At 37.4% G+C, this 144,179-nt stretch overlaps 2 protein-coding genes across 5 annotated transcripts; both read left to right on the top strand.

The window, feature by feature from the left end:
* The first annotated feature begins 34,410 nt into the window (after positions 1-34,410).
* Positions 34,411-37,943, top strand: LOC114239826 (uncharacterized). 3 transcript variants are annotated; one of them, XM_089729970.1, is made up of 5 exons: positions 34,441-34,568; positions 35,063-35,115; positions 36,381-36,561; positions 37,308-37,449; positions 37,562-37,943. In XM_089729970.1, exons 3-5 carry the CDS (start codon positions 36,387-36,389, stop codon positions 37,920-37,922), a joined length of 678 nt encoding a protein of 225 aa, XP_089586096.1. In that variant the 5' UTR covers positions 34,441-34,568; positions 35,063-35,115; positions 36,381-36,386; the 3' UTR covers positions 37,923-37,943. The 3 variants fall into 3 exon arrangements, with proteins under 3 accessions (XP_028026032.2, XP_089586096.1, XP_028026035.2); XM_028170231.2 differs by lacking the exon at positions 35,063-35,115 and having other exon boundaries at positions 34,411-34,568; positions 36,383-36,561; XM_028170234.2 differs by lacking the exon at positions 35,063-35,115 and having other exon boundaries at positions 36,386-36,561.
* An 18,399-nt stretch (positions 37,944-56,342) lies between these two features.
* Positions 56,343-142,035, top strand: LOC114239716 (trypsin delta). Of its 2 annotated transcripts, none has more exons than XM_089729968.1 (4): positions 56,343-56,457; positions 140,085-140,292; positions 140,844-141,102; positions 141,612-142,035. In XM_089729968.1, the coding sequence occupies exons 1-4, from the start codon at positions 56,358-56,360 to the stop codon at positions 141,909-141,911; spliced, it is 867 nt and encodes a 288-aa protein (XP_089586094.1). In that variant the 5' UTR covers positions 56,343-56,357; the 3' UTR covers positions 141,912-142,035. The 2 variants fall into 2 exon arrangements, with proteins under 2 accessions (XP_089586094.1, XP_028025871.2); XM_028170070.2 differs by lacking the exon at positions 56,343-56,457 and adding an exon at positions 139,697-139,799.
* Positions 142,036-144,179: the final 2,144 nt, after the last annotated feature.

The raw sequence follows: 144,179 nt of genomic DNA, 5'->3' as shown, positions 1-144,179 counted from the left end.
ATCATTTTGTTTGTTGTAGCTCTCTTCTACGGTAAAAATTTTTTCATCCGAAAAAAGAATTTCCCGATATTTTTTTACCGCGTACCGCTTCAACAAAGCGCGGCATCTCTTCAGTCTCAGGTCCATTAGACGAGCATTCAAACGATGTCCTGTTTTTCTTCGATATGCCCGAAGCCCTAAGTCTTCATTTAACACCCTTTTCACCGTGGTTCTGCTTAACCCCATCTGAAGGGCCAACAGTTTCTGCTTACGTTTGGGATTTCTTTGAATTCGCGCCTTCACAGCTTTTATCACTGCTGGAGTCCTAACAGACCGAGGGCGACCACTTCTTGACCTGTCATCTACACTAGAGTCTTCATTGTATCGTTTGATGGTACGATAAACGAATCTTTTGGTTATATTCAAAATTTTCAGTATGTTAAAAATTTGAATTGGCGCGTAACCGCAACGATGCAACGCAATAACTGCAACACGGTCTTCTTTAAACGTCCACTCCATATTTAAAAATGAGTAAAATTCTAAAAGTATACATTTTTATTTTCATGAACAATTCGAAATTCGAATTCAATAAACTTTTTTGTGGCCAGCATTCTAAAAGAAAAGTTTTTATTGTGTGACAATACTTATGACCTGACTAGTTAGATTTAAAACAACAGTTATATTTGTGAAAAATTAGACTTACTTTCTTATAGGTTCCAGGTAACTGTACGAAGGTGAGTCACTCGAAAAAATACTGTATTTTTAAACACAGAAGAATAAGGTAATTGCTGCAAAATCCAAAACAAGTATGAGATAATAAATGTTTGTTTGAAATAAAGATAAAATACATTACCTAAATTTGGTGTAATAGGTTATAGGTTCAATTGCATGTCTATTTTTTTCTTAATAGCCATAAATATCGTATTATTATTGGTCGCCAAAGTTTTTTTAATAACTCAAGCAGGCAGCAATGTAATGCATCCGAAGATATGGATGACTTGCCTTCTTTGTTTGCACGGTGGCCAGCAGAATACGTCTGATAGTCTTATCACTAGATTGTAGCTGACTCGTGATCATTATAAGTTCTTAGAAGATTCAAAACATGAATAGCAAGTTTAGATATTTTCTAGTAACTAAGGAACTGAAAGTGGCATTTTAACTGTAGAATTCGATCTTTGTGGCGACAATACAATAGGTTAAGCTCGGAAACTATGCAGCGCTTTAACCAAAAGCCTTCTTGCGAGTGCACAGTTAAATACTTTGTTTGGAAACGACTTTTCGTATTTACATTTAGTTCCCTTAAATGTTATCGAAATGATTTAAGTACACGCGTACATAAGCCGGTGATATAATGTAATCGAATTACCTTTATCTTATCTTATCTTATCATCTATATATATAATAATGAATTGCTGTTCGTTAGTCTCGCTAAAACTCGAGAACGGCTGGACCGATTTGGCTAATTTTGGTCTTGAATTATTTGTCGAAGTCCAAATAAGGTTTAAAAGGTAGATAAATATGAAAATTCTAGGAATCAAATAAAGTTTAGATCTTTTATTTATCGATTGAGGCACTACGAAGTCTGCCGGGTCGGCCAGTATCTAATATATATTGTCTATCGTACTTACTAAGAACTGTATGCGTCAAATTTTATGCACTTATATTAGAAAGCGTGATGTAGGTCTTCTATGGTAAAAGTAGCGTCTAATTTGGGGGTCACTGAGAAATTGTACTTAGGTCACAGATTTGTTGAGATTATGTTTGTTTTCGATAAAGAACATGACATTGTTTTCTTTACCAAAAACTGTTTCGTTCATTGTACAAACCTACTTATTCTTAACATTAGATGTCACAATTTTTGGTGTCCTTTTCATTGCTGTATATTATCAATCTTACAATTTTCAATATATATCACCTTAGGGATTAACACTTATCACTAGAGACGGAAATTCAGAAACGGATTTCTTACAAACTACTGGTTAAACTGCTGATGGAAGTAGTATTTTCATCGTCTTTTGAATATCGGATCACTGGTCAGCAAAGTATTCATCAGATTTCAAAAGGCTTACAAAGTGCGTTTTGAATTATCCTTCTACGTACCTCAAAACTCTGCTATGAATTTTTAGCCCACTGAGCTTCTCACCGGATCTTCTCAGTGGGTCGCGTTTCCGATCCGGTGGTAGATTCTGCGAAGCACTGCTCTTGTTAGGGCCAGTGTTAGCAACGCTTCTGGTTTGAGCCCTGTGAGCTCACTTCCATGTTAGGGTAAAGCTGAAATAGCCTCTCAAGGCTATCAGCATAGGTAGGAAAAAAAAAGAATTCTTCTCTATGGTACGCTCGGATTTCAACGACATTTCTTCATTGAAACTAGGTGATTGGACTGTGTTTTACTTATTAATGTTACGGCCTACGAATAGATTCACGGCTGACTTAGTAATGCCGTTAGTGGAGCCTACAGACTTCACAATGTGAATCCCACTCTCATTGAGTCGTGAGATCTAAATCTTAATTGTATTGAATAATGATAGTTCCATCGAAGTGTGCGTATTAATGCAATACGGCAGAAATAGGTAGTATGGTGATTTAAGTATGGTGGTCTATCAATTCCAGTATAATGCACCCCTACAATCTACCGGTTATTACGAAGATGCTTATTTCTCCTGCTTGAAATCCTGTTAAGCGATGTCACATCAACGTACGTACCCTTTGGGCGTTCCAGAATACAATAAGGGTTACAGGAAAAGTTCGAGGGGGTGTTGAAGTTTTGTTGGATGACGTGTGACCGCGAACTTTTATTGAAACTTTTTTATTTGCATACTTAAGAGAACGAGAACTCAGCGCGATATGAAGCGAGGACCGTCGTATCAACAATATTATATTGTTATCTGTAATATATACCAGAGTGACTTAATAATAAAAAATAATCGATCCGGCTATTGTTCAAACTATTGTGGGTGTGTGTGCCTATTCATTATTGTTTAAAGAAGGACATGTCATTTCTGTAGCGATGGAATTAAGGTTTCCAGATTGAATGAAAGGAGAGTCGTTGAATCGATATAACTGAAGTTTGAAGACACTCAGGACTCAGGATGGGCAGGGCAATTCAGTCTTACAGCCTTCTAGTCTAACACACGTTGGTTGAAGCGTGATTTTCCGTGCACTGCTCCAGCAGTAAATGAAACTGTTTTGTAAAACTTACTTTTAAATATATAATATATCACATAATTATTAATGTCAGAATAATACATTTCTTTATTTTTAAAACGCATTTAGTCGCCTGTATCTACATATTAGGAACTATTTTATTTTTACCATAATAACTATTAGCTCGCGTCCCGAGATTCTTTCATCTTTCACCCCTTTTGGCTACATACAATCTACATAACTGGTTCGCGAGAGTCGTACAAAAATATTATGGCGGGACATAGCGATAATAAACCGGATAATATAGTATAGTAGTAGTAGTATTTTTTTTGTTTGTTTATTACCTGGTGTTAAATGGTCACTGGAGCCCATAGACATCTACGACGTAAATGCGCCATCCACCTTGAGATATAAGTTCTAAGGTCTCAGTATAGTTACAACGGCTATCCACCCTTCAAACCGAAACGCATTACTGTTTCACGGCAGAAATAGGCGGGGTGGTGGTACCTACCCGTGCGGACTCACAAGAGGTCCTACCACCAGCACATTATTCGTTTTATGTTCGTTCCCAATTATTTACACGCCAATTATTAATTTTTAAACTAGTTTGGTAAATATAATGTTTTATGAAGGATTTATGTTTTTTTTTAACTGGAATATCTGTGCATTACATACGCACACGACTAAGGATAACATTATGAACGTAGCCTACATTAAAATACTAGCCCTAAACCTAGTTTGAACGGAAATTAATTTACAGCATAGGGTGAACATCAAAGATAGTTTTGTTCATTCTTTTTTTTAGTTATCAGTAGTTGTTGCATCGAAAATCAAAAAGTACCGAACACATCCATCATAATTTACTGAGGATTGCATTTTTTTATTATGGAGATTAATATCATAATAACTAAAATGCAACGAGATGAAAGAGATGGCTACATATTTCTACTTTGTCTACAATCTTTACTAGACCCGTATTGAAAAAAAAAATAGGCATGTCATCTTTTAATTGATTTTGATACTGTTCTGTTTATTTTGCGGCTCCGTAAAAAAATAACCTATGGAAAACAGAAAATATAATTATCACAAATCTCATATCTGCATTGTGGTTTCTGGAATGTTAAAATATTACTATATACACAAAATTGTCTGTTTATATTTATTCCTCCACATCACAATAAAAGAAGCAACAGGAGAGACAGAAAAAAAATAAACAAATCTACACACCAAGAAAATTCCACGAAGAATCCTTAACAGAAAATCTAATCTTATTATCCTATAACAATATAACACATAATAAACATGAATGTAACAACTACAATCAGAAAGTGCGTATCACGAGAATGATGTAAATCCAAAAGACGAAAGGAGGGTGACGTTTTTTCAGCAAATTACACGCGCGCCAAATCATTACACACCCAAACAGAGCCAAAGAGGCAAACCGAAACACTCCTGAAACTTCCGAAGGCTTTCCGCCCGACAGACAAGGACGGAGGAATGTCCGTACTCTTGAAACTCGAACTTATCTATATATATAAAAATGAATTGCTGTTCGTTAGTCTCGCTAAAACTCGAGAACGGCTGGACCAATTTGGCTAATATTGGTCTTGAATTATTTGTGGAAGTCCAGGGAAGGTTTAAAAGGTAGATAAATATGAAAATGTTCGGAATTAAATAAAAATAACAATTTTGTTTTTCTTTTGATGCGTCCCCCGTCGGACGGATTCCTTTTGTTTGTTTCAAGTTAATTTTATACAAAAGTTTAGGTCTTTTATTTATCGATTGAGGCACTACGAAGTTTCCCGGATCAGCCAGTATTCAATTTAAATTACATTAAAATGTACCGAGTATAGGTTTTGTTTGAGTTGAGTTTTATAGGTGAGATTTTTATGGTAAACACTTTACGTTTGATCTTTTGTTATTTCAAGTCATAGTTTTATTTAAAAGTATTATTTTCCTACTAGGTGGAATAATATGTTTTAATAGCTCGCACAGCACATATAATAAAAAATCTTAATAATTCCGACGTTTATTATACCGATAAAATGAAGTCAAATTCAAAATTTTGAACTTGTAAAAATCTATGATAAAAATTACATTATTTACAGTTTGTGAATACCGTGTTGGTGCGTTAATCGTGTTAGATAAAACGTTTGAATCGAGAAAATAACCATAAGTAGCTCACGTAGTGGAATGGGAGTGGGGAGGGGGTTGAGTGGAATGGGGCGCGGGACTGAGAAAGTTATTAATTCTGGAAGCGAAAGGCGCCACAGCCTACGTCCCGACTGCAACGCTGGAAGCTTACCTTGGACTTGCTTAATGTTCCACCGATGTTATTAGCTTCTATGAAATATTCAGTCTCGTATTAATCATACTTCTCGGAAATATCTATTAATATTTTCCAAAAATATACGTTTAATCTACTTGTTAAATGTTATCACATCATTCAGGTAGAAGTCGTCGTGGCCTAAAGGATAAGACGTCCGGTGCATTCGTGTGTACCGATGCACCGGTGTTCGAATCCCGCAGGCGGGTACCAATTTTTCTAATGAAATACTTACTCAACAAACGTTTACGATTGACTTCCACGGTGAAGGAATAACATCGTGTAATAAAAATCAAACCCGAAAAATTATAATTTGCGTAATTACTGGTGGTAGGACCTATTGTGAGTCCGCGCGGGTAGGTACTACCACCCTACCTATTTCTGCCGTGAAGCAGTAATGCGTTTCGGTTTTAAGGGTGAGACAGCTGTCGTAACTACTTATATTTGAGACCTTAGAACTTATATCTCAAGGTGGGTGGCGCATTTACGTCGTAGATGTCTATAGGCTCCAGTAACCACTTAACACCAGGTGGGCTGTGAGCTTGTCCACCCATCAAAGAAATAAAAAAAATAAAAAGGTGTAAATGAGGTTGCAACCTTCTTGATAAATGTTTACCGAATCTATGGTAATTGTAACTGGTCTGCCTATTTATTTATTACCTATATCTTATATGTTAAGGGGTTCATTAAACTCAAAATGTTATTATTTCAGTGATGCTCATGTATTGTTTTTTTATTATGACGCTATTAATTTAAGCTCAAGGGCTCACTGGAATAACTTTGGTATCCATGCGATTTCGCTGCTGACAGTACCTATGAAAGCGTACGATGAGGAAATGATGGGAGTGACGTCATATGAGATGAGATAATGCGGGCTACCAACGCATTCACGATAAAATTGCAGGCGGAGTTAGGTCTGCAAACTACGCGAGTATTGCAACTACTGTGGATAAATAACGAGAAAGCCTTGCCATACATAGTAAGTAGCTGAAGGGAATCAAGGTCGGATATTCGTTTCTGTCCAATTGTTGCAATACTATCATATAGAATCCTCCAATTTTGTTTTCCTGATAGCATGTCGCATTATATAAAGGAATATTTTAAAGTTCACATAATTGAGATACGAATATTTTAAGATGGTTAAATAAATCAGTGTCAATCGTAAAAATAGGCTTAATTAAATTAAAAAAAAAAAAATCAATTAAGCTTAAAGATTAACTACACTTCTATAAAAAGCATTACGAGTATGTTTGAGAATTTTTATTACATGTCATTCATGTATTTTTGGAAATTTATATTATCTAAATATAATGAAGGCAATATTGAAAGAATCAAGCCTTTTACTGGTGGTAGGACCTCTTGTGAGTCCGCGCGGGTAGGTACCACCGCCCTGCCTATTTCTGCCGTGAAGCAGTAATGCGTTTCGGTTTGAAGGGAAGGGCAGCCGTTGTAACTATACTGAGATCTTAGAACTTATATCTGAAGGTGGGTGGCGCATTTACCTTGTAAGTGTCTATGGGCTCCAGTAACCACTTAACACCAGGTGGGCTGTGAGCTCGTCCACCCACCTAAGCAATATAAAAAAAATATTTACCAATAACATAATTAATCCTCTGAATACAAAGTCAAGGACACATTCTATTACATAAAGATCATTTGGTCATCATTAGTTGGTGTTCCGTCGAATAATGTGATTAGTTTGATTGCTAAATAACCAATCGGTGTGCGGAGTTCAGCCAGACGTCAATACATGCCACGATATGAGTGTAACCTTTAACATTAGCCATGTTAGATCGGCCGGCGTACAATATCAAGTTGGAATTACGTTTGTAATACTATACAGCTCGACCTCGGGAGCCAAGCAGGCGCATGCTGCTAGTCATATCGATCTTGGTATGAATATTTGAAGCCGCCCCGTCCTTGCACGTTCGTAGTGAACTGCGAAACTGTAGACAGAACAAAAACACGAACAGTTTTAGAACAACAATTGTAGACAAATTCTTAACAATGTGCTAGTTTTTTTTTTATTGCCCTATATCCAGATGGTGAGTGGTTACCGTCGCTCATGGTCGTCAGCAATGCCAGGGGTACAGCCAAGCCGCTGCCTACCGTATAATACTCTCCACAAGCCTCGTTTGAAGAAAGACATGTCATAGCGCTCGAGAAACACCGTGGAGGGGAGCTTTTTCCAAAGCCGGATGGTACGTGGCAAAACAGATTTATTTTTTTATTTTTTATTGCATAGATGGGTGGACGAGCTCACAGCCCACCTGGTGTCAAGTGGTTACTGGAGCCCATAGACTTCTACAACGTAAATGCGCCACCCACCTTGAGATATAAGTTCTAAGGTCTCAGTATAGTTGCAACGGCTGCCCCACCCTTTAAACTGAAACGCATTACTGCTTCACGGCAGATCAGAATATATATCTGGAAACGCACTGTGGATGAACGCAGTGGCTCCCGGTAGTATGGATGAACTATATTCCGGTGGTGGGAGGTGCCATGGTAAAAACAAGATGATGGAATCATCTCAAACAATTCCTCAGAGCACTCCTGCGATATATGTATGTATTTGTTTCTGGGTGGTCATGGATTTTCAATTTTACTATCAGTTTAAAATATGCATTTTTAAAAGTATCCTTATGTTGTCATATCTTTTTATCTCGTTTAATAGTATTATTATATTTTATAGCCAATAGTAAAAACTCAAGACGCGGAGCTTTTAAAATGCGGTTTGCATAAATTAAGATTGCGATATTTTTATCGTTTTTTAATTAATTCATTTAGAAGTCTGTTGTTAGCCTGCTAACAAATTAATACCATGCTTATATTTTGCCAGCTCTGTATTTTATGTGGTCTACGTGTCTCGGGTCTATAGATGCAGTACAACAGAGACGTGAAGCAAGCGACTTAGCCACATTTTCTTGGTCGTAAACTAAACTGTTGTTAAGAGTCATTTACGTGCTTCGATTAAGGAGTCGATTGAATATTGTATTTGTGACCAATCACGGATTTCAAAGTTTTATTTAAAAGATAGATCAAAATCGCATGTCTCAGTCAATCAATCAATCGCATGTCTTTGAATACTGATTCAAAGGTACATTATTGTTCTAATGATAAGACTCAGTAAATCTGCCAATATACAACATTCATGTCGAGTTTCAATGATTCTCGAGGGTAATTATCAATAAAGTTGAGATTACGAGCCAACGACTTAGAATGGGGTAGCATTTTTCATGCTTTACTATTTATGGGTTTCTGCAACTGTTTTATGGAAAATCTAGCTCTTCTTAGTTTGATAACTCAAAATTTAAGCAGAACAGAAGAACGACTTCTATAAAATAAAATGAGGAGAATATCTTCAATCTAGTCAAAGTAGTATACGTCGTGCACCCACCGGGACATATGAGGTCGATGTCTCAATCGTATTATATATCAGTTGTCTCATTATGCAAACCGAAATTCGTGACTTCTTCGCAGAGCGGAATGATTTTCTTATACTAGAGTAATAGTCATATTATAAATGTGAAAGTGTTTGTTTGTTCGTGTCACAACGAAGCGATGGATTGCTGTGATTTTTTTAATTAATATATTTAGGACAGGAGAGTGACTACCTTTTACCCTGAAGATATATCTCATTCGCACAGGAAACTATTGTATTATTTTTAAAAAACATACATAGCCTCAAAAAAAATTTATTAATAAAATTGCTTGAGCACGCTTGTGAAGCCGCGTGTAGCAGCTATGTAAAATAAACTCCTTGCCGCCAGTTATTTTTTTTACAGTAATTACCAGGTAAGGTCCGTCATAAATTTCATATTTTTAAATTCTACTCAACAAAATATTCACCCAATCCCATTTCGCGAAAAGGGCAAATGGAAAACTCCGAGCTATAAAAAAAAAAAAAACGAAAAACAAAAACGTAGCAACGGAGATTAAAATGAAAAATCATTCAAACAACCGCTTCCCTGTACAAAGTGTGTGTATATAATGTACACGAACACACTCTGCATTCGTGATAATTGGATTACCCTCCGAGTATTTAGGTCGGCGTCAGTCGGCCTTTTTGTGGATGTTTCACCTCGAGAACTGCTTATTGAACTCCGTTGAAGTTACGTTGAGTTGACCATTTACTGAGCTATTATACATAGTATATCCTAATGTCTTCGACATAGAAAAATTGTATATTTAATGCCGCGATTCAAAATCATTGCAGTGTCGGTTTGAAACTTGTAAAATATTAAGTTGATTCTCAATAGATTTTCATTCGACGCAATTTAAAATTTAAGAAGGAACAAATAAAAATTTACATGTTGACTATATTGATTGTATTGTATTATTTTCTTCTTAAAATATAATGCAACCATATAATATATTACTTTTGGATCGTTTATCTTATCGCATTGTTGATCTGATTATATTATTGTAATTTTTTTTGGAAGGTTTTTACTTATTAGAGTAAGTACTATGTACTAGATCTTATAAAATATAGATCACCGAGTATCTTAGTATAATAGGATCTAGATGAACAGTACCAGGCCGCCTCCTTGTATGCAAGTAATTGGATTGATTTGAATTGGTACAATGGCCGCAGTTTATTTGGGTCACAGCGACGGTTGCCTTGTTGCCGACATTTGACCTTTGCGCATAGTGTTTTATGACTCTCTACCTACGTCGTTAAAAATGGAATTCCTATAGCAATTCCAAAGATTTTCACGGATAATGCGTAGTAAAACATTTTGTCGTTAATTTTGAAAATGGATTCGAATTGTAGCTGCGTTTTGACTTTGGTTATTATGTCGGATATATGATTAAAAGATAAACGATTATTTTTTATATTAATTTGAAATTTATTTATGCGTCAATATGCGGCAGTAACGTCTATATAAATTTATAAATAGGTAAATTCAACACAGTTAAATACCGTTTATTATCATTGTTTTTTTTTCAGAATGTCGATAGCGATAGAAGAGAGAAAATTAATTTAAATTTTCCGGAGTCGGTGATTGTGGTCGAATTTCGAACATTGGACAAGCCTTAGGCAATAGAAGCAGTTCACATTATTTTCACTAACAAAACTACTTTTAACTATTTAATCTCTCGTTTATATTGTCACTACACTGGAGACTGATCAAGGGAAAATCCTTTCCAAAATCCCGCTTAATGAGTGTGTTCGCGAACTATGGATAACAGCTGTCAAGGCTTTAATAAACAAGAATTCCGCATGACCACGGCTGCTCTGCCAAGATTTTTTTTTATTGCTTAGAGGGGTAGACACGCTCACAGCCCGCCTGGTGTTAAGTGGTTACTGAAGCCCATAGACATTTACAACGTAAATGCGCCACCCACCTTGAGATATCAGTTCTAAGGTGTCAGTATAGTTACAACGGCTCCCCGCCCTTCAAACCGAAACGCCACTGTGATGATGATGATGATGATGATTATGATGATGATGATGATGATACTGATCAGAGGTATCAGAGGTATCGGGATCATGAAGGCGACACACGCAAATAATCTTGTAAAGTGGTTGAATATTAAAATAAATCATATTAAAATAAAAGTGATCGTTCATACTTCCATGTGTCCACACAGTCTAAATACGAACAGCACCACGTAAACAAGTCACGTTTTCGTTTCGTACTATTCCCCCGTTACTGTGGACACGTTTCGTACTTAACTTCTAATTAGTGCCGCAATTAGTTAATGTTTTTCCTGTAACCCTTTCAAAATTACTGATAAGCTGCCAACAAATGGCACATGACGCGTAGTTAATATTGTATTTTTATTTTCAAGTGACAGTTTTTGATTCGGTGTTTAATTGCGAGGTATTACGATTTGTTTTCGTTGAGATTCTGGGTGTGGGCATTAGATGCCCCCCAAATGTCGTAAGAGCGTTCACTCGTTTTTTTTTTAATTGTCTTCTATAGACAGACTAGTATACAGTTCACTTGAGACTTAAACTTTCACTTTTTACTGGTGGTAGGACCTCTTGAGTCCGCGCGGGTAGGTACCACCACCTTGCTTATTTCTACCGTGAAGCAGTAATGCGTTTCGGTTTGAAGGATGGGGCAGCCGTTGTAACTATATTTGAGAACTTTGAACTTATATCTCAAGGTGGGTGGCGCAATTACGTTGTAGATGTCTATAGGCTCGAGTAACCACTTAACACTAGGTGGACTGTGAACTCGTCCACCCATCTAAGCCATAAAAAAAAAAAGTTATCTACCTCGTGGCGATCAGTAATACCAAGAGGTTACTTTAAAAGTCAGCTACGCCATTACAATATTTAAGATTATCGTGGCGTGCTCACATCCAGCAATGCGACTATGCTGGAGCTTCAATCCTGTAAATAAGAGTCGTGTATTCCAAAAACTAACAATAATTGTCAATCGTTACTGGTGATAGGGCGAATAGCAAGCCCACTACAGCACGTACTAACATCTTGCCTGTTTATTTAAATAGATGGTTGAGCATGAGAATTTCGGTTTGAACCGTGGGGCAGTCGTTGTTTAATGCTTTTGAAACTCAACCTCATGTCTTGGCCTTATTTCAGGCTGAATATACCTTGAGCTAATTTGCTCGTGTAGAGCATAATCGTTAAGTGCGTTTTGCGTTTCATGCTATTAAGGGCGGTTGAACAAAAAAATTATTCATTTGTCAGCTTCAACCATAATTCCGAGTTGTCCTCGCAAGTTGTTCTCACCACTTGATCCTGTCTTGCGCTTGCTCCAGAATGTCACTCCAGGTTTTATTTTATTGCTAAGATGGATGGACGAGTTTACAGTCCGCCTGGTGTTAAGTGGTTACTGGAGCCCATAGACATCTACAACGTAAATGCGCCACCCACCTTGAGATATAAGTTCTAAGATCTCAGTATAGTTACAACGGCTGTCCTACCCTTCAGACCAAAAAGCATTACTGCTTCACGGCAGAAATAGGCAGGGCGGTGGTACCTACCCGCACGGACAAGAGGTCCTGCCACCAGTAATTACGCAAATTATAATTTTTGTGGGTTTGATTTTTATTACACGATGCTATTCCTTCACCGTGGAAGTCAATCGTGAACATTTGTTGAGTACGTATTTCATTAGAAAAATTGGTACCCGCCCGGGAGTTCGAACACCGGTGCATCGCTCAATACGAACGCACCGGACGTCTTATCCTTTAGGCCACGACGACTCAAGGTCGAGCCAAGGTCATAATATAAGCAACTGATAACGATTTGAGGTTTAATAGTTTCTTCAGCATGAGATTTTTCATCTTAAGATAAAATAGGTTTTTTTTTCTAAGATAAAATAGGTTAAGAGACGTAATTAGCTATCAAAAATTATGTTAATAAATTATAATAATTTAAAATACGTTTTCGTGAGTTGCTAACTTTTTATGTGAACCAATTCACAAGATTCAAAATGTTTTCATGTTTGGATCGTTAGCATAGTTTTATCAGGGGATCAACACGAGTTTGGAAGTCTCCATGTACCCGGGTCTAACAATAGAACCGCTTATATTCAATTCATTTAAAACGCTTCGTGTACGTAATTGTCCGGGAATGTGTTATCGATGTCTTATCATTTCTGTTAACCAATAACATCAGTTCATTCAAATAAATTCCTTTTTTCAAGTTGCCATATACATACTAATTTATAGAATAGTACTTCATTTTGTTTATTAAGAGCTGCAATTAGTATGTATGAAAACAAAAATATTTTTGTCAGCTTTCTATAGAGAACCACTTAATGTAATTGTGGTTAAACAACATCATGGGTGATTATCAAGGTTGTAGGTTTGTAACATGTTTCAAATGTTTATCAGTTCTATTTTTTTTACCTAAAAGGGTGTACTGTAAGACAGTACTGCTGACGTTGTCATTTTGCTGGCATTTTTTGTTTAATTATATCGTCAAATTGATGCTACGACAGTTGCAATCAACCCACTGTGTTTGCAGGTGTGAGTGAATTAAAAGGCATAAAGGTTTATTGAAGTGATAATGTTTTAAGGCAGAAGTTATTATATCTATTTGTAATTACATACTATTAAACATGCTCATTAAAAAATGGGCAAAATTTGAAACTAAACGAAATTTGAACGTAATATGATTGTTTTGTGGCTGAAATAGGCAGTGTTGTGGAGCCTTCCCGTGATGGCGCATAAGACACTACCACCAGTATACATTAATATTATTTGTTATGCGCTTGATTTTTTTTGGTTTATATTAAAAAGAAAAATACTTGCCTGCGGGATTTAAACACCGGCACAGTCATATCGCACGATACGAGTGCACCAGGCATCTCTGACATTAAATTTCTGTGTCAACTCTATGTATTGTGTACTCTATGACAATATTGAAGTAACTACTTCGTTCATATCGTCAAAGGCACGCCTGAAACGGTCATTTAATTTATTTAAAAGCTTTTAATACTTCCAAGTACAAAATTAGGCTAATCTGCGTAGGCCTAGCCCTATTCTATACTGACATAAAAATCAATAAAATAATGATTATGTACGTAGGTCACGTTTTGGTTTGAGTATAGAGACTATTGACGATTGGTTTTGTGTGTTTTAGTTAGAATTCCTAAACGGCTATTGTGACCTCAAATGACGTCACATATAATCTAATTTTGTAATAATATAAACGACTATTTAATATAGCTTGAATTGTTGTTTGCATTAGAAACGTAAAATGTCATTAAAAAATGTAGTAAAAAATGTTTTTTAATAAAGCACATGTAGTATTGAATCTATATATGAATACAAGAAGCTTTGTACCCCTTTTTACGAAAATTGCGCGGACGGAGGAGTATGAAATTTCCCACACTTATAGAGAATACAGAGGAGGAGTGCACAATGCTAATATATTTTTTTTTAATTATGCATAAAACTTACAGTAAATCAATAAAAAAAACATTACACACACTACCATGTATTTGACACACACACACACACACACACACACACACATACATATAATTATACTCTTTGATTATTGTCAATTGGCAAACTTTTGTTAATGTTTAAAGTCTGTGGTCAAATTCCGAATAGATTAATATTGTTTATCTTTAATGTTATTTATCTATAGTTTAAGTTTTGGCGAAATCTGTTATTATATATAGTAGAAATATAATAGTATTTGACAATAGAACCATAATAATGTTTAAACATACAATATCAATAAACATTATAGTCGAATTTCGACTACTGCGGGACTACTAGTATTTGTAAATGCATAATTAAAAAATAAAATTTCTCAATTAATGATTGAACATTCTCCACACGCAGTACAGGTCGTGAGTCGATAATCTGTATGACATTTTGTTCTTGAAACGTCTGCAGGTCGTCAAAGGGCATACGAATTTATTGAATGCAATATAAAAATCTGTTACTCTCTCTCTATTTTCAAAATAAGAAAGGCAATCAGGTCCCGTAAGTTTGATTATAATTTATCGCGCCACAGTTGTTGATTAGAATTATTTTGTATTTTATTTGTTGTTTTTCGTGTATTAACTGATACATTTTTTTTATAGCTAATCACTACATAGTATAAAACAAAGTCGCTTTCTCTGTCCCTATATCTGTCTGTCCCTATGTATGCTTAAATCTTTAAAACTACGCAACGGATTTTGATGCGGTTTTTTTTAAAAGATAGAGTAGTTGAAGAGAAAGGTTTATATGTATAATAACATCCATTAAATAGTGGAAAAATCAATAATAAATTACAGTTTCCGAAGCGAAGTGAGGGCAGGTCGCTAGTTAATTTATAAGTTAAAGATTGCACTATAGAATAAAGAATATATTGATGCATTACAAGTGGTTCTCATACAACTAACAGATAAAATACTTTTTTATTATGTACACACATATATCGCTTGCTAAAATATAATTTCAGCATTACTCTCTATGTTAGATGAATTAGGCGCTCCTATTCTTTCTTAGCCGAAAGATATCATCGCTACATTTGTAATAAAAAAAACAATTTGCTGTAATTTACGTTCCAGACAATCCTATTCTTTACCAGAACGTCTTGGCCGGTAAATAGCCGGGACAAATAACTGTATACATCATTCATCACTTAATAGGTACGCCTACTGTGGACGGTGACGTAAAGTCGCCAAACTGTCGTCATTCCATCCCTTACTTAGTAAATACGGAATTAAATTGAGTTTTTGTTTTAGGTTTCATGCTATGTATTTCTATTTTTATTAATATAATAAATATTATCTAACAATCACGCCGCGTTAACTGGTCCCGTGATAAGTTCGTAAAGAACTTGTTATAGGTACCAAATAACGGAAATAAATGTATGATTTTTATAATACACGTAATATATATATTTAATATACATCCATAACCCTGGAAAAAAACATTTATGATTATCATACAAATATCTTCCCTTGGCGGGATTCGAACCCGCGACCCCCTTGTGTAGTGACCATATCACTTACCACTACACCAGACGGCCGTTAAATACTACGGTTTGTTAATTAGCGCCACGCCTTGAGCTGCTTTTCCGACTGACAATATGACAGCTAATATTTTGTTGTTAAACTTTGACTATAACGATTATGACAGAGCAGTTGACAACACGAAGACATGTAGACATACGTTTTATTTTAAACTAACACGAAACATTATTCAATTGGTTTCAATTTAGTAAACCGAATTATAAGTGAATAGAGTCTTAGTTCTGACATTGAATAATCTAGAGTTAGAATGAACTTGGGAGGTGAAGGAGCTATTTTCGAGTAGGGTTCGTCTAAATAAACATTGAACCTGTAGTAGGGTTGCGATCGCTCAACGTGAATTGTCGAACGGTGGGAGGGGGTTCCCCTCGTCTTACGTGATTCTATGAGAAATTATTTAAAGAATCTGATTTTTAAATAATCGTCTTTAAACAATTTGCATATATACATATTTGATGACATTTTGTCTACACAATAATAACTTTAGATATGATACTTTTAGGGCAACGTTTTTTAAAATTTATTTATTAAAATTTTTGTGTTGACAATTTAATTTTTATTACGCTTGTAGGCAGATGAGCATACGGTCCAACTGATGGTGAGTGGTTGTTATTGCCGATGGACTTCAGGAACGCGAAGGGGTAGAGTCATACCGCTGTCTACTGTTATTCATATATAAAAATCAAAGGAAATAGGAAACCGTACGAATAATTTGAAATACATGATTTTAATACTCGTAATAACCATGTTTTGGTTCGAAAGACGCTAATGGGTAATACTTTTGTTTAATTAAAAATAATGTTCGAGGCTGTATTTCCCCGACAATAACTGAGCCCGGACGAGATAGCTTGTTATATAAATTTCTGCAGACTCCTGGGGGACGCGCTGGGAGAATAAGACGAGGATGCGGCGGTAGTGTGAGTATATTATACCCATTTTCTGGGTCGTCCTTCCTACAAATACGTTTTATGCGGAAGCTAGTCAGTTGCCTTCCCCGCATTGTAAATTAAGCCTTAAAACAATACGGCATGCTCCACTTTAGGCCACAAGATAACCGGGCCCGGTAAAAGGTACTTATTTGATTAGGGTGTCAGGCATATCACCGCGAGAGTGTGAGCGGCAAACTCGAGGTTTGGGATCAAATTTGCGTATTTCGATTTTTTTCGTTAATATCGTGCCCAATAAGTTCGAAATTGTTGATGTTACATGCCTTTAAGATAAAAATCTTGTTTTTTATGTACGTACACTGGCTTCCCATGAGGAAAAATCTTGTTCCTGAACAATAGTTGTTATCGCAAAGCCGTATTAGAATTCATATCGAGTCCCCTGGAAGCCCCTTCATCTCTTTCACGGGAAAGGACCTCTATAAATCATCAGGAAAGACGTTAATATTTGGAATCTGTACAAAAAGTGTGTGAGCTTGTATTGGAGCGGGTATGGATGCCGATGAAAAGCGGTTCATATCATTTTCTGATGTTGCTACAGACAAACGTCGTATGCAAACTAGCTGGACGTCTGGTCAATATGAAATAAATAAAAAAATGTCATTGAAACGAACGGTCGACGGATTTCCGGCGACGCGCACCCGGATTTTCCATTGGGAAATGAATTAGCCGAGAGCCGAAGCGTGGAATTTACATTTTTATTGACAAGCAATCTATTTTCGAAGCAGATGGCAATGGGATCAAGCAGTCTTTTATATTGCAGAAAACGAATCAAGATTATTTTGGGCCGCTGAAGAAACTTTCATAAGGAGAAAACATTCGATGACTATTCGGTGGGTATTCTTCGCGTTGTGAAACTGAAATAATAGTTTCTTTATATAGCCTATGTATAATAAGTACTATTTGTATGATATTTTATTATAAGTAAGCTTAAGTACAATTCTTTTTTTCTTTTTTTTATTGCTTTTGTAGGCAGACGAGCATATGGCCCATCTGATGGGAAGTGGTCACCGTCGTTCATGGACGTCAGCAATGCCAGGGGCAGAGCCAAGCCGCTGCCTACCATTAATACTCTCCGCAAGCCTCGTTTGAAGAAGGACATGTCATAGCGCTCGGAAAACTTACTTTTAATTTTAATCATCAAGATGTCATTTAATACATCGGCGGCCATTTATATTCACAGTGATCGCAATGATATAAAGTGATATAAAGTAAATAAGATATAAGTAAGATATAAAGTGATATAAACCGCAGAAAAACATATTTTTAATTGAATACAAAACGCAAATAATAGGAAAATCATAGTGCGTATCTCTGTTTACTTAAAGGTCACAGTCACATTATTTTCTAGCACTATATAAACGGCCTACGGCCCATCTGACGTTAAGTCGATACTAGAGTCTATGGACATCATCACGTGAGCCTCTCGGTAATGTCTCAAGAGGAGTGACAACGACGGCAATGTCCATAGACTCTGAAAATCGTTTAAGTGATGATGTGCCGCCAAATAATCCGCCTAGCGTTTTTGCAATGTGTTTTTCTCAATCCAAATATATTAGTATTTTTAATATTACTAGTGGTCCCCCGGTATTCGAAATTCAATTAGAATTATTTGAAATTTATAAGTTTGTACACTATTATAACTGTATTGTCATAGACTATTATTTTATTTCTATAATCACAGATTTCGCCATGACTACACTATAGACAAATAATATTAAAGACAAACAGTATGTACATATTAATCTATTCTCAATTTGATCCCAGACTTTCAAAAATAACAAAAGTTTGTCAATAAATAGAGAGTATATGTGTGTGTAAATGCGTTGTGTCAAATACATAGTAGTATGTGTAACATTTTCTTTATTGATTTAATGTTTTTTTTTATGCATAATTAAAAAAAAATATTATCTTTGTGCACTCCCTTCACTATATTCTCTATAAGTGTGAGAAATTTCATACTCCTCCGCCCGCGCAATTTTCGTAAAAAGGGGTACAAAGTTTCTGCTTCACGTATTAATATATAGATGTCAATATTATGATCGCGTGTTCTTAATTCAAATGAGGATTTAATAAAACGTCACTTGACTGCAGCAGACGCCTTTCTGCGAAAGTACCAGCGAATAAATGTCAACGGTACGAAAAGGGCGGGCTCATCTACAAATTGAGCCGAAAACGCGTAGTAATTATTTAAACCGTCATATAAATTACTGCTCAAACTTTTCACGCCGGAAATCGCGCCTGTGTGCGTTAAACGAGGTGAACGGTTTGTATGTGTGCGGGCATTTCTCGCCGTAGACTGAAAATGGTTCCATCATTTCATTCCTCCATCCTTTTTCAGCATTGTATAACTTTTATACTGAATACAGTATACTTAGTACGCAGATTAATTACATATTTTTTTTACGATTGGTAGTAAACGATTTCAATAACAATGAAAAAAAACTAATATGAGTTTAGTCAATTATATCACATAAAAATGAAAAAAAAAACTTTTTGATTTTTATCAATGTATACTTTATTTATAATGTAATGTTCATATATAAGAGCTTAATTCGATCAAGGTACACTTACTTATTAATATAATCACTATTACACCAGCTTATTAATTTTCTTTGCCATTTTAAAGCACCGGCCATCTGATTTGCATTTCTTTTCTATCAGTAATTAGCATCTGCAAATTTTGCAGTTACTACAATCGGGTAAGTATCAGCTTGAAACATATTTAGCTTTGTTCCCTTCACTACGGTTAATCTGTCCCGTTTCCTCCCGTGTCAAGTGCAGATAGACTTTTTGGGTCGGGCGACGGGGTGGGCGCGAAGGCAGGAGAGTTCTCGAGTAAGGGTGCGACTCCACCACCCTTCCTGATGATGAAATATTGTACACGTGGTCTGATTTTGAATGACAACGTTTCTTCGGCCGCACGGGAACACATACTCTTTATAGCGAATTGAGGATTTTCTCTGCGTAACGATCAAGATTCTTTAATGTGTTTTTACTGTCTCGTTTTTTTGTGTAATACAGTAAGGTGTAGGTGTTTATAATTGGTTATAGCTTGTAAGGGTGCATTGATATGTTCGTGAACTATACGTTTTACGTTAATTATATAGTTAACAATCAGAAGGACGATGTGTATAATGTACACAATATATGTCGCTTCGTCCGCGCCCAGGCCAGTTTTGTTTATTAATTTGTGCCCGCTGCCCTCCCGAAAAGCAACCCGCCACCCCTAACCCTAATGGGCGGGAAACAACGTAGCTTTTAAATTTCGGGTTTCCCTATTTAATCAAGTGTTTTTTCGCTTTACGGCTTGCGTAAATTAGCTTTATAATTTACTTCTACGCGTAGGTACCGAGATAAGTGTTGTTTCAGTATTCGAACCAATTCGCTTCTCATTTACATTACATTGGTGATCCCGAACTGGCGAACACTTTAATCTCCTCGGAGTGTATCCGAGCCGGTCCTAATATTTATTTGCACCTTGCGTTCGGTAAATAAAAACGAAGCCTCAATCTAATGTGGACCTCTTTCTTTTGCACGCTTGAGTTCACATTTGCTTAAGCCGTGGATCTGTCGATTGACGAGTCTTCGAAGTAGTCATGTGATTAATTCGCCCCTTATACCTCGAGAAGAGATTTATTGGTTCCGGTCGTACGCAAAACTGCGGGTAGGTAAAAAAATCTCTATCGAAAATTGAATAGAAAAGCCATTCCGGGTGCCGCCATGAGCGAAATCTGTTGATACTGTACTCATTCGTTTTCACGGCTATCTTCATTTTATTTACCTGAACGATGGTAAAACACCAGGTTTAATACGAGAATCTTTACGAGAATTGCACAGTTGCGTGATTTTATGTAGTCGCACGGCATGATTATGTATGCCTTACGGATTTGCTTGTAAATCATGATTGATAACTTTTAGTAATTTGGAAATAATTTCGAAAATCTTAGTGTTTTACTAAAACGTAGCAGTCAAATTAAAAGTATCGTTAAACTTCTTTCACGATGACGAGTGTATAATCTCCATTATGTATTTGTGATGTACAGAAAACTTTCGCATGACTTTTGTTTAATATTTGTGAACGACAACGAATTAAAATAAAATAAAACAATTTGAGGACCGATATCGGCAGCGGACTATCGCAAAAAAAAAATCGTAAGGTCCGGAACCTCGACCTACCGACATTCCCGTAATATGTTTGGGGATGAAGCACCCCCTCCGAGGGAGTTTTTATTTTCGATCTCCTTCGTGCTCCACCCCGCGTGGACATACGTGCCGCAGCTTAGGTGCGTTGCGACAAAGATTATTTGAAATAGACGTGCCTATGAAAATAATGAAATTTGAAATACAAGTAGTTTAATCGTGGAAGCATGGATTTCAATGTAAAATTCTAATTGGTGTCGGTTTTATGTTTATTTTTATTATTTATATATGTTATGTAAGTTATGTGGTTACCGAAGTCGATAGACATCCACAACGTAAATGCCGCCACCCACCTTGAGATATGAGTTCCAAGGTATAGTTACAACGGTTGCCCCACCTTTCGAACCGAAACGCATTGCTGCTTCACGGCAGAAATAGGCAAGACGGTAGTACCTATCCGTACGGACTCACAAGAGGTGTCCTACCAGCAAAAATTATATACCACTTTAATATTAATAGTAATTGTAAGTATTATTGTAAGTATTGTATAGTACGATAAGTTTATTATTGTAAGGCATTTTCATTTTACGATCTAACCGCAAATTCAACCAATCTGTTCCTTTTTTATTCTTTGGGCATGTGAATGAGGAAGTAGGCATATCTCTTTGTTCCGGCGAGGCTGGAATAGCGCACTCCCACAACACGACCGTGTTTAGCTACGAACGTCCATATCCGGTTTGATTTTGTTCAAATATCGGATTCGAAGTTTCCGATTCACCTTTCTGTTGTTATTAGACAAGATAGGGTTTAATGAGATTAGACGAGAAAAAGAGATATTTGTGATTGTTGATTGTTAAGGTTTTTAGACTGGTACGTACTTTAAGGTTACGTTTGAAGTAAGGTTTTGGCAAACTGGTGGTAGGACCTCTTGTGAGTCCGCGCGGGTGGGTACCACCGCCCTGCCTATTTCTGCCGTGAAGCAGTAATGCGTTTCGGTTTGAAGGGTAGGGCAGCCGTTGTAACTATACTGAGATCTTAGAACTTATATCTCAAGGTGGGTGGCCCATTTACATAGTAGATGTCCATGGGCTCCAGTAACCACTTTACATCAGGTGGGCTGTGAGCTCGTCCACCCATCTAGGCAATAAAAAAAACTGAAATGTTTCTATATAATCTTGTTAAATTTTCTTACCTTCATAGCTAGGTATTATTCGGACCGATCTTGTAGTTAATGGTGGTTGGATATGAATACGCATTTCAATCGAAATCGTAATTTTTGTTAAGTATTTGTATCGGTCCTGATGACCTTATTTCCCCCACCCATAATCTAGGATGAATGCTAAATCCCAAGCTTAATGTCGTTGAAAGTGGAATTGTTTTAGATTTAAGTGTACTTGTCGTTCCATTTTTTAAACAAATTCCTGTAGTCTAACAGGCACTGACAGTAACATTTACTACCTAATATAACTTTTATTAACGCTTATGTATAGTTTAGACCACAGACCATCTTTCTTTAATTTTTTTTATTGCTTAGATGGGTGGACGAGCTCACAGTCCACCTGGTGTTAAGTGGTTACTGGAACCCATCTACAACGCAAATGCGCCACCCACCTTGAGATATAAGTTCTAAAGTCTCAGTATAGTTACAACGGCTGCCCCACCCTTCAAACCGAAACGCATTACTGCTTCATGGCAGAAATACGCAGGGTGGTGGTACCTACCCGTCACAAGAGGTCCTACCACCAGTAAAAAGTACCATCTAATATTAAGTGGCTAAAGAAGTGGATATGACAAAAAAATTACTACCAATTTTGTGTCTCTAGTATTCAAAGCAGAACGCATCATTGTTTTTCTCACAGCTGTCTACCACTGAGCATCTTGTTATACAAATAAATTCCCACAATGACCAATTATATTTACTGACTATATAGTAATATTAATAAGAAAAGATAGCCATCAATATTCATTTCAAAGTTATACGTAAAGAAAAACCCAACTCTTTCCATTGCTTGTTTGCAGGGGGACATGTCATAGCGCTTGGGAAACGTCGAGTCGGGGGGTTTATTTCAAGGCCGGGGGGCACGTGGCAAAAATGAGCTCTTGAAACGCACTGCGGATGAATGTAGTAGTCACAGAAAGGTTGTGAATAATTTATACGATGATCAAATTGATATTTTTAAGTCTACTTTAAAACGCTTTCAATATCTTCCTATGTACGTATGTTTTTTGCATGTAATGAAATATTTGAACGCCATTTTCATCGACTTCAAAACGTTCGATTAACTTGAAAATTTGCACACGCATTTAGAATGGATGACAACACAATAATTTTACAACTTCTTTCATAGTTAATAGACATAAATTAGTTATAGATAAGCAATTCAAGCACTCAACAAAAATGCTTACGGGCGTCGGCCACTAGATGGCTTATTTGCTTAGATTAGTTTCTCATTGCTCCTGTAGATGGGAGTAATATATTATTACCTATCCTATATTATATTTTTAATGAAGGACTTTGTAAATTTTCAGAAACCACAAATTGATACAATGTAATCAATTTGTCTATAACAAATAAAGACTTGTATCATTTTTATTTCTTTATTTTCTGTGGTTAGTCATATAATAATTAAATGCCTTATAACATATAAGTTTAGGGGCATCCGCTACAAAATGTCGCGAGTTTCCATACAAAAAAATATTTGTCTTAAAATATCGCAGTTTCAGGGCCCTGACTTCGTTCTAATATCCTTAGTGTCGCCAGGATAAAAAAAAATGGTGAGTTGCTGTGTTAGTTAGAGTTAGTTAGTTAGAGTTAGCCTACGTATATTTTATACATAAATGAAAATCAATGTTTTTCTTATGCGTTTCTATGACTACTCAAGGGAAGTTTTTTTGTTAAAATATACCATTAATACGCAATAGATGGCGCGCTAAGATTTTTTGGTACAATTAATAATTACCATAGCAGATCATGGCCGAGTTTCAATAGTTGAATAATATCAACATAATAATATGTATATCATGTTTTATTTATTAACATACAACAATGGTACCTAAGGATCAACTATAATTCATATGTTTCCGGTAAACTTTAACTTGTAAAAAATTGATTGGATTTTAATGGAATTTATTCTGGTTACACGTGTAAGGTTTTGTTGTTAAAAGCCGTGACAAATTAAGTGACAATAAAATTGAATGACATTACCGGCCAACCTTCAGAGTGACTCGTGAACTATTACGTAAACAGTAATTACGATTGTTGAATGTAGGTACTTAGACATCACGTTGTGGGTAAATTATTGTTCGTTAAATAAAAAAGGGGATTTTTTTTGGCATCCACTTTTTTGTTTTTTATACGAATAAGAAAAAAGGGTTGGTTTTATTAATATTGTTTGTAGTATTATATTGTAGTATAGTATAGTATATAGCATAGTATAGGTAGTATTATATTATTATTCCTTCGCCATGAAAATATATTAGCTTGTGGACACGTGTAAAGTGTGTATTAATTGAGATAAATTAATGTAATGAACGAACAGTTTGCTTGACCCCGCCCTAGAGTTATGTCTCCTTTATTCTCGTTTTAAAAAAACATTCACATGTAATAGCTGTTACTGTCAGTGCCTATACAGTAAGCGTCGGCTTGGCTGTGTTCTTGACGGCATTCACGTTAGGATGTCTATGCACCATGGTCAGCACTTACCAACAAGTAGGTCGTATACTCGCCTACATATTATGACAATTAAAAAAAAAAAAACATGCGGCAGATGAGATGACACCCCGGCTTGTTCGAGGCTTGTCTTTGTGTTCCAAGTGACTCTAATGAGAAGCTTGGTGTAACGCCGCACAGATCAATTCTCCGTCAAGCCCATTTTCAATCATGCTGAATTCCAAGTTCCGGTTTGATTGACAGAGTATTCTGTCCCACTCCAGCTTAGACAGCTTTGCTGGTGGTAGGACCTCTTGTTAGTCAGCGCGGGTAGGTACCACCTATTTCTGCCGTGAAGCAGTAATGCGTTTCGATTTGAAGGGTGGAGCAGCCGTTGTAACTATACTGAGACCTTAGAACTTATATCTCAAGGTGGTGGCGCATTTATGTTGTAGTTTTCTATGGGCTGTAACTACTTAACACCAGGTGGGCTGTGAGCTCGTCCACCCACGTAAGCAATAAAAAAAAACCTTCGGCTGTTTAGGCTTCCAAATATGACTGGTGAACCAACACGAAAATGACCGCGAGTTCCCACTCAAACACTCTATTAATAAAAAAATATATCAAGTAGAGATAGATGTCTCTAGTGGAATGAAAAGGTCAAGTTAGGTCGGGTCACAGGCAAATGTTAAATATAGTATCGCATGTCAACTGCCAATGACGTCGCAATGCAAACTACGTTTCCTTTTAAACGTCAGTAGATGGATTCGTTTGATGTGGCTTAACCGACCCGAGCAATATTTTGGTACCCTTATAGTTCGTGATTCATATTAGGCGCACACCTTCATATTAATAAAAGGGGTTACTGACTTAGTGTGTATCGTAGATGTTCTAATTTAGCATTGAAATCTACACGAAGGACGATAAGTTTATAAGAATACTAGCTGTACTTGTCCGCTTCGCTGGGCAATTAAAATAAACATTATTATTTCTCACCCCCACAAAGATTCTCATCATTAACGCCCCCGCAACTGGTGTAGGGAGTCCAACACACTTAAAAATATTAGCTTATCCATTAAGTGCATGTATTTTCTACATGGATACCAAGTTTCAAGTCAATCGAAAGCGTGGTTCAGTAGTTATAACGGAGCATCCGTAAAAACCACTATAGATTTATATATTAGTATAAATGACTTTAAAGTCATGTATTAAGAAGATCTTCTTTACGTTTCAAGTATTTAGTTAAGGCACGTCAGCTGTGTACATAATATTATAATAGTTACTAAGACTAATTAAAAAAAAACTTCGTTCTTTTTTCTCATATGTGCACAAAATTAAGACGAACACAGCCGTAATATTTATGATACAGGTAATATTGGAATCCTCCTTCGTCGTGTTCCATGCCTGGGGATGTCAGGGACGTGATGACGTAACTGATGATTTGTGACCTTTCATACTCGGTTTGTTGTCTTCTCAAACTGTATCTGCCTTCTCGAACCGCAACATAAACGATGGATTCAATTGTGTTGTGGATCTGGAAATGTGTGACATACGGAATACAGGAATAGGCTGATGTACTTTTACTGCCTTTTTAGGCAGAAGATCGTACGGCCCAACTGATGGTAAATGACTACGGTCGCGCATGGACGTCAGCAATACCAGGGGTACAACCAAGCCGATGCCTACCATGAAGTACATGTAAAATAGTGGAGAAAGAAAAGCTAGCCCTGTCCCAGTACAACTGAAGATTTTTGAAGATTTTACAATTGTTTTCGTGTAATAATAGTAAAGAATTCCAGAAAATGAAAACCATGTCAGATGCAAATTTTTTATTGCTTAGAGATGTGGACGAACTCAAGACTCACCTGTTGTTAAGTGGTTATCAAGTCCGTTGTTATCACGATACGAATGACGTCACCTACTTTAAGATATCAGATCTAAATCTCAATAGTATTATGTATAGGCGTTTACTATAAAACCATTTCGATGAGTAGGTTAGGTGATTACATAAAACCAATTTTAATAAAAAAAAATTTCTTCTACATTTATTACCAATCAAATATGTTAGACCTTTATTTGTCCTCAAAAAGCGACATCATTGGCTTTATTCAACACAAACTTTATCTTATATTATTATATACTCTGTGTAATGTCAGTTTTGTTTTGATTTATTTTATGACCTCAAAATACTTTTCTAATTTCAACTCAAAAGGTGAAGGTGGCCATTACTTTAACACTTAAAACTTCTCTATCAATGCGATGTAAAATAATCCGAGCATGTTTTAAAATATATTGTACTTAATAATAATAAAGAAATAATTTATTTATTGAAATGGTGATGTTTATTGAAATTTTTTTTGTGGCAACGGCTCCGCTTTCGTTATGCTAGGTACTGATGATGCCAGGAACCTTGGAAAACGAAGCTATTTTCATTTTTTTTTAAATTAAGTAATTCTAGTGATTATTGAAAAATTGTTTCAATAAATGTCTTATGTTGCTCTCCGTCATTTCAATAAAAAATTTAAATCACAATTAATTATTATAACTAAATTATTATATTTGAATTTTTATACAATACCAATTAAGTCAATGAGAATGGCGGGCGATCGATTATTATGTAATGAAAAAGGTTAGGTCCGTGCCCAGCATTGGGTATCAAAGGGCTGAAGAACATGATGGCCCATTGAGTGCGTCAATTGTATAAGATGTCAAAGCTTTTAAACCAGATTACGGCTTCTTGGTAGAAATAGACAGGGTAGTAGTAATGTACCCTACCACCTTTACAATTAAATACAGTGGTACAGCTACCACTTTTACAATTAAATTGGTTTAGTACACTTTTTTGGATAGGTTTGTTTAATAGTTAGGTTAGATAGGTTAATTTGTTTCCCTGTGTTGAGTAATCTTATGCTAAATTCCTCAAATACAGACCCCTTAATGACTTCGCTCAGCTCGCGCCCGGATATCGAAATTTAAAGAGCACGGAAACGATAGCTGTCTCAACCTTTAAACTGAAACGTATTATTGCTTTGTTGAAGAAATAGATCCGACAGTGTTCCTACAATAGGTGTTTAATTGAGTATTTAAGACAGCTCAGGGATTTGCCGGAGAGAGATGTCATTTTCTGAGTATTATTACACCGGGAGGCTGCTTGAACTATGAACGTGTTATCAGAACAAATATAAATGAATGTGAAATATAATAATTGAACATATGAATTTATTATAATAAAAAACTGAAATTCAAATTCAAAATAATTTTAATACAGATTTTTTATATTAGTTTAGTGCGGTTGTCCCCCTTAATTATCAAATTGCCTCCTTGTGGAGCGCGAGCCCCTCGTTGGGAAACACCGTTGTAATGACCGGCTCATTTTTTTTACGCATTTCTGCTTGACGGTAGAAATAGGCAAGGTGGTGGTGCCTACCCGTGCGGAGATGTTCTACGATCAAGTTAATAATTATGCAAATTATAATTTTCCGGGTTTGATTTTTTTATACGATGTTACTCCTTCACTATCAATGTCAACCGTATGTGTAGGTACCACAGTTCAGCCGCAAAGTAGTCTTGCATTCCGGTACGAAGGGTGAAACATTGTCTACGGACTTCAGTGGACAATTAACGCCAGGTGGGCCATGAACTCTTCTACCTGTCTACAGTAATAAAATGCGAGATGCTAAGGCAGGAAAGCATGTTTTTTTATTGCCTACATGGGTAACGAACTTACTGCTCGTCTGATGTTAAGTTGTTACCGGACCCTTAGAGATCACAAAGTGAATCGTGCCATTGAGATAGACCATTCATTTGCATAGTAATTGGGTAAATTATAATATTTGCGAGTTTGATCTTGATCATACGATGTTGTTCCTTCATCGTGGAAATAATTGGTGAACATGACCTCAAGTTATATCTCATGTCTTATATCTCAAGTTAGGTGGCGCATTTTCGTTGTAGATGTAACCACTTAACACCAGGCGACCTGTGAGTTCGTCCACCCATCTAAGCAATAAATAAAAAGGGAAGTAAGTACGTATTTCATTAGAAACATTTGTAACTTTATGCGGGATTTGTAAACCGACATTATATATATTGTCATTATTGACGAATTCATGAATGCACCATTATGTATAGCTGAAATTAAATATTGTGTATAAAATTTTCAATAATGATAACCTCGTTTCGCTTCATTAAGCTAAGAACGTTTTATTACGAAACTGAAAAAGAGAGCGTGGCGTTTTAAATAAAATCACAACATATTGCCATAAGAGTGGGAATGAAATATTTACTGAGATCTATCACTGGCCCACATGACGGCAAAATATGGCATTGTTCGAATAGGCGTTGCTTTTCTCACGTATTCGGCCTTTCACTTAACTATTACCAAACGCCGTACTGATGGATGCTAACTAAATTTGTATTTAGTTTCGCATTGTTTTCGACTCTATTCCCCCTGCATAAGGTAGTTTCGATTGCAGGTGACGTACCGCATTTGTAAAACATTAGAATTATTGTTGTTGTCCATGCGTGGAAGTCATTTGTATGTATGTAGATTAGAGGTCATCATACCGTTCTATGGAGAGTTCTTACATTATTTTTAGTACCCAGTTGACAGATGACGTTGTACCACTTTCAAATTTCGAAGCTGTTCTTTAAAGCTTCCGCTTTTGAGCGAACGTTGAAAAATATACTGCATAATCCATTTATATATTAGCTAGTTTATTACTTAGTACTAGAGCTCCCGTAGTAGTCGAAATTCGACTATAATTAATTGGAATTGTAAGTTTGTACACCGTTATGATTGTATTTTATACTTCTATAATCACAAATTTCGCCAAGACTACACTATAAAAAATATTTACAAAGACAAACAATATTTTATCTATGCTGAATTTGACAACTGACGTCAAGAACAAAAGTTTGACAATAAATAGTATGCATGCGTGTGTGCGTCAAATACATGGTATGTAGTGTGTGTAATGTTTTCTTTATTGATTTAATGTATCTTTTATGCATTCTTTTTAAAAAATATTAGCATTGTGCACTTCTTCTCTATATTCTCTATAAGTGTGGAAAATTTCATACTCCTCCGTCCGCGCAATTTTCGTAAAAAGGGATACAAAGTTTTTGCTTCACGTATTAATATATTATTATAGATATTATTCTAGGTATACTAGTTTACACTACATGTCCAAATCAACCTCATTCGATCGATTGAATTCCATTACCGACACGTCAAGATTTATAATTATTTTGAGTAAAAATTAGTAAAACAAAGATAGTAAGCAGTGCTTGCTGGTGGTTTCTGATATGATAGCATTTTGCCCGCAATATATTAAATCAGATGATGTTCAGGGTCAACGACCTCGTGTATTCCACCTACCTTCACTTTCCATATGCGTAATATGAACATATCATTTGTGCATATTAGTTTTCGTTTATTTTAAGGTAGTAGTAGATTATTGTTTTTCAACTAAAGGGTGAATACCTTACACTCTATATAAACTACGATAATGTAATATAAGAAAAACTGATTCTACTCCATTAAGAGTTTTTAAGTTAGCCTAAATAGGTGTTAAGTTTATATAATATAAACTTAAACTGTAAATATTAATACCGTTTCCTTGTATAAGAATAGTATCATTCGTCTTCAAACTTCAATTTTAGTGACCTACAAATTTTGACATTGCGGTTCTGGGTCACTAAGCCGATCGGAATAAACACGTCCTGATATTATTTCCGTAGCGATATCGTTTTGTTATATTCTCGCGTATTCTACTTATAGTTACCTGTGTGCTTAGTGCGAGTTTTTTAACGTTCTCGATATCGTAAAAGTTAGCTCACATTTGTATGGAATGGGATCTTTTGCGTACGTTTGTCGCTAGGGGCGCTGTTCCAACTGCATACAAAATTGGGTTAACTTTTACGCTATCGAGAACGTTATGAAACTCGCACTAATATTCTCGCGTATTCTACTTACGGTTACCTGGTGGCCCGGTGGGCCGACATTAACAAATGATCGTTTTTATTCCGCGCCCGCGGACCGGATACGCAGTGGTTCCTGTGAGAATGTCGAACTCAAAGTTTTTTTTTTTATTTCGACCAAAAAGCGGATGTCCTTCATACGACCGGTTTATGAAAGGTGTTGAACATATGTCTGCATTGTTTTCGAAACCAGTATAATGTCGATTAGAGTTTTTATCCGTAAATTGGATTAAATACGTTTAAGATCGCTTAGAAGACACCGATGATGTATTTTATTGATACCTTAGTACCGCTACCGTAGTATTGCTATTATTATTATTATTATTATTTATTGCCTAGATGTGTGGACGAGCTCACAGCCCACCTGGTGTTAAGTGGTTACTGGAACCCATAGACATCTACAACGTAAATGCGCCACACACCTTGAGATATAATATGTTCTAAGGTCTTAGTATAGTTACAACGGCTGCTCCACCCTTCAAACCGAAACGCATTACTGCTTCACGGCAGAAATAGGCGGGGCGGTGGTACCTACCCGTGCGGACTCACAAGAGGTCCTACCACCAGTAAAGTAGTAATTAGTAGTTTATCTAAAGAGCTTCATTTAATTTTATTTTATTTTAATTCAGTTCTTTATTATCGTCAGATATAGCATCAGCGTCTTTCGCCTTAATTTATAAAATAGCCAACGCGCGTCTAAATACAGGCGTAATTAAAGATGCTTAAGTGCCACATTTTCGAGCAAAACATTCGTTTCTTAAGCAATGGTATGACTGGTGCTATGACTATGCTGATTACTGGTGGTAGGACCTCTTGTGATTCCGCACGGGTAGGTACCACCGCCCCTCCTTTATCTGCCGTGAAGCAGTAATGCGTTTCGGTTTGAAGGGTGGGGCAGCCGTTGTAACTATACTGAGACCTTAGAACTTATATCTCAAGGTGTGTGGCGCATTTACGTTGTAGAGGTCTATGGGCTCCAGTAACCACTTAACACAGGTGGGCTGTGAGCTCGTCCACACATCTAAGCAATAAATAAAAAAACATGTCCTTCTTCAAACGAGGCTTGTGGAGAGTATTAAGCGGTAGGCAGCGGCTTGGCTCTGCCCCTGGCATTGCTGAAGTCCATGGGCGACGGTAACCACTTACCATCAGGTGGGCCGTATGCTCGTCTGCCTACAAGGGCAAAAAAAGTCGGGTTGTATATTGCGTTGCATATTGCAGTTTTAAGGTTATAATTTTGTTTAGAACACCTGTCTGCCTCATGATCACCTGTCGAGCAATCGCTAACACGACGGCACGAATGCACTCGTTTGTTTGACATTCTTTTTTAGTTTCACTGCAATTGTTTAAACTTATAAAACAGACATATGTATTTTTTTTTTATTGCTTAGATGTTTGGACGAGCTCACAGCCCACCTGGTGTTAAGTGGTTACTGGAGCCCATAGACATCTAGACCGTAAATGCGCCACCCACCTTGAGATATAAGTTCTAAGGTCTCAAGTATAGTTACCAAGTATAGTATGTAGTTTGTCCTACATCGTTTATTATGTTGTTTTGTGCATCGAAACTAATTTTAATTTAGATTTGTTGCGCTCAACTTTGTAAATATTTTATGCTGCAATATAATTTGTAATCTTTTGTGATATTTGCAAGCAAATGTTTTTTTTTTTTTTGTGTTACGACAATAAGTTGTGCTTGTCATGAATGCTATTATTATTTATTATTAAAAAAATATGATATATTTAATGTTAGGATTGAGTGAATAAGCAAGAGGATGAGGAGAGGAAAATGGGAAATCATAAGTCTATTAAGCACAATAGAATAATTGATTAGAAACTTGTGAAAAAAGTTACGCTATGCGTGAAGTTGTCGTGGCTTTAAGGATAAGACGTCCGGTGCATTCGTATCTACCGATGCAACGGTGTTCGAATCTCGCAGGCGGATGCCAATTTTTCTAATGAAATACGTACTCAACAAATGTTCACGATTGACTTCTACGGTGAAGGAATAACATCGTGTAATAAAAATCAAACCCGCAAAAGTATAATTTGCGTAATTACTGGTGGTAGGACCTCTTGTAAGTCCACACGGGTAGGTACCACTACCCTGCCTATTTCTGCCGTGAAGCAGTAATGCGTTTCGGTTTGAAGGGTAGGGCAGCCGTTGTAGCCATACTGACACCTTAGAACGTATATTTTTTGTTTTTTTGAAGTCGTCGTGGCCTAACGGATAAGACGTCCGGTGCATTCGTATTGAGCGATGCACCGATGTTCGAATCTCAGGCGGGTACCAATTTTTCTAATGAAATACGTACTCAACAAATGTTCACGATTGATTTCCACGGTGAAGGAATAACATCGTGTAATAAAAATGAAACCCGCAAAATTATAATTTGCGTAATTACTGGTGGTAGGACCTCTTGTAAGTCCGCGCGGGTGGGTACCACCACCCTGTCTATTTCTGCCGTGCAGCAGTAATGCGTTTCGGTTTGAAGGGTGGGGCAGCCGTTGTAACTATACGTGAGACCTTAGAACTTATATATCTCAAGGTGGGTGGCGCATTTACGTTGTGGATGTCTATGGGGTCCAGTAACCACTTCACACCAGGTGGGCTGTGAGCTCGTCCACCCATCTAAGTAATAAAAAAATAAAAAAAACAATGATTGTAAATAAACATGAAATCGTCCGAGAAATTTGTTTCGAGTTTAGTTACATATTTGTAAAAAGCGGGAAAAAACTTTTGTTCCCGCGATCACAACAAACGCATCTCAAATTTTAGAAAATTATACCCAAAATTCATAGTTACCTACCTCGAGAAATGGTAAAATAGTCTTATAGAACTTAAAGTATTTTGATGAAACCGTCATCTGTTTGAACAGCTGTGCTATCTTACACTGAATCATTTACATGTGCATAATATGCAAGATATTGATGGACATTTGGAGGTCACATTTACATTTTGAAAAACTTGTATACTTATATAACAAGCAGATCACGTGATAGTAATGCGTTAAATTGTTGTTAGGTACAATGATGATATTGTAGAGAATTCATATTATGAAGGTATATCTGAGTTAAAGCTTATGGGAGAATGATGTATTAAGTGCCTAGGCACCAGTATATTCGCTCAATATCAATTAGCGGTTGAGGCTGTAAAATGAGAACCAAGTTCTATATATAATAATAATATACTAGAAGTATCAAGTAATTTACAGTCCATTACTGTGTACTTTACCTTTTTGTTAACCGATTATCATTTAGGTCACCATATAAGGGCATAAAGTCAGCCCGTAGCAAAGTAGGATTAAATATAGGACTATGTCAGTCTATAAATACTTTTATTAATAACAATAAAAACTGTTTGAGCAGGCCGGTAGACAAAAGGTGTTCGAGCCACGTGCTTCGGCAGATGTCGTGTTATTAACGCGGCGCGCCGGTGTGACTTGGGTTTGGGAAACGGACTTCAACCCTGTCCGTGTCTGTTGGAGCGACTAATTGAATTGCGTAAATTTCTAATTTTCATTAGCCGCACTGCCATACATCACTAAGTGTAATGTAACATTTATTCTTAAAAAGCGTAATAGTTGACATGTCAAAATAATGCTCGCAATCCGTGGTATTAGATATTTACATTAGAAATACAATCTTAACTTATCGAAATAGATTTCAAAATAATCAGAGCGGAGTGTTGTAATACACGTGACACGCCGCGCCACAGTTTGTGTTGTGGGGAACGGCTTGGCAACATCGCGTTGTTGCCGCACTCGCTCTAACTCACACATTTATCTCGTTCTAACAGACACGCCGTTGTGTGAAGGCGAAAGAACTATGTAGCGTTCGGTGTTCGGGATTCATATTCAGTTGTGTTGTGTTGCGTAGAAGCGTGGAGCTTCATATTGTTTGTCGACCGTTTAACCTCTCGCTTGCAGATGTATTTTGGTGTGAGTTTAAAACTTTTATCTTATATTTAATTTGCGAGACTTAATTATTGAGAATGAAATTCGAAGAAGCAAATAATATGTGACGTCACCATGCTGAAGAGCGCGTTGCGTGGTACAATTGCTGTCGATGTCACGAGCGAAGTGCGTTCGCGTTTCGCTGCGGCTTAGCTGTGCCCTTGGCATTGCTGACGTCCACGGGCGACGATAACAACTCACAATCATGTGAGTCGTATGGCCATTTGTCAATAAGGGCAATAAAAAAGCGGCAAGCGATTTTTTTTATGGTATTGAATTGTTGAAGTGTTATCTGGAAAGATCAAGTGCTTTTTTTTCTATGAATAATATTTTAGAATTAATATTGTAATGACTATTTTTAGGACGCGTCTGCAGATGATAAGACAGACAATTGTTTATGTATTGTATAATACATGCATAAATAAGTAAAAACATTCTTCGAAGCTATATACTATGTAATAGAATTTTTATTGGTTTAGATCCAGCGGCTCTCAACCTTCTACTCACCGTAGGTAGGTCACTGAATGAAAAAGGTATAGGATACTCTTTACAAATTTACGACATATTTACGTATTTACTTAAAATTATAATATATAACTATTATACACCCTATTATATATGTACATACTTACTTGTACTAAAATTTTTCATAGCTGAAGTGAAGGTAGGTATAGATAAATTTATTGAAGCTTACATCACCAATGTATTAGACGTATTTGTACAGTTAACATTTAGTAAGCTCTGGTACGTTAACCTCGTGTAATCCAGACATACAATTCCGCCGGATCACCTTAGATTAAAAATGTCGTATTTGCGCATCTCGCGTCACACTTGACAGGAGTTTGCTAGGTTCAAATGTGTCGAGATACAGTGGTTGAGAGCCGCCGGTCTAGATGGACGGATGTGCTCACGGAACACTTATTCTATTCAGTGTGCTTTGTGCGCCTTTTTTAATGTTCTCCGGTCATCGTTCTCGTCGAACCCGTCGCTTGCGACGAAGGGCTCGGCGAGTAAATTAACCCACAGACACAGCCCACTGAGTTTCTCGCCGGATCTTCTCAGTGGGTCGCGTTTCCGATCCGGTGGTAGTTTCTGCGGAGCACGGCTCTTGCTAGGGTTCGTGTAAACAACGTCGTTAGGTTTGAGCCCCGTGAGCTCACCTACTAGCTCGTCGAATCTAGAATAACTCCTAGAGGTCACTAGAATAGGAACACAAAAAAAGAATAAGGTTCTCGATAGCGTAAAAGTTAACTCAAGCTTGTATGCAATTGGAACAGCGCCCCTAGCGGCAAACATTCAAACTCCATACAAATATGAGTTAACTTTTACGCTATCGAGAACGTAAAAAAACTCACACTAAGCACAGTGCAGTCAATGAAAGATCGCAGCGTGAATGTCGTCACCTGACCCGACACACGAGATCGAAAACTAAATCAATTCGTCACGGCTGTCCAAAACTTTTAAAACGATTAGATGCAGAAATACACACCAACCAGTGGCTAATGAAATATTCTACCACCACTAATTGTCAATATAATTAATAAATTTACGGGTTTTATTTTTATTATACGATTTTAACTTTACCGGAATAGAAGTCGTTCGTTGTTGTTGAATTCTCGTAGGATTAGAACCCAGGTACAGTTGCATCACTAGATAATAGAGCAATTAGCGTCGAACCCATTGACCTAAGGACGTTTCTATACTTTGAAAACGATTTATAACAACAAACAAACATTTGAAAAATTTTTTTGGCTTTCGTTTAAAATATTTACTTATTAATTGGAACCACTTATTTTTAGAAGCATGTTTATGAACCTAAAGGACGATAAAAAATTAATGAAGAAGTTTGTGAAGCTGGTTGAAAAGTATCCAGATATATACGACCGCTCTAAGGACGGATACAGAACTCACAGTGTTGAAAAATCATGGCAAGAAATTCGTGAACACGTGAGAACAGAACTGAATGAGGAATGTACTGGTAATAAACAAGTTAATATTTAAGTACCAAATAATAATAATAAGAAAGATGGACCGATTAAGTACCAAATACATAGTGTATTCTGAAAAAAAAAAACAAATTTAGCCCTTTCTTTCATAAATGAAAAACACTTTAACCCTAAATAGAGAAGACGGTTGATGTTTATTTAACACTTCTGATCCTCTCATCGTGAAGATGAAACCGCAAGTCAAATCATCTACAACGTAAATGGTGCCACCTATCTTGATATATAATTTCTTCCACACGGATTTCCTCCCGAATTAGGAGGAGGAATCTCACGCCCCCGATTACACCAGACCTTAAGATAATAGTAGTTCTTTCTGAATTAAAAGAAATGAAAGAAAGAAAATCAAGAATTCTTTGTTTTTTAAAAAAAGAGACGTTACTTAGTACAGTATTCGAATGTCAACGAATAATTCTTTAGTAGCCCGTGATCACGAAAAACGTAGTGTTAAAAAATATTTATATGAAAATACTAAACGCGAAATTAAACCGTAAAACTAGTTTCAATTATGACCCTCCTCAAATTAGTCTTCAATAATAAAAATCCGTTTCTATTCCTACATACAATAAAAATTAAATTGAAGAAACTAGTGGCCACTTTAATATTTTTAATTTATACCGTACTCAAATAAAGTAACTTACTAATGCATATAAGAATCTTGTTTCTTGATATGATTTTAAACACAAGAATAATTTCATCTTCTTTGGTTCTATTATTACAGTTGAGGAGCTAAAATTGAAATGGAAAGGAATCCGGTCTTCTTACAATCGATACAAAAATAAAATTCAAACAAGCGACACATGCAAAAAATATTATTTAAGTGCCTACCTACAATTCTTGGATCCGTTTATAAGAAGAAGAGGGTATTTTTTATTTATTTACATTTTGACCGTTATAAGCTATAATTAGCAATCAATGAATATACATTAAAAAGACATACATGCTGTTTAAAATATAAGTTTTGTTATATTCTAGATCGCAGTTAGATAAATCAGAAACGGACTGTTCGTATTTCATTGACGTTCACGATAATGATACGTCGAATGATTCAAACATAGAAGCCGAAGAGATAGATATAAAATCTGAAGTAATAGAAGATTCACAAATAGGCGAAAAAACACAACACTACATGCCAATTGGAATAATTAATAGTACTGAGGAAGTTAAGCAAGAAAAAGAAGAAAGGCCTACTGACGAGGAGAGCGAGGATTTACAATTCTTCAAGAGTATTCTTTCCGATATCAAAGATTTTACATCGAAAGAAAAAAGAAAATTTAAAATGGGCATTTTACAATTGATTGATGATATTGAAAACGAACGTAAAGACAATTATTGAATAAAATATTTGTTATGATTGCTCAGTGATATTAGTTATAAAATATAGTGGTATAGTGAAATACGTTTAATTTAATTAGATTTCCTAATTAGATTTAGCTTTCTGTAAATAATTGTTCATCCAACCGTGGTTTAGATAATCTAAAAATATTTATAGCACCACTTCGCAAACAGTTAAGATACTGTTAAAATTAAAACGCATCACCTGGTTTCTTTCTTACATGTTAAGTTTTAAAATCAGTGAAACCTATTCTCGATTCCTTTAGATTATCAGGAAGAAAAGTGAATAACACATTTGTTAAAATTAATCGTATGACATCAAAGTTAATAGTACGGTCAAAACCCACCCTTGAATACAATAACCATATAAAAGTTTCGATTAAATAGGATAACGCGTGAACTCTTACATTATGAACTAGTAAACAAAGTTACAATTGCTTAGTTGTGTATAGTACAAAATCCTTTTACAATGTTAAAACGATCGTTAATCACATAGAAGTTATTGCGTCTATCTACAGGCTTCAGTATAACAAGTATACCTTCATTTGCATGGAAATGAGGTCTGAGAACATTCTCAGCGCAACCCTCCGTCTTCTGACGCCTTCTTTGCTTAATTATAAAGGCGACATACTGAAATTTAGTTCACACCATGTTTTCAAATTGAAGCGTGAACAATAGAAAAAAAAAACTTCTGGCTTCAAATCTTTTTCAAATGCTTTTTCTTTTAAAATAACACCACGATGTAAATGTTAAGGTAAGTGTTAATTACAATATAAAACATCAGTAACGTTCTTTGTTGTCTGTGTTGTTTCTATATATGCTCTAAAGTTATCATACATTGTTTACTCTAACACTAATGTTCACATCGGTGTTTCAGAGCACGTGAAGCCACCATCCCACAATACCGCGTCCAGGCTAATTCGATTACACTAATGAAGATATGCTCAGGCATAATCAATGCGGTCATATACTGTTTTTTTATTAAGGTCTAAAAATATGGAAAGTTCTTGTATTAAGAGCGTAACAGTATCATGTCAGATTATTTATTATTGTGCAGTGACCCAAAGCAGGGATTTTCAACTATGCTATAGGTGTTGGAAATGCATACAAATATGACAAGACAAAATCATCTAGACCGCGAGTGCCAAATAAAGAAATAACGTTCTACAGGATTCAGAGTTACTGATCACTAAACCAACGAGACCATAAACCAGCCATTATTGCCAGAAGAACTTAGAATTAGTACCACCAGAAACAGAAGTGCTTAATTAAATCCAACGCTTCGTTTGTTTTTTGGCGTGAACTCTAACATCTCACTTGGATTAAAATGGTTAGCGGACCTCATAGATATAACAACATAAATGCTACCATCCGCCTTGAAACATAAGGTTGAAGTATTAATAAAATTGTAGTTGTTCAAACCGGAACGCACGACTGCTTTATGGTACAAAGAGATAACACGACGATAGTGCCTGACTTCTTCAGACCAACGGCTCGAGGTAGGTTTTTTTTTTTATTGCTTAGATGTGTGGACGATTTCACAGCCCACCTGGTGTTAAGTGGTTACTGGAGCCCATAGACATCTACAACGTAAATGCGCCACACGCTTTGAGATATAAGTTCTAAGGTCTCAGTATAGTTACAACGGCTGCCCCACCCTTCAATCCGAAACGCCTTACTGCTTCACGGCAAAACTAGACAGGGCGGTAATACCTACCCGTGCGGACTCACAAGAGGTCCTACCACCAGTTAACCACCAGGTAGGTGCGGCAAAGCCTAACATTCGATATAGTGATCACGCAAATGTGCTTAGCTCTCGTTTATATGGAAAGTAGGTATTAGCGAACGGAGTGGTATCGGTCAGCAAAACAACCCGGCGGGAGGTTAAAACCTAACGCTTGTATGCGACGATACTTGCCCTATTTAACGAGCGATGGGACAAAATCTCACATAATATAATAACAATTTTGGAATTTCGTGTAAAAGTGAAATATTTATACGAACCGTAAGTATATATTGTAATTAATATTCTGCGTTTGTATACAATTCGAATGCTGGCATTATGTTATTTTAAATATTATTTTACTCACCATTAAATAAATAGTTTTCTGATAAATACTCAAAGATAATCAAAATGAGTTTGAAAATGGTGATTGATATTTTAAAGATAGGTAGAAGAAGGAATATGTAGTAGGATGGTCTCATTATCGACCAACCTTAGCACTATGAAAGCGAGAGGTCAAAAGCCTCAATGTGCATTATTTCATGTTAATCATTCACAACCCCTAACATAAATTATTAAAAATTATATACTCATTTCTATTTTTGGTAGGATGGTAGGAATTCTTGTGAGTCCGCACAAGTAAGTTTGAAGTCGTCGTGGCCTAAAGGATAAGACGTCCGGTACATTCATGTTGAGCGATGCACCGGTGTTCGAATCTCAGGCGGGTACCAATTTTTATAATAAAATACATACGTACATAAGATATCTTCACGATTGACTTCCACGGTGAAGGAGATGAACCCCGTGTAATAAAAATCAAACCTGGAAAATTATAATTTGCGTAATTACCGGTAGTAGGACCTGTTGTGAGTCCACACGGGTAGGTACCACCGCCCTGCCTATTTCTGCCGTGAAACTGTAATGCGTTTCGGTTTGAAGGGTGGGGCAGCCGTTGTAACTATACTGAGACTAGAAATTATATCTCAAGATAGGTGGCGACATTTACGTTGTAGATGTCTATGGGCTCCGGTAACCACTTATCACCAGGCGGGCCGTGAGCTCGTCCACACCCTCCTAAGCAATAAATAAGAAACAAAGGACAATATGTAGTCGAACAGGTAACATCATTTTGAAAACGTTGTTCGGAGTTCGGAGCGTTTGTAACCGCGCTTATCTTTTAATTGGCGTTAGTGCGATTTAAGTTTAATATATGCATTTTATTGCATGGGTCAGTGAACGAGCTTAAGGCTATCTGTTCATTGATTATTAAAGCCCACAGACATCATCAGATGACGTGAAAGATGCCACCCACTCATAAGACCCTAGTCTCAATAGTAGTAGGGCGGTGATATCTTTCTGTAAGAGCTCAAAGGGTCCACCACCGGTTAATATATCATTAGATTCATATAAATACACCAAGATACGGCCTGGATTAATCTAAGCACGATCTAGTGCACACATCGATAAAGGTAATTAACATAATATGTAGTTGCATCGCATCTGAATCTAGTAGGCACCGTTAAATCAATTATCAGTACCGCAGGCGTTCCTTACTAGACTACATAATTCACACACGCAAACCACAATAGTCAACTCCGAAGATCAATACCAGTTAATTTACGGGGGTTGCATTAACTTCACGTTCACCTGTGTAGAGTGGGCGGCGGTGTGTCAAATGTTATTCTTTGTTAGGCTGAACTTAAATTTTCTTTTGCTTACAAGTTTTTTTTGTTTGTTTCTGTTCAGTTTATATTTGTTTAATGTTTGAATAGAAGGAGTATTGTCGTGTTTGTGAGTGCAATGATTGCCTTAATTAAAAAAGCACACAACTTAAAACTTACATATATTTTTTTAAAATTTTTTTTTTTTTACTTAGTGTATTGTTTATCTGTTATATTGTTATTTTGTCTATTAATAAGAATATCTAAAAAAATATACTTTTAATAGTAAAATATTTATAGCCGGTTATATTAAACGCATTTTTGTACTTACTAGAGGTCCCGCAGTAGTCAAAATTCGACTATAATTAATTGGAATTGTAAGTTTGTGCACTATTATGATTGTATTTTATACTTCTATAATCACAAATTTCACCAAGGCTACATTATAAAAAAATATTAATAAAGACAAACAATATTTAATCTATTCTCAATTTGACAACAGACGTCCAGAACAAAAGTTAGACAATAAATAGTATGCATGCGTGTGTGCGTCAAATACATGTGTAATGTTTTCTTTATTGATTTAATGTATCTTTTATGCATTATTTTAAAAAAATATTAGCACTGTGCACTTCTTCTCTACATTCTCTATAAGTGTGGAAAATTTCATATTCCTCCGTCCACGCAATTTTCGTAAAAAGGGATACAAAGTTTTTGCTTCACGTATTAATATATTGTACTTATACTATTTGGTCTAACGAAACGAACTAAGCTAGAAACGTTAAAATACTAAAATCTTTACAAAGATTATGAATCGTCATTAGCGGTACAGCACTTCCATTCATTAACGCACTTGCAAACGTCAAAGATAATCACGCGGCAAAAACACTTGTCATTCCTGAACAACTGAGCCACATTTATCGCATCAATTGAACAGGATAATGGTACTCATTGTATATACTTACTGTTTAGCAGCTTATACGAAACTGGAGATGCGAAGTCGGGAACCGGTCTCAGGACGATGTCCCGACATTCTTGGATGCCCGCACGCAGTGATATGCACTATTTTGAGTTGACTTTTTGGTTACGCTTTAGCAATTTGAATGCGGATTTTATTTGATATTAGGTGGCATAGCTTAAGGATCTGATACCACGATGCTATGTGGTAATCGACATCAATATTTTACTGCCTGTGACCAACGTTGGCTTATATGATAGGTTAAGACTTCAATATCAAATGTAAAACAAATAAAGTAAGTATTTCAGTATTATGGCTAAATGTTTATTAGACGACAAGCGACCCGATCCGGATCCGCTTGGATCTTTAAGAAAAATTTTAACGATATTTGACATTGTTTTATTTTTAAAAATAAAAGAACACTTATTGCGGGATAACTATAATAGTTAGACATATGCTGTTGCGACACTTTTTGTAATTAATAATGTGTTCTATAAAGTCGCAGTACATTATTTTATTCTATCATCAATAATTTTCGCAGGGCATGCGATGTAAAGAATATTTTAGGTAATTTTTTATAGCTTGGGTTACTTTATTGGAGTTTTAGTAAGGATCCCTATTTTTTTTCAAAAAAGATTATAACTCTGGAGTAGAGTAACTTCCAAGCAGTGAAAGAATTTTTCAAATCGGCTCAGTAGTTTCGAAGCCTATTCAATACAAACAAACAAACAAATCTTTCCTCTTTATAATATAAAGTATAGAAGTATAAATAACAGAAATGTGTATATTCCCTGAAGGATGTAAGATTTGCTTACACTTTTCTTAGATGAGATCTCCTAAAAAAATGAACCCTAAGATTCAAAAATATGCGTATCGCTAAGTAAATCTGCGATCTAAAAGACATAATTAATAAGTTAGCACATTTTCGCAGTCGTGGTGAAGTAATCGCTTTACTTGCTCCAGATGATTTTAGATACACCAGGGCCACAGCGGACCGAAAACAGAGATAGAGGACTTTAACTGCAACTGGTTCGAAAAAGACAACATTTTGCTCCCGCACACTTAAATGGCCTTAAATCGTATAGAACTCTGCGAAATTTGAGATTTATTTGAACAGGATAAGGACGCGTTTGGTGTGAAACAAGAAAATGGATATTGCAATTTCTATCTGAACGTTGAGGTGGCTTCACATTTTTATTTGTGGCCAGAGAAAGATGAAAAGCGTCAGTTAGTCTAAGTATGAGAGAGATGGTGATATACAACATTTATATTCCGGGTACGTGTAAGTTTCAGGCAACGGTCGCCGTGAAACTCGTAAATGGGAAAAAAGCAACAACGGAAAACTCAACGTTCTAGTGATGGGAAATCAGATAGATTTAAATCGATCAATTTCACGAAAAGAGCACAGGGGTTTGCTGATATTTATTATATGTTAAGGTGAGCAGTGGAATTCACTTTTTAGTGTCCTAAGGCTTTAGGGTTAAGTTAGCCTATTTATTGGGTGGATCGTAAGTTCGTCTGCCATTTTAGTATGTAAAAATAAAATCATCAGACTGATGAAATCATTTTTAAACTTTAAACCAAATTCATATATAAGCTGATGATCATTGTGTTTCTTGTAATTTGTATGTGCAAAGGCTATATCACGGGCGTTGTATCAAACTAATAAATCAGATCACGTCGACTCAGTCACACGAATAAGGTAACATACTTATATATCTATATAATGATGATATAGTTTCTCAAGTATATTTTAAGTCGATCAATTACAATACGAGTTCTATCATAGAGATCGTTAATACAGTGTTGTTTCTTTGTATTGAAGCAATTAGCTAGCTAGTCTTACAATGTTGATTAGCGATGTCTAGACAATAACTAAAATAGATTAAGCTACGAAAATGATGTTATAACACGCAACTAAGAAGCCCGATGTCATCTATAAAGATATTACTAGTGCTCACTAACTGATTGATTATCGTGTCTAATCGTTCTTCATAGACTTTCGAATTTGTTTTATGATCATTTTTGTGGGATGTTGGCTTTGCTTGTGGCTTGGAGGCAGCTTCACTGGGTCTGTTGGGAGAGGTGGGGTTTGCTATTAAATGCCCCAGCGCTAACTTTCAGATCGGATTCATGTCGCACGGAGATCAAGCGAGATACGGCCGTTTCTGTGGGGTAGGTGTCAGTCATCGAACAGTGCTACTAGAAACACTAGAAGGATCCGGAAGATGTCTAGGGAGGCTGTGTTTTAGTTAATAAGCAATTTATACACAAAGTAATCAGAACATACGTATGGCAGAACCATAGAAATCGAATTAGTACCGTAATTGTTGAGTAGCAATCAATAGTTTTTGATAAATCTTTATCAGTTTTAAAACATCGACCCTGACAAAACACATTGATATCGACTGTTTCAATAACCACAGCTCACCCCTAGGCACTCGTCATCAGAGCACGAGCCGCGTTGATATTTCCACGTAGATTTCACTCCGTAAAACCTTTGCCGTTTATTTTTGTATACATTTTGGTTGCCGAGTCTCTTTTTACTTACGACCACTTCGGTGTTTCGCTTTAAGATTTCAAGACATCCTCCTATACGTAAATGGTTTGAATTTTCGGTACGTTTCTCTTACTTCATACATCTAAGTTTTATGTAAAGCTCTCAAGGAAATACTTTCGTTGCTCGCACCGGATTTAATTTATTCGTTCACGAGACGGAAGAATCGATACAATTTCTTTTTGTTATTTCGAACAATAGAGCGAGGTTTGACTTGATATTACACGATTGCTTTTTTTTAAAGATTCTATGGCCTGGTATAAGAGTGCCCTTAGTACTTATCAGTTTCTTTTATATATATGTCGTGGATAACGACTTTTAGTTGTCGTGGATAACGACTTTTAGTAATATTAAGACGGTGGTTTTGATTATTATTTTAAATGATGAAATGTTGTTTTGATAAATATCACAAAATGAAGGGTAGACTCCGTAACGCCACCGTATAAAATGGCGGTACGTGGACCCCGTGGTTCGTCAGGAACGTCGACCTCCATGACGACCTGGACTTAGAGTCCATCAGTAAGTATCTACAGTCGGCGTCGATGCGCCACTTCGATAAAGCGGCACGACACGAGAACCCTCTCATCGTGGCCGCCGGTAACTACATTCCCGATCCTGCGGACAGAATGGAAAGCAGTCGACGTCGCCCAAAACACGTCATCTCGGATCCTCCCGATCCACTAACGGTGCTTTTAGGTACTTCAAGCACCGGTCACCGTTCTCGTCGAACCCGTCGCTTGCGACGAAGGGCTCGACGAGTAAATTAACTCTCAGACACAGCCCACTGAGTTTCTCGCCGGATCTTCTCAGTGGGTCGCGTTTCCGATCCGGTGGTAGATTCTGCGAAGCACGGCTCTTGCTAGGGTTCGTGCTAGCAACGTCATCAGGTTTGAGCCCCGTGAGCTCACCTACTAAAGTTAGGGTTACGCTGAAATAGCCCCTAGGGCTATCAGCTTAGGTAGGAAAAAAAAAAAAAAGAGTCGTGGCATTCCGTGTCAGACAGTCATTCCGTCCGTCTCAGTCAGTGAGTCTCTGTCAGTCAGTCAGTCAGTCAGTCAGTCGGTCTGTCGGTATGTGCAACGAAACTTTCGGTTTATCCTGTCATTGTAACATGTTGTGTGTGTTAAGTTTCAATAATTATTATTCAAAAGGTTTTATTGACTTTTTATAAACTGAGTTCAATCGAATACGAGTGATGACGGAAACAACCGCTCAGCCATCCCTGACGTGTGCCAACATATATATATATATGTATGTATAATATTCGCTTAACTATTTTGTTTTACTCGTATATTCAGCACCATTATTACTAGTTTTAAGATACTCCTGTAAAAAAACCCTCCACGAGACAGGCAGTGCCTAGTGTGGAGAGTTTTTAGCAAACTGTTATGTGTAAATGTTTTCAAGGTTAATAAATAAATTATTATTATTATTATTATATGCATTGAAAAATCTAGTGTGTAAGGGTAACGTCACTAATAATTTTAATGTGTTTTCTCAAATCATTGAACTGTTTTTTTTTTTAAAGTATAGACACAGAGATAATTCACAATACCTATGAATCTCAATATTGACTTTTCCATCTAAAAGGATCTTTTGCATCTAAAAGGAAATTTCGGTAAATACTAAAATGCAGTCTCAGGTAAGTTGTGAATAAAAATTTTAAAGTAATATTTTTACATTTTGATAATACATTGGACTTATGTATGTTGAACATTACACATACGTTTGTACTGTAAAATTTACAAGAACGGTTTTGTAATGTATCCACTTTCCACACGTACCTACATATGCATTGAGCAAGCAATGTTAGTTACGCAATGAAAAGGCTGCGTCTGTGGACTGCACTGATTTCGTCAACGCGACCGATGCCCAACTCATTATGTAAAGAGAAAGTTTTAGTTTTAATAAAAACTATTACATTTCTATTTTATATATACAGTTTATGTACACGTCTATACATTAAAAAGAACTATAGTCGAATAGGTAAATTTAAAAACCATTTTTGAAGTTATACTTCTTTAGGCGCGTTATGAAAAATTGACGAGAGTGAAATTTTACGATGCGCGCGCACCGTGACACAAAATTAACAGAATGAAGTTGCCCACTAAATCGCTCATTACAATACGACCGACGTAACTTGGCGAGTCTGAATATAGCCGCAGATGAACTTTCCGAACCGTACCGAGAATTACCGAATTTATACGATGTCAAAAAAAGGGATGTCCAATATGCGTATTTGAGGATGTTGTTTAAACGTTTTTTTTCTTTCAAATTGATTAAAATTTAAATAAATAAAAAATAACTAAAAATAAAGTATAACTTCTTACGCGCGTACATAAGTACACGCACCCTTTTTTTGCATTGAGCTGGTCTTCTTTGTACAAGGTATTTGACTTTCTCTAGGGGCGTGCTTACGGCAGCTTTGGAGAAGTTAATGGTTTCTGGCAAGGTGGACGGTAAAAGACCACGAGGAAGAAGTCCGACACGTTGGACTGACCAGATCCGCACTACCCTCAACATCACAGTTCACGATGCTCTACACTCGGCGGCAGATAGAAGCAAATGGCGTGGAATGATCTGGAATGATTTTGTTGCGAGGAGGTGGTCACGACCCTCAGTATTGAGGAAACCGAAGCAAGAAGAAGAAGGGGTGTGCTGTTAACATTATTAGGAATTCCAGTGTTTTAGCAAAACCGTCACAGCATGCTCTGATACCGTCATCAACGTGGTCTATTTAACTCGGTATACCTCGTGATCGTTATGAAGTTCATCGTTATCACTTACTTGAACACTGCGATTTTAAATATCATTGATTCCCGTTCTATTAATATCAGTAATGAAACTTACTGGTGGTAGCACCTCTTTATTGGTGGTAGGACCTCTTCGGAGTCCGCACGGGTAGGTACCACGACCTTGCCTGTTTCTGCCATGAAGCAGTAATGCGTTTCGGTTTGAAGGGTGGGGCAGCCGTTGTGACTATACTTGAGACCTTAGAACTTATATCTCAAGGTGGGTGGCGCATTTACGTTGTAGATGTCTATGGGCTCCAGTAACCACTTAACGCTAGATGGGCAGTGAGCTCGATCACCCATCTAAGCAATAAAAAAAAACATCTTTAAACGAGGCTTATCAAAGATAGTCTATGGTCGAAGCCTAGCCGTGATGTTGATAACAAGCGGAGGAAGACACTTATAATCAGGTGAGCTCATATATCTTCCATAACAGAACAAAGGCATGACCTTCAATCAACAAGTTTCAATCATAAGAGTTTGGGCAATGAAGAAGAATTTTACTCGGTAGACCCACGGTCCGATATTGTTGTTGAGAAATATGATAAATGCAAACCTTCAAAAATGATAATTCAATTTAGGGTTATGCTAAATATCTTCTATAGTATGATAGCTATCACAACTATTACTAATACTCCGGCAGACGAGGAAGCAAGTTGAAATGGCAACGAAAAATAATAACTAAAATGCTAACTGAATGTCAAGTGCGACAGCATTTCTTATAACGAGCATACAATTTACATAAAAAGCATAATACCAAACAGATTCCGTATCTCGAGAAGCAAACGATTTAAATTATAAACACGCATCGACACGACACTCGGCCATCGATAAAAAGAAAAGACCAAAATGAAGAGTTTAATAAAAACATAAGTCCTCAGAGCGGCGATATAAAGTAGATTGTCCAAGTAATTCACTCGAGTAGATTAGAACGAACGTATAAATATGTAAGGAGCGACGCATATTGGAGCGGGTGAGTGGGGCGGTGCGTTTATCGACGCAGCCGCGGTTGCCTCGGTGTTTACGCCGATTAACTGATATTTATACAGAGCTAAGCCGTAATCATTCGTTGTTATTTTGTATCGGTTACAAATTTAATCAATTATCTGTGATTTTTCGTATCGATTTATTTTGAATTTAGACGCGCGAAAGATGGCTACGTTAATTTGTTGCAGTTGTTTTAAATCTCCTTGCATGTAAGTCTAAAGTTTATCTGCTCTTAAGTGGAAGCCCGCAGTCTCAATAGCTGCAAGTCTCAGCAACAGCACCGGTTTTACTGGTGGTAGGACCTCTTGTGTGTCCGCACGGGTAGGTACCACCACCCTGCCTATTTCTGCGTTGAAGCAGTAATGCGTTTTGACTTGGAGGGTGGGGCAGCCGTTGTAACTATACTTGAGACCTTAGAACTTATATCTCAAGGTGGGTGGGCATTTACGTTGTAGATGTCTATGTGCTCCACTAACCACTTAACACTAGGCGGGCTGTGAGCTCATCCACCCATCTAAGCAATAAAAAGAGCTAAATGTTTAATTGTGATTAATATGAGCATATTGAGGGGTGAAAGGCTATTTGGCTTAGGCGACATTTTACAACTTCACAAGGTAGCCATTTAAAGTTTAAAATTTAGAATAAAAATTTAAAAAAAAAGAACTATTTCAGCAATTTGAATGGAATAAACTTAATTGAAGTTCAATAAAAAACATCGAACTGTTTATGTTAATAACAAATCAAACACACCTTTAATTACAAATATACAATAACGCATTACATGTTATACGCGACATGTTAAATATTTATTAAAGTATTTTTTTTAAATACAAATCATTGCTTCGATTTGTAATATCAGACTATTTTATTTATTTATTTTTATTTATTTCATTTACTTCAGATTTTGCATCCATATTACATTCATTAATATCATATAGGTAGTATACCAGAAATAAATAAAAACCATAACTACAATCTCGGAATAGAACAAAAGCAATAATATTAAGAATAAATTAAAAAATTTATTAAGAGCAATAATATTAATAATAAGACTATAATTATTCGGTCATACGTATCTCAACTCCGAAGCTATACTCATACTAAGGGTATGTGGACAGATCAGAGTCCGATAGCGGGCAAGCTGTTGACTGCATAGTCGGAGTCTCTAACCCTTCTCCCGCCACGAGTGTCATTGAACGTCTTCGGAGCGCTCATAGCAATCTTAACGAACGCAAAACAATGTGAAACGAAGGACATGAACAGCTTTATATCCATTACATTTAACATGTTTTCTTGAAATAACCTATTGCTGAACAAGGTTCTTAATAAAGGTATTGATTGATGAATGTAATGAATTTAATGTCGGTCAGTAGTCAGTTATTATGGCAGGTGAGTTGTCAGGTGTGTGTCCGACACATCAGAGACGACGGATAACAAGTTTTTTTTTTTTTTGTAAAGCTACTTATTCTCGTTTTCATATAAATAATATAACAGTGCGAAGATCTGTAAAAGGCTTGAATTTTTTTTTTGTAAATACTAAACCTCGTAGATTGATAGTATATTATGTAATATTAGAGGTAAAACAAAAAACAAAAACAAAAAACACATTTTTAGAAGACCTCGTCCTTATCTTTCATTTTTTAGGTCTCTGTGTCAAACTCGAGAGCTAAATTAAAAAAAATAGTTGACAACATTGTAAGTCATCTTTTTTTAAATTTAGAATGTTTTATGTTTAAGAGCTCAAATATTCGGTAGCCAGCGGCTTGGCTCGGTAGGCAACGGCTTGGCTCTACCCTTGGCATTGCTGAAGTCCATGGGCGACGATAACCACTCATCATCAGGTGGGTCGCATGCTCATCTGCCTACAAGGATAATAAAAAAGAAAAAAAATATTCACCTAGCTTTGTACGTACCTACATGTTCAATACTCAAAGTGGTTTGTCATAAACTCCAATAAAACTTACTTCTATAAAATAAAAAAGCGAAAAGTAAATATTCATTTAAATAACCAAAGCGTACAGTGCAAGTAAATTAAGAAAATTTTAAAAACCGTTCTCTACCACAACAGTCACCCAGTTGATCCCGAAATATTCGAGCATCAGTGGTGAAGATAAAACATCCGGCTATTGTGATTCTGATGTCGCGTAAGGCGCACCGTACGAGATAATTTCACCTGACCTCTGCCAGTTCATTGACTGCAGCCTGCATAGATGTACGCATGTCTAGTATAGCCAGTGGTCCAAATTACAAACTTTCGTACCGTTTACAATTTACTTAAATTACATGTTTTGTAGCGTGCAACATTCGGTTGCACTCGGGCGTCATCGGTCACGATCGGAGTTCCCGAACGCGCAGGTTTCCCGTGACGTCATGCGACGAGATTCGCGCGCGTCTTTTTAAGTTTATTGTAAAAACGTAATTTTAGTTTCAATTCGTATCTTGTAGTGCCTAGCGTTGTTTACACTTTTTACTTTATATTATAACATTGTACACATTATAGATATTGTTCAAATGGTGTGTTTGTCTTTTATATGTTCGGAGTAAAATATCCCGCGAATGCGAAGGACAAATAACAAGCCATAGTTTCAAAAATATTAGTTTCAAACATGTCAGAGGATTTCATGATAATCTGTTAATATTTAAAAGATACAGGTAAACGCAATCCCATACGACTAACTACCACCGACTTGCTTTTTTGTACTGCGGAGAAATCATCGGTTTCAGTTTGAAGTTAGAAAGAACACTCTTCTCAAGTAGGGCGATATTATTTTCGTTGCAGTCTGTAGCGCGTCTTCACACTTAAGTAAATAAAATAAAGACAAATCGCAGAAAATATTGAGAGCAGTGAGATCTTCTAGCATGGATGTGGCAAGCTGTCTTCTGTAATAAAAACTATCAATCTATATAAATAAAGATCAATGTTTGCATGTTTGATTCGTATGCGTTCTTAAGCCATTTATACGATTGTGGTGAAACTTGGACAATTGCTGTTGCCACTCTCAGAAATGTTTTTGTCAATATTACTGAAAACATATAGCACAAACGAGCAAATGCGCAAGTAAATCTTAAAACAACTGTTCAAATAAGTTCAAATGACAGCTTTTTCGGTTAGAATGATCTCTTGATATATGACAAGCAAAATTATATATATTTTTCCAAAATATGTAGAAAATCTAAAGTTTATATAAATTTTTTTACATTTTAACATTCGGGATAAGCTGTTTATGTTCAACAGATGGAATAACGCGCTTTCGCTTGTGCCTTGTGACGAGTCGACTCTTTCCCCACAGTCAGCCTACTGCGTAGATAATGTCTTAAAGTAAAAAGGACATGTATGGAAGATGATGGTTTCTAAGCGACCAGCATAATGCGATCGCTAACTGGTATTTAGATAATATTGAAAATCCTCACGAATAGGTAGGTAGGTATCTACTGCTAACCTGCTGATTTTTATTATGAAACAATGCATTCCGATTTCAATGGTGAAATTCATAGAATATCAACTTCATGTACCGAGATCACTGGCAGTATTTTATTTATCAGGCTTCAGTATTTTTTTTTTTATATTCATGACTATTTGTATTTGTATTCATGAAGCGGTTTTAAAAATAGAACCTAAAATTTTATATAGTGTTTTTACAGTCTATGACTACTTACTATACAGACCACTGGTGTTAAGTAATTACACAGCCTAATCCAAATCTACACAGTGATCTCTGTGATTGTGAATGACCGTCTTTAATGGCATCAATTCAATTCAACCAATCAATTGATCTACATAATCTTACAAAAAATATATTAAAATCCTTTATACTTTTGACATCTCTAGTAAATAGTTTCTAGCCTAAAAAACTAAACAGCTAAAAGCCATATCCATGATACCGTAACAATATGAAATTCCGTAATGCTATTCGTAGAAAACTTAATTTTTATTCTAAATCAATAGTTATCGATTTAAGTGGTCGTATAATGCTTTCCTGCGAGTACATCTAGTTAAATCGTGTTATGAGGCGATTAAGTTACCTGTTGATTATTTCTAACTCGACAACTAACGGGGAATCGGCCCTTAAATCGAACAGATACACATTAAACTCAACAGAAAGCCTTTCTATATGTATATTTTAGTGAAGCCGCACCGCCAACCGGCCAGTGCCAGCTTAGGTGACCGAAGCGGGCTGCGTACCACAGATCTAGCAATCACTATACCTACCTTTTCTGTTAAATTATTATTTTTTGTTTACACATTCATTATTTGAATACAAGAATGGGCAAGATAAAGAATGAGTATATCAGAGAAAGTGTGAAAGTAGCCCCGGTGAGCAACAAATTAAAGAGCGGAGTGTTAGAGTAGGATGGACATGTGATGCGTAGAGAGAAGATGCATGTGACTAGGAGATGTATGGAAATGGTAGTGCAAGATAGAGGGAGAAGAGGTCGAAGAAGACATGGATGGAGTATGCGAATGACGATATGAGAGAGAGAGAGGAGTGAGTGTTGAGATGACGGCTGATAGAAGAGAATGGAAGAGAAAAATTAACTGTGCCGACTCCAACGAGTGGGATAAGGTGGAGAAAAAAAAGAGGAGTTTACACATTCATTATTTCTTGAAGATTATAAAAATTCTAATTGCATTCTTCTGTCATTAATTAATACGGTGCTTTTAGGTACCCCAAGCACCGGTCCTCGTTTTCGTGGAACCCGTCGCTTACGACGAAGGGCTCGGCGAGTTAATTAACCCCGCAGACACAGTCCACTGAGTTTCTCGCCGGATCTTCTCAGTGGGTCGCGTTTCCGATCCGGTGGTAGATTCTGCGAAGCACTGCTCTTGCTATTTTTTTTTTAATGCTTAGATGGGTCGACGAGCTCACAGCCCACCTGGTGTTAAGTGGTTACTGGAGCCCATAGACATCTACAACGTAAATGCGCCACCCACCTTGAGATATAAGTTCCAAGGTCTCAAGTATAGTTAGTACCTAGGGTTAGTGTTAGTAACGACGACAGGTTTGAGCCCCGTGAGCTTTTTTTTTTTTTTTTCCACAGGAGAAAGTCGCCGGATCCCCACCCGCGCGGCAGGTGGGGTATGTGGAAGTTGAACCTCACTAAAAACTCCTGCCGCTCACAACCGGCGCCCTACCTCGGACCGGGCCGGAGCCCAGTCGGGGCTATTGAAACGGCGGGACAGGGTTGACGCAGAGCACATTACATCCATCCCACCGTCCCACGGACGCCGGACCGGTGGCCGCCAGCGACACGACCACCGGTTCCCTCGTTCAGCGAGCCCCGTGAGCTTACCTACTTGTTAAGATTACGCTGAAATGGCCTTTCAAGACCATCAACTTAATGGTAAGACAACTTTTTTTTTATTGAATAATAAAACCATCAAAATCCTATCTTACAAATAAAAAAGAGATTAATAAGTGTATTGTTATTTTTATGTAACCAAATATCTCGAGTCTACCTGCCTGGCATTAAGCAGTTATTGGTGAAAATAGATGACGTGATACTAGTACCATTCTGGAGTCTAAATGATCGTACACCAGCTGTCCCGTGCCACCCTTCATACCCAAGCCCAGAATAACTAGTCCGCGGTAGGAGTGAGCACGAACCGTGCCCCCGGGAGGCGATACGAGGATCCAGAAGCGAGTAAGTAGAATGCTGTTACTTACCCATGCGCTTTTTTAACTCACCTTGTTTACCAGTACCAAAGTTGAGGTATGTGATATTGAGTTGTAGGCGTATGCCCATTTTGTTGATCCATGAACCGCTGGATCAACAAAATGGGCCATTGTCACAGAGGTAGATGCAACTTTCTGTCGCACAGCCATCATGCATTCCAGCTTGAAGATTGGGATGGATGAACTCGTTTTGCAAGGTTTGTGGCGGCATTCACGTTGTGATGTATATGGGCCCCTAACCTAACTAGTCTGGCCATATGTTACATAAACACTTTTCTTTTTTTCAACTTTTTAATTATTTTGAATTAGGAACACGTATATATTTAAAAAAATTCTTTCGATTTTGCGTCATCTATACTAATATTATAAAGAGGAAATATTTGTTTGTTTGTTTGTTTGTTTCGAATAGGATCCGAAACTACTGGACCGATTTGAAAAATTCTTTTTCCATTAGAAGCCGACATTGTACCTGATGAACATAGGCTACTTTTTTTAATTTTTTTTTTAATTTTTTTTTTTTTGGTTTCATGTTTGTTTTAATGTTTCCGAAGCGAAGCGAGGGCGGGTCGCTAGTTTCACATATTTGTACGTGTTCATTATCAAATTACAACATGGAATGGGGTGTTAAAGAAAATAGGATTGCAGTAATCGCCTTGCACAAAGTGGGTATGGAGCCGTCGGTCATATTCCAGAAACTTCAAAAACTTGGTATCGGCCGTATGTTTGTATATCGTACTATGAACAGATACAACAACACTTCGTCTGTCGAAAACCACAAAAGATTGGGGCAGCCGCGTGCTGTTAGGACTACAAAGGCTGTTAATGCTATTAAAGCCAGAATTCGTCGAAGCTCCATTAGGAAACAAAAAATTTTATGGCGAGAAATGAAGATTCCCAATGAAAAAATGTTCACGATTGAAGAGCACTACAATAAGCAAAATGACAATGTGTAAGCCTACGAATAAATAGACTTATTATTTACTCGTAGGTGTAAGCTTACCGTTCTAAAGAAGCTGCTCAAGTGGTCGGAAAGGTACAACGCGGTCAGCATCCTGCGTCAGTGACGGTTGGGTGGGGCGTGTCTCATCAAAGAGTCACAAAACTACATTTCTGAGAAAAAAGAGTGAAAGCTTCAACCAAACCGCATCAAGATACAGTCTTGGATCATGTAGTGAAACCTCTCAGCAATACACTTTTTTAAAATATACCGTGGTGAACACTGATAGCACCACTTTTTTTTTATTACTTAGATGGGTGGACGAGCAAGTTGAAGTCGTCGTGGCCTAACGGATAAGACGTTCGGTGCATTCGTGTTAAGCGATGCACCGGTGTTCAAATCCCAGGCGGGTACCAATTTTTCTAATGAAATACGTACTTAACAAATGTTCTCGATCGACTTCCACGGTGAAGGAATAACATCGTGCAATATAAATCAAACCCGAAAAATTATAATTTGCGTAATTACTGGTCGTAGGACCTCATGTGATTCCGCACGGGTAGGTACCACCCAGGGAATTCTTAAACTAGGATGGGGCCCTTGGGCACACAAGAATTTGAGGCCCTTTTGGAAAGTAAAAAAGCGAATTATAATAACATTTTTTTACTGAGAGAGCAATAAAAGAAATAAAAAAAAACTTACATAACAACTACAACTTACACAACGACGACTTATAGGCATGCTTACATCTGAAACACTTCGGAGTGCCGAAGCTAGAGACACTTGGAGAGGTGATGTGCAACGGGTCAATAGAAAACGGTCATCAAACTAAACACGACCTTCAGAAATGAAGATGCTGACAGACGACTTACCAGTACGTTTTGAAATTGGGTCAGGTAGGCAGCGGCTTGGCTCTGCCCCTGGCATTGCTGAAGTCCATGGGCAACGGTAACTACTCACCATCAGGTGGGCCGTATGCTCGTATACCTACAAGGGCAATAAAAAAACAAAGAAGGTATTCTTTTTTTATAAAAAAAAATAAAAACATCAAATATTAAATTATATTATATCAAATCTAATAGCTTCTTAGTACACTGTGAATCATTTGTGCGCTGTGTCTCTGCAAGTCTGCGCAGTTTACGAGCAATGTCGTATCGTGCGCTCCGCAACGAAGATTCTAGATTCACTGGATATTTCCTACTCGCCTCTCGCTCTGTCCGCGAACTACTTTATAATCTGGCTGGCCGTGAGTTCCTTAGTAATAAAACACCGCTATCTCATACGAGTATAAATATAATGCATTAGCATCTTTGTTTGTTGTTATATTTTCTTGACTTAAGTTTCTATATGGAGAGGCTTCCTTTTTTTCTTTGTTTTGCTAACCTGTGTGGACGCTAATGTTTATTCCTGGAGCCTGTAACACAACATGAATACTCTTTTCTAACATCACACTGCGGCGCCCAAGAATATAACATAATTATAAATAATCAACGGGTTCCTACTACGAATTTTAGTTTTAATGAGCGTTTTATTTTACTTAGATGGGTGAACGAGCTCACGGCCCACCTGGTGTTAAGCGGCTACCGGAGCCCGTAGACATCGGTCAACAACGCAAATGCCGTCACCCACCTCGAGACACGAGGTATAAGTCTCAGTTTTACAGTACAATAGCTAGCCCACCCCATCCTTCAAACCGAAACACATTACTGCTTCACGTCAGAAATAGGCAGAATGTGTTACAATGCTACCTCCCCGTACAAGACGCTCTACCAACTCTAAAACTCAGTCTATCTATAGATACCCACTTATCACCAAGTTGTGAGTACACGTAACACAACGGACTCACTAACCTGTTACTGAAATAATATATTATGTCGTTTATTAATAAAACAAACTTAAATTACAAACTAAACAAAAAACGATTTTTTTATCTGTTGATACTGGTTTGGTTACTGGAGCGATATTATAACTATCGAGTCATAGGTCATTGATGCGTGTGCAAATTTTCAAGTTAATCTGACGTCTTGTAGTCGGTAAAAATAACATTCAATTCATACTATTCAAAGATTACAGTACATCTAATAAGTATATACACCGAGCTAATGAGCGCGTGTAAATAAACAAATATATTTAGTGGACTTTGGGGCTTATCTACCCGTCTATACTGCGGTGTAGCAACACGCTGCGCTGTTTACCTCATTATTTCTGCAAACAAAAACTAGATGGCGCTAGCGGTTAACAAAATGAGTTAAATAATGTTTTCTAAGCGCCAGTTGTAAATTCTAAGAATAGAATTTAATTCTGACGTGAATAATCTAAAACGCTTGTAACTTTGAGATATTTTCACCATTCGCTATAATATAAAATTAAACTAAAAGCATCATTTAAACTTAAAACATTCGTGTCTAAAATTGTTACGATAAAATTTATCATATATTATGATAATTTAATAGCCAGCTAATACCCTAAAGAGCATCTTCGCAGCTTGTTTAGTGTTAACAAAATTAATGTTCCGAATTTGCAACAATTTGAATAAAACTGATTTATTTATTGCCCATAATAAAGACATCAATTATTCCGAGTTTAATTTATTACGCCTATTGCTTTATTGCTTGTTTATTTATTTTTTATTTGTTGTCACATTTACGTAAATAGTGGAAATGAAAACGAATTCTTTGACTACAATCAATTTAAGATCGTTATTGTTTTTTTTATTATTTATATTTATACAAATTCGCGTGGGATTTCCCGTCTTTTTCACACATTTTAAATTTGTTTGAATGTAACGTATACTGTCAATGTTTGGTTACCTTCGTTTTTTTTTTCAATACGCTGTTACAACCCGTGGAAGTCCCCTATAATGCTTTACAATGAGGAACTGAGTATGTCTTAATTAGTTTCTATATTTCGTGAGTTTTGTTTAGTGTAACTCTGATGACCTAATTCGTTACTGGAGGCCGAACGTAGGAGTCACTATAAACGATATGCATAATTTTACGCGACCATTAACCGCTCGACCTGTCACCTATCTCACTTGTTTCATTTCGGACTATACAACGATAACGTGATTTAGTTAAAAGCGATTTTAAATTATGAATAAATCAATTTTATTAATTTCAATAATGTATTCATATAGTTGTCATGCTTCGGAATGACAAAATAAACGTTCGTCTTAAATACGAATCCGCTCAGTCGGTTCCAATTAACGGTTGCATACGACCTTTTACCATAAACGCAGTGCTGTTAACAGAATAATAATTCATAAGTTGACAGCACGTGAATAATTCGCGACGCGAGGCTGTTATCAGCCGCACTTGCGCAGTATGAGCGGTCTCTTGTTCGCGCGTGCCAACCCTAACTCGCGCCTGCCTCCTCACTCGAGCCACGGTCTGACGCCGCGCCGGCAGCCCACATCGACGGACGCGATTTACATTGAAGCTTTACGTTTTCGTCTCTCGATACTGAATATAAATTACTCATTATTACAAAAACGATGTGATTTATGCGACATTGTTATCTTTCTAAACGTTTGCGAAGGACAAAAAAATTGCGATATCGATGAATTTTTTATTGAATAATTTTTCGTAATCGGGAACATTCAAGGGAACCGTATTCGATTTTAGTAAGCGATCGCCAACAAAAAGAGCTAATATTAATTTAACAAAGCCACGAGTCAATGTACTCGAAACGAGATTCTCACTCGCTACATGATTTGACGTGGGCCACAACTAATTGCCCGATAAGTCGTCGATTCGCGTCTCGTTTTAATAAGGTGCGCTGTTTACATGTATGTGTGGATACCGATGGAATGCCACGGTCATGTTGCGCTGTGCGAGTGCTATGTGAATGTGTGCGAGTGACGTCTGCCGCACGCTTTTATAACCAGTATAAATTGAGCCTCTTCGCCGCCCGTAACATCCCGCAAGCGAGATGCTCGAAGAGGTTACGGCCGCAATATGAAAGATCACGTGTAATCGGCCTATTTGTGGGGTAGCTATGTGTTCGTTGTTGCCACGTGAAGGCATACTGTGGCTTGTGATACATTTGTGTGTAACCCCGATTCGGACACACAGCGGTACAGAGCATTATGATTATAAACACTGGGTAATTCGCGAAACATCATTATCCTAATGAATATTCTCGTGACCAACGGTAAATACGATTTCGTATCAAGATATCAAGATTGTTTTGACAATAGTGATCTCTATTCCGATTAATAAATCATAATTGCTGGAAATGCTTGTGGATGCGACGATAAGAATAAGCGTCGTTAAATACAAGAACAGATTCGAATATTCTCAATTCCGATATAATATGTAATAGCACAAAAGCTGAAATCAATTCCGATATTATCGGTTTAAAAATATTATTTAATTAACTGAATAAACCAAAGATAGAAAGAAATAATTCGCATTGAAATAACGAATGAATGTTTTATGTAATATAGTTCGAACCGTATACGCAGAGGGTTTTCCCACGCTTAGCTGACTGCCCGTACACACACTCGCCTCTACGGATTTGCCTGTGTTTGTTACTCTAGTACGGGCTTAGCATTCAAAGCTGTCTCATGTTCCCCCGACATTACATTTTCACAACAATATATCAAAAAAAAAGACAACAATTCTCACTTATCATTCAATATTTAATAGGAATACTTATTCAATAAAATTTGAGATTTAGTTAGACTTCTCCTCAGAATTCCGTGGACCGCGCACCGTACTAACATTTCGATCCTGAAAGAGCTCAACATCAAGGAGAGACTATCGTCAACAGTCCAAATGCGAATCTTCAAGTTCTTCGGGCACATCACTCGTAATGAGGACTCCATTGAGCGGTTGGTGGTGCAAGGGAAAGTCGAGGGCAAAAGATCTCGCGGACGATCTCCAACACGATGGACCGACCCCATAAAATCTGTGACTCACTCCAACATAAATAATTGCTCTCACTCTGCGAAACATCGTGCCACATGGCGTCGCATCGCGAGAGCATCGGTATCGCAGGATCCGACTGATGCATGTCCACGACCACTCTGTCAAGAGTAGGAAGAAGAAGGAAGAAGACTTATTCAATAAAATTTGAGATTTAGTTTATAAAAGTTTTCGATTTTTAAAATCTGTGGGTAGATGAATGTTAAACGTAAGACATTAGTTATTACAGTAGGATTAGAACTTAATGAGGTTAAAGTTGTTCGGCTTGGAGGCGGCTATCATTATCAGTGTGCTTAGTGCGAGTTTTTTAACGTTTTCGATAGCGTAAAAGTGAACTCAAATTCCTATGGAATTAGAACAGCGCCCCTAGCGGCAAAAGTAGGTAAACGTTCCAACTCCATACAAGTTTGAGTTAACTTTTAGGCAATCGAAAACGTTAAAAAACTCGCACTAAGCACACTGTTTCCCACCAAAATGTAATCCCATCGATCGATATCACAAACAAAAAGAAATAGCTTACAGTTGATTTGGATGATCAATGCGAAATACCTGACATATTCAGCGACATCACAATATTAATAAAATCAGGTAATAAATAGGTAGGATAAGTTCAATGTCATCAAAGGTGCATTGCTTCGACGATTTACTTGAAGCATTTAAAATTCAATACACAATCACAAGTACATTCACGTACAAGTACAATCGTTTATTGTACCCATTCAGTGAGTCCGTTAAATAAAGAGATCAACCGAGGTGACACAGGAGCGCGCGGGCCAATCCATCAATATATAAATAAAATTAATTTGTAGCCGTGAGTGGGGGAAGACTGTGCGTCTCTCCCGTTATTTCTGTCTCCACCTTACCAGTCAACAATTATTCGGGAATTTCGAAAGATCACCCTGGAACAGCGGTCGTTGCCATCTCTGATTCATTCTTTTGTTTTTACTTATTTGCGCAGATTAATGTTATTTAAAACTAAATACGTTTGTTTTCCTGGTAGCCTAAATGCGACTCTTAAGATTTTAATCGATTAATTTAATCAATATAAAATTTAATAATGAATTAGCTATTCGTATATAAAGTGCTTTAGTTCATATTGCATCCGTGTTCAATATAATAACGCGTTTAGGGTGCTGGTGGTGCTGCCCCGCTTTTGTAGCGCATCAGGGATGTTTGCAGACGCGCACATAGATTGTTTTTACGCTACCATGCGTAAGAGGTGTGCATCTCTGGTAAGCAGAGTGAGGGCCAGCTCCAACAGTATCCTGAGCATGATCGCAAGCAGGCTGGACTGTGTATACATGGGTCGCTGTGGTGCCATCTCCCATGAGATGTTACGACAGTAATTCATAGTGATGTAAATATAACTACTAACATAGGTCTAAGTCTTATTAACAATTTATATGAGTCATGGTTACTTGCAATAAAAACATTATTATTATTAATACAGAAAGATCAGAACAACAAACAAAAAACGATTTAATTTTAGAATAACAATTTACGAATTTCAATAATAAAAAGAGGATCGCTTAGGGGAAATCGATTTTCGATCGAAAACGCAACTCCGAATCGAGTAGCACGTAACATCGATCTCCCGCAACACGTACACGCCACGAGTAATTTGGTTGTTGCTAATTATAGGTGCTATTGCGGTTATAATAAGATCCTCCCAACTTCCCAGAAACGAGGCCGGCTCCGCTTTATTAATATTTATCCGATACACGCCGAATACTTCGGTCGCAACTCCGGAGCTAACTGACGCGGTCAAAGAAAACACGCCGGCCCGAAATAAAGTCGTAAAGTACCGAAACGATTTCAATCGATGTTCTCAGCGTATATATCGGTTATAAATGCGCAGAAAGTACCCATGAAGTACCGATTGAGGAAAACGTTAGCCGTTTATCGGTCCGTACCGATAGTGGCCGCGGCGAATTTTTATGGCCGCGCGCGTGGTACATGACATCATAACAAATACACAATTAAACCTCAGTTATTAATAATTGCTGTTGAATTTTAACATCTAGTGATCGTAGTTGAGGATCTCAGTGAAACCAGTCAATGAAATACAGATCAGTGACAGGATACATATAGGGAAAAACAACTCGATGTTCAGACTTAATAAATAGCCTGAGGAATTATTTACCTAGACGACTGGGCTAATTCCATTCTTGAGAGTAACATACAAACCAATCAGTCGATAGGGCACGTATTTTCATTGAAGTGGTATTTACAGAACATTGCCTGTCTGCGTTGGGAATTTCGAGATTTCAGCTTTATTAACGCTGTTAATTTATTTCAACAACCGACTAAAGGACAACTATACAATGAGTAGCTTTTGTGAAACTTGACCTATTTTTTTTGTTTGACCTCCTAGTCATAACTTGCTAGTGACGATGTAATTTTTATTTTTTATTTTTTTTATGGCTTAGATGGGTGGACGAGCTCACAGCCCACCTGGTGTTAAGTGGTTACTGGAGCCCATGGACATCTACAATGTAAATGCGCCACCCACCTTGAGATATAAGTTCTAAGATCTCAGTATAGTTACAACGGCTACCCCACCCTTCAAACCGAAACGCACTACTGCTTCACGGCAGAAATAGGCAGGGCGGTAGTACCTACCCGAGCGGACTCACAAGAGGTCCTACCACCAGTAAAATTATTCTGCATTGCATGTTACTTCTGCATTAACATCTCTTTCGTTTTGAAAATGATAGAAATTATAGTTTTGACTGCTGAGTCTATGCAACAGGGTTAGACCTAATCGTGAACTACATGAAAACAAAAACGAGTTGTCGTGTTATTATGTTAAAATGACGCTATAATTCACAAACTTTATCCCTCACTAAGATTTAAAATTGAGAATCCGTTGGAAAATTTGTTCACACAAAAAAAAAAAAAAAACCACTTTAAGAAGCTCAGAAACATTTATGGAATAGGTAGGTAGCATTTTTTCCCACATTTCAAAATCACAAGGTAAAATTTACAACTTTGAATTCTGAATTTTGATTTTGTTCTGATTAAAACGAACTAATTCGACGCCGTCGGCTTCCGAAGTAGTCGAATGCTGACACGCATACATCACCGTTGCATGCGTTTAGAACATTTTCAAAAGAGTAAAGTGATACGCCTTGCGGCCTAACAAAAACCTTATATACAATAATACCGAACCTTATATCTCAAGGTGGGTGGTGCATTTACGTCATAGATGTCTATGGTCTCCAGTAACCACTTAAAACCAGGTGGGCTGTGAGCTCGTCCACCCATCTAGGCAATAAAAAATATGCATTAATAATAATAGATATATTTTTTTACAAAATCGTTTTCGATGCAGTAAATAATAAATTACAATCAATTAGCCAAGCAGAGCTCCGTATTGTGTCTTTTAGTAAAGTCATGTTTCGTGAAACCGCAGTGTATTTATTACTACACGAATATTTAGGAATTACAATCGCCCTTAAAATCTAAGTCGCAATATAACAACAGACGTATCTCGAGATAATGAAAGAACGTCAGCTCATTTTTGTAAAAGGTACATTGCGTTATTTTCTAAATTACAAATAATGTTTAACTAAATAAATTAATTAAATACTAAATTAATAATATTAATATTAATAAATAATAAGAATAATAATTTAATAACTAAAATATATTATTAAAAGGAGTCCCTTTAGGCAAGGTTCCGAAGATACTGGCAGCGTTTCCCCTTTGAATAGCTAAAATAAAATAAAATAGCTAATTAACTAAAATTAATTAGCTATTTTAACTAAATTAATTTGAATCTGGAACGCACAATTCTCATCTTCCGACATGTAAAAATGAATGTTCGAGTTATTATTCGTGTGTCATATATGCGCTTGCGCGTCCATTTTCCGATACTATGTACAGTTGCTATTCGGATTTTTCATATTATCGTCAAGGTGTGTTGTGGTGATGGGTATAAAATGAATTTTCTTTTTGCATTTTTAAACATATTATAGTACGAAAGAGAATCACAAAAGAGCGTCATCGAATTTCATTAGCTTTTAATAAAAACAATTAAATTCAATAAAACATGCATATTCAAAATAATTTTTTTTTGTATCATCTAACATACCTAATCACGTGCAATAAATTTTATTGTTTGATATAAAATGCAGTCGACGACAAATATGTCAAGATCGTGTTTGATAATAAATTATACATGTGTATCACCGATGATACCGTATCGTGTAATATGTTAATTTGATTAAAATGAATTGATATTAGAAACCGGTGGTGACATTGCTAGTGAGACGACTTGAAAAGAACGTAGCTACCATAGACAAATTAAACATACAAGTGGAAGTTTTCAGCTTCAAACTTTCATACAAGATGAGTTCCGTGGTTGGAATGTTCAACCAAAAAAAAATAAGACCACGTGTGGCACTCGGGGACTGCCGCGGTAAAGCTATTGCATACCATTTTTTATCAACTTATGCAATTGTAATTAGACAATAATAATTTAATATTAAAACAATAATAAAATAAGACCACGCTATATTTATAAATATTAACAAAAGCAAAACATTAACTGTCCCCTTCACACCCATAAGCTAGACCGCGCAAGAGAGAGATGGGCAGACTTTTCATGATGCGCATACATACAGTGCGAAGTCACGCCGCGCGTTTATTCACAAACACTACACAAGCGCAACGTGCGAATGTGTTGAACGCGAGCCACATGGTAGGCAGAGTGGGAGGTGTTAGCTTTTATTTTCGTTACGGAATTTCTTGATTCGGTCGCCGCGCTCAAAGCCCGCGATAAAAGCTATGCAATAGCTTAAAAACGTCGTACAAATGAAAATATAATCCATTTGATATATGCACAGTGGTAAAAAAGCGGCTTAAAGTATATGGGAAATAGGATTTAATTAGTAAGTTAGGCATATCCAATTCTAGTTTTAACCATTGACACCGCGCGTCAGCTTATTTTAAATTGTAGTACACTGCGTACTCTAACAACATTACGAATGCAAATTTTAAAATGTGATTTTTAGTGCTGTTCTTTCAACAAGCACCAACTCTTATTACATTTTATATGGACCCAAACGTTATACGGTTATATGTTATACGGAGCCCCAAAAGCAGATGGAAATTCGTGATTTAAAGTGTGTGAAAATTTAGAACTATTAATTAAAACCAAATAAAAATGTTTTAAAATATGTTCGTAATAATAGCTTGCATTATGCATAATACGATGAGGGTTGCCAGTTGCTATAACTGTTAAACAGTTCATGTAGTTTGGCTATTAGTAGATTTGAATGCATATGATTGATGCACGTATGTACGTATATCATAAAAAGTATATTATGCAGGTTTGTGGTAGCTGGACAACGGATGCCGCTGGCCGCCCGCCAATATTCTGGCCTCAAATTGATTTTGCCACTGCTGTACTAAAACTCTTTGCTCTCCTTGCATGTATTAGCTGTGTTAATTAATTTTCGGTTGCAAATCAGAAATGTTTATTTCATGTCAGGACGTAAATTTTACATTTATGAAAAACCATTTTGCCTTTGTAATGCGACAACGAATAGAATTACTCTTTAAATGTTTATTTATGTATTTGTTTTGCTTACTTATCGAGCAGTAGCCTCTAAGGGCTATTCTGGCCTCGTATTGGATGATGAGCGAACCCATCCACTTCGATAAAGCGGCACGACACGAGAACCCTCTCATCGTGGCCACCTGTAACTACATTCCCGATCCTGCGGAAAGAATGGAAAGCAGTCGACGTCGCCCCAAGCACGTCATTTCGGATACTCCCGATCCACTAACGATGCTTTTAGATACCTCAAGCAGCGGTCACCGTTCTCGTCGAACCCGTCGCTTGCGACGAAGGGCTCGACGAGTAAATTAACCCTCAGACACAGCCCACTGAGTTTCTCGCTGGATCTTCTGTCGGTGGGTCGTGTTTCCAATCCGGTGGTAGTTTTTTTTTTCCAATGCTTAGATTTGTGGACGAGCTCACAGCCCACCTGGTGTTAAGTGGTTACTGGAGCCCATATACATCTACAACGTAAATGCGCCACACACCCTGAGATATAGTTCTAAGGTCTCAGTATAGTCACAACGGCTGCCCCACCCTTCAAACCGAAACGCATTACTGCTTCACGGCAGAAATAGGCGGAGTGGTGGTACCTACCCCTGCGGACTCACAAGAGGTACTACCACCAGTAATTACGCAAATTATAATTTTGCGGGTTTGATTTTTATTGCACGATGTTATTCCTTCACCGTGGAAGTCAATCGTGAACATTCGTTAAGTACGTATTTCATTAGAAAAATTGGTACCCGCTTGCGGGATTCGAACACCGGTGCATCGTTCGATACGAATGCACCGAACGTCTTATCCTTTAGGCCACGATGATTCTTCGAAGCATGGCTCTTGCTAAGGTTCGTGTTAGCAACGTCGTCAGGTTTGAGCCCCGTGAGCTCACCTACTAGTTAAGGTTCCGCTGAAATAGCCTCTAGATGATAGCCAATAGGCTATCAGCATAGGTAGGAAAAAAAGGGAACCCACGGGGTACAACCAAGCAAGAGCAGCATTTCGCCAAATTTACCACCGACCCCCTGAAAGTATCTGATGTGAAACTCACTGTATTAAGTTGCACGTCGAACTCTTCGCGCTCGACGAATTCGAGGAGAAAGGTGACTGTTCTTTTTTTTATGATTGAAGCATTACTGGTGGCCCGTAGGCCTTTTCAGTTTCACCAGGACCGGTGTGCGAGCAAAGGCTCAGCCAGGAGAGGTGCCCGAGCGCCTCCAAAGGAGACCTAACAACTCAAGAGCAACTGCTTCGCGAATGAATCAACTACCGCATCGGAATCGTGACCCGCTGAGAAGATCCGGCGAGAAACTCAGCGGTTGACGGTTCTCTATAATGCCTTAAAATACTAAGAGTGGATCAGATTGATCCGAAAGGACATTGTTTATACAGGTACTTTAAGAATAAGCCCACTCTTATAGATGAATCTGCAATAAACAGTTGGTTCGGAACTAATAAATTGATCTAAGATTGAACGGAAGAGAATGTTCAGACTTACGAGATCATATAGTCGGACTCTTATCTACGATGCCTAGCGTTGTCGCAACCAAGACCCGTTGGACGTCTGGCTTGTCGCCAACTCACTTTGGTTTAAATTGCTTCCATCCCCTACCGACACACGCGCTCTGTAAGGGACTTTGAAAATACAGAGAAGTCATACAGTGGTTTGATTTACTTTTACGTCAATCTTTATTATAATGGCATACGCGTGACAGTTGGGCCTTATGCTCGTCTGTCTACAAGGGAAATAAAAATATTTATATACCTACTGAGACTCAAATCCCACAGACAGGTAATAATTTTTCTAAGGAGCTACGTATGGGCAAATTGTGTTACGTCGCAAAATCATCATGCGTTTAAGTTTGATGGGTGGGATGTATGGACTACCGTTACCATACAATTGAAACATCTACCAAATTTCTCTAGCTTGGTGGTGGCATTCACGCTTTGGTCTCCATGGACCCAGACTGCTCGCCGAACCAACTCATCCATTTTCGAAGAGCTCCACATAACAACTACTGACACTGAAAGTAATTAATAGCATCACATACTGACATGTCTATGGCCGAAGCATTTCGCATTATCGAAGATAGAGAAACGTGGAGAGAAAATGTGCAGCGGGTAATGAGAGAACAGTCTTCAAACTAGACACGAACTTCAGAAAATGAAGAGGCCGTCTCAGAAGAAGAAGAATACAACATGAGACAGACCGCATGATTCCTCCACCAATGTTGCTCAATAAAATAGTTTAAAAATAACTTAAATTTTTGTTGCCATAATTGAGCAGACGCACTCAAAATATGGCGTCCCATTTCTTATTCTACGCAGCAGAAATAATTAAGATGGCAGTATCATCCATCAACTCCCACTAAAGACTATTTAGAACTTAAACGATTATAAAGAAATACAAATAGATCAGAAGGTTTTTTCGAATCCAACGAATTTCAGAATTTGATTATTGAAATTTGAATAACTTAGTGGGAGATACAATATATGGTATGTATCTATTGGTCCTGGAGTGTCGTAGCAAGCTTATTTCTACTGGCCACTTGCCAACACCCCGCATAAAATTGCTTTAACCGTAAAGTAATGATATCGTAGCGATATATGTATTTTTGACATATATACGTATACAAAGATCCACGAAATATTATTAAAGGAAATAGTAAATATCTTTCGCGATAAATAACTGTTAATAATTAATTTAGAAATACAAATACTTTCTGCTATGGAGATTGCATCGACAAAAATCTGATATTTTTCACTTTTTCGCCCAAAGAGTCAGATAAGATCATTCTGACATTTTTCTTATTATAATGTGTGATTAATGCTGGTTGATACAACACTTTTTGTGTGTGGACAATTTATAAAACTCGACTGAATGCGACTTCTTTACGTGTAACGTCATTTGAGGTCAAATTAACCAGAAAACCACAGATTATATACTAATATTATTATTAGTTACAATGGATATCATTAAGGATCGATTAATATTTAAGTTTCGCATTAGTAAGCATTGTTTTATACTGGAAACATTGTTACAAAACCATCCAGCACCAGAATAACGAATAAACCGGTGCCTCTTTACCGAAACATTGATTTGTTTGTCCAAATAAAAGAAGTATACGACTGCCAAGTATATGAATATGAAGTTAAATGAAAACTCATATTATTATTTTTATATCTTTATTTAAGGTGATTATTCACCCAGTGAATATGTCACTCCATTGTGCAACAAAAGAGTGTAACAAAATAATTATATAAAAAAATAAAGCAAACTGTTATCGTCTCTGAAGGCCCACCAACAATATTTTATAAAGTGACTTAGCCATTTCGGATTCCGGAAAGGCTAATACGTAATTTACACCTCCAACTTGTCGAAAATCTGTATTTTTTGTAATGAATTGTTGTCTCAAATCATCATTCCGCGCACACTTCAGCATAATGTGAAAAGCATCTTCCACTACATCACAAACTGACTTACACTTGGGATCAGGAGCATTCCCCATTAAATGAGTAAAATTGAGTGGGATGTGCCCGAAATGAATCCTGATAAATTTTTTAAATCAAACTTTAAATTCAACCGTCAAAATGTTTAAGCGCCGAGAAAACTTTCCAATAAGATCAAAACTTCAAGGATATCGAACGAATACGTTGATGATGACTGCCTGGGATCATTTAATATACCTGAACATTTTTAAGCAACTAAACATAACAAACAAAAGTTGAGAACGGCGTCCGATCATTACCGACTCGAATTCTAATGATCCATTTGATTCGAGTTGTTTTTTGCCTCGGATTTAATCAAATTATAGGTTGAAACGCTTTATAATATTTCAATGCATCAGCCGTTTGTGGAATTTCGTGTTTTATTGATTCTTTCGTTTTTGGTGTTGATGTAATTTGTCTAGACGGATGCTGAATCGCTTTTTTTTTTATTTAACAAAAAAAGAAGTTCCTCCTGCGCCACGTTTTAGTGATATGTTTAAATTCATGACGTCATCATATACTCAGTAGATTCCTTCTACATTTAAACCTCAATGATATACCTACTGTGGATTAAAGAAAATACATTTTTATTCGAAGTCAAGTAACTTCTGACGCCGCGTGCCAGCTACTATATAATCTAAGGTAACTGTGAGTCTAATTCTCCACAGACACAGCCCATTGAGTTTCTCGCCGGATCTTCTCAGTGGGTCGCAGTTTCCGATCCGGTGGTAGATTCTGCGAAGCACCGCTTGGGTCTGCTAGGGTCAGTGTTAGCAACTCTCCGGTTTGAGCCCCGTGAGCTCACCCACAAACGTTAGGGCGAAGCTGAAATAGCCTCTCAAGGCTATCAGCATAGGTAGGAAAGAAAAAAAAAGTTTAATGATGACAAAATAATTATTTCCATTTGCTAAAATTTAAGCTAATAATTGTTACAATTTGAAAATTCAGTTTTGAATAGTAAGTAATAAGCATAGATTCTTACTTAAATAGATTCTTAAAGCTTAAATATATTTATTTACTCATTTATGCTGAGCATAATTAAATGAACTTATTTTCCCAAATATTTTTATGTACTTAAATAATTAAATCACGCTATTTATGCATTTAATTTGATTTTTTTTAAATCAAGTTAGTTATTATACATATTCAAATATTTTGTTTCTCCTCGCAGTCCTGGGAATTACTAAGTTGAAGCTTAAGTCAGTAAACGAAGCTACAATTACAAAATTACTTAGAAATAAATAATTCAGTTTTCAAATAAGCAGCCACGGTTCACGATACTATGATCTTAATAAATTTGAAAGTCGTTACAGCAACTAATGGAATCGTCTGGACTTTTGAAGGTGAAGAAAAAATCTTTTTGGGTTCGTACGAAAGATCATGTGCCAAGAGTTTCTGTACCAAACAAAGCAAAGTATCGCGATACGAACACTTCACAATGACTTTATGTAATGTATACAACGCTCTCTCTATTTAATCTCAAACGAGAAAACAGGGCAGATTTTCATGGCATTTTCATCTCCCAGTATAGACGTGATGGAACAAACACATGAATATAGTACTAAAAATCTAGAATACATTATTGTATCTCATCAGTAAAAACGACTTAAACGTTTCTAGAATAGAGTGCAAAGTATGTTGGAAGTGTAATTCTTTTTTGAATTCCAAAGGTAAAAAATTCAGTGTGCAATCCAATTGAGACCTAATTTATTTGTAAGTAAAAGCCACTAGTGTCGAGGAGGTGGTTGCCGTAAAGCCTTTTGGAAGTGAATAAAGACTATGTGTCCTCTTCGCTTGCGTTAGAGTAGAGCGAGAGAGGCGAGGGGTGATCCTCCACCTCCGGCCGATGCGGGAGGTAAAAGATTAACCCAGTTTTGTTATTTGTCCACTGTCAGTTGAGTACCTATTCACAATGCGGCGGGAGTCTGCTCTACTGGATCCTTGGGCCGTTTATCGTAATTGTAAATGATTAATGTGTCTGTACCTCAATGTAATAGCAACAAGAGATTGGAAACGATTATGCTGCTTTGATTTATGACCTTCTGTTTCGTAACTAAGCACCCATACGTTTCATATCCTCATATTCGTTGATCGTTGAAGTCGTCGTAGCCTAAAGGATAAGACGTCCGGTGCACTCGTATCTACTAGCGATGCAACGGTGTTCGAATCCCGCAGGCGAGTACAAATTTTTCTAATAAAATACGTACTTAACAACGTGTAATAAAAAGTAAAGGAATAACATCGTGTAATAAAAATCAAACCCGCAAAATTATTTTGCGTAATTACTGGTGGTAGGACCTCTTGTGAGTCCCTACGGGTAGATATCACCACTCTGCCTATTTGTGCCGTGAAGCAGTAATGCGTTTCGGTTTAAAGGATGGAGCAGCCGCTGTAACCATACTGAGACCTTAGAACGTATATCTCAAGATGGGTTGCGCATTTACGTTGTAGATGTCTTGTGGACTCCCGTAACCACTTAACACTAAGTGAGCCGTGAGCTTGTCCATCCATCTTATTCGATATCGATTATATCGATTATTTGTTCGTTATAATAATATAAAGAACTCTTATAACATTTTGCATTCTATAGACACTTCGACCTCGTTAGACTTACCATTTTTATGGAACGTGGTGAAATTCATGCAAGTGGATTACAGCTGCAATAACATTCGTTTATTGCTTAGACGGGTGCACGAACTCACAGCAGACCTGGTGTTAATTGGTTACCGGAGCCCATAGACTTTAATAAGTCAATTCCGGCACCCACCTTGCGTCATGAAGTGGGAGTTTCAACTGCATGGGATAACCACCGCCCCTTCCTTCAAACCAGAACGCATAACTGCTTCGTGGCTACTTATGATAGCTCATAAGGACCCCCACCACCAGTAATTTTTTTACTGGTGGTAGGACCTCTTGTGAGTCCGCGCGGGCAGGTACCACCGCCCTGCCTATTTCTGCCGTGAAGCAGTAATGCGTTTCGGTTTGAAAGGCGGGGCAGCCGCTGTAACTATACTTGAGACCTTAGAACTTATATCTCAAGGTGGGTGGCGCATTTACGTTGTAGATGTCTATGGGCTCCAGTAACCACTTAACACCAGGTGGGCTGTGATCACGTCCACCCATCTAAGCAATAAGAATAAAAAAAATAAAAAAAATGTGAAAATAAATTTCATGACATGTGGAATCACATTAATTAATAAAAAGGTTCAGAGTTACCAATATTTTTAAAGGTTTCAATGAGTACTACACGAAGGACATGCACCGACAATAATTACCACACTGCATCGCACATTCTGGTAAATATTTAATACGGTATACGCTCCGTTATCGGTGAATCATACCGAAAATCAATAGTAAAACGTGTAGGACGGTAATGATAATAAATTCATGAAGATAACTAGCCATTACTTGGGTCTCAATGGAAATTAACAAGGTCGGTTTGAACATCGATACAGGATTGTGTATTGTATTAGCAAGAGCTTACACCGCACTGCACTGATTACTAGAACATTCCGTTACCATGCACTTGAAATTTAACATAGCTACCATGGAAATTTAATAAAGAAAGATTTCTTGGCTTTTTTTAAACAATCAACTATTTATAATTGTAGATATCCAAATAGACAAAAAATAGGCGGACCGTGTTGAGTTCTGTGTAAAATACTTTAGCAACAATCAACTATAATGTCTTACGATACTAGAAGTCGGCGTTGTAATTAACAAAATCATACAAAGTTATGTTTCCCAAAGATAAATCCCTTTTAAGAAGTATCCTGGAAAGGTCAGGGAGAGCTCTAAAATAGCGCCCATAAGCCAGGTTATAATTAATAGTTATAATTTAACCCGGACTTATGCCATTTGCTATAGTAATAATAACAATAATATACCTACTTTATATAAAGGAAGACTACAAAAATATTATAAGGAAAAGAAGTTTGTCAATCGTAGGCCCTCACAATCTTTCACATTTATTGTATTGGCAGGATTCACTACTTATTCTCGTACTGGTCAATCCCGGCCACTTCATTAACGAATTCGTAAAAATGAGCAAAGAAATGAACAAGTTTGACGAACCTCTTCACGCCTCAAAGAAGTTTAATGGATATAACACGAAAAGAAACTCGTAAACATAATTATATGACCATTTAAACATTTTAGTGATTTTGTAGCTGCGAAATTATAAACGAATGGGGAAGTCCGTCATTGTACTTTGAAGTATAATTTTATGATCAGTTTTTGTTATTTAAGGGGGGAGACTTTTTTATTACTCCAGATGGGCAATGAGACCCGGATACATACTTGCAAATAAGAATTGGGACTAAGTGACGGATATATTCACAGCTTAAGACGGTGAATCTAGAAATTAGAAAATTTCAGAAATGTTGCTTGTATGCAGTGTGTGATTTGATCTAAAATATTTAACTCAATGAAAAGGAAACGACACTCGATAAACGACATTAAAAATAGATCTTTAGGATTTAGCCTCCTCGAGAATCATTATCAGGCATTGCGATCACGGGTGTGCCTTATTCTGGTTCCATAAAAATTTTCAGTCCGATTTTTTTTTTACTTTCGTTCTTCAATTTATCACTTCTAAGTTCTTGCTGTTCTGTTTGATGCCGTCCAATCATCTGAGCTGGGATCTCCTTTTACTTCTACGTTCCTCCAGCCAGCCTTCCAGACATTTGGGTACCATTGGCTCCCCGTACACTGCCGATCGAAGGCATCCAATCTTTATGGTCTTAATGACGTGTGGCTCATCGTACATCTGGTATGTACAGCTCATGGTTATAAAGCGTTTGCCACGTCTCTTCTTCCATCACAGCTCCGAAGGTGCGGCATTTAAATATTTTACTTTCAAAACTAAGCAAGGAATTTTGACTCAGCACTGTCGTCAGGATCGTAGGTGAGTATGGCCTTTATAGGTGAGTATGGCTTTAGGAAGTTTTTGTACTGGAGAATGAGAAAAACTAAAAAATAAGAAAAAATATTTCTGAAGGTTTAAGGCATTTCTTCTTCTAGGTTCTGTGTAGGAACTACACACAAAACTCTTTTTTTTATCTTGGTTCACGAAACTGTTTAATATTGGAGTCACCCTTTAACTTTGAACACGATTTTCTTTAAGATAAACAATAAAATCGTGAAGACCAATAGACTAAGCCCAAACGGAATCCTAAAACTAGCTAGAGTTTATTAAGAAGCCCTGAAAATAATATTTGTATGATAAATACTGTACATATAAACTAGTTTCAGTCAATCACAATAATGAACAGGAAAATGTTAAGCCTATAAAATCTTGTGATTAGCTTTCATTTTAAATCAACTGCGTCTCTTGTCTTATAATATTTAAAAGTATATGACTGTGTGGAACATAATGTCATTAATATAAAACAAATTTGATTTAAAAATAGTGTAAGAAAAAATGATTTTATTGTAAAAAAAAGCGTGGGGTGCATGGTATCAGTAGTTATAAATATTTTATGAACAGATATGAGTAGAAGGGTTATTTTGATAATATCCTGAAAAGCATCCCAAGCTTTTTTATAATAAAATCATTTTTTCTTACACTTTTTTTTAATTCAAATTTATTTTCTATTTTTAATTGGATTTTCAATAAAAGCGTATTTTGTTATTTTTAAACTATTATTTATTTTTAATTTGTTAGTTGAATTTTAAATTTTTACAATTTTTTTTTTAAATTTTTTTTAAATATTTAATTGTCATCGGTTCTTAATAATTATACCAAATTTCGAGTTAATCCGACGTCTTGAAGGGGGTCAAAATCATGTTCAAAGATTCCGTTACATACTAACATCTGACGCGATTCCGATCCGGTAGTAGATTCATTCGCGAAGCAGCTACTCTTGAGCTGTTAGGTCTCCTTCGGAGGCGCTCGGGTACCTATTAGCAAATCCCACCCCTCCTGGCTGAGCCTTTGCTCGCCCACCTGTCCTGGTGAAACTGGAAAGGCCTCCGGGCCACCAGTAATCCTTCAATCATAAAAAAAAACATACATCTGAAGCTAATAAAAGCGTATTAAAAAATAAAAACCTTTTCATTAAAATATACGTTTTTAAATCGAATAATTTTACTCATCAATGAATAAGGAAAAAGTAATGAAGAAGCGGGGGAAAGCTTTCCGCGTTGCTCCCGCGACTTAACCCGTCTGCGATTTTTAAAATCAGAAGGAGGGGGCGGACAGGGGTGACCTGTGCCCGCCTGAGGGTTGGCTGTCGAGGGGACAAATCTGAAGAAAACTGTTATTAAAACACAAGAGATTAGTTACGAGGTTTCTGTTTAACAAATTATCTGGCTTCCATAAGCTTTCGTGTTTCTATATGGAACTAAATGTTTTAAAGCTTTTAATTCTATGCTTTTTTCTTTAAAGACCAATATACAATCAAAGGGAGATTTAAAAAAAAATCGTGATCTGATAACGTTGGTGCTTTATCAAATTAATTTGGTGTTTTAATGTGAAATTATACCAAATAAAAACAAGGAATTTCCACCAACATATTTTCCACCTTCTAACTTCAGATAGTTGATTGAAACCAAATCTTAGACTAAAATCTCGATGGCGAAGTGACCATCCAAATCAGTTTGAAACCGAAGCGCGGAAACAAATGGAAGTGCTAATATTCCTCCCGGCCAATACGGCAGGCGTAATTTAATCCCGGCGCGGCGGGGCATCCAGGGAAAATCTATAAATCTGCCGCCATTAGAGCCGACGACTCCCCGGGACTCTTATTTACTTCGGGCACAAATTCAGATGACAATGTTTTAGGGGAAGGCGCTGTGTAACTTCCCTGCGTAGTGTCGTAGGGTTGCCAGACATACCTATCTAAATCATATCCCGAGGACGGTAAATTACATTTATTGCTACTTCGCTTTGAAATAGTTAATAAACGAATACATGAGTATAGAACGGGTCGTCTTGTAAATTATAATACATTTCTGACTTTATCATACCATATTTGAATCATTTTCGTTTGATTAGCTAAATAGAATTATTAAACCGTTATCATAACTCTACAATGAATTTAGTGAAAATAATTTGGTCGAAGTTTTGATGATTTTAATGAAATAACAAGAATGCCTTTTAATTAGCTAAGTCAAAATATGCATGTTTTAGAGTTATATGCTTTGGACATCCATTTCATATGCGTCTTGAATGCTACTTTCCACCCAGTATATTCTGTTTGAAAAAGATAGGACAATTATTCAGAAACACAGTTTTAAATAAACGCTAGCACCTTTATTAAAAAAATACATCAATTTACCGATTTGAAATCCAACAAAACAACTTTGTATTTTTAAAATGAAGGGTTTTCTTCGCGTGGTAACCCTAAGGACGCGAGTACTCTGCCACCCTCAATTACGGTCCCTGACCGATCCGAGGCGAGACTTATTGACGGACTGTTCGTTTTAAATCGTTGTCCTTTTGTATCTCGACTACGTTGCTAACCAAGCGGTGATACTTTAGTTGTTTTGGGAGTCTGTATAAAATAATATCATCCAAATTCTTATTATGGTTACAGAATCTTAACAATAATAGCTGGTTAATAACTAATCCGAAAATATGACTTTCTATCTATACTAATAATATTATAAAGCTGAAGAGTTTGTTTGTTTGAACGCGCTAATCTCAGGAACTACTGGTCCGATTTTGAAAATTCTTTCAGTGTTAGATAGCCCATTTATTGAGGAAAGCTATAGGCTATATAACATCATAAGACCCATATAAGTAGAGCACCAATAAAGAATGTTTCAAAATACTTTCACAAGTTTTTGGAACTTCACGCTATAATGTCTTTTGATAGTCATTTTCCTTTTCAATTGAAGATATCAGTCTAATTTTCTGAGGACTTTAAAAAACATTCTACTGGTGGTAGGACCTATTGTGAGTCCACACGGGTAGGCACCACCACGATGCCTATTTCTGCCGTGAAGCAGTAATGCCGTTGTAATTAAACTGATACCTTAGAACTTATATCTCTAGGTGGGTGGCGCATTTACGTTGTATATGTCTATGGACATCAGCAACAATTTAACTCCAGGTGAGCTGTGATCTCGTTCATCCATCTAAGCAATGAAAAAAAATAACCGGGTTTAAATAGTAAACTTAAATTTCGATTACGCACTCCAATGCTACAATGAACCGTCAACCTGACGTAACAAAAAAGCACAATCATTTTACATTTTACTGGTGGTAGGACCTCTTGAGAGTCCGCGTGGGTAGGTACCACCACCCTGCCTATTTCTGCCGTGAAGCAGTAATGCGTTTCGGTTTGAAGGGTGGGGCAGCCGTTGTAACTATACTGAGATCTTAGAACATATATCTCAAGGTGGGTGGCGCATTTACGTTGTAGATGTCCATGGGCTCCAGTAACCACTTTACACCAGGTGGGCTGTGAGCTCGTCCACCCATCTAAGCAATAACAAAAAAAACATCTCACTCCAAAATTATAGTATCAACCGAACAAAACAAAGTGCGTTTCGTTGTTGGCATATAATTTCAAAGCATCTCCAAGGCAACGCAACTGGAGAGCCGTAAACATACGTGTAAAGACTACAGTTGTCTCCCCACGGTTAGCGCCCGACGGCGGAGGGACGTACAAGAGAATCATTCCGCGAATGATACGCCAAAAGCTCAATCGAAACGATATATTACAACGGTACGCGCAATAGCGGTCGCTAATCTAGTTACTAAAGACATAGATTAAAAGGTTTATTTGGACGTCTACACAAAGTTCTTTTTTGTATCGTTCAATGTGTTCTTAGGATTAACTAGCGGCCCGCCCTCGCATCGCTTCGGAAACATTAAATTTTCTTATTGATAGGCGAAGCCCGCCATGTTGCGCGCGGTACGACAATAGCTGCAGGTGACGCCGTGGGGTGAAGCTAGTCTAAAAAAAGTAGCCTAAGTTACTCCTTATATCATCAGCTACCTATTAGTGAAAGTCTCATCAAAATCTGTCCAGCCGTTCCAGACATTAGCCGGAACAAACAGACAGGCAGACAAAAATTGTAAAAAATGTTATTTGGTGTATGTACAGTATATAGTAAATAATATGCATGTAGTAAAAAAGACTGCATTTGATTACAAACTTTTTTTTCTATATTTTCAAATTTTCTTGTCCATTCTTGTTTAGATCACATAGTTCGAAAATTTTTGTATTTAAAAATATTAACTTCAGAAAACCGAATAATCTTGTTTTCTTTTGCAAAAACATTTGAAAACTTTCACAAGTAATTTTTTTAACTACTTTACGTGCAAACAAAAACATGAAAATATATTTTGTCCCTTCTGCAATAATAAAATCTTTGCATGCATCGTTTCTATATTTCATTCCCGAGAGCAGTATTGGCGTTTCGGAGCTGCACCGACATCCGAATGAAATATGTATCCACACACCGAATAGATGACACCGTTCGTTTTAATTAATTTAAAATTCAATATTTCCATAATTTATTCCACAATTTACACACGTGACATTTACACATAATCAATGTAATGTAAGATCATTTTTTGTTTTACAAATATTTTTATATGAATCACCATTACAATGCCCTGGGGATGGCGTCGATTTAAAAATGTCAAAGCTAAAAACTAATGAAAATATTTTCACTTCAATGATCCAAAACGTTCTTCAAAAATAATGGAACGCACTATTCAACTTTCTTTAAGGAGTTTTAGTTTCTTTTCACTTAGTTTTCTTTTTTTAAGGCTTAGATGGGTGGACGAGCTCACAGCTCACCTGGTGTTAAGTGGTTACTGGCGCCCATGAACATCTATAACGTAAATATACAACCCACCTTGAGATATAAGTTCGAAGGTCTCAGTATAGTTACAACGGCTGCCCCATCCTTCAAACCAAAACGCATTACTGCTTTACGGCAGAAATAGACGGGGCGGTGGTACCTAGCCGTGCGGAGTCACAAGTAGTCCTACCACCAGTAAAAATATATGAAGCAAGTTCGCGCCAAAATTGTTTCTGAAAATTTCTCCTAGATGGCGTTACTGATTCGATGTAGTGGCTCAACAAGGAACATTATTCATTAGATTCAACTATTAAAGTATTTTCATAACTCATTTATTTTAAAATACTTACCAAATTCCTGACCATCAACTTGTGTCTATAAAGGTATTTCCATGAATCTCTGAATCCAATATCGAAATGAATAAACACAGGAAACATTGATCGGTATAAAACTACTCAATATTTCATAGGGGCGCTTATGTTGGCGGTTTAAGCCGGCCGAGTGTATTGCACATGTGAGCGTTATGGAGATTCACCCCCGTTACATAAATTCCGCGTAGTGCACCGGTTTATGGATAGGTAAAATGTGTTTCAATACAACGTATTGATTTTATAGATCCGAAATAGCCGTGATTTAACACTCCTAACATTCGTGCAGTTATAATCAAAGAAACATTTGGTTTTTGGTATTCATTTATCTATAATGAAAATTATGAAAATTAAAATATATTATTACTGACATTTACGTGCCCTTTTTTATATCTAAAGCTCAGGTTAGGTAAACCCAAGCAATGCGAGCGCTATACCCAAACTGCTATTGACTGCTTTTTAAAGCATCAAGGAAGATTTGATAAACATCATGTCTTGGCACTACGATAACTCTGCGAGAGGGAATTCCGTCCAGAGTCTGTGGGTATTACCAAACAATGACTCAGAGGTTTTTTTTTATTGCTTAGATGGGTGGACGAGCTCACAGCCCACCTGGTGTTAAATGGTTACTGGAGCCCATAGACATCTACAACGTAAATGCACCATCCATCTTGAGATATAAGTTCTAAAGTCTCAGTATAGTTACTCGAGTACTCGACATGCCTTTGATGTCCCTTGAAATGAAGCAGCAGCACCGCAATTTCCTCTTTACATATCGCTTCTTATTTGAGTACGTTCTTCTCCTCATCTCACAAAATATCCGCCCAGCACGTATCAACGTTGGCCTGCAGCCCTATCAATCACGAAACCTTAGAAACGACAGTACCAATCATGACAAAACCAAATGGGAATTAATGGGAGCGCTAATTTTGATGGATCATGAGGAAAAGCCGTCAACTCGAGACGGACAGTCACACGTATGAACAAATTATTTCTAACGTAAAACATGAAATTGGTGTCTATATTAGTCGCGGAACACTGAAAATTACGTTTACTTCACAACGATATTACTAATAAAACGAAAGTCTAATATATGCGCCTTTATTTTGAACTCGTCAAGACAGTAATATTCGCATAGTTATGTAACTGGTATATTTCGCAAGCCATTCTGCACGCACTGTTGTGTAGGGTCGTCAGAATCTTCTCTCGTCCATAACAACGACCCCTTTCAATCTTCGGGGTAATAAATAAAAGGGGCAATAAAAATGCGAAGAGCCGACAGTGGCGCCCTCCCAATTCTAACCTATAATCAACGTCATTGTGGAATACGCTTTATTTTCGTTGCCTATTTTAAATATTTTTTCGTGTCGTATTTCGGAAAAATTCAGATTATCGCATTTGTATTGCAACTGTTCCTTTATCGTATTCTGGTAACGAAAATTGTTATTTATACCATAGAACTGCCGCGATATTACTCGTAGTTGATGGTGAATATTTACTAACGTAATATCGTAACACAAAAGATTATAAAACTACCTAAAAAGATAATTCGCGTAGACACGAAAATCACGAACGAAAGAATCAAGGTATTTTCATGTGCAAATTGAAGTGTATCAAAAAGTGCTAAGTATTCACAAAAAGTCACCGCTCTGCAAATATAAATTGTACCTAAGCTGCCATGTGAAACCACCCTCGACAGAAGACAGATATTATGTAAAAACCTAACGGTAGTCTCTTCAATCAATACGCGTTACTAGATAATATAAAAGCTTTCACGTTTTCATAAGCAAAAGTAAACCTTATTCTAACCAATTAAGCACCATTTTTTAAGCGACAGACGTATGATTTTTTTCTCTTCATGTTTTGAATAACACGTATCCTGTCAAACAATATTCGCTCTTAAATCCAAGTGAGACAATATACAATAGGCGTGTGAGAGTCCGGAGGGACGTGGAAGAGTTAGTTTTTTTTTTTTTGAATATCAAAAATATGAGCCCCCTTTACAATCCCATTGTATCCGATATTGATCCTCATAATAGTTTGAGTCGACTGGTCTGCACTGTCTTAATAAAAGGGAACATGATGAATGTTCGCTTCGTAGCATTCTTTGTGACGAAAATTCTTCCCTATTTTAGTAAAACGATTGTTTCTGACGACAATATTTCTGAAATGTATGAAGTAATAATTACACTAAATGACTTCATGACAGTTAGATTTCACGTCACTATGACCATAGATAATGTTTAAAACGAAAAAAGAGCAAACGAAAATCTCAATTCATGAAATTAAACAAATTAATTAATTAAAAAAAAATTTATAAATCAACACTTGTTGTAACGTTTTGTTTAGCACATTCAACACTTACACGAGCAAATTAGATCCGTATCACGTCCAAATTAATTGTTAGGCTAATTAAGTCAACGACTTAAGAACAAAGAGTGGCTGTAATAACTCATATAATCACACCGAACGATCTCTTGTGCCTAAACGTTGTGTGAAAAACGAAAATATTAAATGTTAAACATTGATGAATTACTCTTAATTTTTACACTGATTTATTCTGTAAAATTTATAACAAAACGGGGAACATCGACGTAAAGAGTTTTGCGTGCTTAACAAATCGCATATTTTGTAGTGCTTAGTACTGTGTATTATTTAGTTATTATAATCATATACATACAACTTATTTGACTACATTGTGTCGGTCTAGAATAGCTCTACCCCATCCCATATATTTCTCCTCTCCTTTTTCTCCACCTTATCCCACTAGGTGGGGTCGGAACAGCTAATTTTTCTCTTCCTTCCACGGTGAAGGAATAACATCGTGTAATAAAAAATCAAACCCACCCAAATTATAATTTGCGTAATTACTGGTGGTGGATACTCACTCGAGTGAGTCCGCACGAGTAGGTACCACTACTCCGCCTATTCCTGCCTTGAAGCAGCAATTCGTTCGGTTTGAAGGGTGGGGCAGCCGTTGTAACTATAATGAGACCTTAGAACACATATCTCAAGATGGGTGGCGGCATTTACGTTGTAGACGTAGTCTGCAGATGGGCTCCAGTAGCCACCAGTTAACACCAGGTGGTCTGTGAGCTCGTCCATCCCTCTAAGCAATAAAAATATATATGTATTTCAGCTACGACCGGAAACCCATCTTCACTATTAGTTACACTCGCAGCAAAATCTTAAAACTCTGAAGCTAGTACATATAAAGTGAAACACTATTTAGCATAAGATTAATGTCAAATAAATCAAATGAGGACAGCGGATTTCAGTTTCAGGATTACTGGTGTTAGGGAGTAATGAAAGCTCGCGCGGTTAGGTTCCACTATCCCGCCTATTTCTGCCACAATGCAATACTGCAATCAATGCAATTATTTCACTTTATATTCTAATAGAGATTTTTTTTGTCATACAATCCAATTGATCCTGGTCATCGTTGTCGTCGAACCCGTCGCTTGCGACAAAGAGCTCGACGAGTAAATTAACTATCAGACACAGCCCACTGAGTTTCTCGCTGGATCTTCTCAGTGGGTCGCGTTTCCGATCCGGTGGTAGATTCTGCAAAGCACGGCTCTTGCTAGGGTTCGTGTTAGCAACGTCGTCAGGTTTGAGCCCCGTGAGCTCACCTACTAGTTAAGGTTACGCTGATATAGCTTCTCAAGGCTATCAGCATAGGTAGGAAAAACAAGCACTTCATATTTCGACCACGAGTCTTAAGTTAAGTAAAAGCATTCGTTATGTGACATCTAGATAAAGCCCCTAGTGGTAACAACTTAACATCAGGTGCGGCGTCTGCTCTTCCAGTTCAATACAAAAAAATATACTATACCAATAAATAAATTAAATAATCATGATATTAAAATAATATAATATGAGCATTAATAAATTTTAGATAAGATTATTTAATTTGTTATTCGCAAGTCGAACTTATCGCGTTATACCGAACGTCCGCATCGTAGTAAAGCCCCGGAGGAGCGTAGCCTCCGCGGCTTTACTACGTTCCGTAAGCTACGTTGTTACGTAACCGCGTAACGGGCCGGTCGATGACCCGCGACCTGCGCGCGCGCCTGTCGTCGCCCTACTAGATCGACCATAGAATGTATAACTTTTAGATTGCTTACTACATAAATTTAGAAAATTTCCTTTGAATATTTTTGACAGTTACTATAGGTATAAAAAAATACTAGCTGTACCCGACCGCTTCGCTAGGCTTTTAAAATTAACACTATTATTTCTCACCCCCACAAAGATTCTCATCATTAACGCCCCCGCAACCAGTGTAGGGAGTCCAACACTTATATAAATATTAGCCTATCCATTAAGTATATGTATTGTCTACATGGATACCAAGTTTCAAGTCAATCGGATGCATGGTTCAGTAGTTATAACGGAACATCCGTAAAAACCACTGTAGATTAATATAACTATATTAGTATAGATAAATCTCCTAACAATCTTTACTATTTAATAGCTTATATCTTTTTACATTAAAAGTGTAAAAGTGTTAAATTATTATTGTTATGAAGTATTTGATTGAACAAAATGGAAATATTTCACATTTATGTATAAAGTGATGTTTTGATCGACAAAATATTACTGTATTTGCCTTGCAATTCAGTCAACGAAAAGCACAGCAATAATTAAAATCACATTATTTATACAAATAGGCAACTATGCAGCTAATATGCAACTAAGAGAAGCGAAATTTCATCTGTACATAGCAAATGGCGGGCTCAAGCTTGAAATTTTGTAGAGAAATTATTAAGGAAGATTCCGATTGGCACATTTTTTCTTAATCAACTTTGTCATACAAAACCGTCGCCAACGATCTGAATACTTTAATTACTAATCGGTACTCACGGCTTCTCACCGTGAGTGTTCTGGGACACAATTTAACACCCCCCTCCTGTGTGCTTGGTACGAGCTTGCGTTTTCGATAGCTTAAACACTGATCTGTCACATCTGATCTGATCACACTGATCTTGTGATATATTGGCTACCTTTCTAACTATATCGATCATAGTGAAAAAACGGTCTCTAATATCGCAAAAGTTTTCAAAGTACGTGAGTGTGATAATTTTGAATATTACCAATCTACAGTAAGCTTACTCTATGGTGGTATCACTAGGACGTGTTCTCGTTAACAGATCTGCCCCATGCTCCATGGGACGCCAAACAACGTGACGTTTATGGCTTTTATTATGGCCATTGTTGGGACACACCGGTGCCTTACACTTAATTGGCCGTTAATTTATTTGAGGTAAAACCGCGCCAAGACGATAACGCTTTAATATAGATTTTTTTATTGTAAATAAGTGTATACGTAACCTATCTAAATATTTGAAAACATGCTCATATACTAGAAGCGGTATCTTATATTTTTAAACGCCACCCATGACTTTGTACGTATTATTTTCGATATTTTGATTGAAGCTTGGAAAAATATTTTCAGTATCAAATCAGATGATAATCAAATGTCTACCAGTTTTGTTTTTCTGACTTGTATTTCACTTTATATTTCTGTATTGATTTAAAACGTATCTTTTAGCTGCAAACTCTTGCATAATAAAAAAAAAGATTTTTAAAAATATTTAAAAAGTAAAAAATTATTTAAATATCGGTACAGATATATATATATATATATAGTTTCAACGAAATTAATCATAGAAAATTAGATTTATAGATTTTTTTAATTTTTAGCTCCTAGGTTTTTTAGATTGTAGTCGTGTGAGTTTTTGAGATTTCGTCGTATTCCCTATTTTTACTCGAAGTGACGTCATTTTAGATTTAAATTAGATATTGTTATGTTCCGTAAGTCAGTTGTTATTCTTTTTAAATAGTAAATGACCTCGAAGCGTATAAAAAATATCAACTTTTCTGCCGAAATATTTATCTAAGAGAATCTCTCTATCTGTGAATAATTATATATTAAATATAATTTGACGTGCCTGTCTTGTTTCGAATGGGTACATGCTTACCACCGGCGATTGGTTAATACCTACGCATGTTTCCATAACTACGTAGATTTAACAATAAAACATACAATTCAAAGTGCAGTTTTTTATTCCCACTCTAAGGTGATTCAGTGATTAGCCGGTCGCTTACAAATGGTATGTGCGTGAAACGTTAATGCCGGTCATAGCTGACTGGCGCGGTCATTGTCGGAATCCAAAAATTGTCAGAGCTGTATCATAAAACCGAAGCATAAATTTCCTATTCTATTCTACATAATTTAATACAACATTATATACAGTATACGTTAGAGGAAGTCTGAAAGTGGCACCTGTGACAGAGAAGCTGAGAAGTGCGCGTTTGGGATGGTATGGACATGTGATGAGACGAAATGAAAATGAGGTTGGTAAGAGAGTGTTAACTGTGAATGTGGAAGGATATAGAGGAAGAGGTAGACCTAAGAAGAAATGGATGGCGTGAAAGACGATTTGGGTAAGAGGGGAGTGAGCGAAGAAATGGTATATGATAGAGGAGTATGGAAGGAGAAAATATGTTGCGCCGACCCCAGGTCACTGGAAGAAAGGCATGAGAATGATGATGATTTATACAACATTGGTGTGTGAGCAGAAAAACAAATAAATCCGAAACGAAATCAAGAACTCATCCACCTAAGGACACACCTAATAGAATTGACTCAACATTAAGCTAAGCGTTGAACTCTTGAAGAAAGACATGATATGACCATGTTAATCAGAGAAATGATGAAAATATCATAGGTAAATAATTACCGCAATCGTTTAAAAAAATTTTAAAACCATCACATATGTAGTTTTAAATCTGATTACGGAGTTTACGTGAGTAGCTTTTGCGCTGTTGGACTGAATTTTGATCGTGCTCATAAAATCGTCTAAAAATTATCTACTTCAATACTGTCCTGAAATCTATGATCAAAGTTATAGTAATCTCTTCGATTTTCATTTAAATCATAACAGTAATTTTAATTAAAATAGGTAATAAAATTTCTAAGTCAAATATCTGAATATCACTAACTAAATCTCTGACAAAACAAACAGTATGAAACAATGTGCATAAGGATAATGTATTTGGTAGAAGTGATTGGCACATTCTGTTCCGATCCGGTTAGTTACATTAAAGAGAACGTACAAATAATCTCACGGAGCATCGATATCTACTTAACGGTAACGAATAATTGATGGCGAACAACTAAAAGAAAAAAAATTGTAATAGTTACAATACCGCAGTTACAAAATTTGATTAGCGGAGTTCGACTATGATCGTCGATGATTTACTTCTCGCCTACAAAATGGATGTGGTAAACGACAATGCGCTTTCGGATATTCTTATTACGTTAACGTTGAAATTTAAAGTCGAGATAAAATCAAGTTTTTTCTTTCATTATTTAGATCCGTTAGCAGTTCATGCTCTGTGGTTCGCGATTCCGTTTTATACGTTTCGACCTTTTGTTGTATTATTTATGTTCTAAGACATACATAATATTATGTTTGTAAAATTTCTAATATATAAATCTATATGTTTCTTTTGATTTTATTTTTGGCTGAATAAATAAATGTTACAAGTTACTGTTCCGGATTCTAATATATTCGTACATCATAAATAATTTAATGACAAATTAGTTTTCATTTTTGGGATTCCTCAAAAGAGCGAAGGCATTTCATGTCTTGACAAATAAAATGTACTCTACAAAGCGCAGATACAGCCGTCACCCGCTACCGGAGAAAAAAAAAATTTATGGCTTGGATGGGTGGATTAGCTCCTCACGGCCCATGAAGTGTTAACTGGTTACCGAGCCCATACAACGGAAATGTCGCCACCCACCTTGAGACGAGAGTTCTAAGATCTCCGTTTTTGCATTACAACGGCTCCCCACCCTTCGAATCGAAACGCATTACTGCTTCACGGCAGAAATAGGCAGGGCGGTGGTACCTACCCGTGTGGACTCACAAGACGTGCTACACCAGTAATTAATTTCTACTTTTTGGAACCACAGAGCTCATCCACAGTGCGTTCCTAGAGATCACTCCCGGTATTGATAATACACAGGAATGACGGTAACCATTCACCATCAGATAGGCAGTATGGTCATCTGCCAGTGTCTAAGAATATTCGGCATACGTACGATATTCATCAGAGATCTTGTGGGAGCATCGTGGGAATGACGCATTCATAAGATATTGTTTATCAATTAAGCATTCCGTCATTTCTATTGTTTTTTGATAAGGAAACGAATACAAAAGCTAAATATAATAACATCTCAATGATTAATCTAATCAGTAACCGCAGCAGATTCACCACATCTCTTGCCACGTACCATCCGGCTTTGGAATGAGCTCCCCTCCACGGTGTTTCGAGCGCTATAACATGCCCTTCTTCAAACGAGGCTTGTGGAGAGTATTAAGCGGTAGGTAGCGGCTTGGCTCTGCCCCTGGCATTGCTGATGTCCATGAGAGACGGTAACCACTTACCATCAGGTGTGCTGTATGCTCGTCTGCCTGCTCGGGCAATAAAAAAAAGCCTGTATCTCGCCTAATCACTTATAAGTAAGCGGCCATCTTTTGACTTTGGCGCATCCGTTTCCCTTCCTGACCAGACACCGCACTCTGTCTCTTTCTCATTTCATATTAGTCGCGTATCCACCTCTAAAACATTTTAATGTTGGCATTTCTCTATCGAAATAAGTATTAAGCAATCTAACTTAAAATAACATATACAGGAAAAGAATAGTGTTCTTCGACATGATACCGGTGGTAGATACTTTTACTGAAGGTATTACCTCTTGTGAGTCCGCACGGGTAGTTACCACCACCCTGCCTATTTCTGCCGTGAAGCAGTAATGCGTTTCGGTTTGAAGGGTGGGACAGTCGTCGTAACTATACTTGAGACCTTAGAACCTTACATCTCAAGGTAGGTGGCGCATTTACGTTGTAGATGTCTATGGGCTTCAGTAACCACTTACCAGATGGGCTGTGAGCTCGTCCACCCATCTAAGCAATAAAAAAAATACTTCTTCTTCTTATTAGTCGAATGCTTCATTGCTGAAGGTCGTGTCCCTGAAAGCCCTTCGAGGCTCTTTGTACCATCAGCTTCCATTAAATTCGGTTTTCGGCTACTATAAAAAAAAAACTATCTACGTAAAAATCCAGTAAGTCATATCCAGTTGCCTAAGCGTCTTCTAACGTCGATGGCACTAGTTTCGTCGCTTCCAGGGGCAAGTGGAACGGTACAGCGGCCGACGACCCGAGATCACGCCGATAACTCATCGCTGTGTTTATTCACTATTATCGAATTGTACGGAGTCGATTTTGAATTAGTAAATATCATGCTATGCATATTTTCATGACGTGTAGAAATTATTTTATAATTCATTACAAAGGATATTTAAGGGAAGTATTTTTCAATACCTAGCATTCCGGTTGACTGCGGGCCGCTATGATTATTTACCATCAGATGCAACAGGATCTCGAGTTCGTCGTGGAAATAAATAAATGAAGTGTTTTCATATATCAGTGTAACGGTAGCTAACATTGAACAAGATTTTTAACAAATGATACAATCAAGTCAGCGATGTATTCAAGGATAGCTTTGCAGATATACAAGTTACGAACAACAACTACGGACCGTGGATATACCGAGGAATTTCTGCTGCTTAGTAGAAAAGATCTTCGTTTTGTAATTTCACCCAAATCAGCATCAGGTCAAGAATTTTTTTACGTAAACTTTAAGTAGACTTTACACAAACAAAAATATATTTTTCTTCATAAACTTTTTCTAAATTTATTTAGACGTTTCTGGATTAATGGTATTCTTAAAATTAAAGAGCATTTTAATTAACCTGTCAAATTGAATCCGAACAATTTCACTAACAATAAAACTCGTAAACTTAATGGGTCGTCGAGCACTCAGAATAACTATAGAATAACGGTCCCGTGGCAAGGTTATGGTCAAAGAGGCTGTAAGGTCAGAGCGCAGTCGTTTCCCGGCTGTGTGGGTTGATCTAAAATACTTCCAATTGACGACACATAAAGCAACGTTTAGAAGTGAACAGGTTTCGAAATGGAATTAAATGCTTAATAACTTCAACATTCCTTATATCGGTTCATCGTTGCGTTCGTTTCAGAGAGAGTTTAGGTAAAAGAAAACGCAGACAGAAGGTTCATTTATTGGTTTATAACTCTTTTTTTTGTCACACGTTTTAATAAGCCTCTGTTTACTAGATCTGTCACAGACCGACAGGGTTTTTTTTCATGGCGGAAGATGAGGTTGCAGCTCCCTTTCTACTACATTTTTTATTGCTTAGATTGGTGGATGAGCTCACAGCCCACCTAGTTACTGGAGCCCATAGATATCTACAACGTAAATGCGCCACCCACCTTGAGATATAAGTTCTAAGGTCTCAAGTATAGTTACAACTGCTGCCCCACCCTTCAAACCAAAACGCATTACTGCTTCACGGCAGAAATAGGCAGGGCGGTGGTACCTACCCGTGCGAATTCACAAGAGGTCTTACTACCAAATTGTGATGCAGTTGCTATCAGGAAACATCTTATCATTCAATTCGCTCATCGAGGTCGATGAAAACATCAAAAAGCTCAACAAACATAGAACGGTAGTGCCAGGAGAAAAAAAATCCACTAAGAGAAACAGAAGAGGCGGCTGTATTTGCGAAAACTGGCCCGTTTTCAAGTTCAAGTTCAAGATTCCACACATTATAGAATTGTCTGCGGTTATCGTAAGTCTTACTAATAATAAAAACTAATTTTATATCATAGCATTTAGTAGTCATTTTTATTGCCCTTGTAAGCAGACGAGCATACGGCCCACCTGATGGTGAGTGGTTACCGTCGCCCATGGACTTCAGCAATGCCAGGGGCAGAGCCAAGCCGCTGCCTACCGTTTAATACTCTCCACTAGCCTCTTTTAAAGAAGGACATGTCATAGCGCTCGGGAAACACCGTGGAGGGGAGCTCATTCCATAGCCGGATGGTGCGTGGCAAAAAAGACCTCTGGAAACGCACTGTCGATGAACGCAGCGGTTCCAGATGTTATTAATAAAAAATATATATTTAATAGTTATTCATAAAAATATATATACGGTATTAGGCACAATACACAAATGTTACGAACACCTCAGTCGTCCGACACCAAGAAAACTGTAATATCCGAAGCATCGGAAGTCGTAACTTTAAAATAATACGAAATTAACAGGAAAAGTAATTTTAATTTATCCACCAATTTTTTATTTTTCATAAACGATATCGTTAAACTCGCATTTTCTCGATTAAATATAACACCGTTTACAAATTAAGTTACTTGTACCTATTGCGCTTCTGTAGAAAGTTGATGCTGTGTACACAGCTAGCTCGAGTATAACCCACAAACATTCAATATTAATCGCCGACTGTTGGTACTGTTAATTAGTCGCTATCGGATTGATTCGAAAGCTCTCGTACCGAGGCTTAGATAACTGTATGAGAGTCGAATCGTGAATAGCTTCATTAAAACTGAACAAAAAAGAACTGACGCTATTGGTAAATACATTATTTAATCGCGTACGTTATTTGAATGCGATTCTTTAATGTTTTACTTAACTTGGATTAAAAAAAAAACATAAATAAACTTATTTCGCTCATTTATCACCTTCGTCCTTAATCTTATCAAACATGAGTATTCGTGAACACATTTCACGCTATATCAGTATTATCTTCACTGCTCATGACAATAGTAGTAGCGTTTTTGAGCACTGGCCCAGACTAAAATCTGCTATGCTTTATTGCGTAACTGGCTATAAGTTATACGTTTACGGCATATATGGCGTTACGTGATTACCGGAGTTACCATACATAACGACAGTGACCACTTATCGTTAGGTGGGCCGTGTGCTTGCCGGATGTCTACTCAGGCAATAAAAAGGATTTCACACTCTCTAGCGCCTAGCGCCAACGAAGCGCCTAACGCACCCGCGACGTCGTTCACGCCGATCTCGTCCGTCGCGTCGTCCATAATTGCCAACTCAGGTTCAGACTCCGATACCGGATCGGAGATGGACTTCGAGTCCGCGACGAGCCCGCAGCCCGGAACCTCGGATGGGTTCCATGGGGAATCCAAATCAAGGTCGCAACGCCGGGCGACCATAGGGCTCTACCGCATACCTCCGAAAGGAGAACATAGGTTTCCATACCTATGCTCTTCAGGAGGACCGCGAGCTCCGCGTAGTAATACGCGGAGTCCCGAAGGAACTCGACATAGAGTACGTCAAGGAGGATCTGACCGCTCAGTCCCTCCCGATAGTAAGTGTGCACCGGATGCACAACGGACGCGACAAAAAACCGTATAACATGGTTCTAGTCGCATTAGAACCAACTCCGGAGGCCAGGAAGAAGATCGCATGTCTCGCGACAGTATGCGGCCTATCCGGGGTTACCATCGAAGCCCCCCATAGACGTGGCACTCCCGGACAGTGCCACAGATGCCAACTCTATGGCCACTCGGCTCGGAATTGCCACGCGCGCCCCCGCTGCGTGAAGAGCCTCGGCGATCACGCCACGTTAGATTGCTCGCGAGTTAGGGAAACCGCGACCGAACCTCCAAGCTGTGTTCTATGTCTTAAGCAAGGGCACCCCGCGAATTACCGTGGATGTCCTAGGGCTCCGCGTAAACGTCCGACCCACCCAGCCCCCCGTACCGTCGGCCCAAAGACTTCGGTGCCTTCAACACCGAAACCCGCCTTCGTACCGGCTGCGGTTCCCACCGTTTCGGCGTGGAATAAACCACTGCCGTATACGAAGTCGGGAACACAAATCGCACCCCAGCCCCCGCTCGCGACACGTCCTGCGCCGCAGCCCCTGCTCGCACCTCCCCCCGTGCCCGCGTACCGTCCCCCGCCGCCTCAGCCGCCAGCGACTTCGCGCTCGTGCGCGACTTCGTCACCACGGTCAACTTCGACCGTCTGCGATCGTTCGCAGACGCGATGCGAAGGGCGATAAACCCCGAACAACGGCTCGCGGCCGCGTTTGAGCACATGGACGTTTACGAGTCCGTGGCCCGTACTTTCTAAAAATATACCGGTAATCAATGGCGCAAAACGCTAGAGAGAAACCATATTCCCTTACGTTAGCATTCTACAATGCTAACGGACTCGCGCGACAACGCGATCAAATTTACGAATTCCTCCGCGACAATCTTGTAGATATTCTGCTAGTGCAGGAGACCTGCCTGAAGCCGAAAGTCGCGAATTACGTCATGGTTAGGAATGACAGACTCACCGCCTTCAAAGGCGGGACTGCCATTTACTATAGGCGGGCCCTGCACGTTGTCCCTCTCGATACCCCCTCGCTCTCACATATCGAGGCGTCAGTGTGCCGTATCTCGCTGACGGGACACCAGCCGATCGTCATCGCATCCGTTTATCTCCCCCCGGACAAGCCCCTTCTGAGCAGTGACATCGAGTCACTGTTCGGCATGGGAGACTCCGTCATCCTGGCAGGCGATTTAAATTGCCACCACACTAGGTGGAACTGCCACAGTTCAAACATAAACGGTAGGCGTCTCGACGCGTTTATAGACGACCTTACCTTTGAAGTAGTCGGTCCCCCAACTCCAACATCTTATCCGTATAACATCGCGCTCCGTCCGAGCACTATAGACCTGGCACTGCTGAGGAACGTAACTCTGCGCTTGCGTTCCATCGAAGCAATGTCAGAGCTCGACTCAGACCACCGACCTGTCGTTATGCAGCTCGGTCGCTCCCACAACCCAGTCACAGCTACGAGGACCATGGTGGACTGGAAGAAGCTGGGCAAATGCTTAGCCGATGCCGCTCCACCAATCCTCCCCTGCGGCCCGGATTCAACTCCATCCCCCGAGGACACAGTCGAATCCATAAACATCATCACGGATCACATCTCTTCCGCGATCATAAGATCCTCAAAAGAAGTCGATGTGGAGGATAGCTTCCACCGCATCAGACTGTCCCCCGAACTTAGGAACCTCCTAAGAGTTAGAAACGCGGCAATCCGGGCCTACGATCAACTTCCCACGCACTCAAACCGGATTCGGATGCGTCGTCTACAGCGGGATGTTAAATCTCGCCTAAGCGACGCCCGAAATGAGAATTGGGATAGTTACTTAGAAGGACTCGCGCCCTCTCATCAAGCATACTGGCGACTAGCAAGGATTCTCAAGTCCGAAACTACCGCTACTATGCCTCCTCTCGTACGCCCTTCAGGCCAACCACCGGCTTTCGATGACGATGACAAGGCAGAGTTGCTGGCCGATGCACTGCAAGGGCAGTGCACCACCAGCACTCAATACGCGGACCCCGAACACACCGAGGCAGTCGACAGGGAGGTCGAGCGCAGAGCTTCCCTGCCACCCTCGGACGCGTTACCCCCCATTACCTCTGACGAAGTTAGAGAAGTAATAGATAACCTTCAACCTAAGAAGGCACCCGGCTCCGACGGCATCCGCAACCGCGTGTTAAAACTCTTACCAGTCCAACTGATAACAATGTTGGCTACCATCTTAAATGCCGCTATGACGCACTGCATCTTTCCGGCGGTATGGAAAGAAGCGGACGTTATCGGTATACACAAGCCGGGCAAACCGAATAATGAAACCGCTAGTTACCGTCCGATTAGTCTCCTCCCAGCGATAGGCAAAATTTACGAACGGCTCCTTCGGAATCGCCTCTGGGACTTCGTTACCGCGAATAAAATTCTAATAGACGAGCAGTTTGGATTCCGCGCCAAACACTCGTGCGTACAACAAGTGCACCGCCTCACGGAGCACATCTTAATAGGGCTAAATAGGCGTAAACAAATCCCGACTGGCGCCCTCTTCTTCGATGTAGCGAAGGCTTTCGACAAAGTCTGGCACAACGGTTTGATCTACAAACTGTACAACATGGGAGTGCCAGACAGACTCGTGCTCATCATACGAGACTTCTTGTCGAACCGTTCGTTTCGATATCGAGTAGAGGGAACTCGTTCTCGTCCCCGTCATCTGACTGCCGGAGTCCCGCAAGGCTCCGCACTCTCCCCGTTACTATTTAGTTTGTATGTCAACGATATACCCCGGTCTCCGGAGACCCATCTAGCGCTCTTCGCCGAAGAACGGCTATCTACTACTCGTGTAGGAAGATGTCGTTGCTTCATCGGCGACTCCAGACCGCAGTAACCACCATGGGACAGTGGTTCCGGAAGTGGCGAATAGACATTAACCCCACGAAAAGCACAGCGGTGCTATTCAAAAGGGGTCGCCCTCCGAATACCACTTCGAGCACCCCACTCCCCAATAGGCGCGTAAACACCTCCGCCGTTAGCCCCATCACTCTCTTTGACCAGCCCATACCGTGGGCCCCGAAGGTCAAATACCTAGGCGTCGCCCTCGACAGAGGGATGACATTCCGTCCCCACGTAAAAACGGTACGCGATCGCGCCGCGTTTATACTAGGACGACTCTACCCAATGCTTTGTAGACGAAGCAAACTGTCCCTCCGTAACAAGGTAACCCTCTACAAAACTTGCATACGCCCCGTCATGACGTATGCAAGCGTAGTGTTCGCTCACGCGGCCCGCACCAACTTGAAACCCCTCCAGGTTATACAATCCCGATTCTGCAGGATAGCCGTCGGAGCACCATGGTTCCAGAGGAACGTGGACCTCCACGATGACCTGGAGCTCGACCCCGTCAGTAAGTATCTACAGTCGGCATCGCTGCGCCACTTTGAGAAGACGGCACGACATGAGAACCCTCTTGTTGTGGCCGCCGGAAACTACATACCCGATCCTGTAGACCGTTTGGTAAACCGTCGACGTCGCCCAAAGCACGTCATCACGGATCCTCCTGATCCATTAACGGTGCTTTTAGGCAATACAAGCACCGGTCACCGTCCTCGTCGAACCCGTCGCTTGCGACGAAGGGCTCGACGAGCGAATTAACCCACAGACACAGCCCACTGAGTTTCTCGCCGGATCTTCTCAGTGGGTCGCGCTTCCGATCCGGTGGTAGATTCTGCGAAGCACTGCTCTTGCTAGGGCGGTGTTAGCAATTCTCCGGTTTGAGCCCCGCGAGCTCACCTACACAAGCTAGGGTACGCTGAAATAGCCTCTCAAGGCTATCAGCATAGGTAGGAAAAAAAAAAAAATAATCAAGCCATTATTGCTTCGTGGTAGAAATAGGCAAGACGGTACCTACCGAGGACATACAAACTCTATAAATTAGCTCATTGTTCTTCAAGAAGTTAAAACCATAGTTCAATCTTCTGTTTTCACTAATTATCTTCAAACTTCAGACTTCATCGATAGCTATGCAGTTAACACGATACTGAAATCGAGCATAAAAGTATTATCAATACAAAACAATGAAAAAATAAAATAAAAATTGTTTACTTTAATAAAATGAAAATTCAAGATTTCCTACACCGAAGTGTGATAAACCGGTGCTAACAAGAACTCAAATATATCTGTATCGGTGTTATATTGAAATGTTGGAACTGGTTTGCCTCCCGGCTTAGGGAACGCGGTGACCCTGCGGACTCCCTGAGAATACAGAATCGAGACTTAGGATCTTCGGCTCTACCAAGGGAATAAGTTACGATGAATAATAAAATAAAAGCCTTGCTACATTTAGTGGCTGTATACCTACGCGTGCTATGATAACATTTTCTTGTCATTATTTTAGATCTATTTATATTAATGACAGATTTATACAAGAAGATCTTCTAGAATACAAATAGTCGAGTGTATCCAGAAGAAAACTGTTTTCTCTGTAAAAAAATATTTATGAGCAATATTAAAATCATTAAATAAACTTAATGTTTTCAACTCTGCCAATGCCGATCCCAAGCCCGGATGAGAAAATAGGAGGGTTGAGTTGGAGTTCGATCTTTCCACCGTAAAACAGTCAAACGCCGAATGTCTAGGGGTGGTTAATTAGCCAGACCCAAATAAGGCTTCAGCGGCCTTGAAGCCAAAAGCCGTGGAAGGACGTGGGAACCCACCATGTGTATTTTTTCCAAGAAAGCCTCATGAGGCCACGACCCTCAGGATCAATCCTTTATCGACGCAAGGAGGAGGAATGTTTTCAAATATATATTTTCCCAACCTAATCGTTTCTAGCCTACGTGTTAGCTCACAAAGCTAAGTCTGAGAGAACTTGCTAAGACTAGACCTAGCAAGAGCAGTTTCGCTGAAACTACCAGCGGATCGGAATCGCGAACTACTGAGAATATCCGGCACGTCGAAATCTTAAATAAAGCATGTAAGATCTGGCTTGATTTAGAATGTACTTATCGCGTTTTCAGTATTTTCGAAGCCGAATTAGGAATAAAATTTCAACCTAACGTTAAGAAAAAACTTTATTAACTTACTAAGCTTTAAAAAAAAGCTCACTAAGTACATCGCCTGATACCGCAATGTAAAGCAAAGGCTGTGCCCTCGTCGCTCGACATCGCGAAACTAGCGCGTTTACTTATTTCTACAGTGTTCCATTGCGTGGAATGTATATAAAGACTCAATTAGTATATAAAGACATAACCATGAGTTATGTAAAAAATATTTTTTTCATTTATTAATATAATGATTTTCATTTTAGTGAGTTAGTATATCGCAAAGAAGCTATATAGTAGTAGAAGACTGACGCAATCATTGCCAGTCGCTCTTTGGACGTGTGACAGTGAGATTTGTCCGTGGTAGGGGTCGCGATTTGCAGAATGCGTCTTGCCGAGCATAACGAATTAGAGTTGGCGCCAAATGGAAGTATTTATTGTTTTCTTCGGTCAGCAACGTCATTAATAATTAAATCGCAGCTGTCTCGTATCGGAATGTTGGTAATAAGTAAAATGTTAATATTTATTATAAATTAAAGTTTAATGACCTTTGTGTGAGTTAGTGCTTTGCATTGTCTGTCTGAGAACTGTCTACTACGAATAATTTGATGAAAGCTTCAGTTAAGTTCTTACATTCTTAACAAAATAAAAAATAAAACTCTTTTGTTTAGTTTTTATAATTTACAATTACTTAAAATTGTTTACCATGTGATGCTTAAGTTTTATTTATGGTCGATGAACTGATTACGCAGTGATGTGTCACATACATGGATGTCTTCAAGGTTACACAAACGAACAATGCAGACCACAAAGATCAGTGTATTGAAATAAAACAAAAAAACAAATTGCAAAAAGACTTTAGACGCTAAACGACACTGTCCTCAAAAACGGATAAAAAATCTGACTGTCGCAAGGTTGGCGACGTGATGCGTGCTACCAATTTATTTCGTCGGTCGTCGTAACTATTCCAATGTGGTAATACGTCGCAGGCTTAGTATGGAGATACTATACGAAGTCTCTTTAATACGAGTCAATGTATACAGTGTCAAGCGATTAAAACATTTATCACCTGAACTCTTCCATCGACGCGTTTGCCATATGCCACACACGAAATTTTAAACTGAGACGTGTCATACGCTTTCATTAAATACTTCGGAGCGTGTAATTGAATTAAATTAAAAATGAAATCAAACACTTACATCGTGAAATTGCCCGTATACCGTAAAGGAGCTGTGTAAAATTGTTTTATAATGTTGTCAGTACAGTTTACATTCGCTTGAAACAGTTGCATTCGAATAAAATATAGCGCGTCGCGCATCAGGGCTGTCAACATTAGTGTTTTAATTTTTTTGTTTGCTGCTGTACATTAATTTATTGACTTTTTTCCTTCCTATTCCAGTAACCTTGAGGAGTCATACTCTAGATTCACAGAACTAGGATTGACATCCAAACGAGCCACCTTTAACGTACGTGATGTTGATACTGTTAACAATGAGAATGTGATGAAAAAGAGATGGGGTTATTTTTTTTTACCTTTGTAGGCAGACGAGCACATAGATAATACACATAAATTAGTTATAGATAATCAACTCAAGCTCTCAAAAATGTTTACGGGCGTCGGCCACTAGATGGCTTCGCTTCCAATAGTTTCTCATTGCTCCTGTAGGTGGAAGTAACCTATTACCTTTATTTTACCCAAAATGATAAAATTTAATCAATTTGTCTTTAACAAATAAAGACTCGTATGATTTATGATTTTTTTTATTTTCTGTATTTAGTTATACCATAATTAAATGCGTTAACTTTAACAACATAGAAGTTTAGGGGCAGCCGCTACAAGGTGTCGCTAGTTTCCATCAAAAAAAATATTTGTCTTATAATATCGCAGTTTTAGGGCCCTGGACGAGCATACGGTCCATATGGTGAATGGTTATCGTCACATGTGGACGTCAGCAAAGACCTCTGAATACTCTCCACAATTTGAAGAAGGGTTTTTATACCGCTTAGGAAACACCACGGAAGGAAGTTCATTCCAGAGGCGAATGGTACGTAAAGAAAGTTATCTAAAAACGCATTTCGCACTGCGAACACTTGCCAACAAACTCTATAAATTATTCTTATTGCACTGAAGATTCGAACGAGTCGAATTGGTGTTAAAAGATTTGAGAAAACTTTAAAAGTTTATTTTCTCGTTATGCTGTTCTACACACAGTGGAAAAAGGCATGCTTCCGAAAAGCTACTTACTACCTATTTCTAGAGCGAAATAAGCTTACATTCCGATTTCAAAGTAGTGACAGGTATAAAATAAAAGAATTGACACTTGAACCTCACGTCTCAAGGTCATTTACGTCGTGATGTCCATTGGCTCCAGTAACCTCATTACACTAAGTAGACTTGTTTGTCCGCTACATAAATCAATGAATGAAGGATACAGGATGAAGGAAGAAGTAATATATCTCAATTTTCTAATTAATAAATGAACTGGTTTCAATTACAATTTTTTACTGGTACTATACTTGAGACCTTAGAACTTATAACCCAAGGTGAGTGGCGCATTTACGTTGTAGATGTCTCTGAGCTCTAGTAGCCACCTAACATCAAGTGGGCTGCGAGCTCGACCACCCATCTAAACAATAAAAAAATAAAAAAAAATCCGAAAAGTTTAGAGAAATATAATTTCCAAGTTCCTATTTTCGTGGGTAGCTATTTTGAGTCATGGTAAACAAAAAATAATAACGTTGCTCCACACGCTTATTACCTTCAGGTATAAGGAAAATCTCGTTCTAATAAGACAAGGGCATTGTAAATATCAAGTAAACAGATGAAGTAAACAATAACATAGAGTACTGTAATACACGTTCTAAGGCCTTTGACAAGTGTATTGTGTTAAATCAATGTCAAATTGTTACAGTTCCGGAATTAGGTTTAACTTTTAATTTAGGAACGAAATACAAACGTAATGCGGAGAATGGAATATTATTTATCTATACTAATATTATAAAGCTGAAGAGTTTGTTTGAACGCGCTAATCTCAGGAACTACTGGTCTGATTTGAAAAATTATTTCAGTGTTAGATAGCCCATTTATCGAGGAAGGCTATAGGTTATATAACATAAATAAATAAATAAATAAAATAAAAGCGGCAATAAGAGCGGAGCACCAATAAAGAATGTTTCAAAATCGGGATTTTTTCCCTTTTGAGAGCTTCCGCTGCGTGCGCTACAGAAACGATTAAAGCTTCGCTAAAATAATGTATGACAGAATTGTTTCCCTTTAAAAGATCTAAAAAAAGTCCACATACAGTCCAAAGACAGCATATGTCTATATGTTAAGGTTGGCTCACTATAACGTTTTTTATGCTAACCAAATTTGTCCTAAAATAAAGCATTATTTGGAAACTATTCCACGCGGACGAAGTCGCGGGCGAAAGCTAGTCTATTATAAGAGTATTCCCGCGAGCTCAAGCGCGGAGAATATTTGATTGTTTCATTTTTATGTTAGCCAATGTAATTAATACAATTTTTTTTTATAAATTTCCGTAATACATGATTAAAAATCATTACCTAATTATGCCTTTGTAGGTTAATTTTCATGTCTCTGATACACTTTAAAGGATAAAAATTGTTATAATTTTCGTAATAACTGTTTGTGAGCTGCCATTTGCTTGAGACGCTTTATTTTCCTACATTCTTAATTGATATGCACAGCTCACCAGCTACAATCATATTCATAGTAGTAATAAATTAAATCCTTAAATACGTATGATAAATAGGTTCACCACAGACTCGGGATCCCAATTTAACTTATTTTTTTCCTGCCTTAACTCGTAACCTAGCAGGCCAGCGTAGCCGGGCGAGTAGGTGCTCTAACCTGAGCTAACACGTTGCTAACATTAGACCTAGGAAGAGCGGTGCTTCGCAGATCAACCTCCCAACTCAATTATTATTATTTATTTTTTTATTGCCTCTGTAGGCAGACGAGCATACGGCCTACCTGATGGTGAGTGGTTACCGTCGCCCATGGACTTCAGCAATGCCAAGGGCAGAGCCAAGCCGCTGCCTACTGCTTAATACTCTCCACAAGCCTCGTTTGAAGAAGGACATGTCATAGCGCTCGGGAAACACCGTGGAGGGGAGCTCATTCCATAGCCGGATGGTACGTGGCAAAAAAGATCTCTGGAAACGCACTGTGGATGACCGCAGTGGCTCCAGGTAGTATGGATGAACTCTACTCCGGTGGCGGGCGGTGCGATGGTACAATTACTGGTGGTAGGACCTCTTTTGAGTCCGCACGGGACCAACACCCGGCCTATTTCTGCCGTGAAGCAGTAATGCGTTTCGGTTTGAAGGGTGGGGCAGCCGTTGTAACTATACTTGAGACCTTAGAACTTATATCTCAAGGCGCATTTACGTTGTAGATGTCCATGGGTTCCAGTAACCACTTAACACCAGGTGGGCTGTGAGCTCGTCCACCTATCAAAGCAATAAAAAAAAGCACGATTTATTTGTATATATTTTAGGCAATACTTTAGTAGCCCTATCGAAAGATGCAACTGTGGGTGTGCGAATAAGTACGCGCTTGGCAGAATATGTCGGCGACACGCGCGTGTGTGTGGGACGACCACCGAACGATGTGCCGGTATTTATCCCACATTAGCATGCATCCGTACCATTGATCCGTCCTCTTTGTTCGCTAACCAAACCCTTTATTTGGTCGGATAACCGAAAAACGATTACTTCAATAACATTTTATGTTTATAATGACACTGGCGTGTATAGGGCTGTTAAGATGCGGTTCATTCTGAAGCAATAATGATTTTAGTCGCATTTACGTTAATAGTTAATTTGCGTAATTACTGGTGGTAGGACTTCTTGTGAGTCCGCATGGGTAGGTACAACCACTCTGCCTATTTCTGCCGCGAATCTCAAGGTGGGTGGCACATTTACGTTGTAGATGTCTATGGGCTCCAGTAACCACTTAACACCAGGTGGGCTGTGAGCTCGTCCACCAATCTAAGCCATAAATAAAAAATAGTACAGTCTAAACGTATGATAAATATTGATTTTTAATATCCTTTATTCAAATATAAGTAATTTTGTTATGTATTTTTTTTATACAGCTAATTTGAATACCAAAGATAGCAAACAGCAATGCCCCTGGCATAGGTGAAATTAATAGTGACCATCACAAAAAAAATCAAGCTAACTGTTGCATTATCTCTTTAGCCCGATTACAACTAAAAGCTAGATCATAAAATAAAAACCCAGTTAATTGATAAACAAGCATAGGTCAAGGAAATATATTCCACTATAATTTCTTTAGTAACTCAATTGCAGAGTTCAATCGTCGCGGCATACTTGATGTTATCTTGCTGAAGCAAGAGGTCGCAATGATACTCCTAGTTTGGTATTGTTACCTCAAATTTCATATTGGTCGGCTAATACCCGTTGGTCATCTTAGTGTGGGTTTATGACAATAATGTAACCTGTGCTGAGCCGCCGGCATCTGGCAATAAGTTATTTTTGTTTGTAAGCGCTTAAAACTATAGTATACGCAAAGTTTAAAGATAATCCATAAATGTTGCTCTAGACTAATTTTCATTATATTGAACGCTCTAAATAAATATGAAAAAAAATTGTGACTCCTAAGAAAGAGAAAGTGACATTTTTATTCGTTAAATAATACTTGAGGGTCGCTTGTAGTAAGTAAGACTTTCATTGTCATAATATTATGTAACCAATATCGAACTTCACAACGATCCAATAAAAAAATATTGAAAATTTTCAGATTTGCTGATATAAAATACGTCGAGGGCTTAATCCTCTTTGTAATTAAATATGTTTAATACCGACATTACCGACACGAATCAATCAATGTTAGGTATCAATGTTATCAATGTTAGGTATTGAATGCAGTTTAAATTCACTGTATTCGCTGTATATTCATAGCGACCAAAACGTTAACATTTCATATAGTAGGTACTCGTGAAACACATAATAAAGGCCTTAAAAAAACGCACACTACAATTTCACTGGTGATTAATTATTTCATTTTTAACCATCACTCCGCCTATTTTTGCCGTAAAGTAGTAATGTGTTTCGGTTTGAAGAGTGGAGCATGGACCATTGGAGTATAAAAACCGATACTTAGAAGACATGTCTCAAGATGGGTGGCAGCATTTATGTTACGTCACAACTTAGACCCAGACGGGTCGTGAGCTCGTCCACCAGTCTAGGCAATAAAAAGGTAGTGCACAGTTAAAACTATATCTGAAACTACAATTAAAAAGGTAATTAAGAGATTTTCATATTTATTTGAGTGAGAACAAAAAATCAACAACAGTACACTCTACTTATAGCATCAAAAGCAAAAATGAACACTTCAACACAACACACAAATATTTGCAATTATTATTAAACGAACTTGCAATTATTACAATAAAACCATTAATTACATCGAGGACGTATGCATAGCAAAATTTAAATATTTACATTTATAAATTTATGAAAAAAAAATAATAATAAAAAAAAAAATAAAGTATCTGAAAATATTGTGCATCTTATAAAACGAAGCGTGTAGCGATTAAATGAGGTGCTCGCATTTCTCCAGATAGCCAAGTATGTATTTTCGTCTTGCCCACACTTAGGCATTCTTCTATTTTTGTCTCTTTTCTTCCAGCCTGCGCAGCCTCATCTCCTCGGCACCTCGCCGTCGCCTTCAAGTCACATATTTTATTTGTGAAGCTTTCCTGCATCCAGAGGGGAATAAAGCTTCCCACGGACGCTACGACTCAGACCCGGAAATTTCCATTTGCCTGCCAGATACAAGTCCGTGTAACCAAATACGGAACGAGAAACGATCTTCTAGTGAATGGCTCGCCTATTTGTTTGCCGTGTCGGAGGCTTGCCAATAATATTCACCCACACATTTACCTGGATGTAATAATCGTAGTCAATTTTATGTTTATTCTTACCCACACGAATAGGTGTGAATACGAGGGACAACTAGCCGTATATTTCAAAGCAATGAAACCCTGGAATGCTATCACGGTTTGTTCATTGCAATCCGGGTAATATGGATGAGTATACAGAGCGAGCGTGTGCCTATCTATAACCAAATTACAGAAGTGATGACGTAGCACATATTTGATACTGTAATGTACAGTAAATATTCGGTTTCTAAGTAGAAATATAAATACGATGTATAATCATATAAATACAAATGCTCACGATTGACTTCCACGGTGAAGGAATAACATCGTGTAATAAAAATCAAACCCGGAAAATTATAATTTGCGTAATTACTTGTGGTAGGACCTCTTGTGAGTCCGCGCGGGTAGGTACCACCGCCCTGCTTATTTCTGCCGTGAAGTAGTAATGCGTTTCGGTTTGAAGGGTGGGGCAGCCGTTGTCTATACTTGAGACCTTAGAACTTATATCTCATATCCTACCTTATATCTCAGGGTCGGTGGCGCATTTACGTCGTAGATGTCTATGGGCCCCAGTAACCACTTAACACCAGGTGGGCTGTGAGCTTATCCAACCACCTAAGCACTAAAGAAAAAAAAAATGAATTAAACGCTTGAAGAAAATCATAAAATTGTGAAAAAGTTTCATTTTATTTACCAAGGAAACATTTGAAGCGGTGTTCATGTGAAGTACTGTTTATAGTATTGAATGCGACTAAAATCAAGGTTATCAACAACAGAGCTACTTCGCTAGCACAACAACTCAATGTGTCTTGACCTGCATGTCAGAATTTACTACGAATTTTTCAATTGAAATCGTAGAATTTAGATTGAATGTCATCAAAACCTGTTCAATATGAAAACATGTTATTTTTAATACTGGTCCCAAAAAAATCACAGTCCTCCGAAGAACCAGCACATCAATTAAAACATACACACTGTGATGTCTGTTATATATTCCTACTATATTGTTTTTTTCCCTACCTATGCTGATAGCCTTGAGAGGCTATATCAGCGTTATCCTGGCGTGTAGGCGAGCTCATGGACTCAACTTGAGACAATTGGCTAACACTAGCCCTAGTAAGAGCAGTTGCTTAGTAGAATCTACCACCGGATCGGGAACCACTGATGTTTTACTTTTTTTTCCTGCCTATGCCGATAGTCTTGAGAGGCTATTTCAGCTTCACCCTAACGTTTTTAGGTGAGCTCACGGGGCTCAAACCGGAGAATTGCTAACACTGACCCTAGCAAGAGCCGTGTTTCGCAGAATCTACCACCGGATCGGTAACGCGACCCACTGAGAAGATCCGGCGAGAAACTCAGTGGGCTAAACCACTGATAAGATCCGGCGAGAAACTCAGTGGACTGTATCCACGCTGTATCTATGGTTTAGTTGTCTCGTCAAATTTTTCGTCATAATGGATGAGTTCGACGAGAACGGTGACCGGTGCTGGAAGAGCCTAAAAGCACCGAAAGTGAATTCTATTCGCCTGTAAGATCATGGGCTATTTTTTTTGGGTCAACCAAGGGGTAGTAATAATCGAGTGCCTTAATCATGGAGCCACTGTTACGTGGACTTGGTACGCATGACAAATAACAAAGTTGCGTGAGGAAATACGCAAGCAACAGCGTGGCAATCTCGCTAAAATTTTTGAGTTGCGATGAGCTAAATTTTTGCGATGGCCGCCATTCAAGGAGCATGCTTGGAATTGATGGAACATCCTCCATATTCACCGTACCCAGCTCCTAATGATTCCTACCTATTTTTGCGGTTAAAGGAGCATCTTAGGAGCCATAAATTTGAAAATGACGCAGAAGTAAGCGCGGTACACGATTTTTTAAGGGCTCAGGAAGAAGATTTTCTTAAAAAGGGAATTTTAGCTTTAGAAAAGATATGTACAAAGCGATATACAAAATGTATAAAGCTGAAAAGTGACTACTACGTCGAAAAATAAAGTAACATTTAATAAAAGATAATTGCATCATACTCCTTATCGCTTTTTATTGAACACCCTTCGTATATGCTACTTTAATAATGTTAGGTATTCATCATTCGTTCGTTTAAGTAGGAGTCATGAATATCCCTGAAACATTAAATTAACTTTGAACCAATTTAACACGTTCAACCTAAATAAATTTTTAGTTCGATGAGTCAATATGCGTAGTCAATAATTTTTACGATGAGCAACCTTTGTTTTGATTTATTACCATACAGCATACTTCAGCGGTGACCACAACAATCACATCATTTTACCAATTCACGAAGCTCAATATTCATTAATTTACGCGACGCTTCCGAGGAAAGACTTTAACTGCACGTCTTCGACTTGAATATCGGTAAGAAAGTGCAAAATTACAAAGTTAACGATGCGCATTTCAAGTACGGACCTTAGTCAACTATGCGAACATTTAAAGGAATATGACCTTTATACATTCTAAATAAACATGCAACGGTGATTAAGACCGAACCGCAATATTATGTTTGTTAATTTGTTTCGGCTCATAACCATGGTCCTTTGGGCAGCGTCTTATTTTATTTCGAGCATGCAAAGTATTTTACGATTCGGCCGTGTGAGAGTTGCGTGTTTCTGTCATTTATTCGACGATAATTCCGTGAATACCATAATATAAAATCGGTATATTTGCCTTTGATTAACATAAGTATTCGCCCTAATTAGTGACGCAAGAAAAGGTCGATAGCACATTGCGTAAATAGTTTGTTGTCGAAAATCAAATGTATGGAGTTATAAAAATGATTTATGCCAAAACGAAAACGTAAGTATATGACCAGAAAGAGACCGACTATTGATTAGACGAGGTAACGAGACAGAGGAATTCTGACGAGCGATTCACACATATTTAAATAAACAAACTCAACTAACTACATCTAGAATTTGAAGCGCACGCGGCGATTACCGGAAGAAAAAACGAGTGGATACGTATGTCTCGTATTTTTAATACAAATTTTGATTATTTTCAGTGGGTCGCGTTTCCAATCCGGTGGTAGATTCTGCGAAGCACGGCTCTTGCTAGGGTTCGTGTCAGCAACGTCATGTTAGAGCCAACGTCAGGTTTGAGCCCCGTGAGCTCACTTAGTAGTTAAGGCGACGCTGATATAGCCTCTCAAGGCTATCAGCTTAGTTAGGAAAAAAAATGCTTTTTATCGGCTGCATGAGTGGTTATGTTCACACATCAGCAATATTACGAATAGTCACAACGTACATTGAGGCATAAAATTGAAGCCTCAACTGAAGCTGCAATTTTTAATAAACAAATATTTGCATTGCATTTACTTATCCGATCGCGACGGGGCTATGCAAAGCCTTCGTCACCCGAAACACGTCTTGTCGGATCCCCTGGATTCACGTTCGGTGCTTTTAGGATCCTCAAGCACCGATCCCCGTCGATTAGTTCAATGAGCGAACTAACTCATAGACACATCCCACTGAGTTTCTCGCCGGATCTTCTCAGTGGGTCGCGATTCCAATCCGGTGGTAGATTCTACGAAGCAATCACTGCTCTTGCTAGGGCTAGCAAATTTTCAAGGAAGCAAGGAAGCAAGGAAGATTGAGCCCGGGAGCTCAATTTTCCCCCCCCCTCCGTAGCCGGAATAGTCTCGTAGGCTACCAGCGAATATGTAGGGGGAAAAAATTGCATTTAGAGAGAAGTGTTTCGCCCCATCTCTTCCTCTTCGTAAGTGGTCAAAATTGCCCATGAACGTAGACAATGTAAAGGCACATCCGTTTAGATTAGGATATGTTATACCAACGCAAACCTTCATTTCAAAAAAACGTATACACTTAACACGTACCTTATTCACCAGAGTTGCTCCGTCTCCGTTGGAGAGGAGCTCCGTCATCAGCCAGCCACGAATAAGATAAACGATAAACGACCCTGAAAATTTTATATTCTTAAATCCGTATCGTTCCTCTTTTGTTTTTTTTTGTTCCAATTCATTTCGCCAAATTCAAATAAGCTACGTAAGTCGTGATGTAATTTGTACAAATTTGAAATTACCATTGAATATTAGAAAGTTCTACTTTATGCAACAACACGAAGAGAAGATTTCGTTTTGGGTAATTCGACTACCATTTGCATAGTCTGTACGTATGTCCAAAGATTAACGGTAGACTAAAAAAATTAAGTAATATCTTAATAACCTTTTTAAATTTAAATGAAAAGTGTTTAGTGGTGGTAGGACTCTCACTGGCGGTAGGACCTCTTGGGAGTCCGCACGGGTAGGCTAGGTACCACCGCCCTGCCTATTTCTGCGGTGAAGTAGTAATGCGTTTCGATTTAAATGGTGGGGCAGCCGTTGCAACTATACTGAGACCTTAGAACTTGTATCTCGAGGTGGGTGGCGCATTTACGTTGTAGATGTCTATGGGCTCCGGTAACCACTTAACACCAGGTGGACTGTGAGATCGTCAACACATCTAAGCAATAAAAAAAAAAGTCTAAAATTGTGCGTTCAGATTGTAAAAATATATTTTTCTGCTGCAGTGCTTTTTAATGTCACCGAAGACATGCAAGCTTTTAACTTTAAATTTACATTCGTTAAGTACTTTAGAACATTCAAATCAAATCAAATCAAAAAAAATTTATTCAACATAAATGAAAGTACATACTTTTTACAATTCACAAGAACTAGCCTCCGTCCTGAGAAGAATTGGCAAGAAACTCAGCGGGCATGTCTTTTTTTTTTTTTTTACATATAAAATTATTATTTATAAATTTTTTTTATATTAGATTTTTTTTTAATATGATGTTTTTACAATGAGTATTATAACGTAACAATTATTACAATATTGAAATGCCTGGAGCGAGCAACTCATTCCCACTTTGTGCAATCTTCTAGATAATCATTGACTTTATAGTAAGCTTTATTGCACAGATGTTCTTTAATAGTTAGATTTACTTAATTACCACAGAGGCCGAAAAAGATTCGACACGTCAACAGTGTTGGCTAGTTCAAATTATACGGAATCATTTAATTCCTCATAAATTAAAGAAAAAATAAACATATTTTAGAATAAACTTTTGAGTTTTTGTTCCGTTATCCATTGCAATTGGAGTGTAGCAAACGACCTCATTACTCCAATAAACAACTTTCGTTTTAGAAATTTTTATATCGAACATTATTCACAATGCTCTTTCCGCTTTGTTTCACTGCAGCTATAGACAAACTACACTCAGATGCCATTGTAATACATATAGTAATTTGATTCTTGTAATATTAAAAAATACTAGAGGTCCCGCAGTAGTCGAAACTCGATTATAATTAATTAGAATTGTAAGTTTGTACACTATTACGATTGTATTTTATACTTCTACAATCACAAATTTCGCCAAGACTACACTATAAAAAATATTAACAAAGACAAACAATATTTAATCTATTCTCAATTTGACAACAGACGTTCAAGAACAAAAGTTTGACAATAAATAGTATGCATGCGTGTGTGCGTCAAATACATGGTATGTAGGGTGTGTAATGTTTTCTTTATTGATTTAATGTATCTTTTATGCATTATTTAAAAAAAATATTAATAATGTGCACTTCTTCTCTATATGTATCTATACTAATATTATAATCTATACTAATATTATAAAGAGGATGTTTGTTTGTTTGTTTCGAATAGGCTCCGAAACTACTGGACCGATTTGAAAAATTCCACGGGTCAACACCAAATTTGACTTTGATTGCAAAGCATAAAATTTAGATATTTTAGATCGTAATTAGACGGAAAAAAAATACATGGCATGAAACAGTTTGCTTTTGAACTTTAATAAATTGACCACATATGAAACAAAATGCATCAGCATCGTATTTACACTTTCGTGACATTTTAAGTTTTTCTGGGCTTGTACAAAACACCTGATCGTTGTTTATGACTCGATTGCCATCTAGTGGCACTGTGTAAACATAAACGTAAACACCCCACTCTCATAGCGCGGTTTTTTTTAAAGTATTAAAATTAATTAAAATTTATAAAAAAATTTAAAAATGAGTATTATTACTATAACTATCACAAAAGCAAGCTTTATACAAAAAAAAGGTATTTTATTTTCGTTTTTGTGAATAATTAACCGGAAAAACCTAGTATAAACGTTAGGACAAAGAACGAATTTCTTTTTGTAGAGTTGTGTTCTTTTTTCATTAGAAGCCGACATTGTCCCTGATGAACATAGGCTACTTTTTTTTATTATTTTTTTATTTTTATATTTTTGGTTTCAGGTGTGTTTTATTGTTTCCGAAGCGAAGCGAGGGCGGGTCGCTAGTTCTCTATAAGTGTGGGAAATTTCATACTCCTCCGTCCGCGCAATTTTCGTAAAAAGGGATACAAAGTTTTTGCTTCACGTATTAATATATAGATACATTATGTGGGATTGGCTTGAAACAACATAAGTTTAACTACCTATATTGTGCTTTTTTATTAATTTATTTCTTCTGTTTGAGACAATAATTACCTTTTTTTACAGCAGTAGTTCCATTTTTCTTATTAGAAAAATGGAACTACTGCTTTTCTATTGAAAAGGCAATGTATTACATTATATAGACTAATTTCCAATTATTCTATTCTGTGATATAATAATAATATGGAGCGAAATATGAGGTGAAGTTTATTTTGGACTATAATTAATTGGTAAGATCTTGATGAGTGCGTAACAATTTTCCACATTAATGCACTTTTACCGTTTTTTTTTATTGCCCTTGTAGGCAGACGAGCATGCGGCTCACCTGATGGTGAGTGGTAACCGTCGCCCATGGACTTCAGCAATGCCAGGGGCAGAGCCAAACCGCGGCCTACTGTTAAGTACTCTTCACAAGCCTCGTTTGAAGCAGAACATGTCATAGCGCTCGAGAAACATCGTGGAGGGGAGCTTATTCCAAAACCGGAAGGTACGTAGCAAAAAAAATCTCAACTGTGGATGAATGCAGTGGCTCCAGGTAGTATGGATGAGCTGTACTCCGTTGGCGGGCGGTGCGACAGACTAAGCAGTTAATAAACCATTGCTATGACCTGATTAAAGCTGAAAAAAATACTAAATTAATATTATTAACAATAAATTTTACACAAACTCGCTCTTCACTTTCCCTCCAAAAGTCCATTTTTTGACTAATTTTTTTATTAACCGTTCCTTTTTTTAAAGATTTCATGGCCTGGTAACGTGCCCTTTAAGCCAGACATTTTTCTTTGACGCTCACAAATAGTTCATGGTAGCGAGTAGATACAGATAATATACATTGCTAATTCCTTAGGTTTAAACAGAAACAAACTGAAAAAAATTTATTAAACTATTCCACACATATGTGTAACCTTACCGTTTATAATCGGTCTTAAATTGATCGCGTATGTTTTATGATGAACGCTTGATCTCTTTTGGTGGAATATTTAAAAGCATGCCGCCAATATCATGGTTCAATGACCCTCAATTTGTGTCCAAGTTTTATGGGTTGGAAAATACGTATGGAACAAAAAGGTGACTGATGTAATCGTTTCCATGAATTCGGTGTTCTTTATAACGATGACAGGCAATGTTGGCGCTTTGTAAGAATCAAAGTTTTGCGCTATCCTTGAAGACTATTTATACAAAATGCATCTAATAATATTATTTTAGAAACTATTCTAATCTGTTAATAATCTTTCCTACCTAAGCTGATAGGCTTGAGAGGCTATATCAGCGGATCCTTAACTAGTAGGGGAGCTCACGGGGCTCAAACCTGACGACGTTGCTAACACGAACCCTAGCAAGAGCCGTGCTTCGCAGAATCTACCACCGGAGCGGAAACGCGACCCACTGAGAAGATCCGGCGAGAAACTCAGTGGGCTGTGTCTGAGGTTTAATTTACTCGTCGATCCCTTCGTCGCAAGCGACGGGTTCAACGAGAACGATGACCGGTGCTTGAGGTACCTAAAAGCACCATTAGTGGATCGGGAGGATCCGAAATGACGTGTTTGGGGTAACGTCGACTGCTTTCCATTCTGTCCGCAGGATCGGGAATGAAAATAATAATAATAAAGAACATTAGAACTAACGTGAGCCTTTGAAATCAGAGAATAAATTTTACAAATACACATAATTTTACTGGTGGTAGGATCTCTTGTGAGTCCGCACGGGTAGGTACCACCGCCCCGCCTATTTCTGCTGTGAAGCAGTAATGCGTTTCGGTTTGAAGGGTGGGGCAGCCGTTGTAACTATACTGAGACCTTAGAACTTATATCTCAAGGTGGGTGGCGCATTTACGTTGTAGATGTCTATGGGCTCTGGTAACCACTTAATATCAGGTGGGCTGTGAGCTCGTCCACCCATATAAGCAATAAAATAAAAGCATAACCTATCTTCTTGCTCTTTATTTCGAAACTAATACGTCAATTCAAGTAAATTAACTAGACTCCGGCCTGTTCCGAATGAGGTACGTCGAAAATAATATTAATCCGGCGATTCCTTGCGCGCATAAACATTCAAGTTAGTTGATAAATTGAAACGGTAAACCGAGCGCGTCCTACATTACACGATGCTACGTCTCGACGGCCAGTGTCGCGGCGTCACAAGGTTGCAACTTATGGCAACAATTGCGCGAATAATTTTTCCTTCTTCCTACAAGCCCGAGCGGAACAGCCTTGCTCATCGCGTAGAGGTCGCCACCCAAATAAACGTAAACAATATTCATTCCTTGTATCGTTTAAAAACACAAAACAATTTTAAACGTTACATCGACGCGTTACATCGTTCGAGAACATTCGTAAATGCATGCGAAACACAACTAAACTCAATCTCAGTGAAATCTACTGTCCTATACGCGGGGACGCATTACACACTTTCTTATTTTCCCGACTTCACAAGGTAATCTAGTAATAGGCAATCTCAGGGACTCTCTCCGACGTACGGTGAAAGTAAGTTGCGTAAAGTGCCCTGCCGTCTACCGCGAATCATAGAATTGACGTGCCCTACTAAATAGCGCGGCGATTGCTTGAAATTAACCGAACGCGTCAACAGCCTGGATAATAATTTAGCGGCTCCGAACATCGATTACTTCAAAAATTATGTTTTAAAATAATAGTTTACATAATCCGTTCATTCGTATACCAATTGACTTTCGAAGTAAGCTTTTTATTTCTTGTAACGAAAGACATTAGATAATATTAAGCGTATACCATTTGCGTTGTTTTGTTAGAATTAAAATCGTTCATATTTTCGGTTTGTCCGATTGTTGAATGGCTAACGCGGGAATAGTTCGTGTCCTAACAAACTAACGCGTTTAGAAGGAAATCAAGCTATTATTAAAGCACACGTAAGGAATGACTCAATGGGACGGACAAGTCGGGTCGGGTGCTTCTTGGAACCCTTTTGTTGCATATCATTCACATTGTCCAATAAGACAAATTCACCGGTTGCACTGACGAACACTAACGCGAATTTATTTAACAAATTTCCCCGTTAAAAATTATCAAATAAACAGCATATCAATTATTCTTGTTTGCCACCCAATGATCAACTACAGTGGCGGAAAAACTAGGGCATAGAAATGGCAATTTACCGAACCGACCTATAACATAACCGACCTGATAGTTTTCATACAAAGTCACTCAACAAAAGCGCGAAGTGTTAATATGACTATATCGTATTATTATGTTGCTATTGCCTTTTAAACTGCGTAGTGTAGCGTCTATAATCTCCAGTGAGTTGCGCATCAGCGACGCGTCGGCGGCGATCTTGCATCCGTGGGCCGACATCGCCAGGTAATGACATAAAACGACATCCACGTGAGCGACCGTAACTCACACACGGATCACAAGATAGATATCAGATCACTTTGACAGTCAGGCAGGGTTGCCAGATCGAGATTTAAAATCTTCAGAATTAGTTAGCAATGTATTATCAGATTTCAAATCTAATAATGTAGTTATTATAATGTGATTGAGAAAAATACAGACATTGTTGCTATTTGAAGTCGTCGTGGCCTAAAGGATAAGACGTCCGGTGCATTCGTATGAAACGATGCACCGGTGTGTTCGAATCCCGCAGGCGGGTACCAATTTTTCTAATGAAATACGTACTCAACAAATGTTCACGATTGACTTCCACGGTGAAGGAATAACATCGTGTAATAAAAATCAAACTCGCAAAATTATAATTTGCGTAATCACTGGTGGTAGGACCTCTTGGGAGTCCGAACGGGTAGGTACCACCACACTGCCTATTTCTGCCGTGAAGCAGTAATGCGTTTCGGTTTGAAGGGCGGGGCAGCCGTTGCAACTATACTGAGACTTTAAAACTTATATCTCAAGGTGGGTGGCGCATTTACGTTGTAGATGTCTATAGGCTCCAGTAACCACTAAACACCAGGTGGACTATGCGCTCGTCCATCCATCTAAGCAATAAAAAAAAAAAAAAATGTGATAGAGAAAAATACAGCCAAATTATTGTTATTATTTCGATACAGTTTATTTTTGCTTCACAATTAATGAATTAACTTCTATTAACAACAATATTCAAAACTGAATGATAAGGTAATGTGAGCTCACATGGTTCAGTTTCATTGGTATGCTTATATACACCTCGTGATATGAATTCCTACCTCAAAGCGATAGCATTCACTTTGTAGTATCTATGAACTCTGACAAGCGTTTGACATTTAAAACCAATTAAAAAAATGCTTAATAATTTTAACATTCTTGAAACTAAATATGGAAACGTGTCATTCATATCAAAAAAAGATGTTCTCTACGCAAACTGTACCTACCAAACATTAATAATTTCCAAAAAGTAACATGAAATCTATTTTAAAAACAAAATCGAACACCTGACAACCCAAGCAATAAGTGGCCGGACAAGATTAAATAGTTCCAATGAGCGATACAAAAATTCTTATTTTATTTTGTAGACGTTACACAGTACACTAAATTTGGCGCCTAAGCATCCGGCTAACAACGGTGCCTCTTATTTTGAACGAAACACACGGATACGTATTTGTGTAGTGCGAAATGCCTCTTGTCATTAAATGATATTGATTAGCCAGTAAAATGTTATTAATGAGTTCTAGAAATGATTTAAACGTGTTGAATTCGCGAATCCGGTTTATTTAAATAACTATGTTTGTTATTTGTCTATAATACAATTAATTTTTTTCGAAAAATATTCTGTTTATGTTTATAATAATGTCATTAAGTTTATGTTAGTAAATTTTGTATTTATTAAGTTAATAAATTGAAAACGAATACATAGTATTAATAAAGTAAAATCTAAATAAAAAGGTACTGCAGTAAACACGTCTAAGTGTAATTAATTCTGTATAGTTAATATCGGCCTAGGGTAATAGCATCCCATCTCTCCTTGTGGGTCAATGGACAGCAGCGCTTTCTGAGTATTTTGCTAGAGCACTGCGATATCCAACTGTCATTGTCTTGTAGTATTGTAAGCCCCTGTAGAGAGGTACCATGAACGTGCCTATTTCGGTGTCGAAGTCGTCTAGCTTTTCGGTTTGAAGTGTGGAGCAGCCATTGTATTATAAAAACTGAGACTGAGCTCATGTACCTATTCGTACCAGCTCTCAAGATGCCTCGAGGACACAATTCACGAAGTCGAAGATAGTTACGTAAGTATATAATAATTAAAAAAAAGTATCTACTGTGAGATTCGAACACCGGCACAGTCGGTAGTATACCAGGCGTCTTATCCTTTAGACCACGAAAACTTCAAACATAATGGCAATGGCAAAAATGTCATTGTGAATTCAATCTCTTCCCTCTCTCTCTCTCTCCCTCTCTCTCTCTCTCTCTCTCTCTCTTTTTCTCTCTCTCACTCTCTCTCTCTCCCCCTCTTTCTCTCAGCTCATGATAATAGGTTACTTAAGAACAGATTTTACATGCAACATCATTCAGTCAGATAAACTTGCATATACAATACGAAATGTCAAAGTTCATTCAACACCTATTGTGTTTCAAGCAATCTTAATTCTCTTAATGAGACAGAACCTTTGTATCTAACAGAGCTTATTACTGAAGCTGGTAACTAATAGAATGCAAATAAAATACATTGTTTCGAATGAGGTAATTAATGACACAATGTTCTACACTTGCATCATTGTGAAACTATTTATCTGTATTGTTAGAGTCGATGTTTTGCGTAATAACTACGCTTGATTGAATGATTAGATGTGCTCCGTGACCTTAGTATAAAAATAGCATAGATATTTCAGCATTAATTCATTATAATAGACTATTCCAAATGTCATGCTACGTTATCGAATTTCTTCTCCTTGCGTTGCTCTTTTCATTACTGAGGGTTCTCTCACGTTCAATTGTGATCCTTGGCCTCGTGGAACTTGATGTCCAGACAAAATCGAATTTGGACCGATTATCTCGAACTGCGTCCTATGGGACGTTTTCCTTCTATCTAGCCCGTCACCATGAGCTGTTCAAAATTGTGACCCTTTTCCGAACCACATAGGTATAATTGCATAATTGTTTTCTCCGTCTCTACTATTATAATTTTAAAATTAATTAATAAATAAAATCCGTCCGATTTTCTCTTTATTGATTCAATGCCAATGTCGTCTTCAATGATTTACTGAAAATTTATTACCTGATTCACAGAAAAACAGAGAAGAAATTAATGTTCTTACTGTACTTAACCACGTTTTCGACATACGACAAGAACACTTAAATTATGAGGCCATGGGCTTACGGAATTATAGAATAACACAGCGTTACTTATGTATGTAGATTTGAACTTGACAAGAAGGAAAACTACATGGACACTATTCCTCACAACCTTTCCTTCTTGACGAAGCCCAAGAACAACAGCTAGTTTAATATAAATAATGGATCCTTCATCACTTCTTTGTCCGTTCAAACCATCATATTCCAAAATGAACAATTAGTCTTTGCGTAATTTGCACATAGTTGCAGCCAAAATGACTTCGTTTCAAGGCTTCCTTGCCTCATCTAATCACGTATTTTTGATACGCTCTATCGAATTCACCTCTCATTGAAATCAATCAATACACGTTCCATTAAATGGCGTACCTCTCTGAAATCAACTTAACACTTAAATCGTTTCGGCCGTGTTACAAATAAAAGTACGGATATAAACTAAAATTATAATACTTAAACAAATTTAAACTTATTTTGCACCTATTGAGCATCTATTGTATTGCATTGCGCTTGCTGCCGTGAAGTTAAACCAGTTTTTTTTTTGTGAAGGACAGATTATTAGTGACCCGAAGTCCTTTCTAGTTTCACCAGGACAGGTGGGCGAGCAAAGGCTCAGCCAGGAGGTGTGAGATTTGGTAACAGCTTCCCAGAACGCCTTCAAAGGAGACCTAACAACTCAAGAGCAGTTGCTTCGCGAAGGTACAACCTCACAGTCACCCTTATTTACTATTTCTAACAGTGCGTGTACCCTACTATCTTCGACACACTCATGCGCCACTACCTAAGCATATTATATTACTTAGTTGGTATTTCAGACATGTACCCATTCGCGAACCTGCGACCTTTCGTATGGGAAGGACGCATAGAGATGACTCAACATTTCATTACCTCTAGCATGCATTTTTAAAATAATAATCCGAAAACTCCACATCACAAAATCGCAATTTTAAATACCTTCAGGACGTTTGAAACATTGTAAGATTCGAATAAAAAGTAAAACTCAATTAAGCGGACCATCTCGCGTGGGCGAAGTTGTCGGTTACAATTCTTAATAAGACCACATGACCACAATTACCAACATTAAAAGAGCCAATACCGACTTCACGTGGGCACCAAGGTAATACACCTTGTTTGGCAAATTTGTGCCTCACACAAAGTTTTGTCTCTTTGTTCGGTTGGTAATGTGTAGTGTCGAAATTAATCTTGATTGCGAAGTACTCGTATATAATACACATAAATTAGGCAGTACCAGTTGATCGGGCACGGAGCTATGACGTGTTCTAAACTGAGGGTAGGATATCGATGACTTAAAATTGCGCGTTTAATTCATAATTCAACTAACAAATTTGGAAAAAAGTCACGATATTGAGCAAATCGCTTGTTTTTGAATGCTTAACATAATAAAATCATTATTTGACTTTTTGTATGTTTTTCTGTACGTGCATTTCCATAATCCCTTAGCCTTAAATGAATGGGTGCGGTTTCTAACGATCTGTGGCGATAAACTTGAGCAAACACGTCTCACCGTGACGCATTACCGCCGAACTTAAGACGCGAGGTGGAAATTTCAACTGAATTAGGACAGTGCACAGCTTTTCAAACCACAACGCATGTATCACAGCTCAAATATGTAGAAGGTGCCAACCCATGCCAACTCATAGAACGGGACACCAAGATTGTCTTTCGCCAGATATTTTATACGAATTTCACGCAATTACAGTACCTAATAACCTGCCCATTTCTGCCGTGAAGCAGTAATGCGTTTCGGTTTGAAGGGTGGGGCAGCTGTTGTAACTATACTGAGATCTTAGAACTTATATCTCAAGGTGGGTGGTGCATTTACGTTGTAGATGTCTATGGGCTCCCGTAACCACTTAACATTAGGCGGGCTGTGAGCTCGTCCACTCATCAAAGCAATAAAAAAAACCGAGCATAACTGTAAATAAAAATTACATAACCCTAAAACATTTGATAACCGTAACTCTAATTACAGATAATCCGAAAATAAAGGGAATACACGGAAATAAAAACAAAAGAAAACTCAAAATAATAACAGTAATGTAGACACTAGAGGTTGAGAAGTTGTAGATACAACTAGTTTATCACATGTGTTGATTTGTCATCTAATTGAACATCAATTAAAGCTACTGCAATATACAATGACTATAGAACGCCGTGGCAGGACTGAAACTAATATTAAATTTAGCCGGAAAATTGATTCTGTTTAGTATATCGGATGACGTCACTGACAAGATACCTTGTAATCGATAAATCATGTTATTATCCTAGGACAATATGACTAACGATCCAGAGTGCCATGCATTGAGTAACGTGAATTAATGACACACAAAACATAGTTTCCTAATACTATGCTACCAGAACAGCCATTTGTTTATATATTAGTTTACTTTATCATCAAAGAAGAGATAGATGTATGTACATACATAAGCGAATCTAGCAATACAATTCCACTTAAATAAAACCACGTCTCTGATATGAAATGCCTATTAAAGGTACACATAAATTGGATTAAAAGAATAATTGAAAGATATACATGAGTTTAATTATTTCGTAAGTATAATATTTTATAGATTTGGTTTGAAACTGGAAACGCGTTTGACGGAAATTACGTATTTTACTTGTACTTATGTTCGGTATTAAGTCCACACAGGTAGGTACCGCCATACCATTAACGGTGCTTTTAGGCACCACAAGCACTAGTCACCGTCCTCGTCGAACCCGTCGCTTGCGACGAAGGGCTCGACGAGCGAATTAACTCATAGACACAGCCCACTGAGTTTCTCGCCGGATCTTCTCAGTGGGTCGCGTTTCCGGTCCGGTGGTAGATTCTGCGAAGCACTGCTCTTGTTAGGGTCAGTGTTAGCAACTGTCCGGTTTGAGCCCCGTGAGCTCACCTACAAACGTTAGGGTGAAGCTGAAATAGCCTCTCAAGGCTCTCAGCATAGGTAGGAAAAAAAAGAAAACCGCCATATTTTTGAAATCATCGTGGCCTAGAGGATAAGAGGCTAAGTGAAAAGATACGACTATATATATGTACCATTTTTTTCTTAAGGATAAAGATTACTTAACACATGCTCACAAATGACTTTCACGATGAAAAAATAGTATCGTGTAATAAAAATCAAACAAATAAAAATTTATATTACCCAATAACTTGTAGCAGGGCATGTTATGAGTCCAAGGACAGCTGGTTAAAAAAAATGTCCAACAATTCGCCACGAGTCCTATGGGTCCTAGGAGTTACATGATAAAAGTGATTACAGCTGTTATTTAATCTTATTTATTTAATACTCAAACTGTAATTGGCAGAGTAAATGCCGATTTAAGTTGCAATTCCCGGACTGGACTGCGATATCGTCCAAGAGACAAAACATTTTCATAATTCAACAGTCTTTCATGGCAACATCAATCTATTCACAAAATTGGCTTCGTGCGATCAATAAGCAACATTTAATCAACGTGATCCAATTATCTCTAATCTACAAAATAACACTTCACTGGAGATTAAGATATTGTGACAACAAAACGTTTAGTGAAGCCACCTACGTACAAGATAGCGGGTAACATCCACCCACTACGTTATTTACATGTGTCCAGTATACGGACATTGAAAAAACCGGCATAACCATTTAAAGTAATAAGACAATGTAGTTCATTAAGTTTAGCTTCCAACGCCCACTAGCTTCATCATGAGTAACTATGGTACGAGCCACTGTCAAACGAAGTAAGTTCTTAACGTGACCAACATAAGGCTACTAACAAACAAGATTTAGATTGCAATATTTAGTTTCTGTTGATGTTTCGCGCGCTCCAAGGTGTTTCAAAATATTTATTAAACTTAATAACCTAAAGGTTTGTTATTTTAATTGGCCGGAGCTAAAGTTTTTAGCTACTTAGCTTCAGTTGATTCTCGGACCCAGTTAAATCGACAAATTAGGGATGAGGTGCCATCAAAATAAGCATTGTTTGACGTTGATAATGAAGCCCATGTTCGGAAATTTAACGATTACTTTACTGCAAGATGGCTGGATGAAACTTGGCTTTGACGATTTCTCGGAAACTTAAATAAAATCGGTAGTTTAACTTATTACAAAAATGTTGACTGTAAAATATAATAAAATATAAAAAATACCTAGACCAAATAAAATTTCATAGAATTCTGATGGTTCTGAAAATTACGAATTAAATACAAAAAAAAAAAACAATCGAAGTTGTTTGTTTGTTTGATTACTAGTGAAAGCCGGTCACGCTCTCTTGTGACCATCGATAATTGTATGAAAAACATAAATTTCTTGAGACTCCAACACTACATCTTAAAATCGTGCTATATCATAACCTAATACCTATGTATGTACTATTCACAAAAATTTCTTCCACAGTTTTTTCGTGAAAGACTAACAATCCTCCATCCTCACAAATCACATACCTAGTAAAATAGCGATTAGTATTTTCTTCGGTCTTCGCAAGTCGTAAACATAATTAAAACTATCTCACTCTAAAGTAATTCAAACGTCCGAAATAGTATACTGACAATAAAAAACGCAAGATCGAACCGTAAAAGGAGTTTTAATTAGGATTGTGGTTTATCAAAAAAATACGAAAATAAACATGGAATCCTGTCACATATACTTATTGTTTTAAATTTGAAATGTCCATACAGGGTTACGATTATTTCATCTCGAATATTCTAATTAATTCCATAACGAGAGTATGAACCGGTAGCCATTATTCACTCTTGTAGATTTTCTTTGTCCACGGCGCGGCGACCAATAAATATTTTACCTATAATTAACGTTTGAGGCCTTTGAAACGAAGCGAAGAAATAAGCCTTATAATATATGAGTTTTATAGTGAAGTAATCATGATCGAAATGAGGTCGTTCACATTAAAATTTACTCTCATAGTGCGTGAGCTTTTTCTATCGTCGTTTTTATTACTTTTGTTCTCACAAATTCATTTTCTTGACTTGATTTCAATCCAAAGAAATGCAGCTTTTTAAAGTAAACTAATTTGTTGACAAATAAATAGCTCTTAAAGCACCGTTGACATTCCTAAGTCTTTAACGGTCATTATACCCCCAAATTTTTTTTATGGATCTAGATGGGCAGATGAGCTCGTGCCTCCCTTGATATTAAGCGGTGACTTACTACGTAAGTGTTTCTAATTATAAAGCCCATTGATGTAAAATATAATGAGAACCTGTATTCTTTAGACAGAGTCTAAAGTATGAGTATATGCAATTCGAACTGGGATGAATTCAAACTGGGATGCGTAACTGCTTCACGGCCATACCAAATAGAATGGGGCGAAGTAACTATCCATGCAAACCCAGAATACGCCCTGCCACAAATTACGGCAGGTTCATTAATTATTGTCGTTTAATTACGTGATTTTATTCCTAAAGACGTTTTGATGTATTTCTCTAACTAAACTAATAAAACCGTGCAGTATCAAACAAAAAATAATTATACCTACATTTCTTTCCCAATTACAAGTCACTCAGAAAGCAACTCTAACTTAACTATATATATAGTATTTCTTTATAGTATGGTATAGATAGTATTTATAATATTGTGATCATACGCTTACTTGTCAACTTTTATATGACACTACCGTGTAACTTTTCGAAAGCAAACGAAATGCTTCGTGACAAAACGACTAGTTAGACAATGAGAAAATTAAGTCAACAAAGGCCCTCCTGTAAACAAATGAATAGAATCAATTGACCAATACTCAAGATCGTCAGAAATGTCAGCATATTTCGTATAATGTATTGTGACTCTATTGCCAATAGAATTTACCTTTAATAATGGCAGACGTAAGACGGCTTCAATGACGAGTGTCTGTATTGCATAATCAGTTCAGAAATGTACACACGGATTTGCTAATACATCACTGCTTTGACCGTATTAAAAAAATAAACTATCTAAATTCCGATTTTATTGAATATTTTCTGGTTTCATCCTGATTAATTTATATACTAAATGTTCCTTTATGTGCTGAATAGTTCATGCGTCAATTACACCCTGAAGCGAAATGTTTAATAGTTGCTGGGATTACAAGTTAGATCTTTGACGTGTCATGTGCTGTGAACTAATGCAGGTTGATGCGACCGATATGACTAGTTATTAGAAGAGAACCAATTACAAGGTTCAGTTATAGCTGTAATCCCAATAAAGCATCTCACAGTGGACAGAATCGTTTCGGGCTTGCCTACTCATTATATCCGTCAATAAATATTTTTTTAACTTGTTGCTTACTTTGCGAAAATTATTCTTGAGTATATTTTTATTGCTGACTGACAGACGTTAAGCGCTTAGCGGAATTCATGAATATCACACCGTAATTGCTACCACACCTTGAAACGTGAGATACAAATCTCAATTTCATTTTAATACTCCTGTTCTTCCAGATGAAAACCTCTGACTGCTTTGTGGCAGAATTCTCAGACTCGTAATACGCCCTATGACCAGAAAAGTTATTATTAATATAATAAATAATGTGAACTAAGTCTAATAATATAAATAAGGCGGAGTAAACAGTCAAAAGCCTTGAAATGATGCACTCGTTATTGGCCAATTGCTTGCGTGATTATTAAAACACGACTCGAAATCAAATAAATAAAACGTCTGTACGATTATAACTTAACGTTTTAATATTAAACTTGTTCTGCTTTTTATAAACAAGGCTTTGTTTTACGAGAATTATTCAAGGAGTAATTGCGAGAACGTATTTACATACAGTTTAAATAAACGTTCTCGAACGTAAGATGTCGATTTTATATTTACAGACATCGATTCCACATTTTTACTGGTGGTAGGACCTCTTGTGAGTCCGCACGGGTAGGTACCACCGCCCCGCTTATTTCTGTCGTGAAGCAGTTATGCGTTTCGGTTTGAAGGGTGGGGTAGCCGTTTTCACTATACTGAGACCTTAGAACTTATATCTCAAGGTGGGTGGCGCATTTACGTTGCATATGTCTATGGGCTCCAGTAACCACTTAACACCAGGTGTGCTGTGAGCTCGTCCACACACGTAAGTAATAAAAAAAAATTAAAATTTTGCTTCCTGGTTGCAGAGTTAATAATTTGAAAATTCGAACGTTGAGTCACAGAGTCTCCAAAATGAGATCTCTTCATTTCCCACGATTTTGCGCCCTTTCTACTTGAAGTTCAAACATGCTAGCCCATCAGCGATGTCTTAGGTAATCGCTTTATGCCGAGTGGCTCGTATCAAAGATAATTTTCGATAGTTTTTACTATTTTTCTAAATGCATGCATGGCCCAGGCAACGCTGACAAGCTAGTTTTGTGTATGACAATTGTATTGAAAGTAGCCAGCTTTTTAGTTCCCTCCATTGACAGCTGATATCGATAGAGAATTAATTTAACTGTAAACTTTCACTGTTTTCAAGTTCTCAAGCATTCTATTCTAGTTCTCAGATCCTCTTGTAGTTCAGTACTGCATTGACTTCATTTCAATTTCAAAATAACGTTTCAACAATATTAGGATTTTTAACTCGATGAAAGTTTGCAACAAGCGCATTATGTAATCGCAAATGATCTAGTTAAATCGAGACTAACTTGTTACGAAATATGCGGATTCGAGTCATACGATTGAAGCTTAGCTCATACATTCGGTTCACAATTAAATCTAAATGGTATTAGTTACATGCTGATTGGCAATTTATTTTATTATTTATTATTTGTTTTATCATAATAATGTTGAGCAATATTCTCAGTTGGTACCAGAGTATAGAGGACACATACATTTAAATTTAGAATTATCTTAAAAGTAATTAATAATTGCTCCTTGACAAAGATTCTTGATAATCCACGAACTAAATGGAACCGGAAAAAACAACCAGCGGAAAGTTTTAGCTCTGTTTAATTAATTCTGGAAAACCTTTTTTTTTACTTCAACATTTAATGTTGTTTTTTTTTTTGGATACCAAATTTAATGTAATTAATTAAAGACACTAATAAACAGTAAAAAAATTAGTGTATATTTAAATTGTTAATTTATAATTCGTAATCAGACAAGAACACAATTATTAATTAGTACCAAAACATACAACTCACCTTTGAAAGCAATAAAAACAAGAATGTGTCCAACTAGAAGAAGTATGTGTAAAGAATGTACGTAAAGAAAGTACCGTCCTATCTATTTTGGCCGCAAAGCTACTGTACTTTCAAGTGTGAAGAGTAAAGTAGCCTACACATATTGCAATTCGTCGATGTTTTACAGAGTAAGTTGCTTAGATTCCCGTATAGGGCATGTTGGCCACACTGGTAAACTACCCTGAATGTAGTAAAATTGAAAATTGGAGAATTCTCTCATGTTTCAATATATATGGCTGCGATAAAGTTTGTATGGTCCCAGGTATCCTTGTCACAGATTAGGGTGTGTGCTAATCTGCTAATCTACGTTAATAAAAATAAAATAAAAGACTAAGGAAGCGGTAGTGTTTTTTTTCACAACGTATGTTGGTCACACTGGTAAACTACCCTGAATCTAGTAAAATTGAAAATTGGAGAATTCTCTCTCATGTTTCAATGTTGATGGCTGCATTAAAGTGTGTATGGTCAGGTGAATGAAGTTAGCCCCTCAAAAAAAATTTTTTTTCCTATTTTATACTTATTTTCTATTAATTCGTTTGTTCATCATTTGTTCATGATTGTTCACTGTTAATAATTGTTTGTTCTGCATTTATTTATTTAAAAAAAATATTTAAAAATATACCTACAAGTTAGCCCCTCTAATGCAATTTTTAATATTTTTTCATCCTTAATGACTCGTAAATATTCATTTTCGATTGTTCTTATACAAAACACGTTTGTTCTCTTTCGAAATTACTCTTTTTTTGTTTAATTTACTATTTTTATTAGTTGAATAAATGTATACAAAATATGTGTACTGCGCATGCGTCAACTATAATGCCTAAACTTTATACGCGGTTTTAATCGTGAAAAAAAAAAACAAATATAAATCCTGAAGGAGCAATTAATTGGTATACAGTTTAATTAAAAAAATTAAAAAATTAATAAATGAAATAATGTGCATTGGCGTTAAGTTAGACCAAATACATTTTTTCCATCCTCTTACCTATCGTATTAAAATGTTATTTTACTAATGTTAGGAATATAATTTCGACTGTGTAAAAAAGTTATTATAATGTATACCTATATTATCTCTTGAAAGATAAATAATGAATATATTTACTTATTTGTTTATATTACCTATGTGAACTCCCTATCTTTTTTATACCTTCATAACGATAAGTAGGAGGATGGAAAAAATGTATTTGGTCTAACTTAACGCCAATGCACATTATTTCATTTATTTATTTTTTAATTTTTTTAATTAAACAGTATACCAATTAAATGCTCCTACAGGATTTATATTTGTTTTTTTTTTCACGATTAAAACCGCGTAGAAAGTTTAGGCATTATAGTTGACGCATGCGCAGTACACATATTTTGCAAACATTTATTCAAATAATAAAAATAGTAAATTAAACAAAAAACGAGTAATTTTGAAAGAGAACAAACGTGTTTTATATAAGAACAATCGAAAATGAATATTTACGAGTCATTAAGGATGAAAAAATATTAAAAATTGCATTAGAGGGGCTAACTTGTAGGTATATTTTTAAATATTTTTTTTAAATAAATAAATGCAGAACAAACAATTATTAACAGTGAACAATCATGAACAAATGATGAACAAACGAATTAATAGAAAATAAGTATAAAAAAGGGAAAATAAAATTTTTTGAGGGGCTAACTTCATTCACCTTGTATGGTCCCAGGTATCCTTGTCACAGATTAGGGTGTGTGCTCATCTGCTAATCTACGTTAATAAAATTTAAAAAAAAAACTAAGTAAGCGGTAGTGTTTTTTTTTTCACAACGTATGTTGGCCACAATGCTAACTACCCTGAACTAGTAATTTTTTTTTTTTATTGCTTATATGCGTAGACGAGCTCACAGCCCACCTGGTGTTAAGTGGTTACTGGAGCCCATAGACATCCACAATGTAAATGCGCCACCCACCTTGAGATACAAGTTCTAAGGTCTCAAGTATAGTTATTTTGGCCGCACTGGTAAACTACCCTGAATCTAGTAAAATTGAAAATTGGAGAATTCTCTCTCATGTTTCAATATATATGGCTGCGATAAAGTTTGTATGGTCCCAGGTATCCTTGTCACAGATTAGGGTGTGTGCTCATCTGTTAATCTATGTTAATAAAAATAAAAATAAATACTAAGGAAGCGGTAGTGTTTTTTTTCACAACACACGAATGACGCGAACAGTGCTCTGTTACATTGTAATACTTTGATGTTTTATATTTACGTACAACCTTGGGGCTCGCAACCGATAGCCTTAAACTATTTAGACTCGCACGTTAATTGGCTATGAGTTATGACAATGTGTTAATAACGTTCGACGAGTGTGTTTTTTCTTGATTTCTTTGTTACAAAATCCTTAAAGCAGGTCCTCTTGGTGCCTGGACTCCTAGACTAGAATATTAGATGGTAAAATAAAAAATAGCTTATCTTAAAATGATCGCATACGTAATCATTACCTTAATGCCTATATAATGTGCCTATATAATATATAATGTGTAATAAAAATGAAACCCGCAAAATTATAATTTGCGTAATTACTGGTGGTAGGACCTCTTGTGAGTCTGCGCGGGTGGGTACCACCACCCTGCCTATTTCTGCCGTGAAGCAGTAATGCGTTTCGGTTTGAAGGGTGGGGCAGCCGTCGTTACTATACTTGAGACCTTAGAACTTGTATCTCAAGGTGGGTGGCGCATTTACGTTGTGGATGTCTATGGGCTCCAGTAACCACTTAACATCAGGTGGGCTGTGAGCTCGTCCACCCATCTAAGCAATAAAAAAAAAAAAAAAAGTGTCCTTATTCAAAGGAAACTGGAGAAGCTCCTGAGTGGTAGGCAGTGGCTTAGCTATCCCCTTCGTATGGCTGACATCTATAGCCGACAGTACTTAATCACCATAGACCGTATGATCTTCTACAAATTGAAAAACAAAAAAAAAACATTAGTACCAGATAAATTAGACTACTGTCACCATGTGGTTCGGGTTCGATGACCGGTCGGAGTCAGTTCCCTTATTAAGATATCTGATGTTCGAGGTTCGTCGGTGCTTATTGCTATTTTCTATATATTTTGGGTATTCTTAGCATTGGAGAAAATCCTGCACAAAAGCCGCTATATGAGCAACATTTTGTTTCTACCTAAACTGATAGCCTTGAGAGGCTATTTCAGCTTCACCCTAACGTGTAGGTGAGCTCATGGGGCTCAAACCGGGGATATCGCTAACACTGGCCCTAGCAAGAGCAGTGCTTCGTAGAATCTACCACCGGATCGGAAACACGACCCACTGAGAAGATCCGGCGAGAAACTCAGTGGGCTGTGTCTATGGGTTAATTTACTCGCCGAGCCCTTCGTCGCAAGTGACAGGTTCGGCGAGGGTGGTGATCGGTGCTTGAGGTATCTAAAAACACCGTTAATGGATCGGGAGGATCCGTAATGACGTATTTAGGGCGACGTCGACTCTTTACCATTCGGTCCACAGGATCGAATATGTAATTTTCGGCGGCCACGATAAGAGGGTTTTCGGTTGTGCCGCCTTCTCGAAGTAGCGCAATTATGCCGTCTGCATATACTTACTGACTGAGTCAAGCTCTAGGTCGTAATGGAACCTTTAAACCATCTATCGTCTCGTTTCTTATATCTTTCCAAATTTCTTGATTTTTCTTAACTGTCCGAAAAAATATTTAAGTACCTAAATACTAGTGTTAAGTAGTTACCGAATTTTACAAACATCAACAGCTTAAAATCCATCACCCACTTTGAGACATGCGTTCTAAGTCTCAGTTTTTATAGTACAATACCTACCTCACCCTTCAAGCAGAAACGCATTTTTTTTATTGCCTTTGTAGGCAGACGAGCATACGGCCCACCTGACGGTAAGTGGTCACCGTCGCTCATGAACGTCAACAATGCCAGGGCAGAGCCAAGCCGCTGCCTACCATTACTGCTTCACGGCATACATCCTTCACAAGATATCCCACCGCCAGTTTTCTACTGTATCGTTTTTAATTACATCGTGACAAGTCACCAAAACGTGAAACACCGAGACACGTTCCATCGCAGCCCCAGCATCTCAAGCGGGAAACGGTTCCTGAAACTTCAAACGATCAATTGCAACACAGGATTAGCCAATTAATGTTTCTAAACATCGTTAGACAATGCTCCGCGTCGCAAAGCGACTTGTGTAACTCTCTTCACGTTGAGTAAAAAAAACGGATTGCGCAAGCCGTACACTTTCTTTGACAGTTTATTTCCTACTATCTATATATTAATACGTGAAGCAAAAACTTTGTATCCCTTTTTACGAAAATTGCGCGGACGGAGTAGTATGAAATTTTCCACATTTATAGAGAATATAGAGAAGAAGTGCACGATGCTAATATTTTTTTTAAATAATACATAAAAGATACATTAAATCAATAAAGAAAACATTACACACACTACATACCATGTATTTGACGCACACACGCATGCATACTATTTATTGTCAAACTTTTGTTCTTGACATCTGTTGTCAAATTGAGAATAGAATATGGTTTGTCTTTGTTAATATTTTTTATAGTGTAGTCTTGGCGAATTTTGTGATTATAGAAGTATAAAATATAATCTTAATAGTCTACAAATTTACAATTCCAATTAATTATAGTCGAATTTCGACTACTGCGGGGCCACTAGTTATTATAATTATTTAAAAGTGTTTCGTAATCAGTTTGACTTGTGCGACAGTAAACAGCTGTGAACAGTATTGACGATCGCCTGCCGTTTTTAGATGATTTTTCAAATGATTTTACTTTTTTTTCTCTATATTTCTTACGAATGAAAACCGTTAATTGAATAGAAAAAAAAACACATTAATTTATTGAAACCACTGCGTTAGCTATCGTACGTTCATTATTCAGATACGTTTTTGAAATATTAGCCATTACCATACTTATAATACATAGTAATTATTACTATTATTATTAGCTAACACTATTTAATATAACAGTATTAGAGACCCGCCCTCGCTTCGCTTCGGAAACTGTAATTTATTATTGATTTCTCCACTATTTAATGGATGTTATTATACAAATAAACCTTCCTCTTCAATCACTCTATCTATTACAAAAAACCGCATCAGAATCCGTTGCTTAGTTTTAAAGATTTAGGCATACATAGGGATATAGGGACAGAAAAAAGCGACTTTGTTTTTTTTTATTGCCCTTGTATGCAAACGAGCATACGGCCCACCCGATGGCGAGTGGTTACCGTCGCCCATGGACTTCAGCAATGCCAGGGGCAGGCAGAGCCAAGCCGCTGTCTACCGCTTAATACTCTCCACAAGCCTCGTTTGAAGAAGGACACGTCATAGCGCTCGGGAAACACCGTGGAGGGGAATTCATTCCATAGCCGGATGGTACGTGGCAAAAAAGAACTCTGGAAACGCACTGTGGATGAACGCAGTGGCTCCAGGTAGTATGGATGAACTCTACTCCGGTGCCGGGCGGTGCGATGGTAAAAACGAGATGCCGGTATCATCTCGAACAATTCCTCAGCTCACAGCCCACATGGCGTTAAGTGGTTACTAGAGCCCATAGACAACCACAACGTAAATGCGCCACCCACCTTGAGATATAAAGTTCTAAGGTCTCAGGTATCGTTCTGGCCGGTGTTCTATAAGCAATAGTTCCTAATTAACCTTATTAAGAAAAGAAAAACACAATTTTATTATTAATATTATCTCAAAGCTCTTCAGAAATCTCGGGGATTTTATAAAAATTAATTTATTCAAAACTTTATAGTTCATCTCAATACTAAAATTTCAAAATATTATAATTTTTATAGTAAGTATATAATGAGCTGGGAACGAAGCGGTTATCGTCGACCGGCCATTGTCCGGAGGCCAGGCGCCTTCCGCTTTGCCGAAACCACTTAAAACAGACCTCCGACTTCACATTCCTTAACAGTTCATTACAAACACAAACACGCGACTTAGGGAGGCGAGGCGGTGCCGTTTATGCTGGTTCAGGCATGTATTAGTATAGGAAAGTATCGAAATGCGGAACGCGATTGAAAAATAGAAAACGCGTGGTGTACCGCGATGGTCTGTATGTAAATAACTAGACTGTCACCATTTGTGCAATACAGGAAGTCTGTGACGTTTTTCATTTGATATCTGCTGTGTGTGTGTGTTTTTTTTCATTTTAAGTCTAGCATATCAATGCCTGTTTTGTTTCTATTCGTTCAGACATTGGCAAGTCCTGAAAACTCTATAATAATGTTGCCAACGTTTTTTTTTTCTTCTTATAGTCGAAGGAGCTCACGGTCCGCTTGGTGCTTACCGAGATTAGGACAAATGATTGCCGGAGCCGATGGACATCACGAACGTAATGCCGACACCCTGAGATCTAAGATTTTTTTTTATTGCTTAGATTGATGGACGAGCTCACAGTCCACTTGATGTTAAGTGGTTACTGGAGCCCATAGACATTTACAATGTAAATGAGGCCGTATAGTTACGACGGCTGTCCCATCCTTCAAACCGAAGAGCATTACTGCTTCACGGCAGAAATAGACAGGGCGGTTGTACTTACCCGTGCGGAATCACAAGAGGTCCTACCACCAGTAAAAGTTGTTACAATTATATAGTAATTCCGCCAATTACAATTTTTGCGGTTTTGATTTACATTACACGATGTTATTCTTTCACGATGAAGTCTTTCATAAACCAATGCTGAGAAAATTATTAAAATTTGTATTTTTCTTCGCACCGATAAATCCACCTATTTTTGCAAATATCTGTAGTTTTAAGTCTTTACTATTGTTCTGTATTTGATGTATTTTAATAGTGAGGTTTTCTGTCTATTATAATTTCAAAAGTTAGTATCGATACCAGAATTCATACCACGCTATTCTCACGTTACTCAATACATGTACAGCAGGTAGCTTATCTACTAGAACACGGACGACTTTAAACATGAATAACTAAACTTTTTAGTCTGGAAGCTTAAAACCCCGAAGCTTCACCACGTGAACTTAAATATGCCATTTCCGAGACAATTTTCCCACATCGCGGCATTGCATTGATTTTAAAACTCCGAACATATTTCTCAGCTTTATTTTTTATACAAATAGAAGCACACAATGGTAGATTGGCATAAATAGGAAATCATCGCTCCACTGACTCGAATAACTCACGAAGAAACCGGGTTTCACATGAAAATCGTAATTTTTATGCAAATTGGACAAACAGTGGCAGCTTTACGAGATTAACCTTTCATTTCATTATTTGTATTCTCATGTGTAATTTCAGAAACTGAACGACCTTTGTGGCGTGTCGTCCTTATAAAGACGCAGTACATCATTCAACGTAAATTTTATGGAAACAAGATAAATAAATGTATTTAGTATTAAGAAGAAGCAGTGTCAAGTGTAATGTTAAGTAATGTTAAATGTAAAGTAATATAATATATAATGATATATTATATAATTAAGCAGATAATTTCTATTATATGTATTTAGCTCGAAAAGAATAACTTTTTTGGATTTCGTTTGTCGTTCGCGTTCTCATATACATAATACAGCTAAATCTGAGAATAATATGTTGACTACAATTTTCAAACCCATTTACACGTAAGACGTCTTTTTCAATAGGCCATGGCTTTCGACCAAGTCTGACACTACGGTTTGCTCTATAAACTGTGTGAAATAGGCGTGCCGAATAGTCTCATGCTGGTCTTACTAGAATTCTTATCGAAACGTTCGTTTGGATATCGAGTCATATAAAATCATTTGTTTTCTCGTCCAATCTCGACCAAACTCCTTCGATACTTCATACTCCCCCCGCTCTTGTTGAATGTCTATATTAACAATACCCTCCGGCAACAGCCGACTCTGTTAACCCTATTCGCCGATGACACGTTTGTCAACTACTTCAGTTAAAGCAAGTCATTAATAGGGAAAAAACTTCAGACTGCAGCCGGAAATCAACGATACTGATCCAGCAAGGGTCGCACTGAAATTTACCTAACGAAAAACGAAGCTGTGATATTTCAAATCAAGAGCTCGATGCCAAACTTCTCCTGTTTAAGACACAGAAAATCACCCGGAGCCAGTGCTTAGTCAGCCAAAATTTCTATAGGTTCAAGTATCTAGAAGTCATCCCGGATAACTCATCACTTAACGATCTACGGTCATAATTTTTCCAATAAAGTGAGTCTGGGATTGCGCTGCGTTCTTCCGCGCAATACTCTAGACTCATGACTTGAAGCCTAAGCCCCCTCTTCATGAAGAGTGACAATTTAAAAAACTCGTATTCATCCGATCATGACTTATGCGAGTAAGGTATTCGCCCACGCTGCCCGCACCCACATCGGAACACTCCAATTACTTCAATCTCGCATCTGTTCAAGCTCTAACGCCGAAACACCATGGTATGTGAGCAATATAAATCTTGGTTTCGATCTAGATCTTTCACTCATATGTAACTATAAAGAGAGCGTTAGAACGCCACTATACCAAAACGAGGCAAACTTGTCACCACTAACTATAATTAAGAATCGTACATCGATCCACTTCATCCACATAACATCATCCAGTTGAGATTCTCGCTGGATCAGCGGCTAGCGGTTCCATTCTGATGGTAGATAGATGCATTCGTAAAACAACTACCCTTAAGCTGATAGGCCTCCTTCCAATGGTCTTCAGGAGTTAAAAACGTCCGTAAAAAGCGTTCTCCAAAAAAAAAACTTTATAAAGCGTCGGGTCTGCCAGCAATCTTTAACATTACAAAAACGACTCAATTTTATTGTATACGTCAACTGGGTATAGGACTGGTAAGTCCAGTGGATATTAATTCGTATTCACTAAAATCTTTTTTTTTAATTGCCTTTGTTGGCAGACGAGCTTACAGCCCACTTAATAATAAGTGGTTACTACCACTCAATGACGACAGCAACGCCTGAGGCACAGCCAAGTCGCTGCCTGCCACTGAATACTCTCCGCAAGCCTCGTTTGAAGAATAACATACCATAGGGCTCAGGAAACGGCGTGGAGAGGAGCTCATTCCAAAGTCGGATGGTGCGAACAAAAAAAATATATCTGGAAATGCACTCTTTATGAACCGAGGCTCAAGATATTATGGTAAAAAGGAGATGGAGGGATCATCATCTCGAACATTTCGTCAGAGCACTCCCCATGGAACGAAACAAACATAACAAAATATAATAAGAAATCCTTCCGTAGACCTAAAGGTTCCAAGCGATCTCTGAAATCTTAACTGCTAATGATTATACATATAATATAATAAGGGTTTGAAAAGGAGTAATTTATTTCAGATTAAAGTCCAGCTATGCATCTCATATTGCAGCATATATATTGTATTTTTTTTCCGAACTCCGAAAAACTATGTTGAGGAATTGTAAACATCACAATTATTATAATATACAATATATAAACACGATACGCGTATGTGACATCATTATAACTATTTAATTACACGGAAGATACAAACTATGGAGCGTACAACAGCATTATTTAAGTGCTCTCAGAGATTACTTGATAAATATTCAAGTCATGTCTGAGGCGTTGACGAAAGCAAACAAACAGACTCTACAGTTGAAATTTTTTTTATGTTTTAGTCAAATAAACATAAAAATGTATTAAAGGAGGGATTTCTTTTTTGAGTGTTGCAGTTTTAAGTAATATTATTTTTTTTCGTTTTGGATGTTGCATTTTTTTTCCTACCTATGCTGATAGCCTTGAGAGGCTATTTCAGCTTCGCCCTAACGTGTGTAAGTGAGCTAAGGGGGCTCAAACCGGAGTGTTGTTAACACTGACTCTAGCTAGAGCAGTGCTTCGCAGAATCTACCGCCGGATCGAAAACGTGACGCACTGAGAAGATCCGGCGAGAAACTCAGTCGGCTGTGTTAAAACACAAGCATCCTGCCTATTCACATCACTAAATTGTCATATGTTACGTTTTGGCATCAAAATTACAAAAAAATTGAGAACGTGGTCTTGATGTCGGCACTGATATTCACATTTTTATATCTGTGAACTCGGGAAGCGGCTTAATGCATCCGTACAAGAGCTCGCCTATCAACAGAACTAAAAAAACATATTATTCAATATTTATCTCACAAGTCGAAGAAATTTTGAAACATAAATATCGTATTGTAATCTAATAGTGGCTTATTGACTGCTTTTTTTTTTTCTTTCTCTGAAATGGAGAGGTTTCCATACATTCATTTTACATACCTTATCTAGTCCGGTGGTGGTATTTTATAAAAGATAATCTGTTGTAGTTGCTTGGAATATTGACGTATTTTACCCGCTTCTATTATTGTTGTTATCTAACTATTCCTTGCGGGAGAAATAATGTATGCTTATTCTTTAATTAAATTCTAGTATTTTTTTCCATTTCCTGTTTATTTTAGGCTGCTAATTTTCCAAATACATTTTTTTTAATTTACTTTCTAAAATTAACTTTTATAAATCGACTCTATGCATTTTCGATTTACATTTTTCGTCTTAAGATGGTATTGTAGCCTTGAAAACTATACCAAAAACAGCGTAACGCCTTTGAGAGAGAACTTTGTCTTACGCTGTGTATATTCCAGGTATAATTATTCTCTAAATCTACATTTTTTTTGTAATCTCTGAGATATGCCTCGAATTAACACCAGATGGCTGTTTGGTGGTACAGTCACTCTGTGCTTACGAGGCAAATGTAAATCACACACTAATATTAAGACGATGTTATTAGGACGATAGTTTGCTAAGCTATTTACAGAAAGAAAAAAAAATGAGTTTTTTTTTTCCGAAAATTCAACAAATTAAATCAAAATATTGACTGTTTAGACAACCCATTATAAATAAATCATATCAAGACAAGTGGTTCGTGACAAAAATAGCATAATAACTGTCAATAAACTGTCCGCTAAGTCGGAATAACGATATTACTAACAAGTTGTTAGACATCCGATACTCTGGGTATGGTGCAAGGGATGCATGCAAGCGATTTGTCATGAAATTTTGGTGAACTTAAACTGGCTAATTGAAGATCAAAAATAATATATACGTTATTATAAATATTTTAAATATAAGTGTCCTTAAATATACGCATGTTCCTATGCTTTGGCATGCTATTTTCATTTAAATACCTATGCGTAGTATTATTCTTATAATTTTCTCTTTGATATTAGATCAGAGAGTGCAATCTAACTGAGCAAATCAAATCTCACTGAGTTTGTCGCTGGATCTTCTCAGTGGGTCACGGTTCCGATCCGGTGGTAGATTCTGCGAAGCACTTCTCTTACTAAGGCTAGTGTTAGCAAAGTCTCTTAGGTTGAGCCCGTGAGTTCGCCTACCCGTCCTAAGCTTCTTAGGTTACCAGCGAATAGGTAGGTAAAAAAAGAATGCAATTCAGAGTTCGAATTGATTGATTTCTTTATAGTAGAAGTAGACCAAACACTTTAATATCAACTTGTCTGGATTTGCAATACGCCCGGCCAAAGGTCGTTAATATGCCAGTAATAGTACTTTAGTAATAAATTAGTAGTATATTTTGTAGTAGAAAATCAGGTGATGCTAAGAACAGCTGATGACGGATAATAACTGTTACTAGTGAGAGTAACTAAAACAGTAACAGATTACATTCCGTTCTCGTATCTTGTAATAAGTACTCGAACATTCTGTAACATCATCATTATATGGCTACATAACATGGCAAACATATATTTTGATTCATTTAGTTATTCGTTAAATTTGCTCCAACATTTCTTGATCAAACTAACGAAATACAATTCATGTTTTCATCATAAATAATTTCGTTTCGCTAGTATTGAAATACTTCAATCAGTTTTTTCCACTATCTTATTTTTATTACGTTATTATGTTATTTCCAACGTTTTGAATTCCATACGGATATGGTAGCCATGCACGATAATCGTCTGCGACAAACAGATCTAACCATGCAAGGGGCTTTAATTATTTCTATGACACACAAAAATCGAAGAAAATCTAAAAGAAAAAAGTGTGTGTGTGCAAGTCACACACGGTAGAAGTGAAATTTATAAAAAATTTAAATTATCGGAAGGGTCAACCACACCGCAGTGCAATGAAGCAGCCCCGCCCTGGGGAAACCACCTGTATGATCACGGTATTCCTACGCCAGGTAAGTATGATTTAGCAAGAGAAATACGAGAACGTGCTCAGAGTCCCACGACGGCGTGCACAGACGTCAAAAAAACACTGAACTACTCGGGGACGCGAGACCGTGTAGAGCGCTTCGTGATTTGTCGGCGTTCGGCGCCGCTTCGGCAAGCCAATCGCGGCACACTTATTTTTTCGTTTCGTTTCATTTCGTTTCATCGAATTTGAAATCACAACGATTCTAAAGAAGTTTCACTTCAAAATATTACAACAAAAATCGCTGATCGCTTCTGACTTAATGCTTGAATGTCGTGAAGCAGTTAGAAGTCAGCCACAACCGTCCTTCACGGCTGAACGGGTAGCTCGCGAGACGCGCACCTCTTGCACTTGGAAATTGAATCCGAATTCTAACGCTTCATTCGCGTGTTATAGATAGAGCACCAACGAGATTTTTTAAAAATACCCTCATTCCAAATTTGTAAATTAATTGATCGAGTATACGATACCGTAAAATATGATAACGTTAATGCCGCAATTTACATTTGAAATCGTGGTCCCGAGACACGAGTCGGTCCTCTCTTCCCAATAGCAAAAAATATTTCGTAGCACATATAGACAACATGTTGATATCTACGTCTGCTGACAGACAATGACAACACGTATTAATTACTTACAAAAGGTCGATTGGCCCCTTTTTTTTCTCATCAACCGTTATTTAAAAGAAAAGTCGCTTTATTATCGAAATATTTCAACGCCAAGCGTTCGACAGCTGTTCAAAGCGCACAGGCTACAAAGTAACGAACTTCGCACAATACAATACTGGTGCCCCGCGTATTTACAGTTAAAATCCCGTTTTAGGAGTCCAAATCGATCCGTTGCGTCTATCCAGGAAGCGAGAGGTCTTTGGCTCCCGCCGGAATGCGAGCCGCGTGGGTGGACTGCTCAGCTCCCATACACACGGCTTTCTATTGATTTAATGAACACTATCTAATCTTTCCCAATACGTCTATTACGGTCACTTTACGCGTTTTCTGTTGCTTCATACGTTCAATTGGTGACTGACCCTATATATACAATTCGAATTTTAAGTAGCTCTTTGTTAATAACAAAACATTAAAGTTTTTAGAGATTGTGGACAAAATTGTAATGAATATCGACAGCTACACTTGAAAATGGTACGTAGGTTTTCAATAATTACGATTGGAAATTAGAGGTTAAGATTTAGAAATCTAAGTTAAAGATTTTGTCGTCTAACAGATATAAACTCGGTACAAGTACTTGTGTCGAATGATGCATCTGTGCCTGGGTTTAAATCCTACGCGAAAATATCATTTATTTCCAAATATATGCGTATCTAGCAATGACTTCTTGGGTTTCGGTTTGAAGGGTCGAACAAAAATTAAACTATACCATTGAGACTTATATTTCGTGTCTCAATGTAAGTGGTAGTATGTGATGTCTATGAGCTCACTTCACACGATTGGAACAGTGATCTCGTCAAAAGCAACAAATAATAAGAACAAAAGTTTCTTGAAATTAACTTAAAAATAAAAGCGAATTTCACATTGATTTTTGGAACGAAGTTCCTTATGGGACGATGGGGGGGGTACCTAACCGTCCATAACGTAAGATTTTTTCTATTTAGTTTGTTATCAACAGATATCGCTGCACGTAAATTCAACAATTCCTGAATCGCGATGACGAGATGCTACACAGTTGATAGGCGTTCTCGTATTTCTCTTGCTAAATCATACTAACCTGGCGTAGGGGATACCGCGATCATGCAGGCGGTTCCTCTAGGGTGAGGCTGCTCCATTACACTGCGGAGCGGTTGACCCTTGCGATTATTTTTATTTTTATCAATAAAAAAATCATAATAAAATATGTATACCCGAATAATTATTTTCTTTATACCTCGAATAGAACTTAAAATTAATAGTTTTATAATAAGGAACTTCGTTCCTATCCGGTGTCCCACGACACCACACTTATTTTATTCATATTAATGGACGTCATACCTGAGTTTTCCAAAAAGGATTAACACAGCGGGATTAACACACACACACAGTTTTTCAAAATTTATTGTCTCTATTAAACTGAAATTCCCACGGAGTAATAAAACGTTAAGTTCAGCCCGTGTCATCAGTGTTTGATTGGCGATAAAGTCACGCGGGAACGGCGGTACTGTGCTAAATGGTGGTTAATGTTATTTGCGCCTTTTAATACATTAACGACTCATAAATTAATACGAGAACATTAAATACGAATATCCGATTCAATCTTAATACAGACATAACATTATTGCGTTTCAATTATGTGAATTTATTAAATTGCTCTTTACAAACTTTATAGTCACCTAAAAAATCTTTTTTTTTTCCTACCTATGCTGATAGCCTTGAGAGGCTGTTTCAGCGTATCCTTAACTAACAGGTGAGCTCACGGGGCTCAAACCGGAGTGATGCTAACACTGACCCTAGCAAGAGCAGTGCTTCGCAGAATCTACCACCGGATCGGAAACGCGACCCACTGAGAAGACCCGGCTAGAAACTCAGTGGGCTAAAAAAATCTGCGAAATGCTCTTGTATATATAACTTTTGAAGGTGCAAGGATGTACTGTGCGCCCGTGCAGGTAACTAATGCCATTTTAGCTATTTCTGGCGCAGTCATGCATCCTGTTTTGAAGAGTAGGACCACCGGATATGCAATAATGTCTATATGTTTTGGAACTACGTAACGCCGAGTGGGTTGTGATCTCATTTGTCGATTTAGAGAAATAATAAAAATCTTCTCTGATACACTATCATTGATAATTTTTATGCATGAGTAAGCATGGTTTTTCCGAGCTACTCGATCTTCGATTGAAAAATCAATAATTTAACATTTCAATCGAAATAAAAAAAAATTTTTTTTTACGAGATCCCAATAAAAATCACAAATGCATCATTTTGTTGAACCAACATGAAATTTGTGAATAAAATTTAAAATTATCTTAAATAATACTAAAACAAAAATCTAATTCATAAATAAGTCCAATACGTGTTTGACGCTACCTATTGGATTTTACCATTGTTATACTTTATCACCTTATATTCCGCGATAAGACTTTTGATCTTGACTACAATGAGATAATCTTTGATATCTGATATTATAAATGCCAGATGCTCAGTCAACTGAGTTTATTAGTCTCTACAGTATCCGTTTCTGACAAGATGAAGTCAAATATTTGTGCCGCTTTTGTTTTTTTCAGTTAGTATTTGCTAAATTTAAAGAATTTTAATCTCAAACAATTGCCGACTGAGTTTCTCGCCGGATCTTCTCAGTGGGTCGCGATTCCGATCCGATGGTAGATTCTAGGGGATTATTAGTAGGGCTAGTGTTAACGAATTCTCTCAGGTTCAGCCCGTGAGCTTACCTACTCGTCCGGGCTAACGGCTATCTGGAATAACCCCCTGGGGCTACCAGCGAAAAGGTAGCAAAAGAAAAAAAGAGAAAAAACAATCTTACCATATTAACCATACATTTTTTCTCCAGCTTTCTCGACTACTGCTTCAGCATTGCCAACATCGGCAACTTCAAGTGATCTACCATCAAGAATAGTGAATGGTTTTCCGATTGATATAACTGAAATTCCGTACCAAGCTTCCTTGAGACGGAGCGTGGCGTCAGGATGGGCACATTCCTGTGGAGCTGTGATCATTAGCAACAATGCGGTATTGACGGCTGCACACTGTGTTGATTCGTGAGTCGTAATTTCTTTTTTTGCTTATGGTTCTATAAGTTTACTATTTACTGGCACGAGCAGTGTTTTGGAAACATCGCAGTATCTTCTAATGCCAAATACCGCAATGTCTTCACAAAAAAATGTGACCAGCGTAGTCCGGTGATAGCTCATGGAGTTAAAATATGGACGGCCACTTTTATTAATGATTCTTATGATAAGTCTTAAAATTAACAAAGTAGCTATGAAGATGGTTATACTCGTAGTCTTTCTGTGACATCCTTAGATACCAATCCTTTAAAGCAGTTATATGTTTGAAGGAAGGGACAGTCGCTATTTCATAAAATGTGACCTAGATTTCGTGACTTGATATGGACGGGAGGATTCAAATCGCGATGTCTATGAGTTCCGGTAACTATTTAAAAACCAGGCCCCGTTTAATTAAGAAAATTATAGAGTATAAAGTGTTGTTCTCCCTGGGATTGAAGAGTTTCTGAGTGACATCCACATTCGCTGGATCATGATGAAAATTCACAAGCATCAACACTAAAACTAATTTCAATTCCTTCCAGCTATGTCTTAGATCCGTCAGTTTTAAAAGTAGTCGTTGGAACATCGTACCGACTTTCAGGAGGACAATCCTATGCGATATCAAGTATCATTGCTCACGAACAGTATTTACAATCTACTTTAGAAAATGACATTGCTGTTGTAGGAACATCTAAAACAATGACTTTCAGTGCAAGTGTTAATTCCGTTGCTATTGCTTCATCAACTTTATCTTTACCGATCGGATCTGAAGCACTTGTATCTGGATATGGGACAACATCAGTGAGTATCGTTTTTAGAATAGATTTATTAAAAATATATGTTCTGTATGAAAACTATTATTCCATCTATATAATTTATACTTGTTGTCTTCTTATCATAGCTAGTGGTCCATCAGTTGTCGAAATTCGACTAATTTGATAATTAATTGAAAATATAAACTTAAAAATATTCTTTAATCACAGATTTCGCCAAGACTACGCTATAGACAAATACATAATATTAAAGACAAACAAAATTAATCTATTCTCAATTTGACCACAGACTTTAACTAAAACAAAAGAGATTATATTCGTGTGTGCGTCAAATACCTACAAGCTAGTGTGTGTAATGTTTTATTTATTGATTTAATGTATTTTTTATGCATAATTTGAAAAAATATTACCATTCTGCACTCCTTCTCTAAATTCTCTATAAGTGTGGGAAATTTCATACTCCTCCGTCCGTGCAATTTTCGTAAAAAAGGGTACAAAGTTTTTGCTTCACGTATTAATAAATAGATTACTTTTTAGTACGAAGGCACCACATCATCTGTCCTTCAAGCTGCTAAAGTCAAAGTTATCGCTCAAGAAACATGTGCTCGAGCGTATTTGCGGATTACCCCGATTTCCTCTGGAATGTTATGTGCCAACGCTACCCAGCCACCAAGGGATGCCTGCCAAGGGGACTCGGGTGGTCCTTTAGTAGCAGACAACATTCTAGTCGGTGTCGTGTCCTGGGGTGAAGGCTGCGCTGATGCTTTATACCCAGGAGTCTACACAAGGGTTTCTGAATATAATTCATGGATTGTGCGCAATGTTGGACTTTTATAAATTTCGGTTTTTTGCGATTACAAAGATCTCATTTCATTTGAAAGCTGAGTTAAATAGTTAAATATTTCTGTGGTATTTTTAATAAAATAAATGTCTGAACTAAATTAAAGTAATTGAATAAAGATTACTTTTTTTTTAATCAAAGCTAAATGAACATACACAATAAGACAAATCATGACCATAATAAAATGTCATTCAGATACATTTATTTACGTTAATAAAATAAATAATGTTTACTAAGCCCAGTATTCATAGATTTCTCTTGTTTTTCTGTGATAAAACAAACAAACAAGAAAGTTTATTGACCTCACTTGTTTACGTCAATCGGTGAAGAAACTAACTCGTAAAGCGATCAATTAATGAAACAATAACTAATCAATTACACCTATCCGGGTGCTGGGCGTTTGTCAAATCACTTAAGCTACCCTTTGTGTCCGATAAGGGTCGTATTCTCATAGCAAACGACTTTTTCTATAAAATTGGGTAAATTATCGAGCTTATATAGTTCTTTTTAATACAAGTAATTTAATAAATTTATGTAAAAATGGACAGGTTTGAGCTATCCAAATTCCGAAATGTAGATAAGAAATTAGTTTATAATTAATTTTGTGTTTAAGTCGTAAAACGAAGCGCCGTTTTTTGTATTAATATTTTGTGGAGTCAGCTTTTTGTGACGTTAAATTTACTTTACTTAAGATATGTCATTGTTTTGGAAATAGCGACCTTCACTAGCTGCCCCGTGTCGGCTGACAAAGATCGCACGGCGCCGACTTGCTTGCTGATTACATTATCGATTGACTCTGTTTGCACTAAAAATCAATTTTTAAACTGTTTTTGGGCACACCTATTATGTAATCATTAATTCCAACACCTAATCATTTTCTTTTGGTGTTTGTTACATTCATCCACCATAAACGTTCACAGTGTTAATTTATCTATAAGTGTATTAAGTGGAATAAGCGACAGAGCGTTTTATGAGCCCGCAACGGGTTGGTAGTGCAGTACTGCCTTTTCCTGCGAAAGAGCAATCGTACGTTCCATTTATTTTAAAATGATGCTAATTCCTAACTTGATCCTTGTCCTCATATAGGATAATTATCTATCTATATATATAAAAATGAATTGCTGTTCGTTAGTCTCGCTAAAACTCGAGAACGGCTGGACCGATTTGGCTAATTTTGGTCTTGAATTATTTGTGGAAGTCCAGAGAAGGTTTAAAAGGTAGATAAATATGAAAATGCTCGGAATTAAATAAAAATAACAATTTTGTTTTCCCTTTGACGTGTCCCCCGTCGGACGGATTCCTTTTGTTTGTTTTAAGTTTGTTTTATACAAAAGTTTATGTCTTTTATTTATCGATTGAGGCATTATGAAGTCTGCCGGGTCAGCTAGTTATATATATAATTATCAAGGACAAATGAAGTTTACCCGTTGTTTACTAGTTCAACCTCCAACAGAACTTTATGTTAAAATAAAAATTCTTATAAATAGATTTAGAGGATATTATTTTGTTATTATAAGAATTATCGTAAAGTTGCGGATAAAAAATAAATTAAATCTAATAGATCAAATACATTTTTAACACGTCAACACAGACTGCTGTTTGATTGATCACCTCGTCTGAATCGACTCGAGATCTTATACTGATTAGAATAAATTCTAGAATCGACCCCTGCGACAATATGGATTACTTAAGGGACACGTTTACAAAGCCGAAGTGTTATGGGTAATGCTTAGAAACGAAATTAACAAAAAGACTGTATTTATCCTAATTTATTCGGAAATTCGAAAGATGTTCATTTCAGAATTTACATTTAATAAAAAAAATCTGAGTATTATTATTTATAAATTATTTGAAATACGTACTCAACAAATGTTCACAATTGACTTCCACGGTGAAGAAATAACATCGTGTAATAAAAATCAAACCCGCAAATTATACTTTGCGTAATTACTGGTAGGACCTCTTGTGAGTCCGCACAGGTAGGTACCACCGCCCCGCCTATTTCTGCCGTGAAGCAGTAATGCTTTTCGGTTTGAAGGGTGGGGTAGCCGTTGTAACTATACTGAGACCTTAGAACTTATATCTCAAGGTGAGTGGCGCATTTACGTTGTAGATGTCTATGGGCTCCAGTAACCACTTAACACCAGATGGGCTGTGAGTTCGTCCCCCCACGTAAGAAATAAAAAATAAAAATTTTATTACGAAATTTACTCTTGAAAGAGTTTAATTTTTAAACGGCTAAAACGACTGTGGGGTTTTTTGGT

Source organism: Bombyx mandarina, chromosome 09, assembly GCF_030267445.1.
Source record: "Bombyx mandarina strain Sakado chromosome 09, ASM3026744v2".
Classification (NCBI taxonomy): Eukaryota; Metazoa; Arthropoda; class Insecta; order Lepidoptera; family Bombycidae; genus Bombyx; species Bombyx mandarina.
Note: the sequence above shows the minus strand (reverse complement) of the source record. Positions and strands in the feature narration are given on the sequence as shown.

Bases quoted from the DNA above. Each gene is read 5' to 3' on its own strand.
- LOC114239826 (XM_028170231.2), top strand. From the start codon at position 36,387: ATGTTTATGAACCTAAAGGACGATAAAAAATTAATGAAGAAGTTTGTG. The intron at 36,562-37,307 runs GTAATAAACAAG...CTATTATTACAG, and splicing joins ACTGAATGAGGAATGTACTG to TTGAGGAGCTAAAATTGAAA. The intron at 37,450-37,561 runs GTATTTTTTATT...GTTATATTCTAG, and splicing joins CCGTTTATAAGAAGAAGAGG to ATCGCAGTTAGATAAATCAG.
- LOC114239716 (XM_089729968.1), top strand. From the start codon at position 56,358: ATGTCGTATCGTGCGCTCCGCAACGAAGATTCTAGATTCACTGGATAT. The intron at 140,293-140,843 runs GTGAGTCGTAAT...AATTCCTTCCAG, and splicing joins GCTGCACACTGTGTTGATTC to CTATGTCTTAGATCCGTCAG. The intron at 141,103-141,611 runs GTGAGTATCGTT...ATTACTTTTTAG, and splicing joins CTGGATATGGGACAACATCA to TACGAAGGCACCACATCATC.